Below are 105,579 nucleotides of genomic sequence, written 5' to 3'. Positions count from 1 at the left end.
TAACAGGCCTGCGTCATTGTATTTAGCTTCCTCTGTCTTGAAATCTTTTTTTTTTTTTTTTTTTTTTTTGTGGGGGGTGGGGGGACTGGCTCTGTCTTGAAGTCTTGAAGGCTAGGAGTGTATGTAGCTCAGCAGTACAGCACATGCTTAGCATGCTTAGCTTTGGTTTCCATGCTTGGCATCACACACCAAAAAATGTTAATTTGGAAAGAAAAAAAAAAAAGGCCAAATTATAGCTAAAAATACTTTGAATTAAGTAGATGCCTGCACTCCTTTTTTTTTTTTTTTTTTTTTTTTTTTTTTTGCTACCGGGGATTTAACCTACGGGCACTTAACCACTGAGCACCATCCCCAGACCTTTTTATATTTTATTTTGAGACAGGATCTCACTAAGTTACTTAGGACCTCTCTAAATTGCTGAGGCTGACTTTGAGCTCACGATCCTCCTGCCTCAGCCTCCAGAACCACTGGGATTACAGGCATGCACCACCATGCCTCGCTTCTTGCTCCTTTTCAACCAAATTTCCACACAGCACAATGAGTGATTTAAACCTAGATGACAGGGATGGGGGTGCAGTGTTACAGTGCTTGCCTAACATGTGCAAGGCCCTGGGTTCGATTCCCAGCACTGCAAAAAGAAAACAAAAGAAAACTAAACAAACTCAATGGCGTGAAACTATCAATTTGTAACTCTCTAGTGGCTTCCATTTGCTTGTGATGGGCTTTCATTGCCCATTCTGGGCCTGCCTCCTCTCTGCCCTCAGTTCCCCTATTCTCTTTGCTCACCCCTTTACCATTTTACTGGTTTCCTTCCAGTTCCTTCAAACACTACACTTTTAGACTCAATTATTTTCTTCCACTTACACCTGAGTTTATTTTTCATTCTTTAGATTTCAACTTACAAGAGCTTCTCAATAGGCATGGGGGCAAACACCTGTAATTCCAGCAACTCAGGAGGCTGAGGCAGGAGGATTGCCAAGTTCAAAGTCAGCCTCAGCAATTTAGCAAGGTCCTAAGCAACTTAGTGACACCCTGTCTCAAAATAAGTAAATAAATAAATAAAAAGGGCTGGCGGGCTGGGGTTGTGGCTCAGTGGTAGAGTACTTGCCTAGCGCACATGAGGCACTGAATTTGATCCCCAGCACCACATAAAAAACCTAAATAAACAAAATAAAGGTATTGTGTCCATCTACAAGGAAAAACTTTTTTAAAAACAGGGGTGGGGGGGTGGGGATGTGGCTCAATGGTTGAGGGCCCCTGGGTTCAATCCCTGGTACCAAAAAAAAAAAAAAAAAAAAGCCTCCCTGTCAAATCTCTATGGTTTCTCTATTAAATGACATCACTCAGCCTCTATGACAGCCACATTTACTACTACTTTTTTTTTTTTTTTTTGCAGTGTTGTGGGTTGAAACTTGTGCATGCTAAGACACATGCTGTACCACTGAGCTGCACTACACCCTCAATCCCAACCTTTTTAATTCCATCTCCCTCATACCATTCAGGTGCTTTATCATATTTTCCTCACCCCAAAGTGAAACCCATTCACTCCTCAAAAGGCTTTAATCACTTCTCATCTGGCTGGTTGCCACGGCTTTCTAACACTTTCTTAGACTTCCTAAATCTTAATCTTCAAGGTGTCCCTGTTACAATTCATTTCAAGTATACCATGGTGAACTGGTTCGCCCTAAAGTATGGTATTATACCCTGTCGCCTAGATACCTTTAGTGGCTCCTCTAAAGCGCTCTTGGACTCAAGTAACAACACACATGAACCCAAATTACATTCCAGGCGCTGTGCTAGGTGCTGTGAGCAAAAATGGCTTACTACTCTAAATTTCCTGTATCAGTACGGTCCCTGGGCTCACGTAGTTCCCTTCGCCATCCCACCCACGTTCCTCCGAATCTTTTACAACATTCAAGGACCACATTTCCTGACAAGTGACTGGAACACTGCAGCTCTTGAGACTTTTTTTTTTAAATTAAAATATTTTTTATTTTTACAGACACGTTTTGATTCATTGTACACAAACGGGGTACAGCTTTTCGTTTCTATTGTTGTACACAATGTATATTCACGCCATTCATGTAATCATACACATAGGGTAATACTGTCTGTTTCATTCTACTGTTTTTTCCATTCCCACCCCCTCCCAACCTTTTCCTCTACACTATTCAAAGTTCCTTCATTCTTCTTTTCCCCCCGCCAACCCCCATCGTTATATATTCTTGAGACTCTCTTGACACCTGTTTAACCCGGTCGCTTGCACATATTTGAAACACAACACATGTTTGCAGAACTGAACTTATTCTGCGGATGGGGAATTGGTTCTTTCCGAGCAATTGACAGCCTCTAGCCCCAGACTTCCCCCTCCTCTTTTGTGACCGGAAATAACTTGAGGCGAACTTCCGCAACTCCAGGAATCATAGATTTGAGCGACTCCTGAGAAGAGCGGGCTAGGAAGGATCAGTTTTTCAATCACTTCTGCGCAGAGGCCTCGGTGGTCTGTGTTTCCGTTCCAGGTGACAAAGCCGCCCTCTTCCGGCGCTCCGGTGCGGCCTAGGCCCGCCCCCACGCCGGTGGTGACGGAAGCACGCTGGGGGTGACCTCACCCTCCAACATGGCGGCGGCGGTAGATTAGGGCTGTGGGTCGAAGCAGTCACCGCCGCTTTGGGACCCTGTTGGAAGCAACCGCCGCCGCCGCCTCATTCATCTCTTCTGGGGTAGGGGCCAGGGCCAGGTGAGGGGAGTGGAGGGGGTCCGGGTAGACAGAACTGGGTGAGGAGGCTGTTTTCACCTAGGGAGGAAGGTGTTCAGAGACTACGGAGCCACCGATTCCCCACTGGTTCCGACTGCGCGTGAGTGAGAGACCGAGAGCGCGCGCGCGCGCGTGTGTGTATGTGTGCTTGAGTGCATGTCACTGTCACTATAAGCGTATACCGGCGCTCCTCCACCCCAGTATTCTCAAAGTTTGAGGGGTCTATTTCTTTATAACCAGACCAGACACAATAGATAATCGTGGTCCTACTGCGGACCCTTGAACCGAACTTCTTCCCCCAGTGTGGGCTGTCTGAGCCCTTTGCTCTACATTGCTGTTCTTCCTCACAAGTAGCCTCACATGGAAAGATCTGGGTCCATTTATAGAGTACACTGGAGAACGTGAACTTATTTTTGGTCGAAAAGGTTTGCATGCGATTCACTTAGACCAACTATAGATTAGTTTTGCCATCCGTAGTTGTTTCTTGTCACAGATTGACACCCCCCTCCCCCGAAAAACCTGCCTTTTTACCCTTGGAAGTAATACAATTCACATTTTATTTTCGTTGGTTTTTTTGTCCTGTCAACATTCCAAGGAGATCTCAAGTTTCCTGCCTTCATAACCGACTATGAGGGAGAACACCTAAGACTTTTTGAAGAGATCTGGCCAGGTAGATATGCACATGCTGATGACTGATAGTTTTTTTAGCTCTTAACCACTCCTGACACAAGTGTTTATCCAAAATAGCTATTTCACAGTCTCTGCTTAAAATTTTGAAATAAGTTTACAGTCCCCTCTCCCCTTTTTTTGCTTTCTGATGTAAAAACCAAACAAAAAATCTTTTTGCAAAATTGTAAGATTTCCCCTGGAGGTTTGGTATAACCAGAATGTTGCTCTCTGCTCTGACTTGTTGTGTGACCTTGGATGAATTGCCACACCCTTCAGATATCTTTTTCTTTTCCTTTTAACTCCTTAGGAAATTAAATAATTGTTTGCATATATCTTATATACATAGTTGTATAAATGTACCCTGCACGTTTATACTTGTGAACTGAAAATAGTTAAAACCATGAAATATTCCTCATTTGGTAATAGGCAGTTAAGGATTTTGAAAATACTTTTACTCTGAGTAATCAGATACTGTTCTTTTTCAAATGGCTCATATTCTTACATGAAGAAGTGTGCCCCCGTAGTTGAATTCAGATGAAAGATGTGTAAAGTTGAAAAAGGTATGCCCACTTATAAATCATTTAATATTGAGACCTTGTCCCAAAATAAAATAAAAAAGTTCTGGGAGTGTAGCTCATTGGTAGAATGCTTGCCTAGCATATTTGCCCTGAGTTCAATCCTTAGTTGTACAAAAACAAAAACAAAAATTATAAAAACTTTTAGGTCCAGTGATTTGCAATAGGAATTTTTTTTGGGGGGTGGGGTGGGGAGGTCCTAGAGATTTAACCCAGAGACCCTTTACCACTGAGCTACATTCCCAGCTCTTTTTGTGTTTTATTTTGAGACAGGATCTCGCTAAGTTGCTTAGGGCCTCATTAAGTTGCTGAGGCTGGCCTCGAATATGCAGCCTTCCTGTCTCAACCTCCCTGACTGGTGGGATTATAGACATGTGCCACTGTGCCCAGCAAGAATAATTATTTTTAAAATATATTTTTCTTATGAACTATTTCAGACTTACAGATTTTAAACCTTTAGTATTTCCACCCTGCTTTTTTCAGATATAATTTTTATTCATATCTTATTCTAAATGATCACTAAGAGTTCTTGTTTAATATATATTACAGAGTTGGGGAAGGAAGCTATTTTCAAAGTAACTGTTTTTGGTTTTGCTGGGCTATGGATCAAACCCACAGCCTTGTGCATGCCATGCCCACTCAGCCCCTTTTATTGTTGTTTGTTTTGTTTTCCTATGCTGGGGATTTTATCCAGGACCTCATCCTTTCATACACTCTACCACTGAGCTACACATCCAGCCGGAGTAGCTGATTTTTAAGTTTGAGGTATAATTAACTGCCATACAATTTATAAGTGTTCAGTGGTTTTCAGTATTATCCAAAGACTTCTGCAACTATATCCCACAGTTTCATACCTCAAGAAACACCATTGCTGTTAGCAGTCATTCTTGTTTTTTGTGGGGAAGGGAGGGAGGTAACTGGGCATTGAACCTAGGGCCTTCATATATTAGGCAAGCACTCTACCACTGAGTTACACCCCAGTGCTTCTTTTAAGTTTTACTTTTGAGACAAGGTCTCATTAAATTGCCCAGACTGACCTTGAATTTATTGCCTCCTGCCTCAGCCTCCCAAGTAGCTGGGATTACAGCTATGTGCTACCATGTCCAACTGTAATTTCACTATTTCTATTATGATTATTATAAATTTTACTTTTGAAGAAAGACCTAAAATTCAATACTTGCTTATAAAGCATGGGTTAGAAATTTATTGCTATTAGGGGCTGGGAATATATTAAGTGGCAGAGCATGCACAGTTCCCTAGGTTTGACCTCTAGCACCACAAAAAAAAAAAAAAAAAAAAAAAAAGAAGAATAAAGCAAAATAAGAAATTATTGCTTTTGGATCTCATGTTAATCTGTGGAACTTTTGAAAAAATTCCCTACTCAAGCTGGGTGAGTAACTCAAAGGTCATGGGGTTGGATTCGCCAGCACCACCAAACCACCAGTGAGTCTTAAGACTAAAAATTCCCCAAACCATGAATGAGTGTTGACACTAAAAATTTGATAGCCAAAAACTTTGTTAATGGTTAAGATTAGATAGTTTTGATTTGAGTTTTTATTTTTCTTTTTATAAACCAGGGTTATAGATGTGTTCATAGTTTGAGTTTTTATTTTTCTTTTTATAAACTGGGGTTATAGATGTGTTCAACTCTCTAGAATATTTAACAAGTTCATTGCATTATAATTTTTTAAAAATATTTTTTAGTTGTCAATAGGCCTTTATTTTGTTTCTATCTGGTGCTGAGAATCGAACCCAGTGCCTCACACGTGCTAGGCAAGCACCCTGCCACCGAGCCACAACCCCAGCCCCTGCATTATAATTTTATTTTGGTGGCAGGAAATGGTCTAAAAAAGGTTCTGAAATAATTTAGCCACTAATCAAAATATGTTAAATTGTAAAATGTATTATGGTTCTCTGAAATTAAAATAACTTAAGTATGATGCTCTAAATTAGTATGTCTGAGATGGATTCCAGGAATTTGTATTTTTTAAATTTTTTTTATTTGTAAGGAATTTATGTGTGTGTATATATATATATATATATATATATATTTTTTTTTTTTTTTTTTGGGTGCTGGGGATTGAACCCAGGGCTACCAACTGAGAGCTATCTCCCCAGCCCCAGGAATTTATATTTTTAAAAAGCATCCAGTATGATTATGATGAAATAAGTTTGGGAAACAAGTACAATAGATTGTCACATTTCTGCAACTTGCTTTTCTTAAGATTTTATAGAAGGATTAAAAGTTGCTGCATAATTTTTGATCATAGTTCATAAAAATGTCCTTAATTCCTGTGGTGTAATTGGTGCTACCACTCTGGAACTTGACTGGTGCTCATAATAGAAGTCTGATTTAAAAAAGAAAATCAAACTGGATGCAGTGGCACACACCTGTAATTCCAGTGGCTTGGGAGGCTGAGGCAGGAGGATCATGAGTTCAAAGCCAGCCTCAGCAAAAGCAAGGCGCTAAGCAACTCAGTGAGACCCTGACTCCAAAGTACAAACTAAGGCTGGGAATGTGGCTCAGCAGTCGAGTACCCCTGAGTTCAATCCTCAGTACCCCGGCCACCAAAAAAAAAAAAAAAAAAAAAAAAAAAAAAAAAACCACCTTGTTCCTGGGTGTGATGGTGCAGACTTTAATCCCAGCCACTTAGGAGGACCACCTGCCATCTGCCCCAACTTGGTGAGAACCAAGGGTGGGAGATATGACCAAGTGGTAGAATGCTTGCCTTACGTGTGGTGAGACCTGGATTCAAACCCCAGTACCACAAAAAAAGAAAAGCCACCTTGTTTTTTTATTATTTTTTCCTCTATTATTAGCATTTTCCCCCTCTGCATTTCTTTTTCACCTATGTTTATTACCTAGTACATTTTCTGGCATGTAGTAAATATGTGATGAATGATGCAAGTAAGTAAAGAGGATGTATTTAAGTTATTGCACTGCTAACTAACTTTATGATTTTAGGCAAAAAAATCGTCTGTTGTTTCTCCAAAAGAAACAAAAAATTTGAAACTTTTTCATTCAAGCATAGAGTATTTCTATGACAACACATGGAAAAGTGCTTTAGAAATAGAGGTCTCATGCAGAAATAATTTATTCATGATATTTGTTAGAAATGAAATGCTGATTACCACTGCTAGTGTTGGAAAGGAATTGAGTGCCCTTGGAGATGTAACCTGGAGTTATGCTATGAAGCTTACATTTAGCATATGCTCAATGCCTTCCCCCCACTTAATCACAACCCCAAAGCTATATTGTTGCATATACAACTAGAATCTCAAACAAATTGGATGGATATTATATACTGCAGGTCTCCTACATTAGGTTTGGTATGTTTATAAGAGTGCCAGATACACATTTATCTTAGTTTTTTGTTGCTTTAACTGAATACCACAGACTGGATAATTTACTTTTTTTTTTTTTGCGGTGCTGGGGATCGAACCCAGGGCTTTGTGCTTGCAAGGCAAGCACTCTACCGACTGAGCTATCTCCCCAGCCTGGATAATTTACTTTAAAAAAATAGATTTATTTAGTTCACAGTCTAAAGGCAGAGAAGTCCAAGAACCTCACTCTGGCTGTGCTCTGGTGAGCACCTTCTTGCTACATCATAACTATTGTAGAAGGCATCATGTGGCATGACAGAGTTTGCTAGTTCCAGTCTCTCTTCATTCTTATTCTAAAACCACTAAGGCCTTTATAGAGGCTTTACCCTCATGACCTCATCTAATCCTAATTACCTACCAAAGGCCCCATTTCAAAATACCATTAACATTTTAATTTGGATATTAGGGTTCCAACACTTGTACTTTGGTGGACTTTAGTAAAACCACGGCAACATCTGAAGTCTAAAAATGTATACTAAACTTAAATGAATAAATATAATCCTTCACCAAACGTACAGACGTATGGATATTATTAAAGAAAAAATTAGCCAGGCATAGTAGCACATGTCTGTAAACCCTGTGACTGGAGAGGCTAAGGCAGGAGGATTGCAAGTTCAAGGCCAGCCATAGCAACAGAGAGATATCCTGTCTCAAAAAGAGCTGGAGATGTAGCTCAGAGGTAGAACATTCCTAGGTTCAATCCCCAGTACTGGGGGGGGGGGGGGGGGGGGGGGCGGGAAATCAGTAATATTAAAGCATTATCACTGAGCTACACAGCCATAAGATCTATTTCTAAGTGAGAGCAGTTTGTAGTATTCAATAATATGGAACCATTTCATAAAAGTAAAGTATATGTTGGCAAGTTTAAGGGGGGAGAAAAAAAAAGACTTGCAAATAGAGTGTTAAGTATGGAAGATGGTCAGTTAGAAATCTGATAAAACTTGCAGTTATAATTAGGCAGTTAGGTTTTTAAAGAAAATTTGAAGAGTGTTAAAGCTAAATATCAAATTTGGAAACCTGTTGAATTCTTTTTCTATGGCATCTGGATCAGAGAATTAATAAAAGTGTTTTTGAGTGATATGGAATCTTGATAAATCTAAGAAAACTGAATGCAACCAGTTAGTGTGTGTGTGTATAATTTTTTTTTCTCTAAGAGACATGACCTTGTTATGATGCGCATGCTGGTCCCAAAGTCCTGGGTTCAAGTGATCCTCCTTCATCTTCCTGAGCAACTGGGACTACCTGTGTGCACCACTGTATCTGGTTTCAATTTTTCATTCAAAGCATTGTTCAAGTATAAGTACTTCTTTATTCCTGTTACTAAAAAAATGCAGAGACATTTTAAAGTTTAAATTGTTGCTAATATGATCAGTTATTCCCTTCTCTTTTGAAGCTCTGCATCATAATTCATTCCTTGCTTTCTATTTAATCTCCTTATTGGATCCTTTTCCACTAACATGACCATACTTATGTATCTTCCATCACGTACAAAAACAGAGGAAGTGTCTTAACCATTTGTCTCTCTTCAGTCTCCATTCTTTTCTTCATTCAAACCAAGCTCGTTCTTTGAAATAGATGAAAACTTACTTTTTATCTACCTCTTCACTCCCATTCATTTCTTCAAATCCCTGCCTTTTATTTTTTAAATTACTTTTCTTCCCTTCCTTCCTTCCTTCCTTCCTTTCTAGACACTGCCTTGCTAAGTTGCCCCGGCATCTAATTCTTGATACTCCTGCCTCAGCCTCCTGAGTAGATGAGACAACAGGAGTGTGCCACTATACTATTTCAAATCCCTGCCTCCTGTTGTTGCTCCTGCCAGTCAAACAAAACTGTCAAAAATCATGGATGACCTAATGCCCACATCCAGTGACTCTTCTATTTTCATTTTCTTGGATGTTGTATATTTGACATATTTGTTTACTATCTTCTTATTGAAGTGCCTCCCTGACTTGTGTGATCACACTCATTCCTGGTTTACTTTCTTTTTGACTCTTCTAGTCCTTTGGTAAGGGGTTTCCTCTGCCAGCTTATTGTTTGGTCAACCTTTAAATGTTAGTTTTGTCCTGAATTCTAAAACATTTTCCTTAAAAATTATACCAGAATTTCCTAACCTGTTTTGCAGCCCTTTTCTCCTTTATCGAAAGGAGATAAATAACAATTTCCCTGGCTCTTATTGGTGTTGGTGGATGAAGATGGTGGCATTATTATTCTCTTTTGTCCCAAGTACTGAGAATAGTTGCTACAAAGAACATTGACGATTTACTGAACTTTGTTTTATTTTGTGATCTGAAAACAATAGGCGATTTTCCTTTTTCCAATTACAAAACTGTGTATTTGTGATATATATGTGTATGTTTACATATTTATTCATTTATTTTGATTCTTGGCTCATAACTTCGCCAAAGAGGGTCATAGGAACTTAATTTTTCTTGCCTTTCTTCCTTCGAGCTGGCAATAAAGAAATTCTTTCACCTGCCTTTGACAGATCCATCCTCCTTCCAGAAGATTCTTGTACTGTACCCTAGGAAGGAGTGCTGCACAGAGAGGCCAAGAAGAATCTGATGCGACAGACGGCCTGGTTTCTCCACCCAGTCTGTCCATAAATATTAGATTATACATACCCTTTTTGTCCAGTTACATTTCTGCATTGTTATCTATGCTTCAGTCATGCCTTGCCATGAAGTCTCCATAAAAACCTGAAAGGATAGGGTTTTGAGAGCATCTTGATAGCTGAACATATGGAAATTCCAGGAGAGTGGGGGGGCCCAGAGAAGGAATGGAGGCTCCATGCCTGTTCTCTCATACTTTTCCCTGTGCATTTCTTTGTATCCTTTATAATATCCTTTATAATAAACTGGTAAATGTGTTTCCCTGAGTTCTGTAAGCCACTTGAGCATATTAATTGAATCCAAGGAGAAGGTTGTGGGAACCCTGATTTATAGATGATTGGCCAGAAGCACTTGTGAAATAACCTGGGTCTTTGGTCTCTAAAGTGAGGGAGTGTGAAGGATGACAGTTAAGACTGAGTCCTGTCTCCAGATTGTGTCAAAATTGAATTGGATTAGAGGACACCCAGCTGTGTCTGCTGCTGGAGAATTGAATGATGGCTTGATTGTGTGAACACCCCTCCCCCACCATATATCTAGTTTCAGAAGTCTTGGTTGATCAGTAGAGGAAAAACAAAAAAGATACTTTGTTTTTTCCCAGCACAATATTCAGTATGCTTTTTAAATCTATTATTTTGCTGGGTTTGGTGGCACAAACCTGTAATCCCAGCAACTCAGGAGACTGAGGCAGAAGGATTGCAAGTACAGGGCTAGCCTGGGCAATTTAGTGAGACCCTGTCTCCAAAAAAAGGACTGGAGATCTAGCTCAGTAGTAGTGCATTCATTAGCACCACAAAATAAAGAACAAACAAACTATAAATCTAGTAATCTTCACCTGAAAGTAGTATGTTATAATTGACGTGGAACTGCCTTAGAAATTTGAAGTAAATAGGTACAGTCTTGGCTTTTGTTCCATTTAGGTCTTGGTTACAAAGAAAACAAACAAATTCTAGCTTTTTTTTAAAATTTTTTTTTAGATGTTGATAGACCTTTATTTTATTCATTTATTTATATGTGGTGCTGAGAATCGAACCCAGTGCCTTACACATTCTAGGCAAGCACTTTACCACTGAGCCACAACTCCAGCCCAATGATTCTCGCTCTTTTAAGCAGAAAAATAGCTTATGGAAAAGGTGTTGGTAGCTCAAAGAATGAGTGGGAAAGCTGAATAATTCGGCTTGGTAGACAGACAGAACCCAGAAGGAGAGAGCCACAGGAATAGAATCATTAGGACACTGCTCTTGCTGCACATGTACTGCCATCTATTCCATGTATTATCCTTAAGTATCTTTCTAGATTTCAGGTCCTAAGTTGTAGATGGGAGTATCAGACTTGGTGAATTACCCTAGGCAAATATGTGAGAAAATTCCACTTTAGCTTTTGTAGTGGGGGTCAAGGGATTTGTGTCCCACCAAAGTTTATATAGTATGGGATGCTCCATAGATATCAAATGAGGTTCAGATGGCAGGCAGGCAATAAGTAAAATAATAAAAGGGCAAATGACCTCAGAAAACCTATTTATTTTTAATCTTCCCTTATACATAAATTTTGAATACTGTGTTCCCACTATTAAATGGTAATAATGTAAAAGTAAGATAAAATATTTTGAGAATGCAGTAGATGTGCCTTTCCTGTAGTATAAACTTGCATACTTCCCCCTTCAGAATTTGAATTAATAATTTTGCAATATATATATATATGTGTATATATATATATATATATATTTTTTTTTTTTTTTTTTGGCAGTGCAGGGGATTGAACCCAGGACCTTGTGCATGTAAAGCAAGCACTCTAGCAACTGAGCTGTATCCCCAGCCCCCAAGATTTCTTTTGAGAGCCAAATAAAAACAATATTTTAATAGTAACCATGAATGCACTTTTTTTTCTTTTTTCCTTTTTTGCAGTGCTGTAGATCAAACCCAGGGCCTCCTGCGTACTAGGTGTGCTCTACTGCTGAGCCACATCTCCAACCCTATTTTTAAAAACAGTATTAGTTATTCCCCAGTACTTTATCTCTTTATATAGGCTTTCAAATTCTGTATGTTCTTTCTCAATAATCTATCCTTTTAGGACATTTCTTAGTTTGCTTATCACAGATCTTAAATTTTGCTAACATTGCCTATTTTCCCCTATTGCTAGTTAACTGAACCTCTTTTACTGGATAGATTAGTCCCATGTATTAGCTCCACTTACTTATGGTCAGCTGCAGTCCAAATAGCAAATGAAATCTCACACATCCTACTCTGTCCTGCTCAGGAAGTGAATTATCCCTTTGTCCTCTGTATTCACTTTGTATGTACTACCCCACCTGTTTGTCCTTTATGAGCCATCTTGGTTATTAGACCAACTATCGCCATACCACATTGCTTTCATTCAGGTTAACCTTATTTTACTTAATAATGGCTCCAAGTGCAAGAGTAATTATGCTGGCAAAGAGAAGTTATGATTTAAGTGAAAAGTATGTTTCACTATGGAAAGGAAAAGCAATCATGCTTAGATTGCCAAGATTTACAGTAAGAATGAAACAATGTATATAGGATTTGGTACTACCTGTGGTTTCAGGCATTTCTGGAGAATCTTGGAGATCTCAAAGCAGCCCACCATCATTTTAAAAAAGAAAGCCAAGTTATTTGGAAAAGTTAAGAGTGCCGCAAAACATTTCGTGTGAAACAATGGTTTTATTTTTGTTACTAGGGATTGAATCCAGGAGCACTTTAACCACAGAGCTATGTCCCTAGCCCTTTTTATTTTTTATTTGGAGACAGGTTCTCATTAAGTTGTTGAGTCTCTCATTGAGTTGCTGAGACTGACCTAAAATTTGTGATTCTCCTATCTCAGCCTCCCGAGTTGTTGGAATTATAGATGTGCCCCACGACACCCAGCATGAAACAACTATAAGTATATGGTAGTTGCCAGGTCCATATGATAAAGTAGGAATAGTGGTTGTATTGATTATGGTATAAGTTAGGATGCCTAGTGGACAGATTCAGATTAAAGTGGTAAGTGGTCCAGGTGACTCAGGTTCACATGGTCATTCAAGGGATCCAGTTACATCTGTTTGCTTTACTGTCCCCTAAAATGGTATCCTTATTTGAATATTAAAGCTATGTCACTGCTATGTTCAGGTTCTAAATTATAGAATAAAATCCCAAATGTTTAAGAAGAGACTCACAAATTAGACTTGTAACTTCTACTCACATTCCTCTGGCTCAGGCTTACACACATTAAGCTAAAAGAAGACTGGAACGTGTAGGCTGTAACTCTGCCGCCATGGGGCTACCTAAAAATTTAGGAACCTTGGATTAGAGTCTTGGACAGAGTCTCTGCGTAGCATTTGTGAGGACATGGGTTCAATTCACAGCCTTGTTTCAAAAAAAAAAAAGCAAAAAGTCTTCATTATTAAAAGAAGAAGAGGAACATGTACTGTGTGTGGGTTGCGGGGGACAGGGTGTCACTAGATGATTTGTTACTTAGGTGGATTCATAGTTCTAACCCCAGTACTAGGGGGTAGGAATGCCATTTGTATGTAAATTAAACACTCCATTTTTTCTTTCTTTTCTTGGCAGTAGTGGGGATGGAACCCTGGGCCTTGCACATGCCAAGCAAGTGTTGTGCCACTGAGCTACATCCCTAATCCTTTTTAAAATTTTTATATTTAGACAGGGTCCCCCTAAGTTACCCAGGCTGACCTCCCAAGCAGCTGGGATTACACTTACACCATACACAGTTACATTTTTAAAGATTTCTGGAAAGAAATGTCTGAGACGACTTTTATTTTGGTATTTAATTGAGTAATTGGAATCATTGAGAAAATGCACTGGCATGTAATGAACTTTAAACAGAAGCCTTTTTATGTTTTTAGGTTTTACACATCTGAAAGTAGACCTCTTGGGAGCTTTGTTGACCAACCCAATGGCGTCCTCTACTACCATGCCTCTAGGATTTCACTATGAAACAAAATATGTTGTTCTCACCTACTTGGGACTCCCTCAGGAGAAGCCTCAAGAGCAACGTCTTCTTTCACCCCAAGGTATTATCTTGGCTTTTTGTGGTTATGTTAAATCATATTAAGGATTTCATGTATAGAAATATTTGTAGCTGAATTATTTATGTGTATAATAAAATCAAGTGATCCACATATGAATAACCCTTGGGAGGTACAGAATGACTGTAAAAGGGTTAAGGTGGCCATAGGGGTTCAGGAGGTTAAACTAAGAGCAAAGGCAAGGAGTAAATACAATGCCAAGAGTCACAGCTGGAGGTCAGATAATTTCATGAACCAGCCAAAGAACTTGTTCAGGGTTCTGAGTTGTCAAAGTGCAAAACTTATTCTAGGCCAGGGTCTGGTTGGACTACTGTCTCAGAGTGTTAACTTGAAAAGGGCCACACATCATTGTCATGGGCTAGAGAAACCATGCTGAGCTGAAGCCTGGGGACAAAGTACCTGAGGCTCATTTTCCTGGGCAACAGTCATGGTGAGAGTGACCAGGTGACAGGGTCAGTGTGCCACCAGGTCAGATCCAGTCTGGGGTGCTCGTCCTTTAATAGGTCTCAGGTGAATGGTTTGCTTCTTTTGGTGATCTGGTGTGTTTAATAAGCTCATGGGTCTGATTTTTCTGACATGGCATTGATATGCCCATGCATCCATATATTTTTTTAAAATATTTTTTTAGATGTTGATGGACCTTTATTTTATTCATTTATTTATATATGGTGCTGAGAATTGAACCCAGTGCTTCACACATGCTGAGCCACAACCCCAGCCCCACATCCATGTACATCTAATTTAATTCAGTAACTTCACAGGCTTTTTTTTTTTTTTTTTTATTACAATTAACTTATTAGTTTGTGCCTCATGATTGTGCTAGGCAGATGATCATTTTATACAAAAAAACAGTTGAGAGACATTCTACCTCAGTACCTACTCTCAAAATGAAGTAACTCAGGTTTAGGCACAACCTGAAAACTATTGTCATATTCACAATGGAGTAAGTCAGAGCAGGGCACAGTCTGCTCTCTACAGTTTTCATGAGAGGGAATTTGTTATAAAAGTCCTTTTCACTCCCTCTTGTTTTCACCCTCTCTTGCCTTTCAGCCTTTTACCATGGAATGATGTAGCATGCTGGCCCTCACTAAATGCTGGCTCCTCAACCTCTGACTTCCCCAGCTTCTAGTACTATGAGAAACATACTTTTCTTCATGTAAAACCCAATCTCTGGTATCTAGCACAAATAGGCTAAGACAGAAAATTCAATCTGTTTACAGAAAAACTATAATGGGTCACTTAATTCAGCATGTCACTTAAGTAGAAATCAGTTAAGAGACTTTACTATATATTGCTTTGTTTTACTCTTAAGTATTTACTTTTGATAATTTATCCAGAAATAAACTGCATAAGTTGTTAAATCAGAGAGTAATCATTGGTCTGGGGTTGTAGCTCAGTGGTAGTGCACTTGCCTTGCATGTGTGAGGCACTGGGTTCGATCCTCAGTACCACATAAAAATAAATCAATAAAGTTATTGTGTCCATCTACAACTAAAAAAATTTTTTAAAAAATAGTCATATTTTTATGATGACATATCATACACAGTAAATATGTGGCTTACAAATTTCATGTCACACAGAATATCTTTATACATTTTCAAGTCTTTTAAAAAACTATTCATAAAGGGACAATATGAGAACAAGAGGACATTCTTAGAAATTAAATATGCTGGGTGTGGTTGTACACACCTGTAATCCCTACTACTTAAAAGACTCGGATAGGAGGATCAAAAGTTCAAGGCCAGCCTGGGCAACTTCACGAGACCCTGTCTCAAGATAAATAATTTTAGGGGCCTAGGGATGTAGCTTAGCAGTACACTGCTTGCTTAGAATGTGTAAGGCCTTGGGTTTGATCCCTAGTACCTCCCTCCAAATATTTTTCGATAATCAAAGGAAGAAAACTCTACTAAACTCTAAAAAAGTTATTAAATCCAAAAATCTTTCAGAAAGAAAAAAAGGCTGCATATTCATGCCAGCAAAACTATAGTCAAAACAGTAGAGAGTGCAATGTCTTGTTTTTAAAGAAAGTTATTTTGAAGTAGTTTTATATATCCCATCTAGGTAACAGTTAACTCCAAGGGCAAAATAAAGACATTTTCTGCCTGCAAGGAAAAAAGCAAACCTAGTTAAAACTTGTGAAAATATTGGATCCCATTTTTCTAACATGCATTTAGATCCAGTAGGTATCTTCAATGTCATATTCATACGAAGGCTAACTGAGTTGTCTTTTTATTAATTTATTATTTTAGTTGTCAATGAATCTTTTATTTTATTTATTTATATGTGGCGCTGAGGATCGAACTCAGGGTCTCACACATGCCAGGCAAGTGCCATACCACTGAGCCAAACTCTAGCCCTTGACCTCTTATCTCGATAGTGGTTAATGCATAAATGATTAGCAAGCCTCTGATTGTGATTGTGTCTGAACAGCATTTTGATTTGATAATAAAGATTCTAGGAATTAATTTTTTGAAGTGTGTGGTTTTAATAGCTCAACCTCCTGTACACAGTTCCCTGTCGCCGCCCGCGGCAATTTGTTACCGCCTGCAGTAACAATTGCGTGGGTATTTATCGGAGGTGGACTGGAAACTGAGCTACTTCTATTATCTTACTTTTTAGTGCACTGCTTTCTTGCCTGTTTGCTAATTCTCTAGCTTATAGAGGAAGAAAGGCTTTGAGAGGAGAGAGAGAGAGAGGCTTTGCATAAGAGAGTAAGAGAGACTTTGCTTAAGAGGGAGAGACTACACTTTCAGAAATCTGTATCTTCTTAAAGTCCTGCATCCTGCAAACTAAAGGTGCGTGCTATCAGAGGAGCTGCTTCTGTGATCTGCCATCTGCCTTCTGCGACGTGCTTATCCAGTTATTCTCTCTACTAGCTGCTTATCCGGTTATCCATGGTGCTTCCTATAGGTGTGTCTTATATACCTAAGGCAGCCAATCAGTTTAGGATAGCACAATTGAGGCACACCCCTCGGTACCAATCAAGAGAGAATGAGGAATATCTGTTGACCACTAGCGCAGAGGAGATATTAACTAATCAGGCAAAAGTAGATCACGCCATGTTAACACTAACTATGCACCACCTCTTGGCTCAACGCCAGCCGCCATCCTAGGGTTACCCAAACATGTCTTCTGCAGTTGCCAAAGTTAGATAACAAAACTCAGTGGATTAGACCAAGAGAGGTTATGTATTCTGCCTCTGGCCCTCTAAATTCATGTCCCTGCATGCAGAATATATTCATTTTATCCCAGTATTTTCTTTTCTTTTTTTTTTTTTCCCCAAAAACCAAACTATATTTTGGATACAAAGCCTTTGTTACCTGTGTGATTTACAAATATTTTCTTCCAGTGCATAGTTTGTCTTTTTCTTTTCTTTTCTTTTTTATTTATTTTTATTGTAAACAAATGGGATACATGTTGTTTCAGTTTGTACATGGAGTTAACAGCATACCATTTGCATATTCATATATTTACATAGAGTAATGATGTTTGATTCATTCCATTATTTTTTTCCTTCCCCCCACGCCTCCCACCTCTCTTTTCCCTCTTTACAGTCCCTCCTTCCTCCATTCTTGTCCCCCTCCCACCCCCCATTGCCATCATCCGCTTTTCAGTGAGATCATTCCTCTTTTGGATTTTTGAGATTGGCTTGTCTCACTTAACATGATATTCTCCAATTTCATCCATTTGCCTGCAAATGCCATAATTTTATTATTCTTTATAGCTGAGTAATATTCCATTGTATATATATACCACAGTTTCTTTATCCATTCATCAATTGAAGGGCATCTAGGTTGGTTCCATAGTCTGGCTATTGTGAATTGAGCCGCTATGAACATTGATGTGACTGTATCTCTGTAGTGTGCTGATTTTAAGTCCTTTGGGTATATGCCGAGGAGTGGGATAGCTGGGTCAAATGGTAGGTCCATTCCAAGTTTTCTAAGGAATCTCCACACTGCTTTCCAGAGGCTGCACTAATTTGCAGTCCCACCAGCAATGTATGAGTGTACCTTTTTCCCCACATCCTCGCCAACACCTATTGTTGCTTGTGTTATTGATAATCGCCATTCTAATTGGGGTGAGATGGAATCTTAGTGTAGTTTTGATTTGCATTTCTCTTATTACTAAAGATGTTGAACATTTTTTCATATATCTGTTGATTGCTTCTATATCTTCTTCTGTGAAGTGTCTGTTCATTTCCTTAGCCCATTTATTGATTGGGTTATTTGTATTCTTGGTGTAGAGTTTTTTGAGTTCTTTATATATTCTGGAAATTAGTGCTCTATCTGAAGTATGATTGGCAAAGATATTCTCCCACTCTGTAGGCTCTCCCTTCACATTGCTGATAGTTTCCTTTGCTGAGAGAAAGCTATTTAGTTTGAATCTATCCCAGTTATTGATTCTTGCTTTTACTTCTTGTGCTATGGGAGTCCTGTTAAGGAAGTCTGATCCTAAGCCACAAGGTGAAGATGTGGACCTACTTTTTCTTCTATAAGATGCAGGGTCTCTGGTCTGATTTCAAGGTCCTTGATCCACTGTGAGTTGATTTTTGTGCAGGGTGAGAGATAGGGGTTTAGTTTCATTCTGTTGCATATGGATTTCCAGTTTTCCCAGCACCATTTGTTGAAGAGGCTGTCTTTTCTCCATTGCATATTTTTGGCACCTTTTTCTAGTATGAGAAAGTTGTATTTATTTGGGTTTGTGTCTGTGTCCTCTGTTCTGTACCATTGATCTACCTGTCTATTTTGGTGCCAATACCATGCCGTTTTTGTTACTATTGCTTTGTAATATAGTTGAAGTTCTGGTATTGCGATACCCCCTGTTTCATTCTTCCTGCTAAGGATTTGCTTTAGCTATTCTGGGTTTCTTATTCTTCCAGATGAATTTCATGATTGCTTGCTCTATTTCTGTGAGGTACGTCATTGGGATTTTGATTGGAATTGCATTGAATCTGTATAGCATCTTTTGGTAGTATGGCCATTTTGACAATATTAATTCTGCCTATCCAAGAACATGGGAGATCTTTCCATCTTCTAAGGTCTTCCTCAGTTTCTTTCTTCAGTGTTTTGTAGTTTTCATTGTAGAGAACTTTTACCTCTTTGGTTAGATTGATGCCCAAGTATTTTATTTTTTTTTGAGGCTGTTGCAAATGGAGTTGTTTTCCTCATTTCCCTTTTAGCTGTTTCATCACTTGCGTATAAAAATGCTTTAGATTTATGTGTGTTGATTTTATAGCCTGCTATTTTGCTGAATTCATTGATGAGGTCTAGAAGTTTTCTGGAGGAGGTTTTTGGATCCTTTAAATATATAATCATGTCCTCAGCAAATAGTGACAGCTTAAGTTCCTCTTTTCCTATTTGTATCCCTTTAATTTCTTTAGTGTGCCTAATTGCTCTGGCTGGAGTTTCGGGGACAATGTTGAATAGAAGTGGTGAAAGAGGACATCCCTGTCTTGTTCCTGTTTTTAAAGGGAATGGTTTCAGTTTTTCTCCATTAAGAATGATGTTGTCCATGGGCTTAGTATAAATAGCCTTCACAATGTTCAGGTATGTTCCTACTATCCCTATTTTTTCTAGTGTTTTGAGCATTAAGGGGTGTTGTATATTGTCAAATGCTTTTTCTGCGTCAATTGAAATAACCATATGATTCTTATCCTTAAGTCTATTGACATGATGGATTACGTTTATTGATTGACGAATGTTGAACCATTCTTGCATTCCAGGAATGAACCCCACTTGATCGTGGTACACAATTTTCTTTGTATGTTTTTGAATACAGTTTGCCAATATTTTGTTAAGGATCTTTGCATCTATATTCATCAAGGATATTGGTCTAAAATTTTCTTTCCTTGATGTGTCTTTTCCTGGTTTGGGTATGAGGGTGATATTAGCTTCATAGAATGAGTTCGGTAGGGTTCCCTCCTTTTCTGTTTCCTGGAATACTTTGAGAAGTATTGGAATGAGTTTTTTTTGAAGGTCTTGTAGAACTCGGCTGAGAATCCATCTGGTCCTGGGCTTTTCTTGGATGGTAGATTTTTAATGGCTTCTTCTATTTCATTGCTTGATATTGATCTGTTGAATCGTGTATGTCCTCTTGGTTCAGTTTGGGCGGAGCATATGTCTCTAGAAATTTGTCAATGTCTTCGGTACTTTCTATTTTGTTGGAATACAGATTTTCAAAGTAGCTTCTCATTATGTTCTGTATCTCAGTGGTGTCTGTCGTGATATTTCCTTTTGCATCGTGTATTTTAGTAATTTGAGTCTTCTCTCTCCTCTTTGTTAGTGTGGCTAAGAGTTTATTTTGTTTACTTTCTCAAAGAACCAACTTTTTGTTATGTCAATTTTTTGAATTGTTTCTTTTGTTTCAATTTCATCTCTGATTTTAATTATTTCCTGTCTTCTACTACTTTTGGTGTTGTTCTGTTCTTCTTTTTCTAGGACTTTGAGCTGTAGTGTTAGGTCATTTAGTTGTTGACTTTTTATTCTTTTCTGGAATGCGCTCCATGCAATGAATTTTCCTCTTAGTACTGCTTTCATAGTGTCCCAGAGATTTTGATATGTTGTATCATCACTCCCATTTACCTCTAAGAATTTTTTAATCTCCTCCCTGATGTTTTTTGTTATCCATGTTTCATTCAATAGCATATTATTTAGTCTCCAAGTCTTGGAGTAATTTGTTTTTTATTTTGCATTGATTTCTAATTTCATAATTCCATTATGATCTGATAGAACACAAGGCAGTATCTCTATTTTTTTGCATTTCCTAAGGGCTGCTTTGTGGCATAACATATGGTCTATTTTCGAGAAGGTTTCATGTGCTGCTGAGAAGAAAGTGAATCCGCTCATTGATGGATGGAATATTCTATATATGTCTATTAAATCTAAGTTATTGATTGTGTTATTGAGTTCTATGGTTTCTTTGTTTGTTTTTTGTTTGGAAGATCTATCTGGTGGTGACAATGGTGCATTAAAGTCACCCAGAATTATTGTGTTGTGGTCTATTTGATTCTTGAAATTGAGAAGGATTTGTTTGATGTACAGGGATGCACCATTGTTTGGGGCATACATATTTACTATCGTTATGTCTTCCATATTTATGGTTTCCTTAAGCAGTATGAAATGTCCTTCTTTATCCCTTCTGACTAACTTTGACTTGAAGTCCACTTTATCTGATATAAGGATGGAAACCACCGCTTTTTTACTGGGTCCATGTGCGTGTGAGATTTTTTCCCATCCTTTCATCTTTAGTCTGTGGATGTCTTTTTTTATGAGATGAGTCTCTTGCAGGCAGCATATTGTTGGATCTTTCTTTTTAATCCATTCTGCCAGTCTGTGTCTTTTGATTGAGGAGTTTAGGTCATTAACGTTCACGGTTATTATTGAGAAATGATTTGTATTCCCAGTCATTTGGCTTATTTTTGGTTTTTAAGTTGGCTTGGTTTCTCCTTTGAGTGGTTTTTCTCTAAGGTAGTTCTTCCCTTTGCTGACCTCCATAGTTGTTCTTCATTTCCTCCTCATGGAATATTTTGTTGAGAACATTCTGTAGTGCAGGCTTCCTATTTGTAAATTCTTTTAACTTTTGTTTATCATGGAAGGATTTTATTTCATCTTCAAATCTGAAGGTTAGTTTTGCTGGGTATAGGATTCATGGTTGGCAATCATGTTCTTTCAGAGCTTGAAATATGCTGGTCCAGGCCCTTGTAGCTTTTAGAGTCTGGGTTGAGAAATCAGCTGCTGTCCGTATTTGTCTTCCCCATATGTAATCTGATGCTTTTCTCTCGTGGCCTTCAAAATCCTATCTTTATTTTGAATGTTACGCATTTTCATTATAATGTGCCTTGGTGTGGATCTGTTGTGATTCTGTGCATTTGGTGTTCTGTAAGCCCCTTGTACTTGATTTTCCATCTCATTCTTCAGGTTTGGGAAATTTTCTTTTTTTTTTTTTTTTAATAGTTAAGAGACTTTATTCTAATAGCTATAATTACAGTGTTTGTCGAAATGAAAACTGAAAACAAGTATGCAAAACAGTTGATTACTAATTGTGTACTGAAAGCATTAAGAGGTTCCACGACACCAAATAAACCAGTTCTGAGGTTTCCCCAAGATAAATTTAACAGCTCCAGCTTCTTCAGTGTTTATCAAAATACAAAAGAAAAAAGTAGAGGTCATCTTTTTCGATGGCAAATCGGACCCTTGCAGGCTGAGGGAGGAAGCTACTTCACACATGGAGATGGGGGTGCTCCGGGGCCTGTGGGTCTGGAGTGGACCAGCCCTCCCAGCCTGCTCGCACTCACGCTGGCGAGACCCAGACCTGCCAGCGTGCCGAGCGGGTGCAAGAGTGAGTGGGCACTGGGAACATGGGCTGCTGCTCTGGCTACACGCCAGCCAAGGGCGTGTCTGGGCCCTGTGTCCTCCACAGTGGCCCTCCCAGCCCGGCCAGATGACTGTGAGCACAAGTACAAGCACAACGCTATGGAATGCAAGTGACCCCAGACAGGCGAGTCACGGGGTCTCTATGGGACCATGCAGTGGATGGCGGTTTGTGTCACCATCTTTGTGTTCCCAGAGGGAACAGCTGATCCGATGGACTAGCATTCAGGCTGTACACTAGGCATAGTCTCCCTTCTGTGTGTTCAAGTGTTCTCCTTATCTTATATTTTAAAAAATGCTCCGAGTTCAGGTTAAAAACCAACCACCAAATGGATCCCAACACCAATCTACAGCCCAGGAGCTCCTGGAGGCCAGGTGCCCACATGCCTAAATCCCTTCTCAGTACTGACAGTGAGTTGATTCTCTTTTTACAATAAAAAAAGCTGAGTAATATTGCATAGGAGTACCAGAAACTGCCTCAGTGGAAACAGAAACTATTTACATTAAATAAAAACCTGGCTGCAGGCTGCATCTGCACATGTACAGCATGGTGCGATGCACACTGACCAACCCATGGAGACAGCTTCTGGCACTCAGGACCACAGAGTCGCACGTTTGCCATATGAGAGGAAAGCGAGGGCGGAGAGGAGGAAGTGAGGGGGTGGGGGGGTTCTGGTTCACTTCTGGTTCCAGAGCTGATTGGACAGCCAGTCCAGTCCTTTATAGAGTCCGTCCCCGCTGGTGGCACAGGTGGCCTGAATGTACCAGTTCCTGTGACGTAGCGAGTGCAGCCCCAGCTTGTCTGTGATTTCGGCCGCATTCATGGCGTTTGGGAGGTCCTGCTTGTTGGCAAACACCAGGAGCACAGCGTCCCGCAGCTCGTCCTCAGCCAGCATCCTCATGAGCTCCTCGCAGGCCTCGTTCACACACTCTTTGTCATTGCTGTCCACCACAAAGATCAGGCCTTGGGTATTCTGGAAGTAGTGGCGCCAGAGCGGCCGGATCTTGTCCTGGCTGCCCACGTCCCACACAGTGAAGCTGATGTTCTTGTACTCAACAGTCTCCACATTGAAACCTTTGGTGGGAATGGTGGTCACAATTTCACCCAGCTTCAGTTTGTATAGAATCGTCGTTTTCCTCGCAGCATCCAGGCCCACCATGAGGATGCACATTTCTTTTTTGCCAAAAAGGCCCTTGAAGAGGTTTGCAAAGATATTCCCCATCCTTGTGGGTGGCTGGAAGCGACACTGGCCAGAGACCTCAGCGGCGGCTGCTCCGAGCCAGGCGTTGGTTTCCCTCCCACCGGGAAATTTTCTGATATTATTTCATTGAATAGGTTGTTCATTCCTTTGGTTTGTATCTCTGTGCCTTCCTAAATCCCAGTAATTCTTAAATTTGGTCTTTTCATGATGTCCCATAGTTCTTGGAGATTCTGTTCATGATTTCTTACCATCTTCTCTGTTTGGGTGACTTTATATTCAAGATTAAATATTTTGTCTTCATTGTCTGAGGTTCTGTCTTCCAAGTGGTCTAGTCTGTTGGTGATGCTTTCCATTAAGTTTTTTATTTGGTTTATTGTCTCCTTCCTTTCAAGGATTTCCGTTTGTTTTTTTTTGAGAATCTCTATCTCTTTGTTGAAATGATCTTTTGCTTCCTGCAGGTGCTCTTTCAGCTTATTGGTATTATCATTCATTGCCTGCATTTGCTCTCTTATCTCATCCTTTGCTTCGTGAATCATCTTAATCATATATAATCTGAAGTCCTTTTCTGACATTTCTTCTAACATACTGTCATTGGATTCTATTACTATAGAATCTAGATTTGTTTGGATCATTTTCTTCCCTTGTTTTTTCATGTTGTTCATGTATCTTCCCCTCTAGCGCTGCAGATCTGGGGTATTGCAGATTTCCCCCTATAGGCTTATAGTGGCCCTATAGGTTTCCAAAACCCTTTCTTTAAGGGGAGATCAATATTAGCAGTGCCCAGTTCAGACACTATGCAATCCTAGACCAAGTAGCCCCTATGGGACAATAACAAAATTGTCATAATAAACAAAATGAGTTCAAATGTTATCTTTGGTAAAACAAACAGGTTTGCAGTAAGGTCTGCAGTTTCTAATGGAGGACAAATAGGATGCAGAGGGATGTAGAATATGGCTGTTAATGGGATAAGAAAAGAATATACAGAAGTTCTAGAAAATAGAAGGGGTGAGAGTGTAATCAAAAGAAATTGGATGTTAGCATGCCAAAAAGGGAGAAAGAGACTCTGAGGGAACAGGTAAACAAAATGAAAAGAAAGCAAGAAAGTAAAGAAATAAAAGCTTAAATTTTTTTTTAAAAAGGAGAAAAAAGAAAATCTACTGTATAACAGTCATATACTAATGAAACCTCCCATTGTTCAGTAGCCTGATGCATGAGAGGTACCTGACAGTGAGCGTCAAGCCTCCAGCAGGTGTCTCAGGATGGGATTTGTCCCACCCCACGATTGGAGCTAAGGCTTCCAGGATTATCCAAGATGGCTGCTCTGGCTTCCAAATGTGTTGGCAAATGGGGAGTTGCAGCTCACTGGTGGACGTGGTCAGCTAGAGGTCCTGGAGACGGGTGCAGTTGGTCCGGCAGGGGTCCTGGGGGTCCAGTGTGTTTGGTGTAGTTGTGGGATCCTGGAGGTCGGGTGCAATCAGTCGGTCTGGGTTCCCAGTGATAGGCTGGGGGTCCTGGCAGCAGGGAGCAGTCAGTTGATGTGAGGGCCCCAGAGGCAGGGAGTGGTCGGTCGGGCTGAGGGATCCTGGAGATGGGGCTCAGTCAGTTCGGCCAGGGGTCCTACGGGGCCTGGCTGTTGTCGGAAAATGGCGGCGGCCACGTGTGATCAAACCTGCAGGTACTGTGACAGTGAACTTCCAGGTGACAGCAGGCAGCTGGTGCTCCACTGGCGGTCTGCGGTCAGTCTGCTGGCAGCTGTCGGACGATCGGGGAGGTGAACCTCGAGCGTTGGGTGATGGATAGGGGTAAGGTAGGTGATGGACAGGTGAGAGGCAGGCAAATGGCGGATGATAGACGCCTGACAGTGAGCAATCTGCTCTCAAAAAAGGCGTCGATATGCTGGCAGATTGCAGGTGATCACAACAGACAAATGGGGTAAACAGCAGGGGATCGATAAGCAGCAAAAACTGCCTCACCGAGAAACAGATATCCTCTGCTTGAATCCGGCGTTACAGAGCGACAAGGAACGCAGCCTCCCTCTAGTCCGCCATTTTGGATCCTCATCCCAGTATTTTCTACAATCTTAACTCATTTTCAGCATCAACTCAAAAGCCCAAATTCAATATCTCATCTAAATAATTCAGAAATGAGTAAAACTCAAGGTATAGGTCATCTTGTGGCAAATTCCTCTCTAGTTATGAACCTATGAAACCAAATGCTTCTAAATATAATGGTATGACAGACACAGGATAGGCATTCCCCTTCCAAAAGGAGGAAGAAAGGAGAGATAAGACCCCGAGCAAGCCTAAAACGGAGGAGGTCAAATTCCATTAGAATTTTAAACTGAAGTTCCAACCAGTTATATTCCATTGGTATTCCTTAATGCTTGAGAATAATGCTCTTGATACTGTACCCTCCAAGTCTGCTGGGACAGACATCATGCCTTCTGGACACAGTCTAGCTGGGGTCTTAGCTTTCTAACCAACTATGACAGAGGTTCCAATCTTCCTGACCTATTGGGATGGTGGGTCCTGCCCCTGAAGCCTTTGCCAGACTCCCAGGGTTTCCAGTGGCCCTAACATTTATGGCTTTGGGTAATTCTATCCTTGTCGTGACTGTGTGTCTGTTCCCTCTGCCCATAGGCTGGGTTCCTGAGCACACAATTCTGCCTGGAGGCCTTGTCCTTTGAAAATCTGTGTGGAAGCAACCATGCCTGTATAGATTTGCTAAGTGCCACAACAGGGCTTGCTGGAACTGCACCGAGGGTGACTGATGCTCACACAGAAACAGCCTGCAAAATAAGGAGAATTGAGCAGGACCAGAGGTCCCTCTTTGAAATTGCTTTCCCCAGGGCCCTTGAACTCTGGGGCTGCAATGCGAAAGGGTAATCCTAATGAATTCTAAATTGCCTTTGGGGTTCTTTTTCATTGTCTTGGAAAATAGTACCTTGATTCTGTTGAGATGGTTCATCCATACTAGTGTCCTTATTAAGTGGTTTCTGGCCACAACCTTAATGTTCTTTCCAAACAAACTTTCTCATTTTTTTTCAATATGGATAAATTGAGGATTTCCCAAATCTTTACATTCTGCTTCCTTTTTGATGAATAATTCTATCTATCATTCCAATTTTAGTATGTGTGCCACCAAAGCAAGTGCTACAATTCCATCTTTTTAAATCATTTCTGTCCTATTGCATTGTACTATAAACAGTTAAGAAGAACCAGCCTGTTCCATCAGATATTTCCTCCTCAACCAAATATCCCCAGGGATAATTTACTGTTGAACTATATTCCCAACCCTTTTTATTTTTATTTTGAGACAGGGTCTCAATAAATTGCTTAGGGACTCACTAATTTGCTGAGGCTGACTTTGAACTTGTGATCCTCCTGCCTTAGCCTCCCAAGCTGCCAGGATTATAATCCTGTGCCACCATGCTGGGCTTGGTACCAGTTTTCTGATTTAGTCTGCCCAGTCTACTACAACCATAGACAGTGTGGCTTATAAATAACAGGTTTATTTCTCACAGTTCTGGAGGCTGGGAAGTCCAAGATTCAGGTGGTGGCACATTTGGTATCTGAGTGAGGACCTGCTTCTTGATTCATAGGCTGCTGCCTTTGTCTTTTTTGCCATAACGTCACATCTTGAAAGGGGAGAGGCAACTCTCTGGGATCTCTTTTAGAGGCAGGAGGAGGATCACAAGTTCAAGGCAAGCCTCAGGAACTTGGTGAGGTCCTAAGCAACTTAGTGAAACTCTCTCAGAATTTAAAAAAAAAAAAAGGGACTAGGAATGTAGTTCCGTATTTAAGGACACCAGGTTCAATCCCTCCAAAAAAGAAGACAGTGTTGAAGAAAGAAGAGAAAACTACTGTGCTTCTTTTCCTTAGCATGTACAAATTGTTTCTCTGGATCAGTAGTATTAATCCAAGGTCAGTAGGATATGTTGGAAACCATACATATTCCTCCTTCTTCAGACAGGTTATAATTAGAGGGCAGTTTATTATCTATTACTATTCATGAAGGGACATTCAAACTTATCTGTTTATCTTTTAGGGATAGTGCCATCTCTTTGATTGTAAGGATGGGTTCATGACTATCATCTGTGGAATGTGAACTTAAATATTAGGGAACAGTACTTGCACTACTGTATGAGCCAGGAGTTAGTATATCCCTGAGTGTATCTGCTTTCTTAACCTGAGGACTCAACAGGGAGGACACAGTCCAACATGTGTGTCATTGATTAATTCTTAGTAATATTATCCTGGGAAGGGTTGGCAGATAATAGGCCTTATAATTTTAGATTGTGTTCATTAACAATATTTTCAGGTCTACATGGAATTAATTTCCAGAGTATTGTTTGATAATAGTAGTTAAGGGTGGTTCTTCCTATTCAGAAAAATTTCATTTCTCATTTTTAGCTCTAAAATTTCAATAGGGAATAGGGGTATAGTTTAGTAGTAGAGAGCATGCTTAGCATGTGTGAGGCCCTGGTTTGATCCCCAGCCTCAAAACAAACTTTAAAAAATTGCAATAAAATGTTTAACTGCAAGGTGTGTCAGGATATCAAGCTTCTTTTTCCTGACAAAACTTCATTGGTATGATGATGGTCAAATCTACGTGAACCTGTGAAGTTCACTGTTAAAAATCACTAATGGGCTGGGTGTGGTGGTGCACACCTGTAATCCCAACAGTTTGGGAGGCTGAGGCAGGAGGATCGTGAGTTCAGAGCCAGCATCAGTAACTTATTGAGGCCCTGAGCAGCTCAGCAAGACCCTGTCTTTAAACAAAATATAAAAAGGCCTGGAGATGTGACTCAGTGGTTAAGCGCCCCTGGGTTCAATCACTGGTACAAAAAGAAAAAAAATCATCAACATTTTCTACATTTTATCTACTGATGAAAAATACAAGGAATAATCATAGCTTTAAACACCTTGCATTTTCATAATATTTGTAAATTTGTCCAGTTAATAAGCCTTTCTCTGGTCCACATATATTTTTACTACTATCCATCTTTGCAAATTCCATTTTGCATTAGTGCATTAGTGTTTACCCAATTTCTTTGAAAATATTTTCACTGACTGTGCCCATTCTTCAGTCACTTCAAATTTGGCTTTGTCTTCTTGAATAAACAACAGTTCAGGAGCAAGTAGACAACTCTCAGTACATCAAGAACCAAGGAAAACCATTCAATATTGTTTGCTTTATATTTTAGCTGACAATTGATTTTATTCCCACTGTACTCAACAGGTTGAGCAACTGTTCTCTCCAGAAGAGTAGTGATGTTAAATAATCATTTTTTACTTAACAGATTTTACTCTTTAGAACAGTTTTAGTTTATAGCAAAATTGAGTTATAGGTACAGACATTTCCCAATATCCTCTGTACTCACATATGCGTAGCCTCCTCTTTTATCAACATCTTCCTCCAGAGTGCTAAACATTTGTTGCAGTTATTGAATCTACATTTGCTTTATACATCATTATCATCCAGAGTCTCCTGCTGAAGGATACCTTGGTTGCTTACAGATTTTAGCAGTTCTGAATAAAGCTACATCTCTGTGCAGATTTTTGTGTAGGTGTAAGTTTTTAGCTTCTTTGAATAAATATGAAGTTGTAGACTTGGTAGATCATATGGTAAGGATATGATTAGTTTTGTAAGAAACCAAGAATATTTTTTGTTCTCACCTAGTTAATCAACATTTGATGATGTCAGTGTTCCAATTTTTTTTTTTTTCTTTTTCGCTGTACTAAGGATTGAACCCAGGGCCTCATGCATGCACTATATCCCTGAGCTACATTTCCTGTCGTTTTTATTTTGAGGCAGGGTCTCATGAAGTTGCTCAGACTGGCCTCAAACTTGCCATCCTTCTGCTTCAGCCTCTTGAGTAGATTGAGATTACAGATGGGCACCACCATGCCCAGCCAGTATTCTGAATTTTGACCATTCTAATAGGCATGCAGTGGTATATCACTGTTTGATTTGTATTTTTCCAATAACATAAGATGTGAAATATTTTTTCTTATGTTTATTTGCCATCTGTATATCTTTGGTGACTTTACATCCATCACAAAAATTAAACTCTTTGGCTCATTTTTTAGTTGTTATTATTATTGAGTTTTGAGAGTTGTTTTTTTTTTGCGGTGCTGGGAATAAAACCCAGACAAGCACTCTTTGTAGATTTTCATATAGCAAGTGAGCTATATCCCGCCCTCTTTGTAGATTTTGGATGAGATATGTCTGTTGCAAATATTTTTTCCCTGTCTCTGGCTTGTCTTTTCATTCTTTTGGCAGTGTCTTTCCAGAGCAGAAAATGTAATTTTAATGAAATTCAGCTTATCAGATTTTTCCTTCTTGCATCATATTTTTGTTTTTATCTAAAATCTCATTGTCAAGCCCTTGGTCATCTGTTTTTTTCCTATATTATTTTCTAGAAGTTATATATAAAACTTCTAGAAACATATATAAAAAGATTTGCATTATATATTTGACTCTGAGATCCATTCTTAATTAATTTTTTTGTTTTTGTTTTGTTTTGGTACTGGGGGATTTAACCTAGGAATGCTTTACCACTGAGTCACAGCCCTTGCCCTTTTTTATTTTTTTTATTTTGAGACAGGGTATCACTAAGTTGCTTAGGGCCTTACAAAGTTGCTGAGGTTATACTTAAACTTGTGATCCTCCTGCCTCAGCCTCCTGAGTTGCTGGGGTTATAGGCGTGCACCACCACACCAAGCTGTCTGAGCTAATTTTTGTGAAGGGAGTAAGGTCTGTGTTTAGATTCCTTTTTTATATGTGGATTTCTAGTTGTTCTAGTACCACCTGTTAAGACTATCTTTTCTCCATTACTCTTTAGTCAAAGATTTGCTGCTTGATTGATTGAGTGCAGTGCTGGGGAGTCAAACCTATGGCATCACATATGAGTCAAGTGCTTTACAGTTCTTCAGCCTCATTGCCCATATTTGTAAGAGTGTGTTTCTGGGCTCTGTGTTCTATTCTATTGGATATTTTTGCCTATTCTTTCACCAGTACCATCCTTTTTTTTTTTTTTTTTATTAAAATATTTTTTATTTTTAAAGACACATTTTGATTCATCGTAAACAAATGGGGTACAACTTTTCATTTCTGTGGTTGTACACAATGTAGATTCACACCATTCACGTAATCATACATATACACAGGGTAATGCTGTCTGTTTCATTCTACTGTTTTTCCATTCCCACCCCCTCCCACCCCTTTTTTCTCTACACCATCCAAATTTCCTTCATTCTTCTCTTCCCCCTGCCACCCTCCATCATTATATATTGTCATGCACTTACAGGGAAAACATTCTGCCTTTGGTTTTTGGGCTTGGACTATTTCATTTAGCATTGTATTTTCCAACTTCATCCATTTACCAGCAAATGCCATAATTTTACTCTTCTTTATGGCTGAGTAATATTCCATTGTGTATATATACTACAGTTTCTTTATCCATTCATCAATTGAAGGGCATCTGGGTTGGTTCCACAATCTAGCTATTGTGAATTGAGCTTCTATGAACATTGATGTGGCTGCATCATTGTAGTATACTGATTTTAAGTTGTTTGGGTATAAACCGAGGAGTGGGGTAGCTGGGTCAAATTGGTGGGTCCATTCCAAACTTTCTTAGGAATCTCCATACTGCTTTCCAGAGTGGCTACACCAATTTGCAACTCCACCAGCAATGTATGAGTGTGCCTTTTCCCCCACATCCACGCCAACACTTCTTATTGTTTATATTCTTGATAATAGCCATTCTAATTGGAGTTAGATGAAATCTTGGGGTGGTTTTAATTTGCATTTCTCTAATGACTAGGGATGATGAGAACTTTTTCATATATTTGTTGATCACCTGTATATCTTCTTCTGTGAAGTGTCTGCCCATTTTCTTAGCCCATTTATTGATAGGGTTCTTGTATTTTGGTGTATTTTTTAAGTTCTTTATAAATTTTGGAGATGAGTGCTCTGTCTGAAGTGTGTGTGGAAAAGATTTTCTCCCACTCTGTAGGCTCTCTTTTCACATTATTGATTGTTTCCTGTGCTGAGAAAAAACTTTTTCATTTGAATCTATCCTATTTATTGATTCTTGCTTTTATTTCTTGCGCTTGTTAAGGAAGTCTGGTCCTAAGCCAATGTGATGAAGATCCGAACCTACTTTTTCTTCTATTTGGTGAAGGGTCTCAGGTCTAATTCCTAGACCCTTGACCCATTTTGAGTTGAGTTCTGTACAGGGTGAGAGATAGGGGTTTAATTTCATTTTTCTGCATATGGATTTCCAGTTTTGCCAGCACCATTTGTTAAAGAGGCTATCTTTTCTCCATTGTAAGTTTTTGGCACCTTTGTCTAGTGTGAGATAACTGTACTTATGTGGGTATGTTTCGATGTCTTCTATCCTGTACCATTGATCTACCTGTCTATTTTGGTGCAGTACCATGCCGTTTTTGTTACTACTGCCCTATAGTACAGTTTAAGGTGTGGTATAGTGATACCTCCTGCATCACTCTTCCTGCCCAGGATTGCTTTGGCTATTCTGGGTCTTTTGTTCTTCCAGATGAATTTCATGATTGTTTTTTCTGTATCTATGAGAAATGTCATAGAGATTTTAATTCGAATTGCATTAAATCTGTATAGCGCCTTTCGAAGTATGGCCATTTTGATAATATTAATTCTGCCTATCCAAGAACATGGGAGATCTTTCCATCTTCTAAGGTCTTCCTCAATTTCTTTCTTCAATGTTTTGTAGTTTTTATTGTATAGATCTTTGGTTAGATTGATTTCCAAGTATTTTATTTTTTTGAGGCTATTGAGTTGTTTTTCCCATTTCCCTTTCAGATGTTTCATCACTTATGTATAAAAATGCTTTAGATTTATGCATGTTGATTGTATATCCTGCTATTTTGCTGAATTCATTGATGAGGTGTAGAAGTTTTCTAGAGGAGTTTTTGGATCCTCTAAATATAGAATCATGTCATCAGCAAATAGTGACAGCTTAAGTTCCTCTTTTCCTATTCGTACCCCTTTAATTTCTTTAGTCTGCCTAATTGCTCTGGCTAGAGTTTCGAGGACAGTGTTGAATAGAAGTGGTGAAAGAGGACATCCCTGTCTTGTTCCCATTTTTTAAAAGGAATGCTTTCAGTTTTTCTCCATTAAGAATGATGTTGGAGGGCTGGGGAGATAACTCAGTCGGTAGAGTGCTTGACTTGCAAGCACAAGGCCCTGGGTTCAATCCCCAGCACCGCCAAAAAAAAAAAAAAAAAAAGAATGATGTTGGCTGTGGGCTTAGCATAAATAGCCTTTACAATGTTCAGGTATGTTCCTACTATCCCTATTTTTTCTAGTGTCTTGAGCATGAAGGGGTGTTGTATTTTGTTGAACGCTTTCTCCATGTCAACTGAAATAACCATATGATTCTTATGCTTAAGTCTACTGATATGATGGATTACATTATTGATTTATGGATGTTGAACCATCCTTGCATTCCTGGAATGAACCCCACTTGATCGTGGTGCACTATCTTCTTAATATGTTTTTGGATGTGGTTTGCTAGGATTTTTGTTAGAGATTTTTGCATCTATATTCATCAAGGATAGTGGTCTAAAATTTTCTTTCCTTGATGTGGCTTTGCCTGGTTTAGGTATGAGGGTGATATTAGCTTCATAGAATGAATTTGGTAGGGTTCCTTCCTATTCTTTTTCCTGGAATACTTTGAGAAGTATTGGAATGAGTTCTTCTTTGAAGGTCTTGTAGAACACGGCTGAGAAGCCACCTGGCCCTGGGCTTTTCTTGGATGGTAGGCTTTTGATGGCTTCTTCTATTTCATTGCTTGATATTGATCTGTTAAATTGTGTATGTCCTTCTGGTTCAGTTTGCGAGGAGCATATTTCTCTAGAAATTTGTCAATGTCTGCAGTATCTTTCTATTTTGTTGGAATATAGATTTTCAAAGTAGCTTCTCATTATGTTACGTATTCCAGTGGTGTCTATCGTGATGTTTCCTTTTTCATCACGAATTCTAGTAATTTGGGTTTTCTCTCTCCTTCTCTTTGTTAGTGTGGTTAAGGGTTTGTCTATTTTGTTTACTTTCTCAAAGAACCAACTTTTTGTTTTGTCAATTTTTTGAATTGTTTCTTTTGTTTCACTTTCATCTCTGATTTTAATTATTTCCTGTCTTCTACTACTTTTGGTGTTGTTCTGTTCTTCTTTTTCTAGGACTTTGAGCTGTAGTGTTAGGTCATTTAGTTGTTGACTTTTTATTCTTTTCTGGAATGCGCTCCATGCAATGAATTTTCCTCTTAGTACTGCTTTCATAGTGTCCCAGAGATTTTGATATGTTGTATCATCACTCCCATTTACCTCTAAGAATTTTTTAATCTCCTCCCTGATGTTTTCTGTTATCCATGTTTCATCCAATAGCATATTACTTAGTGTCTAGTTGTTGGAGTAATTTCTGATTTTTATTTTGTCATTGATTTCTAATTTCATTCCATTATGATCTGATAGAACACAAGGCAGTATCTCTATTCTTTTGCATTTCCTAAGGGCTGCTTTGTGGCATAACATATGGTCTATTTTCGAGAAGGTTTCATGTGCTGCTGAGAAGAAAGTGAATCCGCTCATTGATGGATGGAATATTCTATATATGTCTATTAAATCTAAGTTATTGATTGTGTTATTGAGTTCTATGGTTTCTTTGTTTGTTTTTTGTTTGGAAGATCTATCAAGTGATGACAGTGGTGCATTAAAGTCACCCAGAATTATTGTGTTGTGGTCTATGTGATTCCTGAAATTGAGAAGGATTTGTTTGATGTACAGGGATGCACCATTGTTTGGGGCATAAATATTTACTATCGTTATTTCTTCCTTATTTATGGTTCCCTTAAGCAGTATGAAATGTCCTTCTTTATCCCTTCTGACTAACTTTGACTTGAAGTCTACTTTATCTGATATAAGGATGGAAACCCTCGCTTTTTTACTGAGTCCATGTGCGTGATAGGTTTTTTCCCATCCTTTCATCTTTAGTCTGTGGATGTCTTTTTCTATGAGATGAGTCTCTTGCAGGCAGCATATTGTTGGGTCTTTCTTTTTAATCCATTCTGCCAGTCTATGTCTTTTGATTGAGGAGTTTAGGCCATTAATGTTCAGGGTTATTATTGAGATATGATTTGTATTCCCAGTCATTTGGGCTTATTTTTGTTTTTTAACTTGGCTTGGTTTCTCCTTTGAATGGATTTTTCTTTAAGGTAGTTCTTTCCTTTGCTGACCTACATTGTTGTTTTTCATTTCCTCCTCATGGAATACTTTGTTGAGAACATTCTATAGTGCAGGCTTTCTATTTGTAAATTCTTTTAACTTTTGTTTATCAGGGAAGGATTTTATTTCATCTTCAAATCTGAAGGTTAGTTTTTCTGGGTATAGGATTCTTGGTTGGCAACCATGTTCTTTCAGAGCTTGAAATATGTTGTTCCAGGCCCTTCTAGCTTTTAGAGTCTGGGTTGAGAAGTCGGCTGCTCTCTGTATTGGTCTCCCCCTTACATGTAATCTGATGCTTTTCTCTCATGGCCTTCAAAATCCTATCTTTATTTTGTATGTTAGGCATTTTCATTATAATGTGCCTTGGTGTGGATCTGTTGTGATTTTGTGCATTTGGTGTTCTGTAAGCCTCTTGTATTTGATTTTCCATTTCATTCTTCAGGTTTGGCAAATTTTCTGTTATTATTTCATTGAGTAGGTTGTTCATTCCTTTGGTTTGTATCTCTGTGCCTTCCTCAATACTGATAATTCTTAAATTTGGTCTTTTCATGATGTCCCAAAGTTCTTTGGAGATTTTGTTCATGATTTCTTACCATCTTCTCTGTTTGGGCAACTTTATTTTCAAGATTAAATATTTCGTCTTCATTTTCTGAGGTTCTGTCTTCCAAGTGGTCTAGTCTGTTGGTGATGCTTTCCATTGAGATTTTTTTATTTAGTTTATTGTTTCCTTCATTTCAAGAATTTTTTTTTGAGAATCTATCTGTTGAAATGATCTTTTGCTTCCTGCAGTTTCTCTTTCAACTGCTTATTGATATGATCATTTATTGCCTGCATTTGCTCTCTTATCTCATCATGTGCTTCATGAATCATCTTAATCACGTATAATCTGAAGTCCTTTTCTGACATTTGTTCTACCATACTGTCACTAGATTCTATTAATAGAGAATCCAGATTTGTTTGGATCATTTTCTTCCCTTGTGTTTTCATGTTGTTCATGTATCTTGCCCTCTAGCAGTGCAGATCTGGGGTATTGCAGTTTCCCCTCTATAGGCTTATACTGACCCTATAGGTTTCCAAAACCTTTTCTTTAAGGGGGAGATCAATATTAGCAGTGCCCAATTCAGACAGTATGCAACCCTAAACCAAATAACCCCTATGAGGACAAGAACAAAATTGTCGTAATAAACAGAATGAGTTCAATTATTATCTTCAGTTTAACAAATAGATTTGTAATAAGGTCTGCAGTTTCTAATGGAGGCCAAAGAGGATGTGGATGTAGGATGTAGCTGTTGATGGGATAAGAAAAGAATATATAGAATATATAGAAGTTCTAGATAATAGATAGTATAATCAACAGAAGTTGGTTGTTAGCATGAGAAAAGGGAGAAAGAGACTCTAGGGAACAGGTAAACAAAAGGAAAAGAGAGCGAGAAAAGTAAAGAAATAAAAACTTAGAATTTTTCAATATGTAGATAAAAGACAATCTACACTATAACAGTCAAACCTCCAGTCTTCAGTAGCCTGATGTATGAGAGGTACCTGATGATGAGCTTCAAGTCTCCAGCAGGTGTCTCAGAATGGGATTTGTCCACCTAATGATCGGAGTTACGGCTTCCAGGATTATCCAAGATGGCCACACTGGCTTCCAAATGTTTTTGCAAATGGGAAGCTGCTGCTTGGGGTGTGGGTGTGGTCGACTGGAGGTCCTGGAGGTGGGATGTGGGCAGTCTGGTTGTGGGATCATGGAGGTGGGGTGCAATCTCTTGGTCTGGGGGGGTCTGGTGATAGGGCAGAGTCAGTCGGTCTGGGGGTCCTGGTGGCGGGGAATAGTCAGTCAATGTGAGGGCCCCAGAGGCAGGGAGTGATTGGTCAACTTAGGGACCTGGAGACGGGCCTCAGTCAGTTGGGCCAGGGGTCCTACAGGGCCTGCCTGTTATCTCAAAATGGTGGCAGCCATGTGTAACCAAACCTGCAGGTACTGTTACAGTGAACTTCCAGGCAACAGCCGGAAGCTGGTGCTCCACTGGCTGTCTGCGGTCAGTTTGCTGACTACTGTGGGACAGGAGGATGGGTAGGTCAACCTCAGGCAGTGGGTGATGGATAGGTGAAAGGCAGGCAATGGACAGGCAAGAGGCAGGCAAATGGCAGATGATAGGCGCCTGACAATAAGCATTCTGCTCTCAAAAATGTGTCAATATGCTGGCAGACTGCAGGTGATTATAGTAGACAGATGGGGTAAACAGCAGGGGTTGATAAACGGGAAAAGTGCCTCATCAGGAAACATATCCTCTGCTTGAAACCCGAGTTAACAGAGTGACAAGGAAGGCAGCCTCCCTCTAGTCCGTCATCATGGATCTCCCACCCCGTCTTAATTACTGTAGTTTTATAGCAAGGTTCGAAGTCTGGTAGTATGAATTGTCTTCTCCAACTGTGTTCTTGTCCTTCAAAATTGTGTTGGGTATTCTGGGTTTTTTGCCTTTCCCTATACACTTTAGAATCATCTTGTTAGTATCCAGAAAATAACCTGCTGGAATTTTGATTTGCATTGTATTTAATCTATAGATCAAATTGAGAAGAACTAAAGCCTTGACAATTGTGTTAGTATCTTTTTGACAGAGGTGTGGGGGACAGAAGACCTGATAAAATCAACTTAGAAGAGGAAAGATTTATTTTGCCTCATAGTTTCAGTCCAAGGTGTGCTGGTCCCATTGCTTCTAGGTCTGTGATGAAATAGTACAACATGGCAGAAGGGTGTGGCATAGCAAAGCTACTTAATTCATGGCAGGGGGAAAGCAGAAACAGAAGAAGGGGCTGGGAATAAAATTAACCCTTCCAGGGCACTCCCTAATGACCCCTCTAGGCCCCTCCTCCTGCTGTTTCTACCATCTCCCAATAATGCTATCAGATTATTAATCCATCTGTGGATTAATCCACTAATGAGGTTTGAGCCCTCATGATCAATCTTCGTCCAAAAGCCCCACCTCTGAACATTGCTGCGTTAAGGACCAAGCCTTCAACACATGAGCCTTTGGGAGACATTTCAGATCCAAACTATAACAGTAATATTGTGTTTTCTTATCCATTTACTTAGTTCATCATTGACTTGTTTTCATCACTGTTGTAGGTTCTCTCTTATAAACCTTATACATATTTTGTTAAATTTATATTTGTATATTTTGGGGTGTGCTGGTATAAATAGTATTCTGATTTTTTAATTTCAAATTCCACTGGCTCATTTCTAGACATATAAAAGCATTTGACATATTAATGTATCTTGCAACTTTGCTGTAATCACTAGTTCCAGTTTTGTTGTTTTGACTAATTTTTTTGTTTTGGAAAGTTCTTTAAGATTTTCAATATAGGCAAACATGTCATCTGTGAACAAAAAGTTTTATTTTTTCCTTCCCAATCTTTATGCTTTACTTCCTTTTTATATCTTACTCCATTCACAAGAATTTCAGTATGATGTTGAAAAGGAGTGGAAGATGGAACATTCGTACCTCATTCCTGATTTCAGTGAGAAAAGCTTTCTATTTTCTCACCATTAAGTATGTTAGCTGTAGAGTCCCCCCCCCCCCACTTCAGGTTATTTTTAATATGTAAAACATGAAAATCTTTGAGGTAACATTCCTTCTATCTGATTCCCCACCCTCCACCCACCCTTGAATTCTCCATAGCCATAAAGTACTGGCTTCCACAATCAGTTAAACAGCATATTTCCAATTAATGTCATATTAGCTGTAGGGTTTTTTAAGATATTCTTTATCAAGTTGAAAAATGTTCTCTGTATTCCTAGTTTACTGATTGTTTTTGTCATGAATAGGTATTGGGTTTTATAAAATGCTTTTTTCTGCCTATGTATGGTTCTGTGATTCCCCCCGTCCCTGCCCAGAGTATTGAAGATTGAACCCAGGGACACTGTACCACTGAGCTACATCCCCCGCCCTTTTTATTTTTTAATTTTGAGACAGAGTTTCACTAAGTTGGAGAGGGTCTAAGTTGCCAAGGCTGAACTCTTGAGCTTCTAATCCTCTTGTCTCAGCCTCCCAAGTCACTGATATTATAGGAGTAAGCACCACACCTGACTGTGATATGATTTTTCTTTTAGCCTATTGATGGGTGGATTACATTAATTTCTTTTTTTTTTTTTTTTTTTTTCCGTGCTGGGGATCGAACCTAGGGCCTTATGTTTGCAAGGCAAGCACTCTACCAACTGAGCTATATCCCCAGCCCTGTTACATTAATTTTTGAATGTTGACCCAGTCTTGTATACCTGGGATAAATTCCACTTTATGATTCTTTTTTATACTTCATTGGACTGGATTTCCTAATGTTCTTTTGCGGACTTTTTGCATCTTGAGTTTATGAAAAATATGGGTCTGCAGCTTTCTTTTGTATAGCCTTTGGTTTTAGTATTTGGGTAATGCTGGCTTCATAAAACAAATTAGGACATATTTCCTCTGCTTCTGCCTTCTGAAAGAGATTGTAGAGAATAGGTATAATTTCTTCCATAAATGTTTGGTCGAACTTACTGCCAGGTACTTTCTGTTTTGGAAGATTATTAACTAGTGATTCCATTTCTTTAATAAATACACGTCTGTTTCAGTTGTCTATCTCTTCGTATGTTTTGGTAGATTGTATCCTTTAAGGAAATGAATCTGTTTCATTTAGGGTCTCAAATTTGTGGGCATAGAATTGTTCCTTGTTCTTATATTAATGAGATTTGTTGTGAAATCCCCTTTCTTTTATTTTTATGTTTTTAATTGTACATGGACATAATCCCTTTACTTATTTTTATGTGGTGCTGAGGATTGAACCCAGTGCCTCACATGTGCAAGGCAGACGCTCTACCACTGAGCTATAACCCTAGCCCCCCTTTCTTTTTTTATTGATCTTTTTAATGAACTAGGTTTTGTTTTCATTGATGTTTCTGTGTAGATTTTATATTCACAATTTAATGATTTCTTCAATTTTTAAAATTTTTTTTTCTGCTCATGTTGGATTTAATTTGCTCTTCTTATTTAGAGTCCAGAGGTGGAAACCTATTTAAATGATTTTATATCTTTCTTCTCTGAAATATGCAGTTAACACTACAAATTTCCCTTTATGTTCTGCCTCTGCTGCATCCTACAGATTTTGATAAGCTGTTTTTCTTTTCATTCAGTTCAAAACATTTTTTATTTGAGATTTTTCTTTGACCTCTGAGTTGCTCAGAGGTGCACTGATTAATATCCAAGTATTTGGGGGAATTTATTTCCAGCAATCTTCCTGTTATTGATATCTAGTTTAATTCTGTTGTGGCCCAAGGGAATCTAATATGATGTAATCAACTCAACATCAGTAAATGGTTCTCCTTACATAACTAACAGCTGAACCATTTTGAAATTTAACTTTCGTTTTGATCTTATTTTCACTTTTTTTTAATGAAGAATCACTGCTTTGATGCACTAATATCAACAATTTATTTTGTTTTTAATTTTTATTTTTTTGTGGTACTGGGGATTGAACCCAGAGGCTTATGCATGTGAGGCACTCTACTAACTGAGCTATATCCCCAGCCCCACAACAATTTATTTTTAACATTCTTATTCTTATGATTGTTCATTTCCCATGAGTTTCATGATTGTTGGTTTCCTATGAGTTCGGAATATTTAGATGAATGCTTATTTTCTGGTAATATCAATATTTATATTCTATTTTTTCAGTAAACATCATACTTTGCCATCTAATCTGATAACAGAATAATCTATATTCTACTGTGCCTTAACAGCAGGAATTTAAATTGTCAGTTTTTCTCATTTCCTGTCTTAACACAATGTTGTGCACAGGTGAAATAAATGGAAAAGTTGTGGTATGATACTTTGCATGGCAACTGAAATGCTGCATAGTTATAACTATGTCACTTCAGTTTGTGGTGAGCGAAGCAGCAGTTTGAAGCTATGAAAGCACCACCTACTGTCTGTGTTACAGCTGTTCATCTGCTAGCACAAAAACAGCCATAGGCAGCATATGAATGAATAAGCATGAGTGTGTTCCTATTAGATTTTATTTGTGGTCTCTCAATTTCCTGTTTTTGTTTTGTTGCTGGCTTTTGTGCAAGGATTCTACCACTGAGTTATACTCCTGCCTCTCCTGTAATTTTTTATGTTAGGAAATATGATTTGGGGGAAGGTACTGAGGGTTGAACCCAGGGGTGCTTAACCCCTGAGCCACATCCCCAGCCCTTTTTAAAATATTCTATTAAAGAAAGGGTCTTGCTGAGTTCCTAAGTGCCTCACTAAGTTGCTGAGACTGGCTTTGAACTCAGATCCTCCTTCTGCCTCAGCCTCCAGAGCTATTGAGATTACAGGTATGCGCCACGGCACGCAGCAGGAAATATAATTTTTTATTTGTTTTTCAACCATTAGAAATGTTAAAACCATTCTTAGTTGATGGACAGCACAAACTCATGAAACAAGCCAGTTTTGGCCCAACCGTTGTAGTTTGCTGATCTATGATACATCAGTGTAAGGAACACTTTATTTCAGATTATTTTTTAGGAGCGTGTTCATTTGGACAGAAAACCGAATGGTATTTCTTTCATTGTAAGTCCATATTGGTCTTCTTATTATTTACATTCATCAATCTTTTTTTAATTAAAACATTTTTTATTATAACATGTAACACATATATTGGTAGGTATTTCTAAAAGTAAAAAGAAAGGAAAGCTTATAATCTTGTAACTGATATTTTGAAATGTTAACATTTTCATAAGTGTTTTTAGATTTTAATATATAAATCTTAATTTGTATCTTATAAAAATGAGATGTGCTGTTTTGCAACATTTAAAAAATTAACATCTGAATGTGTTCCTGTCAATAAATGAATATCTACATTGTTTTTAATGTTGGCATGCATTTCATTGTATGAAAATAGCACCATTTATTACTTGTGGAAGTATGACAGTTTATTTGATTTCCTTACTGAAGGTCATTTAGAATGTTTACCAGTATCTTCTGGTAAAAGGTAGTCATCAAGCTTTCTTCAGAACATGAACAGAGCAGTCCTTTAATGACTTACAGACTTCTTATACTTTACTGTCCTAGTGTCCAGTTTTATTTATCTTTCTAAAACCTTCCCCTTTTTGTAGCCTAAGTGGCCTAGAAAAATCACTATTTATTAGAACTTCACACAGTGATGCTCATGTTTGATATCTGTACTGTTCTGTATTGCAGTAATGTGACAAGGTGACAGTATTTGAAATGTGAATACATGGAAATTTAAAATTATATAATTTTTATTTAAACTTTAAAAACCACATGTGGCCCCTAGCTACAGTAGAAACCAATATACAATAGACAACATAGGTCTAGAACTTAGTTTGACATCTTTTCCTTTAAGCCAGCCCCATCACACATTTTTTCCCCCTTTTTAAAACAAGGTCTCTCTGTCTTGCCAAGGTTGGCCTGAAACTTGAGATCCTCCTGCCTCAGCCTGAGTTGCTGTGTTTATAGATATGTGTGCCACTGCCCTGATTTTAGCCCCCATTTTTACAGTAATTTGTTAATGATATATTTTATTATCCAGGCTTAAAACAGGAACCATCCTTTAAGCACTTACTGTTTGGATCTAGAAATGTCCCCCAGAAAAGCTCATTGTTTGCAAGTATTATCCTCAGTGCAATGCAGAAATAGTCAAAGGTGAAATCAATAGATTATGAGATGTCAGCAGCTTGGGAAGCTGAGGCAGGAAGATTGCAATTTCTAAGCAACTTAGTGAGGCCCTAAGCAACTCGGCAAGACCCTGTCTCAAAAAAAAAAAAAAAAAAAAAATTTTTTAAAAGGGCTGGGGAGGTGACTCACTGGTTAAGTGCCCTTGAATTCCGTCCCCAGTACACCCCCCCTCCACAAATAGATTATGAGAGCAATCACCTCATCAGTGGATTAATCCATTTGGTGGATTAATAATTTGAATGGACTACTGGGTAGTAAGTATAGGCAGGTGTGACATGGCTAGAAGAAGTAGGTCATTGGGGGCATACCCTTGGACTATAAAGATATAGTTCTTGTCCCTCGTTTATTTTGCACACTACTCTTCTCTCTGCCTCCCCTTTTTGCTCTCTGGCTGCTATGAGCTGAGAAGCTTTCCTCCACCATGCCCTTCTGCCATGGTGTTTTGCCTCACCTCAGACCTCGAACAATGGAGTTGACTGACCATGGACTGAGATCTCTGAAACTTGAGATCTCTGAAACTGTGAAACTTTTCTTTCTCAGAGTTGTTCTTGTGGGGCTGGAGTTGTGGCTCAGTGCCAAAGTGTTTGTTTGACATGTCTGAGGCCCTGGGTTTGATACTCAGCACCACATATAAATAAATAAAAGATCCATTGACAATAACAATTGTATTGTCAATTGTAACAAATATATATTTTTTTAAAAAAGTTATTCTTGACGTACCTTACAGCAAGCAATTATGAAATTCATCTGGAAGAATAAGAAACCCAGAATAGCTAAAGCAATCCTTAGCAGGAAGAGTGAAACAGTGGGTATTGCAATACCAGATCTTCAACTCTACTACAAAGCAATAGTAACAAAAACGGCATGATATTGGTACCAAAATAGAAAGGTAGATCAATGGTACAGAATAGAGGACACGGACACAAACCCAAATAAATACAATTTTCTCATACTAGACAAAGGTGCCAAAAATATGCAATGGAGAAAAGATAGCCTCTTCAACAAATGGTGCTGGGAGAATTGGAAATCCATATGCAACAGAATGAAACTAAACCCATATCTCTCACCATGCACGAAACTAAACTCAAAATGGATTAAGGACCTCGGAATCAGACCAGAGACCCTGCAGATTATAGAAGAAAAAGTAGGTCCAAATCTTCACCTTGTTGGTCTAGGATCAGACTTCCTTAACAGGACTCCCATAGCACAAGAAATAAAAGCTAGAATCAACCACTGGGATAGATTCAAACTAAAAAGCTTTCTCTCAGCAAAGGAAACTATCAGCAATGCGAAAAAGAGCCTACAGAGTGGGAGAATATCTTTGCCAATCATACTTCAGATAGAGCACTAATCTCCAGAATCTATAAAGAACTCAAAAAACTCTACTCCAAGAATTCAAATAATCCAGTCGACAAATGGGCTAAGGAAATGAATAGACACTTCACAGAAGAAGATCTACAAGCAGTCAACAAACATATGGAAAAATGTTCAACATCTCTAGTAATAAGAGAAATGCAAATCAAAACCACCCTAAGATTCCATCTCACCCCAATTAGAATGGCGATTATCAAGAATACGAGCAACAACAGATGTTGGCGAGGATGTGGGGAGAAAGGTACACTCATACATTGCTGGTGGGGCTGCAAATTAGTGCAGCCACTCTGGAAAGCAGTGTGGAGATTCCTTAGAAAACTTGGAATGAACCCTCCATTTGACCCAGCTATCCCACTCCTTGGCCTATACCCAAAGGACTTAAAATCAGCATACTACAGAGATACAGCCACATCAATGTTCATAGCTGCTCAATTCACAATAGCCAGACTGTGGAACCAACCTAGATGCCCTTCAATTGATGAGTGGATAAAGAAACTGTGGTGTATATATATATATACACAATGGAATATTACTCAGCCATGAAGAATGATAAAATTATGGCATTTGCAGGCAAATGGATGAAATTGGAGAATATCATGCTAAGTGAGATAAGCCAATCTCAAAAAGCCAAAGGATGAATGATATCGCTAATAAGTGGAGGATGACACAAAGTGGGGGGGAGGGAAGGGTTAGTGTTAGGGTTAGAGTTAGGGTTAGGGAGGGGGGCAAGTATGGAGGAAGGAAGCACTGTATAGAGGGTAAAGAAGGGTGGGAGGGGTGGGGGGAAGGGAAAAAATAACAGAATGAATCAAACAACATTACTCTATGTAAATTTATGATTACACAAATGGTATGCCTTTACACCATGTACAAACAGAGAAACAACATGTATCCCATTTGTTTACAATAAAAAAAAAAAAAACTATAAACGCAAAAAAAAAAAGTTATTCTTGTCAGGTATTTTGGTCATAGAGATGAAAAGTTGACTAACATACCCTTTCTTTGGCAATTTTTACCATCTGTCCCAATTTTGTTATGGTTCTCCCATCATTCTTGTGGGAATTGCCTCAAAATTAAATGATTGCCATGTTTCCCAATTTTTCTCCTTCATTTGTGTCTTCTCATCATATATTTTGCATGGTATAGTCAGATTGGACTTCTTAATATTGCCTATCTCATCAAGAAACCACAGTTGCTCTCTCATAAGTTTCCTGTTTCCATTATGTGATCCCATTATCTTTGTGTTTCCTATCTTTTACTGAATTGTTCTTTTTGCCACTGAAGCTGAGCTGCTCTAGACTGGTAAACACCTGTGATAGAAATGACTAATGCTTATTCAAGTTTAATTCTTCTCTCCTTTCTGGGCTCATAAGAAATTATGTTTAGGCAGGGCTACATGACTAGTCCTACCAATGTAAAAAGAGTAGAAGTGATTTTTGTCACTTCTAGGCTGACACTTAAGAGCCAGTATGCCTTTTCCCTCTTCTTTTCCCCTTACCTTGTGATATGTGAGAGGGAACATATGTTCCTAATGACATAATTTATATGGCAGAACTGCCATCAGGCTGGGTTTCTGAGTGACTATGTGGAGCAGTCTCCCTGCCTTCCAGTTTCCCAGGTTAGAGATGTAGGAGAAAAGGATCTTTTAGATAAGTGACTAAAATTTCTGAGTGCAGCACCCTCATTTTGGGTCTAATCGCTGCCCAAAGTCTGCATTTCTTAATACTGCTGCGTTGGTGTTTAAGGTTTAACATGAATTTTGGAGAAGACAGACAGACTGTAGTACCCATATACATAATAGGATCAACAAATGTCCAGTTTGTCCAGGATTAAGAAAAATTAGAGAAATCCTGGGCAAACATAGACAACTTGGTCACCCTTATACCTACGTCTCCACCAACCTAAATTGTTATTTATGTTATTTCTTATTTGTAACAGACTCCATGCTCCACAAAAACTAGTCTTTTTCAATCCATTAATGAAGACTGTATTTTACCACCTTGTTACCTGCTGACATAAAAGTTTTTTTTTTTTCTACCCAAATGTAGGTGATTTTAAAATTGGGTAATTATTCTTCCCATTGTTTTCCCTGTAAGTTCAAGTACAAAGTAATTGTGTGTGTGCATATATATATATATGCACACACATACACAAACATTCATAAGCTACCTTCTTAATGGGAAATATTGGTTTCTTAATTGATGTCTTTGCTATTTTGCTATCCTGTTTGTTCTCTAAAATGTAAGCTAGAACTCACTTGCCTTGCTTTTATAAATAGGATCTGCTGTAACACCCATTGTTGTAATGTGGGTAGGGTTTGGTTTCAAGTTCATTAAACAGTGAGTGTGAACTGTCGAGTGAGGTGGTGCTATTCGTGATTCAGAATTGTTAAGCCGTGAGTGAACTGTGGGCCTGTCTGAACCATCTCTAAGCTCAGATGTGCCCCTCGGAGAACTCTCGGTGTAATCTTATCGATCAGAGACTCCTGCCTTGCCTTGGCAAACGTCCTGCGCAGAGAATCTGTGATACCCACGAAATTTATTGGCTCAGACAGCCCTGGGTTCAAACTCTACTCCCTGGAAGTAGAGCGAGGCACCAATGTAGCAACTGGCCTTGTGGCGCCAGCTGCCTGGAGGAGGAAGAATTACTGCGCAAGTAATAAGTCCGCAATCAAGCCAGCTTCCCCACAGCCTCTCACTTCTTATTAACCCTGAAGAACCCCTCCTCACAATAAATTCCTTTGGTGTGTTCCTCTATAGATGAAGATTTCACGGACTTTTTCCCCTTTGTTGGGATCAGACCCATCAGGTCTTTTCCTTTCCACCCATCAAGCGCCCGCTTTAAAAAAATATTTTCTGTGTCTTTTGCATTATTTCTTGATATTACTTTTTCAGACTTTTATTTCCAGGCAACCCACACCTCCGAGGGTTGCTTACTCCCTCCCAGCGTGACTGAGACACAATCTCTGTCATATTACATATCCTTTGTTATTTCCTTAGTGAGTCATGTATTGGGTACAGATTTTCCATAAATAACTGTTACACATTTCATCAGAACTAGTTAAGTTTTCTATACTCATGCTAGTTTGGGTTGCATATAGTCAACCCTATTCTGTGATTAGTAAAAATCCTCCTGGTTTGAGTATCTTTTGCCAAATGATAAATTTTGTTATGATCAAGTTAGCATATATTAACATGAAGCTCCTTGATTCTGTGGTACTTAGTATGAATTTGTGTGTGTGTGTGTGTGTGTGAGAGAGAGAGAGAGAGAGAGAGAGAGAGAGAGAGAGAGAGAGAGAGAGAGAGAGACAGACAGACAGGCAACCCAGAAACTGAACCCAGGGCTTTGCACATACTAGGCAAACACTTTATCTCTGAGCTACAACCTTAGCTTTTATTTATTTATTTAGGTACCAGGGATTGAACCTAGGGGCACTTAAGGACTGAGCTACATCTCCAGTTCTTTTTTTAAAATATTTTTTAGTTGTAAGTGGACACAATGCCTTTATTTTATTTATTTATTTTTATATGATGTTGAAGATTGAACCCAGTGCCTCACACGTACTAGGCAAGCCACAACCCCAACTCCTCTAGTCCTTTTTATATTTTATTTAGAGGCAGAGTCTTGCTGAGTTCTTTGGGCCTCACTAAGTTGCTAAGACTGGCTTTGAACTCATGATCTTCCTGCCTCAGCATCCTGAGCCACTGGGATTATAGGTATGTGCTACTGGGTCCATCTGTGGTAGCTCATTTCTTTTTATTACCAAATGATATTCCATTGTTTGGAAATTCCATAGTTCGTTATTCATTCATCTTTAGAAGAATATCAGTTGCTTCCAAGTCTTGGCAGTCCTGAATATAAAGCTACACAGATGAAAATTTTCAATTCATTTGGTTAAATACCAAGGAGCATAGATTTGGATTATATGGTAAGAGTATGTGTGGTTCTGTAAGACTTTGCTAAACTGTCTTCCAAAGTGTACTTTCCCACCAGTAATATATAAGAGTTTCAGTTTCTCCATATATTTTTCATTACTTGTTATATTCATAATTTTGATTATGGCTGTTCTAGTGGATGTGCTGTGATCTCTTTGAGCTTATCTCATTGTGGTTTTAATTTGTATTTTCCTAATGACTAATTATGTTGAACTTATTGACCATTTGTGTATCTTTTTTTTTTTTTTTTTTTTTTGGCAGTGCTGGGGATCGAACCCAGGGCGTTGTGCTTGTAAGGCAAGCACTCTACCAACTAAGCTATCTCCACAGCCCTCATTTGTGTATCTTTAGAGAAATGTTTATTCCTGTCCTTTTCCCTTTTAGTTGAATTATTTATCTTTTTATTGAATTGTAACAATTCTTTATGTATTACTAGACCCTTATGTAATATTAGACCCTTAACTGACATATGATTTCTGGATATTTTCTTCTGTTTTGTGACTTTCCACTTTCTTGGTTTATTATAAACAAGATTTTTATTTTGATGGAAGTTCAGTTTATCTATGCTTTCTTTGATTTCTTGTGCTTTTGGTGTCTTATCTAAGAAAGTATTGCCTAGTCATTTTCATTCTAAGAGTGCTATAGTTTTTGCTCTAAAATTTATTTCTCTTGGACATTCTGAATTAGTTTTGGGGTATGTTGTAAAGTGGGGGGTCCATATTAATTCTTTTGAATGAGTATGTTCATTGTCCCAGCACCATTTGTTGAAAAGGTTCTTTCCCCCCTTGAATGGCCTTGGTACCCTTCTCAAAACTCAACTGACCATATATATTTATTTCTGACTTCTTAATTCAATTCCATTGGTTTAAAATCCTGTTTTTATACTATCTTGATCACTATAACTTTCTAGTAAACTTTGAAACTGAGAGGTCCTCTAACCTGTTCCTTTTTCAAGATTACTTCGGCTTTTATGGCTATTGCAATTCCAAGTGAATTTTGGAATTGGCCTGTTTACTTCCTGGCCCAGTAAGGTATCATATGGGTTATTTGTTTTTGCTCTTTAATAAACAATTGGGGGCTGTGGTTGTGGCTCAGTGGCAGAGTACTTGCCTAGCATATGTGAAGCACTGGGTTTAATCTTTAGCACTGCATACAAAAATAAGCAAGTAAAATAAAGGCATGTTGCCAGGTCCATGGCACACAGCTCTAATCCCAGCAGCTTGGAAAGCTGAAGCAGGTGGAGAGTTCAAAGCCAACCTCAGCAAAAGTGAGGCGCTAAGCAACTCAGTGAGACCCTGTCTCTAAATAAAATACAAAATAGGGCTGGGTATGTGGCTCAATGATTGAGTGTCCCTGAGTTCAATCCCTGGTTACCCCCCCCCCCCCCAATAAATAGATAAATAAAGGCATGCTGTTCATCTACAACTATGAAAAAATTAAGATAAATGAATAAATAATTGAACCATGTTGTCCGTATGTGAAGTAGACATTTTAAATTTGATTGTAGTGGGCTGGGGTTGTAGCTCAGTGGTAGACTACTTGCCTAGCATGTGTGAGGCACTGGGTTTGATTCTCAGCACAACATATAAATAAATAAAACAAAGGTCCTTTGACAACTAAAAATATATTTTAAAATTAAATTTGATTATACTTAATTGGGTTGTCTATAGTGTTATTTGCCAAAGCTAATTGCCTGAATACATATTAAAACAAAGATCATGGAGCACTAACCTAGACCCACAGAACTAAATACCCCATGCTGGGGCCTGGGGATATTTAAATATGTTCTATAGGTAACTTTTTGTGTGTGCTAGAGATTGAACCTGGGGTCTTACACATGCTAGATAAGCACTCTGCCACTTGCTACATACCTAGCTACCTTTTTAAAAAATTGAGTCAGGGTCTTGCTAATTTGCCCAGCCTGGCCTTGAACTTGTGATCTTTTTTCCTCAGTCTCCTGAGTTGCTGGGATTATAGTTATGCACCACCTTGCCCAGCCTTTAGCTAATTTTGATGTGTCACAGTTTGAGGAACCATAGATTTAGAAAGTATTTTACTTGAGAAGTCTACGTATTCAACTAGTCAAAACTTGTTAATCTGATATTCACTTTGAAAGCTCTGCATGAATTTCAGGGCTGGAATATGATCTCAATTGCCGACTCACCTGACTCTTCATTTGAAACCTCTGAGGCAGGTGGAATTTGTTGAATTAACATCTGTTTATCTTTGAAATATTTTCCCCTGGGTTTATAGAGCAGGGTTTATGGTACATTGGCCATACTGTGTAGTGCTATGCTTTAGAAAGTCTGGATGGAGAGGATTAATTAAATGAAAATCACTGAATTCTGTCTGTGTCATGGGTTAGCTAAATAAATAGCCTTTTGTGTCCTAACAGTAGTAGACTTTTTCTTTCCACATGGTTTATTATCAAGTATGACAACTTGTCATGTATAATCAACATCACATTAGTCTCATGAGAATAGGTATTCCTTTAATCAGCTGCTTTCTTTAATCTGGTGGGGTGAGCCATAAGGTAACCAAGACATTTTTATCATTTTCTTTGTGAGATAGTGGTGGTATTGGTGGTGGTACAATAAACTGTGTGGGTATATGGGTGTTTGGAGTGTACAGGTTTTCTAAAAAGAGGTGACAGATGGCAGATAAAGCATTCATGTGTTCCTTGCTTGTCATAGTACATCAAAAATTATGTGTTCTTGGTTTCAGTAATAATTTTGCTTACTAGAAGAGTTAATTTCTAATCTGTCTCACCATGATTTATTGGAACCTGGGCAAATTGTTTGAATTCCAAATCCATATTCTTCACATTATGAGGAGTATGGACTAGACCATCTTTACAGACTATAAATCTAAACCCAGGGGCTGGGGTTGTAGCTCAGTGGTAGAGTACTTACCTAGCATATGTGAGGCACTGGGTTCAATTCTCAGCATTGCCTGCAAATAAATAAAATAAGAAATAAAAGTTCTATTGATAACTAAAAAAATTTTTTAAAAAAATCTAAATTTAGTCAGGTGCAGTGGCACATGCCTGTAATCGCAGCAGCTCAGGATGCTGAGGCAGGAGGATTGCAAGTTCAAAGCCAGTCTCAGCAAAAGCAAGGCATTAAGCAACTCAGTGAGACCTTGTTTCTAAATAAAATACAAAATAGGCTGGGGATGTATCTCAATGACCAAGTGCCCCTGAGTTCAATCCCTGGTACTCCCACAAAAAAATCTAAATCTACAATTCTGATTTGTTCATTGTTTAAAACTCTCATAAGCATGGAGAAAATAGTTGAGGTCCAATCCTTTCCTTTGTTTTTCCCATTCTTTATCATAAGCCATTACCAGAAATAATCTATTTATTGTACTATGTATATAGTTGATCTGTTCTCATGTTCTCTCATGCAAAATGACTTCTCATTTTATTTCTTTTAATGTTTATCATTTAAGTAACCTTAAAATATATAGATGACATATTTTAGTCCTCTGAATTTATATATAACTTTTATTTATTTATTTATTTTTTGTGGTGCTGGGGTTCGAACCCAGGGCCCTGTGCTTGCAAGGCAAGCACTTTACCAACTGAGCTATCTCCCTAGCCCAAACTCTTATTTTTGTTAAAATTTATATATGTAGGGCTGGGGTTGTAGCTTATTGGTAGAGTGCTTGCCTAGTATGTGTGAGGCACTGGGTTTGATCCTCAGCACCACATAAAAATAAATAAATAAAATAAAGGTATTGTGTTCATCTACAACTAAAAAATATTTTTAAAAAAGTTATATGTAAATCCAAAGGGGTTTCTTAAGGGTCCTCTCTCTTCATCAAGGTTGTCATATATAACTAGATAATGCAGTGAGGTTTTAATCTATACCTGTTCATTATAATCTTTTAAGTCTGTATCACATTAGATATTGGTAGGTACCACTTTTCCATGTTTGAGAACTTATTTAGTCCATGCTGACACAAGTATTATAAATGTCAAATATCTCAAAAATGTTTCCAACCTGGTCAGAATAATAATAAAGTATAAAATCATCAAACAATATAGGATAGTATATATTCAGGTGTTACACTATGTCTCAGACTAAATGATATCAAAAATATTTCACTGACCTTTAAACAAACAAGCCATGAAAATATCATGAAGAAATAGACTTAAATTGGACCTTGAATGTTGGACCAAATTTGAATAATCAGGAAAGGAAGCGCAGTCTGTGTAAGGTAAAAATGTAACATAATGTGTTTTGTTTGTTGGAGTAAAGAAATTGGCAACAAGTTCAATACTGAATTTAAAAAAAACTGTTTTTAGTTGTAGTTGTCATTTATTTTTATGTGGTATTAAATCAAACCCAGTGCCTCACACATACGAGGCAAGCGCTCTACCTCTGAGCCGCCACAACCCTAGCCCCTGGATTTTTTTTTTTTTTTTTTTTTAAGAAAAAAAAAATTTATTTTGAGACAGGGTCTTACTAAGTTGCTGAAGCTATCCTCCAACTTGGGATCCTCCTGCCTCAGCCACCTGATTCACTGGGATTACAGGCATGCACCACCCCATCCAGTTCAATGCTGGATTTTTAAAAATTCCTCACATATAATGGAAAAATCTAAATAATAAATAAAATCAGAAATAGGAACACTGCACATTTCCATGATGGGAACAGCAGAACATAGATATGTAATCTGTAAGGTTTTGCACAGTTACACTAGCATTGAGCAGTAAATTTTGGTTCTTAGAGACAGGGGGAAAAAAGTAGAAGGATATTTTGTTGCAGAATACTTTGTTTTATAACTAGAAGCAACATACACTATTTTGATTTGGGTAGAACATAGTTTTTCAAATTCCCCATCCTCCATGGCAGCAAGGCATGGTGGCACGGGTCTATAATCCCAGCTACTCAGGAAACTGAGGCAGGAGGATCTTAAGTTTGTGGCCAGCCTGAGCAACTTAGCAAGACCCTGTCCAAAAATAAAAAGGGCTGGGGATATCATTCGGTGATAGTTTCTCTGGGTTCAGTTCTCAAAAAGATTTTATAGTGTTATAGGGCACAGGGAGTGCAATAGAAAAGGTCAATATCAAATATGATATTAGGCTTCAAAACACTGTTTCTTAATGTGATTTTGTATAAAGCAAAGGAAATGACACCACAATGCAATTCAGTTAACTGGTAGTCAAACACTATCACTACTTTAGGGACAAGGATTATCTGTGTGTACTTTTCGGATGGTCCAGATTAATATGTGATAACATCTAGAATGTAGAAGAATGAAGACTGTATTCAGGAAATCTGGTGTTTCAGGTCATGTGAGGAAATCTTATAAAAAATTAAATTCAATGAGTGTTCTCTGGCTTGGGTCTGAAATGTTCAGGTTTTCTGTTTCTGATTAAGGGCAATTCAAGAGCAAAACAGTACATGTTAAAATTGAAGTACTTTGGTGGAATTGAGAGATCTAACCATACTTTTCTCAACTTGATTGTTATCCTCCTCCTGTCATTGAAGTATGTTTGGAATGTCAGTAGGCAAAAGAAGGATTTATCTTAAAAGCACTGTTGTTCACTGTAGACCTTGACAATGATTTGATCAAAATTCTTACATTATTGAGTATGGGAGAGATTATTGTAGCCTGGAAAAAAATTTAAAGCAACTATGTTAGAGGCAAGCTACCCCAAAACATGGAAGACCATGAAACATCTGGTATTCAAGAATGTAGAACTTCCCTGATTAATTTGTTGAACAGTGTACAGTTAAAGAAGACAACAAGAATTGGGGATGTTGTTCAGTGGTAGGGCACTTTCCTGCCATTCATGAGGCCCTGGGTTTAATCCTAGCAGGACAGGGAGAGGAGTGAGAGAGGGAGAGATAGAGGGAGAAGGAGAGAGAAAAGAAAAAGAATAAAACAAACTAGGGGCTGGAGAGATAGCTCAGTTGGTAGAGTGCTTGCCTTGTAAACATAAGACCCTGGGTTCGATCCCCAGTACCCAAAAAAAAGGGATAAAACAAGTGAACTTAGGTGGTTTTGTTTGTTTTCTTTTCTGGTTTGTTTGTTTGTTTGTTTGTTTGTTTTTACTTATTGATGGATCTTTATTTTATTCATTTATTAATGTGTGGAGCTGAGAAGTGAACCCAGTGCCTCACACATGCTAGGCAAGCCTCTACAACCGAGCCATAATCCCAACCCAATTTAGGTGTTTAAATTATTGCTGTTTAGTTGATTTTTGATAAGATTTCTCCAGGCCAGCCTCAACCTTCTTTTGCTCCTGCCTAAGTCTCCTGAGTAGTTGGAATTATACAGGTTTATGCCACTGTGCCCAGCTTCTGAGTTTCTTAATACCAATCAGTTAAATTCTATATTCAATCAGTTGGACATATCCTTAGGGAAGAAAAGATTTTTTTTATCCCTGGCATTGTCTAAACTGTCAGAAAATTGTACTCATTCTTTTTTTTAAATTTATTTTTATTGTAAACAAATGGGATACATTCTAATTGGGGTGAGATGGAATCTTAGTGTAGTTTTGATTTGCATTTCTCTTATTACTAAAGATGGTGAACATTTTTTCATATATTTGTTGATTGCTTGTAGATCATCTGTGAAGTGTCTGTTCATATCCTTAGCCCATTTGTTGATTGGGTTATTTGTATTCTTGGTGTAGAGTTTTTTGAGTTCTTTATATGTTCTGGAAATTAGTGCTCTATCTGAAGTATGAGTGGCAAAGATATTCTCCCACTCTGTAGGCTCTCTCTTCGCATTGCTGATAGTTTCCTTTGCTGAGAGAAAGCTATTTAGTTTGAATCTATCCCAGTTATTGATTCTTGCTTCTATTTCTTGTGCTATGGGAGTTTCATTCTTCCTGCTAAGGATTGCTTTAGCTATTCTGGGTTTCTTATTCTTCCAGATGAATTTCATAATTCCTTGCTCTATTTCTGTAAGTTACATCATTGGGATTTTAATTGGAATTGCATTGAATCTGTATAGCATCTTTTGGTAGTATGGCCATTTTGACAATATTAATTCTGCCTATCCAAGAACATGGGAGATCTTTCCATCTTCTAGGGTCTTCCTCAATTTCTTTCTTCAATGTTTTGAAGTTTTCATTGTTTGGTTAGATAGATTCCCAAGTATTTTAGTTTTTTTTTGAGGCTGTTGCAAATGGAGTTGTTTTCCTCATTTCCCTTTCAGCTGCTTCATCGCTTGCGTATAAAAATACTTTAGATTTATGCGTGTTGATTTCATAGCCTATTTTGGTGAATTTAGTGATGAGGTCTAGAAGTTTTCTGAAGGAGTTTTTTTGGATCCTCTAAATATAGAATCATGTCATCAGCAAATAGTGACAGCTTCAGTTCCTCTTTTCCTATTCGTATCCCTTTAATTTCTTTAGTCTGCCTAATTGCTCTGGCTAGAGTTTTGAGGACAATGTTGAATAGAAGTGGTGAAAGAGGACATCCCTGTCTTGTTCCCATTTTTAAAGGGAATGGTTTCAGTTTTTCTCCATTAAGAATGATGTTGTCCATGGGCTTAGTATAAATAGCCTTTACAATGCTCAGGTATGTTCCTACTATCCCTATTTTTTCTAGTGTTTTGAGTATGAAGGGGTGTTGTATTTTGTCGACCGCTTTTTCTGTGTCAATTGAAATAACCATATGATTCTTATCCTTAAGTCTATTGACAAGATGGATTACATTTATTGATTTATGGATGTTAAACCATCCTTTCATTCCAGGGATGAACCCCTCTTGATCGTGGTGCACAATTGTCTTAATATGTTTTTGGATATGGTTTGCCAATATTTTGTTAAGGATCTTTGCATCTATATTCATCAAGGATATTGGTCTAAAATTTTTTTTCCTTTATGTGTCTTTTCCTGGTTTGGGTATGAGGGTGATATTAGCTTCATAGAATGAGTTTGGTAGGGTACCCTCTTTTCTATTTCCTGGAATACTTTGAGAAGTATTGCAATGAATTCTTCCTTGAAGGTCTTGTAGAACTCGGCTGAAAATCCATCTGGTCCTGGGCTTTTCTTGGATGGTAGGTTTTTAATGGCTTCTTCTAGTTCATTGCTTGATATTGATCTGTTTAAATTGTGTATGTCCTCCTGGTTCAGTTTGGGAGGAGCATATGTCTCTAGAAATTTGTCAATGTCTTCGGTATTTTCTATTTTGTTGGAATATAGATTTTCAAAGTAGCTTCTCATTATGTTTTGTATCTCAGTGGTTTCTGTCATGATATTTCCTTTTTTATCACCAAATTTAGTAATTTGAGTTTTCTCTCCCCTCTTTGTTAGTGTGGCTAAGGGTTTGTCTATTTTGTTTACTTTCTCAAAGAACCAACTTTTTGTTTTGTCAATTTTTTGAATTGTTTCTTTTGTTTCAATTTCATTGATTTCATCTCTGATTTTAATTATTTCCTCTCTTCTACTACTTTTGGTGTTGTTCTGTTCTTCTTTTTCTAGGACTTTGAGCTGTAATATTAGGTCACTTACTTGTTGACTTTTTATTCTTTTCTGGAATGCACTCCATGCAATGAATTATCCTCTTAGTACTGCTTTCATAGTGTCCCAGAAATTTTGATATGTTGTATCATCATTCTCATTGACCTCTAAGAATTTTTTTTTTATTGTAAACAAATGGGATACATGTTGTTTCTCTGTTTGTACATGGCGTAAAGGCATACCATTTGTGTAATCATAAATTTACATAGAGTAATGTTGTTTGATTCATTCTGTTATTTTTTCCCTTCCCCCCACCCCTCCCACCCCTCTTTACCCTCTATACAGTGCTTCCTTCCTCCATACTTGCCCCCCTCCCTAACCCTAACTCTAACCCTAACACTAACCCTTCCCTCCCCCCCATTATGTGTCATCCTCCATTTATTAGCGATATCATTCGTCCTTTGGCTTTTTGAGATTGGCTTATCTCACTTAGCATGATATTCTCCAATTTCATCCATTTGCCTGCAAATGCCATAATTTTATCATTCTTCATGGCTGAGTAATATTCCATTGTATATATATACCACAGTTTCTTTATCCACTCATCAATTGAAGGGCATCTAGGTTGGTTCCACAGTCTGGCTATTGTGAATTGAGCAGCTATGAACATTGATGTGGCTGTATCTCTGTAGTATGCTGATTTTAAGTCCTTTGGGTATAGGCCAAGGAGTGGGATAGCTGGGTCAAATGGAGGGTCCATTCCAAGTTTTCTAAGGAATCTCCACACTGCTTTCCATAGTGGCTGCACTAATTTGCAGCCCCACCAGCAATGTATGAGTGTACCTTTCTCCCCACATCCTCGCCAACATCTGTTGTTGCTCGTATTCTTGATAATCGCCATTCTAATTGGGGTGAGATGGAATCTTAGGGTGGTTTTGATTTGCATTTCTTTTATTACTAGAGATATTGAACATTTTTCCATATGTTTGTTGATTGCTTGTAGATCTTCTTCTGTGAAGTGTCTATTCATTTCCTTAGCCCATTTGTCGACTGGATTATTTGAATTCTTGGAGTAGAGTTTTTTGAGTTCTTTATAGATTCTGGAGATTAGTGCTCTATCTGAAGTATGATTGGCAAAGATATTCTCCCACTCTGTAGGCTCTTTCTTTGCATTGCTGATAGTTTCTTTTGCTGAGAGAAAGCTTTTTAGTTTGAATCTATCCCAGTGGTTGATTCTAGCTTTTATTTCTTGTGTTATGGGAGTCCTGTTAAGGAAGTCTGATCCTAGACCAACAAGGTGAAGATTTGGACCTACTTTTTCTTCTATAATCTGCAGGGTCTCTGGTCTGATTCCGAGGTCCTTAATCCATTTTGAGTTTAGTTTCGTGCATGGTGAGAGATATGGGTTTAGTTTCATTCTGTTGCATATGGATTTCCAATTCTCCCAGCACCATTTGTTGAAGAGGCTATCTTTTCTCCATTGCATATTTTTGGCACCTTTGTCTAGTATGAGAAAATTGTATTTATTTGGGTTTGTGTCCATGTCCTCTATTCTGTACCATTGATCTACCTTTCTATTTTGGTACCAATATCATGCCGTTTTTGTTACTATTGCTTTGTAGTAGAGTTGAAGATCTGGTATTGCAATACCCCCTGTTTCACTCTTCCTGCTAAGGATTGCTTTAGCTATTCTGGGTTTCTTATTCTTCCAGATGAATTTCATAATTGCTTGCTCTATTTCTGTAAGGTACGTCATTGGGATTTTAATTGGAATTGCATTGAATTTGTATAGCACTTTAGGTAGTATGGCCATTTTGACAATATTAATTCTTCCTATCCAAGAACATGGAAGATCTTTCCATCTTCTAAGGTGTTCTTTAATTTCTTTCTTTAGTGTTGTATAGTTCTCATTGTAGAGGTCTTTCACCTCTTTTGTGAGATTGATTCCCAAGTATTTTATTTTTTTCGAGGCTATTTTGAATGGGGTAGTTTTCCTAATTTCTCTTTCTGAAGATTCATCACTTATGTATAAAAATGCGTTGGATTTATGGGCATTGATCTTGTAACCTGCTACTTTACTGAATTCACTTGTGAGTTCTAAGAGTTTTCTAGTGGAATTTCCAGGTTCCTCTAAATATATAATCATGTCATCAGTGAACAGGGATAGTTTGAGTTCTTCTTTTCCAATTCGTATCCCTTTAATTTCTTTGGTTTGTCTAATTGCTCTGGCCAGAGTCTCAAGAACGATGTTGAATAGAAGTGGTGAAAGAGGGCATCCCTGCCTTGTTCCAGTTTTTAGGGGGAATGCTTTCAGTTTTTCACCATTTAGAATGATATTAGCCATGGGCTTAGCATAAATGGCCTTTACAATGTTAAGGAATATTCCCACTATCCCTATTTTTTCTAGTGTTTTGAGCATGAAGGGGTGCTGTATTTTATCAAATGCTTTTTCTCTAAGAATTTTTTAATCTCCTCCCTGATGTTTTCTGTTATCCATGTTTCATCCAATAGCATATTACTTAGTGTCTAGTTGTTGCAGTAATTTCTGTTTTTTATTTTGTCATTGATTTCTTATTTCATTCCATTATGATCTGATAGAACACAAGGCAGTATCTCTATTCTTTTGCATTTCCTAAGGGCTGCTTTGTGGCATAACATATGGTCTATTTTCGAGAAGGTTTCATGTGCTGCTGAGAAGAAAGTGAATCCGCTCATTGATGGATGGAATATTCTATATATGTCTATTAAATCTAAGTTATTGATTGTGTTATTGAGTTCTATGGTTTCTTTGTTTGTTTTTTGTTTGGAAGATCTATCTGGTGGTGACAATGGTGCATTAAAGTCACCCAGAATTATTGTGTTGTGGTCTATTTGATTCTTGAAATTGAGAAGGATTTGTTTGATGTACAGGGATGCACCATTGTTTGGGGCATACATATTTACTATCGTTATGTCTTCCATATTTATGGTTTCCTTAAGCAGTATGAAATGTCCTTCTTTATCCCTTCTGACTAACTTTGACTTGAAGTCCACTTTATCTGATATAAGGATGGAAACCACCGCTTTTTTACTGGGTCCATGTGCGTGTGAGATTTTTTCCCATCCTTTCATCTTTAGTCTGTGGATGTCTTTTTTTATGAGATGAGTCTCTTGCAGGCAGCATATTGTTGGATCTTTCTTTTTAATCCATTCTACCAGTCTATGTCTTTTGATTGAGGAGTTTAGGCCATTAATGTTCAGGGTTATTATTGAGATATGATTTGTATTCCCAGTCATTTGGGCTTATTTTTGGTTTTTAAGTTGGCTTGGTTTCTCCTTTGAGTGGTTTTTCTCTAGGGTAGTTCTTCCCTTTGCTGACCTACATTGTTGTTTTTCATTTCCTCCTCATGGAATACTTTGTTGAGAACATTCTGTAGTGCAGGCTTTCTATTTGTAAATTCTTTTAACTTTTGTTTACCATGGAAGGATTTTATTTCATCTTCAAATCTGAAGGTTAGTTTTGCTGGGTATAGGATTCTTGGTTGGCAACCATGTTCTTTCAGAGCTTGAAATATGCTGGCCCAGGCCCTTCTAGCTTTTAGATTCTGGGTTGAGAAGTCGGCTGCTATCTGTTATTGGTCTCCCCCTATATGTAATCTGATGCTTTTCTCTCATGCCTTCAAAATCCTATCTTTATTTTGAATGTTACGCATTTTAATTATAATGTGCCTTGGTGTGGATCTGTTGTGGTTTTGTGCATTTGGTGTTTTGTAAGCCTTTTGTACTTGATTTTCCATTTCATTCTTTAGGTTTGGGAAATTTTCTGATATTATTTCATTGAATAGGTTGTTCATTCCTTTGGTTTGTATCTCTGTGCCTTCCTCAATCCCAATAATTCTTAAATTTGGTCTTTTCATGATGTCCCATAGTTCTTGGAGATTCTGTTCATGATTTCTTACCATCTTCTCTGTTTGAGCAACTTTATTTTCAAGACTAAATATTTTGTCTTCATTGTCTGAGGTTCTGTTTCCCAGTGGTCTAGTCTGTTAGTGATTCTTTCCATTGAATATTTTATTTGGTTTATTGTTTTCTTCTTTTCAAGGATTTCTGTTTTGGGTTTTTTTGAGAATCTCTATCTCTTTGTTGAAATGATCTTTTGCTTCCTGCAGTTGCTCTTTCTGCTTATTGGTATTATCATTCATTGCCTGCATTTGCTCTCTTATCTCATCCTTTGCTTCGCAAATTATCTTAATCATGTATAATCTGAAGTCCTTTTCTGACATTTGTTCTAACATAGTGTCATTGGATTCTATTACTATAGAATCTAGATTTGTTTGGATCATTTTCTTCCCTTGTTTTTTCATGTTGTTCACGTATCTTACCCTCTAGCAGTGCAGATCTGGGGTATTGCAGATTTCCCCCTTATAGTGGCCCTATAGGTTTCCAAAACCTTTTCTTTAAGGGGAGATCAATATTAACAGTGCCCAGTTCAGACACTATGCAATCCTAGACCAAATAGCCCCTATGAGGACAATAACAAAAGTGTCATAATAAACAGAATGATTTGAAATATTATCTTCAGTAAAACAAACAGATTTGCAATAAGGTCTGCAGTTTTAAATGGAGGACAAAGAGGATGCAGTGGGATGTAGAATGTGGCTGTTAATGGGATAAGAAAATAATACACAGAAGTTCTAGAAAATAGAAAGGGTGAGAGTGTAATCAAAGGAAATCAGATGTTTCCATGCAAAAAAGGGAGAAAGAGACTGAGGGAACAGGTAAACAAAAGGAAAAGAGAGCAAGAAAAGTAAAGAAATAAAAACTTAAATTTTTTTCAATAAGGAGAAAAAAGAACATCTATAGTATAACAGTCATATAGTAATGAAACCTCCCAGTCTTCAGTAGCCTGAGGCATGAGAGGTACCTGACAATGAGCCTCAAGCCTCCAGCTGTCTCAGGATGTGTTTTGCCCCACCTAAAGATCGGAGCTATGGCTTCCAGGATTATCCAAGATGGCCACTCTGGCTTCGAAATGTGTTGGCAAATGGGGACCTGCAGCTCAGGGTGTGGCCGTAGTCAGCAGGAGGTCCTGGAGGCGGGATGCAGATGGTCCGGCAAGGGTCCTGGAGGTCAGGTGTGTTTGGTGGTGTTGTGGGATCCTGGAGGCCGGGTCAATTAGTCTGTTTGGGGTCCTGGTGATAGGGTGCAGTCCGTTGGTCTGGGGGTCCTGGCGGCAGGGAGCAGTCAGTCAATGTGAGGGCCCCAGAGGCAGGGAGTGGTCGGTCGTGCTGAGGGATCCTGGAGACAGTGCTCAGTCAGTCTCGCCAGGGGACCTTCGGGGCCTGGCTCTTGTCTCAAAATGGCGGCAGCCACATGTAATCAAACCTGCAGATACTGTGACAGTGAACTTTCAGGCAACAGCAGGTAGCTGGTGCTCTACTGGTGGTCGGCGATCAGTTTGCTGACTGTTGTTGGAGGATCGGGAGGTGAACCTCGTGTGCTGGGTGATGGATCTGTGTAAGGCAGAGGCGATGGACAGGGGAGAGGCAGGCAAATGGCGGATGACAGATGCCTGACAGTAAGCAGTCTGCACTCAAAAAAGGCATCGATATGCTGGCAGACTGCACGTGACCACAGCAGACGAATGGGGTAAACAGCAGGGGATCAATAAGCAGCAAAAACTGCCTCACCAAGAAACAGATATCCTCTGCTTAAAATCGGAGTTATGGAGCGACAAGGAACACAGCGTCCCTCCAGTCTGCCATCTTGGATCCCCTTCTAATTCTAACTCTTAACAGGATGGAAAGTATAGGTTCTATGTAAGCATCATTGATTAGAAATCTGTGATGAACTGATTCTGTTCATGGAGATAAGGGTTGAGGAAAGTTCATTGTCAAATAGAAACATTTTAGAGAATGAAAAGGATTGATGAGTGGGAACTACTATCTCTTGAGCATTTTTTTTTTTTAATCCCAGTGCTGGCAGTCAAACCCAGTACATGCTAGGCAAGCACTCTACCACAGAGTTACACCTCCAACTCCAGTGGACATTTTTGATGTTATAGGACTTATTTATCTTATTTCCCTTGATAGCAACCCTTGTGATAGGTATTGGTTTTCCCATTTTTTAAAATTTTATCTTTTTAAATTTTTTACAGACTGTATTTTGATTTATTGTACACAAATGGGGTACATCATTTCGTTTCTGTGGTTGTGCACAATGTAGATTCATACCATTTGTGTAATCATACATGTACATATGATAATGACGTCTGTCTCATTCCACCATTTTTCATACCTCCGCTCCCGGTTTTCCCATTTTATATAAAAGAGGCTCAAGAAGATAATTGTCCTTGTTCAAGTCTCATGTATTGATGAGTTGGAATGCCTGATGTTATCTCCCACTTTGCTGGACTACCTTCCAGGGAGTTAGAAAGGAGAGAGATAATTTTAATGAAAGCAGTAAAAGTAATTGTAACTTAATTGTCAAGTCAGTCAATCTAGTCAGATTTTCTCCTGTAGACTTTCCCTCTCTTCTCCATTCATGTAGTGAAAAGGACCTCTACATGAGAATAGCATGTACTCAGTACTTCTCATATATATTTATGGTTTTCTTATTTTGAGTAATATAAATCTGTAGGTGATAATAGGCTGTCTTTTAGACTGCACATTACACAAGTGAAGATTAAATAAGGGGCCATGAATGTCAGTGTCAGAAGACACTATCACTGATTTAGACAACCTTTCTGGTTTCTGTTACTATTCAATTATGTAAAAAAAAAAAAAAGTTTCTGGGATAGTTCTTCCAAACCACCCATCCATATGATGAGGAGGCACAGCCTAGATTCAAGTTTTATAGATTGACTGAATTCCTATTAACTTCTCCACAGTAACGATTAAACTATTCAAACTTCTGTTTCCTTCCATGTTTCCTTCTGTATTTCCTTCCTTTCTCCCTCTCTCCCTCCCTTCCCACTCCTTCCTTCCTTCCTTCCTTCCTTCCCTCCCTCCCTCCCTCCCTCCCTCCCTCCCTCCCGCCCTCTTTCTTCTTTCTTTCTTGTGCTGGGGATTGAACACAGGGCCTCAAGCCTCCTAAGTGCATGCTATACTGTTGATTTACACCTCTAGTCAGTTTCTTCATGTATAAATGGAAGTATTATTTCATCCCTTATAAGATTGACATGGAAATTAAATAACAACCATGAAATGCTTTCCATGATGCCTGTTAAATAATAGGTACCTTGTAAATGCTCACTGTTTTCCTGCTCCTCCAGATCTTACAACTGGCTGTACATAGTATATGTATACTCCAGCTATATACTTAGTTTCAGGAACTGAACAAATCATATTCAAACTTGTGTTAGGTGTTAGTACAATACTTATAAATAACAAGTACTCAGAGGTACTCAGTAAATGTTGTTCAGTGAAGGAAGGAATAATAAATAGATCCACAGCTTGCTATTCCCAATTGTCATCATGGTCATAGTCATCTTCTTTCTCCTCGTTTTCTTCCTCCTCTTCCTTTTGTTCCCTTCTTCTGTGCTGGGGACCCAAATGCTGAGCCATATCCTTAGCCCTCCAGAATTACTCTTTAAGTTTGGTCACTAAGTATCTGAATCAACATCCTTTGGATGTTAAGATAAACTTGTGAATTATCCTGAGGTCCTTGAATGGCCTCAGCTGAAAACCAGCTGGGATTATTGGTATGACTGTGAATTTGGCCCATGTCCCAGGAAGGTAGATTCTGCTGGTTTGGTTCCTTTGTTAAAAAAATTTCTGTTCACATGGAAATTTTTGCTTTGCAAGACTGAAATAATCTCAAACCAGAAAAAAGATTTATTACAGAATGAATATTTTTACATCGTAACAGGGACTCGAAATTTCTATGAAACTTTTTATTTTACTTACTTATTTTACTGTGCTGGGAATTGAACCAGGATCTTTTTGATTACTGGGGATTGAACTCAGGTACAGTCACCCACTGAGACACATCCCCAGCCCTATTTTGTATTTTATTTAGAGACAGGATCTCACTGAGTTGCTTGAAGCTGGCTTTGAACTCACAATCCTCCTGTCTCAGCCTCCTGAGCCACTGGGATCACAGATGTGACACCATGCCTGGCTTAAACCCAGGATCTTGTATGTGCTAGGCAAGTGCTCTACCTGGAGCTACAATAAGCCCTCTATGAAGATTTTTTAAAGGTATAAAAGGAACTATGCTGCTGTACCCCCAAACTGGCCCACATTTAACCTACAGAAAAACCTTTTTGTTTTTCTTTCATTCAGTTCTCTGGATATGTTAAAAATCTTTTCTTGTCAGTCCCCTATATTACCTCCTTTATTTATCTCCCTGGATCCCCTTGGTGCTGATTGTTGCTAACTGTGCAGTCGTCAGTTTACCCAATAATACAGAATTGCAGTACATTAAACAAATGAAGGAAACCGTCTTATATACTGAGAGTGGGTATGGGGAGGCCAGGAGGACAAAGGAGGAGAATTAGGTGATAGTTAACTTTTTAAACCAGTGATTATAAAGGTCTCAAGAAGGCCCATGAATGACCTGAAATTGCTTATTGAACATTCTGGGAAGAGGAGCCTTTATGTTAATTCAAATTATTTAACGAGTTGAAACCTGCCCCCCCCCAAAAAAAAAAAAAATCCTAAGAATTGCTATGATTAGAAAATTATCATCCTAGAGATAGTCCCAGACTTTTGGGTATTTGATTTTATATAACTCAGTCTCAAGCATGATGAGGGGCAGTGGAGGATAGTGGTTACAAGTCTAAGATCCTGAAACTAGACTGCTTGGCTTGGTCAAATCGCTTCCCTGTGCCTCAGTTTTCTACCTACAAAATGAAGGTAAGAATGGTACTCATCTTAAAGTGTTGTTATGAGAATTTAATATATATAAGTATACATGCATATATGCATGCATATTGCAAGTGCTTAGTATAGTACCTGGCACTTGGTATTGTCTGTTATTATGCATTGATGTCACTAAAACTGACTTGTTGGAATTTGGACTGTCAAATAATGGGTATTTGCTGCTTTCAGACTTCAGCAGTGTTTTCTTTTGTGAATTAGTGCTTGCACGGTTATGTAACTATATTGTTGCATATTTTAAAAATTAGTGGAAAATAGAAACATCAATAAAGAGATGTGATGAGCGTAATTCTCATAAATCTAATTATTGGGGGCTGGGGAGTATTATTTAGTGATACAGTGCTTGTCTAGCATATATGAAGCTCTGAGTTGAATCCCCAGCACTGCCAAAAAAAGAAGAAAAAAAAAACCCATGTAATATGATTGAGACTTTAAAAATCATTATGTCCATAGTGGTGAAACTTTAAACTCATTTATATGCCTCGTGGACTTACGCAGCTATCAACTGTGTTCAAATCTAGGGAAAAATAAAATTACAAGGCCTGTATAGAAGTATATCATTTAAAATGTGTCTAAAAATGAAAAAAAAAAAAAGAGAGAGAGACATAATTAGGGATCTTCATAATCTGAAGTGGGAAGAACATTTCCCATCACTACTATAAAATCACAATTTTTTGCTTGTGTTTTTGTTTGGTGGTGTTAGGGATCAGAACCAGGACCTCACACATCTAGGCAGATGCTCTTCCACTGAGCTACACCACAGCCCTCTTTTAGTTGACTTTATCATAGTTAGCTTTCATTCATTTCTTTTTTTAAAGAACAGGTAATATACAAAAAGAGAGAACTTATACATATTAATTTCTTAATTTCCTGTTGAGTTCATGTGTTTCTGAAGGTTCTGCTCTTTTTCTCTGTTCCTGGTAGAAACATGGAAAGATACAGGTTTATTCTTTTCTGTTTTTATCAGATTTCATTCAGCAGCAGGTTCTCTATGTTGCCCAGGCTGGACTCAAACTCATGGGCTCAAGTGATCCTTCTGCCTCAGCCTCCTGACTAGCTGGTACTACAGGCATGCACCACCACACCTGGCTCCTAGATTTCACTCTTAATAGGCCCCAAAACACCTAGTTGTTGTTGTTGTTTAGTGATTAAAGAAAGTATCTCCTAGCCTCCCTAGCCTTGACAATGTGATTTGATTTTACATTTTCTGACTGAATAGTTTAAAATACTATTGTATTCTAATGGCTTTCATCTCCTCCTTTCAATAGTAACTTTTTTGTTGGTTTCAGGGGTTCAACTAGATATAGCTTCACAATCTCTGGACCCAGAAGTATTTTTAAAAATTAAATCTGAAATTGAAGAAGAGCTAAAATCCCTGGACAAAGAAATTTCTGAAGGTCTGTTTATTCTTATATTCCTAGTTAATTAGCGGATTTTTCTGATTAGCGTGGTTTTCTGGGCTTAGTTTGATTTTCATAGTAAGGTGTTCTCAACATTATACAACCTGTCACAGGATTATAAGGATATGAAACTAGAAGGTAGCCTTTTTTCTTTCCTGAGGGACATCTTTGTAAGTTTCTCAACTATACCCAACCATTTGGATGTAGCCTTCTCTGCTGTTAATTAATGAACTAAATGATCATGTTAAGGTTCTTTCCATTCAATATGATTTGATTTGTATTTGGTACCATTATAACTAATAACAACATGAAAGAGAGGGCTTCTCGTTTTTGCATGTATGTAAACTACAGATTGTTAAAGTGTAGGTGTTATTTTTCTAGCCACATATTTTGTACTAAACACTACTACATCATAAGTTTTTAAAATAATTATCATTGTACTAGCTGTGTGAAATTCTAGTCATTAAATGACTATTTACTCAATTGTTCCCTTATTATTGAGAGGAGCATTTGGTTACTTCTGTTTTACCTTCCACAAATAATGCTATATTGAACATTTTGCTCAGTAATTTTTGAAAATAGCTTTATTGGGCTGGGAATGTGGTTCAGTGGTAAAGTACTTGCCTGGAATGCATGAAGCCCTAGGTTCAAATCCCCTAGCACCAAAAAAAAAAAAAAAAAAATCTTTATTGAAGCCAGCCTCAGCAAAAGCGAGGCACTAAGCAACTCAGTGAGACCCTGTCTCTAAATAAAATATAAAATAGGGCTGGGGATGTGGCTCAGTGGTTGAATGTCCCTTGGTTCAATCCCTGGTAATACCCCCCACCCCAAAAAAAATTTTATTGCGGTATATTTCACATATCCTTAAATTAACCCATTTAGAAAGTCCAGTTAAGTGTTTTTTATAGTATATGCACAGACTTGTACAACCATCCCCATAATCTAAATTAAGAACCCTTTCAAGGCTCCAAAAAGAAATCCTGTGTGCATTAGTAGTCACTTCCACTAGTCCCTACCCCAACCCCACCCAGAGCAATCACTGATCTGCTTTCTATTTCTGTGACTTTGCCTATTCTGGGTATATCTATAAATGGAATCATATACTATGTGGTTTTTTGTGACTGACTTCTTTTACTTAGCACAGTGTTTTTAAGGCTCATTCGTGTTACAGCAGGTATCAGTATTTCATTACTTTTTGCCATTGAATAGTATTCCATTGTGTGGATATACCATATTTTGTTTATCCATTCATCAGTTGATGGACATTGATGAACACAGAGGTTGTTTCCAATTTTTCACTATTATATATAATGCTGCTGTGAATATTCTTGTACACATTTTTAAGGGAACAGTTAATTGCTCATTTTTTTAGAGCTTTATAGTTATACACAGTTCTTGAATTCATCCCAACAAACTCATACATGCATGGAAATTGATTTCAGTTCATGATACCCCCTTTCTGTCCTCCCTTCCCTCTCCATTCTCCTTTCCTTACTCTAGACTAGACTTCCTTTTACAGTGCTGGGGATTGAACCCAGGGCTTTAAACATATTGGGGAAGTACTGTACTGCTGAGCTACATCCCCAGCCTGGCCCGATAATTTTTAATGAACAAATTTATAAATCCTGTTTATAAATCAGTTGCCTGTTAGTGGAAAACGAATATGAATAAAAATTTATAAATAATCTAAAAACCTGTTAGTCTTCTCTTTTATATTCCTTTTCTCAGCATTTTAGTTAGTTAAATTTCAGTTCTCTCTTAAGCCTTCGTGCACTTTCTTTTTTGTGTTTTTCTCTTTTGAGATAAGGTCTCACCAGTAACTCCCAGGCTCAAGTAGTCTTCCCACCTCAGCCTCTTAAGTAGCTGGGACCTTCCTGCACATTTTGATATTTAGAAGGGCTGAATAATAAAATGGGCAAAAGAGGCAGGGATTGTAGCTCAGTGGTAGAATGCTTACCTAGCACGTGTGAGGCACTGGGTTCGATCCTCAGTGCCATATAAAAGTAAATCAATAAAATAAATTTATAAAAAATAGATAAAAGGGGTAAAAGGCAGAAAGGAAAATAGAGTAACAAAAGGTTTAAATGCAATCACTTACTGAACCCTGTATTATCAGAGCTGATCATTAAAATGAATACACTAAAACTTGCTCAGACAGCAAAGTATCTGTGAACTTTGTAGGCATTTACATCTTTCTTGGAGATAAGCAAGATGTATTAAAACTTGCAGCCTTCTAGGAGCAAGCCAAGATGAATGCAATAAACATTTGATGAAAATGATTGGTAACTCTGGGGAGTAAGTATAAACTACTTGCTTTACTAGGATTCTGTACCTGCATCCGGCTTGTACCCTAGAATGACAGTCATTCTCCCTGTTCTTCCTATAGTCAGGGAATGGATAAGTCTCTGTAACATGAAGTTGGGAAGTAGAGAAGCTGGTAATTTGAACTAAGAAGAGAGAGTATGGCTACTTTTTCCATATTTGACTCTTATATAACCTTCATAGTTTCAAAATTTATCTATATGCAAAAATGATTGAGGTAGAAAGTTCATTTTAATAAGGAAATGAAAGCAATGGACTCATCGTCTGAGTTGGAATAAACTGATCATAGAGTGTGGTTTAAGAAGTGGTACATTTATAAAAACTAAAACAAAACCTTAAAAATAAATATCAAGGACTGGGGCCCAGTGTTAGAGTGCTTGCCTTGCACGTGTGAGTCACTGGGTTCAATCCTCAGCACCACAAAAAAAATAAATAAGTAAAATAAAGGTATTATTTTCATCTACAACTAAAAAAGTATTTAAAAACAAACAAACATCAAGAGAAGAATAATAGAACCTGGAGTTAACTTCCATTTATCATTCTGAAGCTAAATTGGTCAGTAGGCATAAACTAAATTGGTTAGATTTAGAACCCAGGGCCTCTCACATTCTAGGCTATTAGTAAGCTACATCCATAGCCCTGTTAGTGTATTTTAACATATCAATTTAATTGCTTTCTTCTCTTAAAACGTAAGATTTTCCATTAAAATTCTGCCTTAAAAAAAAAAAAAAACCTCTAAATTTAGAACCTATTAACTTTTGTGTTCCAGATAAGATTAATATCTGTAATGATTATTTGACTTTTATAAGTGGTTGTAACTGTTAACTGTTAATTATCTTAATCCCATGAGCTTTTATAGTATAGCTTTTGATATTGTTTATTAAATCGAGTTTTTCTCTTGCCCTGTCTTCAGCCTTCACCAGCACAGGCTTTGACCGTCACACTTCTCCAGTGTTTAGCCCTGCTAACCCAGAAAGCTCAATAGAAGACTGCTTGGCCCATCTTGGAGAAAGAGTATTGCAGGAACTGAAAGAACCTCTGCATAAAGCATTGCAAATGCTCCTCAGCCAGTGAGTTACCATTGCTGAGTGGGAATGTGCTTCTCTAAGTAGTCTCGGATCTCTCATGCGGCGCTGGATTGGTTAAGGCTTTGTTTTAGGTGAACAGTGTCATTTCTTTTCTCACTTTTCTTTTTTCTTTTGCTTTCCCAAAGCATCTCTGTGTTTTGAATGACAACTTTGCCTCTAGGTAGTGATTTAACTGTTCCAACAAAGATTTGATGGTTTGTGTTATTTGTTGAGATTTCAAAAGATGCATTTAACTGTGTTGTAAACACAAGCTATTGCACTTGTCCTGACTACTTTTTACTATGGTTCTTTCTAGTTGGTCAAAAGATATAATTGCTGGGTTTTATGCATTCTGATGTGATATTAACATTATATTTTAGATATCTGTATTTTAAGATTTTATCTATTTTCCAGATATTGCTAAACTTTAGGGTTGTACATCTGTCCATGGAACTACTTTCACATTCTTATAGTGGACTTCCCTCCTAACTATGGATCTGTCCATATTAAAGCTAGAAACTAATAAAAATGAAAGTATATTAAAATAAAACAAATTAATTTGTTGTAAATCTTTAAAGTCAGTTTCCCCAAGTTCTTTGCTGAGAATAATTAAGGAACTGATGTGAGTTAGAGAAATATTTATCTTAATGAAGATTGACAACTTGATTAAACATTAAGAAGATTGTTCCTTATTAAAAGGGCCAAAATTCAGATACTGAATTACTACTGTAGTAAGGTAATTTCTTACTTTTGTGTAGGTACAGTTTATAGTTTACCATTTATTATGAGGAAGCAGTTTGGGTTTTAGGAGAATTTAGTTAAATTAAACATAAAAATCCTAACTATACTTAGTGAAATGAAATAATATTTGAATTTTTGAACCTTAAAAAATTTGTTTAGGGGCTGGGGTTGTGGTTGAGTGGTAAAACTCAGTGCTAGAACCCTAGCATGTATGAGGCACTGGGTTCGATTCCTAGCACAACATATAAATAAATGAATAAAATAAAGGTCCATCAACATTTAAAAAAAATTTTTTTTAATGTTTTGTTTAAGCCAGGCACAGTGGAACACGCCTATAAACCCAGTGACTTGGTAGGCTGAGGCAGGAGGATTGCAAGTTCAAAGCCAGCCTCAGCAACTTAGTGAGGCCCTAAGCATCTCAGCAAGACCCTGTCTCTAATAAAATATTTTTAAAAAGGTTGGGGATATGGCTCAGTGATGTGGCCCCTGGGTTCAATTCCTGGTACAAAAAAAAAAAAAAAAAAAAAGAAAGAAAGAAAAATATATTTGTTTAAAGATAAATGTGAGGGGACTGGGGTTGTAGCTCAGTGGTAGAGCACTTGCCTAGCATGTGTGAGGCACTGGGTTCCATCCTCAGCACTGCAAATAAATAAATAAATAAATAAATAAAATAAAGATCTACTAACAAAAAAAGAAAAAGAAAAATGAATAAATGTGAAAAGAAATATATGGATGTCGGGAAATAAAACTTAAACAGGAAATGTGGATCAAAATACTGGTTTCAAGGGCTGGAGACACAGCTCTCAGTTGGTAGAGTGCTTGCCTCAAGGCCCTGGGTTCAATACCCAACACTACAAAAAAAAAAAAAAAAAAAAAATAGTGCTTTCAAGAAGTGTTCAATGGAGCCTTAAGCACTGAGGTGCTGCTGTAGGAGCCCCTGAAAAGGTGAGGGGTAGATTGAGTTAGTGGGGCTCATTAGGACCTCTCTACTATCCTTAAGCCAGGACACCTGTACTTCCATATGTTTTTTATATTGAAGTTACCTGTAAGATTTGAAGAAAGAAATTTACAAATTTGCAAAAAGAAATCCAAAACTAAACCAAAACAAAAAACCTTGTAAATGCTATTGGGAGTAAAATAACTAAGTGATAGGCGGAAGCAAAAGATTGTTTTTAATTTTGGAGGAAACTATTTATGACTTTGCAACCTTTTCATTGTTTATGTCAGTTTCTTCATTTGTTAACTTTAACTTTGCTTTGATATTATCATCTCTTCCAAGAAGAGTATCATACAGGTTTTTTTTTTTTTTCCCCTGAATGTTATTTCTGAAGTCTTTTTTGTAATCTATAGAAAAAAATTGACATCATCTCACTATAAATTACATTTGAAAGAAAATTGGCTTGAATGAATGTTTCCCAAACCTTGAATACCAATGCAGTTATTTTTGAAATTGGTTCCATAGCAAAGTCAGGTCTCCCTATGAATAAAATTTTTTCAGAAGTCTACTTTTCAAAGTTTTAAATTTCATTACTAATACCTTGAAAATAACTAACTGGTGATAAACTAGAAGTATTATACAGGTTGAAGGCACTATCTTAAGGTGGAAAATACCACCTGCTCCTCCAAACAGTTTTGTTAAAGTAGGAAATTACAGTAATGCTGAACTCTTTTCAAAATTAGCCCCCCTTTCTTCTTTTGCTCTGTTCTGAGACTTCATTAGATTACTCATCTTTTAAACTTCTATGTATTAGATTTTCTTGAATGTTTTAAATTGCTGCATCTTTTATGTGCATATATTTGTGTACATTTAATGTTTTAAATCGTGTTTCATTCTGAAGGATGCTAAAGTACTTTAGCCTGATATACATACTACCTTAAGGACTACTGTGACCCATAGCAGCATCAAACAGTACAGGAAAAGAAGTGAAGGGACTGATGTACGCAAGTAAAACTTCAGGGTGAATATAGGTAGGTTGATAATATAGTATCTCCTGAAGTTCAAGCTTTATAAGAATGTAGTATAAAGTCCAAGGCTTCTTTAAAAAATACTAAGGCTACTTTAATGAGAATGTGATATATCTTATCATAAGATCATCCCTTGTATTCAGTATCACTGCAGTATTGATTTGATATTGAGTTGTATAAAATAATTATGTCTTCAGAACTGTTTTCTGAAATATCTAAACTAGTGCTGTTCAGTTAAATGTAATGCAAATCACATATATGTAATTAAAATTTTTCTGGCAGCCACATAAAAAGCATATTAATTTTTAAAATTTAATAACATTTTCAACCTTGTATATTCAGATTTAATTTCAACACATACTCAGTATAAAAAATTGTTAGTGGGATAGCCTACATTCTTTGTACTTATTCTTTAAAATCCAGAGCATATATTATACTTTCAGTACAACATAGTCACATTCCAAATGCTCATTAGCCACATGTGGCATTAAGACATTGTTGAGGCATGTATCAAAATCCCCACTTGAAATGGGAGCAGTGTGACATTTGGAGACAAATCTAATTGGGTTTGAATTCCTACTTTGCTTTTCAGAGCCCTGGTTTCCTAACATGTAAAATGGTAATATGTGATATAAAATAAAAATACATAAAAATATTCTACCTAAAATAATAGGCTACCAATAAATGGTAACTATTATAAATCTTTTTTTTTTTTTTTTTTGGTACTAGGAATTGAACTCAAGGGCACTCAACCACTGAGCTATATCCCCAGCCCTATTTTGTATTTTATTTAGAGACAGGGTCTCACTGAGTTGCTTAGCACTTCGCTTTTTTGCTGAGGCTGGCTTTGAATTCACGATTCTCCTGCCTCAGCCTCCTGAGCCACTGGGATTACAGGTGTGAGCCACATTGCCCAACTATTATCAATCTTAAATATTCATAGGCCAAAGAAATCAGACCCTAGTGGTCAGAGCAGAAAATGCCTTTGGAATGGAATTTTAAAGTCCTACAGAGAGCTAAAAGTGTAGCTTAAAGGTATAATGGTAGAGAGCTCATCTAGCACGTGTAAGACTCTGATTCAATTCCTATTATCACACATAAAACAAACAAACAAAAAAAACTCCAAAATCCTACAAAAGCAAGACTTTTCCACTTTTTTTTTTACGTGCCTGTTAATGCTTTGCCCAAAATGGGATGAGGGGTGGGGTCTTGAATTTATTATCCAAGCTATTGATACCTTCATATCTTATTTGGTATAATGTTTTTGTTTAATTTGCACATGAAATCAGTACTTAGAATAAGTACTAAAAGCTGTTCAATAAATTAATGAGACTTTGCTGTCATCACTCAGTGATTTCGGGTTTTTCGTTTATTTGTTTGTTTTGGTACTGGGAATTGAACTCAGGGGCATTTAACCACTGAGACACATCTCATGCCCTTTTTTGTATTTTATTTAGAGACAGTGTCTCACTGAGTTGCTTAGGGCCTGGCTAACCTGCTAAGACTGGCCTTGAACTTGGAATCCTCTTGCCTCAACCCCCTGAGTTGCTAGGATTACAGGCGTGTGCCACCACATCTGGCAATGATTTAGGTTTTTTAAATTTTTAGTTGTAGATGGACACAACACCTTCGAGCCCAATGCCTCACATGTGCTAGGCAAGCACTCTCCCACTAAGATACAACCCGCGCCCTGATTTAGGTTTTTAATATGACTAGAACTTGCATGTAATTAATCAGGCTAATTTCTCTGCCCTCCAGGATTTTATTTTTTTGTTATTGTTATTTTCTGATCTAGGATTTTATATCATAACACTACAAGTTAAAAATAGGGCATCATTTTTAGACATTATTTATTCTAACTCCTTATATCCTCAGTTTGAAAGTCTTCCAGTGACATGTTTCTTTAGTTTTTAAATATTATAGATGTTTTGCCTTTAATTTTGTTAAAATTATACTTTTAATTTTACTGGGATAATTTTTGTTTGTTGTTATTTGATATCAGTAACCCAAGTATTTATCTGCAGCATAGAAGTTCTTCCAGATAATTTCTAAGTAATTACAAGAAATTTATTAGATGATATATTTATCTTACTATTTTATTAACTACTTTCCCAAACATGCATCTCAGGCTATAGAATGCTTCAAAAAAATTCAGCCCAAATACTAAAAACCATATCTTGTATATGTTGAATAATCTTAGTTACTTTAGAGAAAGGTTCAACAAAAACAGTGTTTTTTATTCATCTGAAAATTTAGAGTTTTCCTTTTTTGTGACACAGACTTTTAAAAAAATCTCTACAGGCCAGTGACATATCAGGCATATCGAGAATGTACACTGGAGATCGCAGTTCATGCCAGCGGCTGGAATAAGGTATTAACCAAATTACTTTTACTCTTATGAGATTTTAGAGTGTTAATGGTAAGGTATAGGAGGAATTGTTAGCGTCAGAAAAGTGTTAGAGCTCTTTAATGTGTAAATCCAACTGTAAGTGATATTCTTTATTTAACTGTTGTTTTGATTAATGCTTGACCCAGAAATATGTGCCTCATAGTATGTTCCCTTTCCTTTCTGCACACCCTGAATTTCCCATCATTTCTTCATTTCCTTGTATTAGAAGTGACTTTTATCTCCACATGTTTATTTATTAATGTGAGTACATATTGGAGAAGACTGACTTCATTTGACAGATATCCTCTTTTGATTTTCTTAACTGACTAATACCATTTGTGTCTTATATTTTGCAAAGTATCTCATGTCACATCTCATCTGATCATCACAACCATCCTTTGAAGAAGGCAGAATGAATTTTATTAGATTTTGTTTTGTTTATTTACTTAGATCAGGTGACTAATCAGAAAAAAAAAAAAAAGACTTAAATAACGTGCCTAGGTCTTATTGACTAGTAAATATTGGAACCGACACTAGAGCCAAGATCTTCTCATTCTAACCTCATGTTGGTTTTTTTTGTGTGTGTTTGTGTTTGTTTGTTTGTTTGTTTTTGCTGTACCATACTGCTTGTCCATTATCTTAGACCGTATTATCTACTTATCACCTTGGAAAGAAAGAGTATAAGGGGATGTAATATGGAGAAGTATGGCCTCAGGTGATTTAGCACTAGGGAGGAAAAAATGTGGCACAATTATTTTTACAAATAGCTTCTTCTCTTTAGAGTTCTTTATATAGTCATTCCTATATTATTTAGTATGAATAGAGGATTGTTTACAGGACCTCTCTCAGAACCAAAATTTGTTGATGCTGAAGTCCTTTATATAAAATGGTTTAGTGTTTGCATATAACCCTATATGCGCTTCTCCCATATACTTTAAATCATCTCTAGATTACTTACAATAACTAATACAGTGTAAATGCTATATAAATAGCTGTTATACTGTATAGTTTAGAGAATAATGACGAGGAAAAACATATGTCCATGTTCAGTTCAGATGCAGTTTTCCAAATATTTTCAATCTGAGATTGGATATAGAACCTGAAGATATGGAGGGCTGACTATAAATAGGTCAGACTGTGTGACCATGTGTGCCTAATGGGGGCTCATTTTGAGAATTGCATTCTTAAGTGACCTCCTCATTATGTGAACATGTAGATTGTATACAAATTAAGACTGGTACAATGTCACTAGGGTAATATAATCTTACTGGACCACTGACCTTAATGTGGTTCATTTTTGACTGAAACATGATGTATCACATGACTATTGTTACTGTTATGGAATTTTAGAGTGTTTCTTAGTTCATTTTTTTGAATAAAGAAAAACACTCATTTGAATTAGATTTTATAAATAACAATGAGCTTTGTTATCATATATTTCTTAGTACACCAAACATCAAATACTTAGGTAATAATTTTACTAGTTTTCTTCTCCCGTGTTTTATTTTCTTTCTATTGCTTCTATCTAGTAACTCTAGTAACTGTTAGAATTAATTCTTGTGTGCCGTATCCTCTACCTGCCACCTATCCTAGAAATATGGTAAAATGTCTAAGTCAGCCTGGTCTTCACTATCTTTTTTCATCCTTTCTTTTTTTTTTTTCCCTCCATTTCCTGTTTCATTTTAGTCCGTCATCTGGATCAGGGGGCCAACTGTTGACCTTCAAGGCTGTAGCTGAAATGCCTCAAGTAAATGAGGCATGCCAATTAGAATATTACATGCTCTGCTGAATCCAGTATTACTCTCCTAAGGTCTCAAGGGCTGAAAAGAACCTGGTTTATGATATTAGGCTGCTGAAATCTGCCCTCCCCCTTTCTAGTTAAAATCAGTGTGGTTCATATAAAGCAATAAGCTCATAGTTTACATTCAGCAAAACAAAAAATATTTTTGTCTTCAATACCTTGTCTCACTGCTGATAGAAGCAAAACTGTATGACATGCTGCCACTTGACCCCAAAAGAGTGTTTTACTCTGATTTTTTTATTTTTTATTTTTATTTTTTTAGCCTCACACATACGAGGTAAGCATTCTACCACGGAGCTGCATCCTCAGCCCACACTGCCCTTTCTTGATGGCTCAATGGATCATTAGCAAAAGGCCTATTGAGTGCTTTTTAAAGGGGAAAACAAACAAAGGCTGGGCACGTGGAACTTGCAGAGCCCTTTGGGAGACTGAGACAAAAGGATTGTAAGTTTAAAAGCAGCCTCAGTAAATTAGTGAGGCCCTAAACAACTTAACAAGTCCCTATCAAAATAAAAAGGGTGTGGCTCATTGGTTAAGCGCCCCCAAGTTCAGTCCCTGGTACCAAAAAAAGGGGGAAACAAAAATCTCATATAATATTGCTGGTATGAATATGGCTATCTGGCAAGTAAATAAAGGACCAATCAGAAAAAAAAAAAATGTCCACAAAGTATACCCGGATAGGGACAAACAGTGTCAGTTCATTTATAAAGGAATTTTTAAAGCATCTTCATAGAATACTCTTTAAATTTATCAAAAAGAGTGAATGGAAAAAGCTGGTCATAAACTTGTATTAGCTATATCATCTTTTGTTATCCAAAAAAAGTACATGTTTTGGACTAGGGGCTAGCTTTGTGATAGAATTTGTACTTATTAGTATGTATGTGGGAGGCCCAAAAATGTACATGTATAAATATAGACTATATATACCTCAAAAAAAATTCATAATTGCCAAAATACTAATTAATCCACTGTAGTTATCTCAGAATTGTAGATAATTTCTTTATTTTTTTGTGTATGTGTGGATATTGTTTTTTCCTGTCTGCTTATAGAAAAGGAGAAAATGACCGTCAAAGAGAAAAAAACAGCTGTCAGTAGAGCTGCATGATGTTGATAGTGTAATAAAAGAGCTTTAGAGAAAACAACAACAAAGATAATGAATTATTTTCCTTAGTAGATTTTTAGTGGCACATTAAATCCCTAATATTTTCTCTTATTAAAATTTCAAGCAGGGCTGGGGATATAGCTCAGTAGAGTGCATGCCTAACATGCACAAGGCCCTGGGTTCAATCCCCAGCACCACCAAAAAATAAAAAATAAAAAAATTTCAAGCATACACAAAAGCAGAGAAAATAGGATAACAAATCCAATGTATCTATCAACTTCAGTAATTATCAATATATGATGGATCTGTTTCATCTGTTTTTCCACATATTCTTCCTTCTCTTCCCCTAGATTATTTTGAAATACACCTTAGACATCATATTTTATTCATTATTCATAAACACATTAGTATGTATTCCTAGAAGTAATATATTTCTCTTACCTTATTTTTGGTGTACTGGGGATAGAACCCAGGCCTTCATGCATGCTAGGCAAGTACTGTGCCACTGAACCACACCCTGAGTCCTATATCCTCTTAAAACCTACTGATAGTATCTTAGCACACTTATTCTTAAAGTAATTCTTTAATATTATCACATAATTTGCTAGGTATTCATTTATTTGTTTTTGTTACTCTGGGTTGAGCCCAGGGGAGCTCTACCACTGAGCTACATCTCCAGCCCTTTTTATTTTTAATTTTGAGATTGCCTCTCACTAAGTTGCCTAAACTGGCCTCTAACTTTTGATCCTCCCATTTCAGCCTCCTAAGTAGCTGGAATTACAGGTATGCGTCACATGCCCAACTGCTAAATGTATTTTTAATTTTATTTTTAAATGTTTAAGAAATTTTATTATAACTGTATGATTGTTTTCTTCCACATTTTTATTGGTGCACTATTATAGGTGTACATAACGATGGGATTTGTCGTTAAACATTTATACATGCACACAGTATAACAATATAATTTGGCCAATATCACTCCCCAACACTTTCCCCCTCCCTCCCCTCCCTGATCCCTTTCCTCTACTGATCTCCCTTTGATATTCATTAGATCCTACTCCTCCACACCTTTCTTTTCCTTTTTCCTGTCTTGATTACACATGAGAGAAAATATAACACTTGACCTTTTGAGTTTGTCTTATCTTACTTAATATAAATGGTCTCTAGTTTCATCCCTTTTCCTGCAAATGTCAGCTGTGTTTTTAAAAGCTGGTTTATTTGAATCAAGGTCTGAACAAAGTCTGTGCATTGCATTTCGTTGATATGTTTTCTTTCTTTTTTTTTTTCATTGAAATATAATTCATATAAAATTTGCCCTCTAAAGTATACAGGTCAGAGGTTTTATTACATTTATATTAGTTTATATCAATCTAGAAAGGTGAATAGTTTGACCTTCTCAAAATGGATGGGGATTCAGTTTTATTTTAACATTAAAAAAAAAAAGAATGTTTGGTGCCATAATGCACTCATGTGAGGCAAGAGAATTGCAAGTTGGAGGCCATCTGGGCAATTTAACAGGACCCTGTCTCAAAATAAAAATAAAAAAGGGCCAAGGCTGTAGCTCAGTGACAGAACACCCCTGGGTTCAATCCCCAGTATTGGAAAATCAATTAACTAATTAATTAAAAACCATATAAGAAGGAGGAATACAACACAAATCCAGTTGCAGATTATATTGAATACTTTTTTGGAGGGTTATTGAGGATGGAACCAAGGGGTACTTTTACCATTGGGCTGTATCCCCAGACCTTTTTAATTTTTTGAGACAGAGTCTCACTAAGTTGCTGAGGACCTCCTAAGTTGCTGAGGCTGGCCTCAAACTCATGATGCTTCTGCCTCAGCCTCTGGGATTACATGCCCAGCAATAAAGAATATTTGTGAATAGGAAAATGCCAAGTTGATGGAGATTAACTGTAGTAATAACTCATGAAGCTTTGTGTGTAGGCAAATGAACTAGGTTTAACTGTTTAAAAACTGGAAGTCGCGCTGGGTATGTAGTTCAGTAGTAGAGCACTTGACTAGCATGTGTGAGGCTCTGGGTTTGATCCCCAGCACTGCAAAATAAATAAATAAAATAAACTTAAAAAATTTAAAGCTAAAAGTCACTTGAAGAAAGTATGTCACATAAGTAAGCCTGGTCTATAAGAGTCATTTAATAATTGTATGAGGAATGAAGTGGGGGGGAATAAATCATCTGACACAACATACATCACCAAGAAAAGTATTATCAACCAAACTAGAAAATGCTAGTCCATAAAATGAAATTTCTATACTCTGATGACTATGTTTCAAGAAAGAGAATGAGAAGATCTAGAAAAGGACAACTTAAATAATAAAAGTAATGCAATTACCCTATGAAGAAAGGTTAAATCTCCCCTAAATGTATAGTGAATGAGAAGGAATACAGTCAAGGACTAAAATTGACAGAAGTGAAAGAGCATTGCAGATTTATTGTGGTTATTATATGTAAAATCAGGGTATCTTTTATATATATATATATGTATATATGAAAAAGGTAATTTGGAACAAATAAAACAAACTCTAAAATGCTTGCAACTCCTTAAGAGGCAGTAGAGCTTATCATTAATAGCTTCAAATTTTTATGTATTTATGGATTTTTGTGGGAAATTAAAATGTTTGAGATTCAGAACATCTCAGGTCTTTAAAGCTGATAGGATATGAGTAGCGAGGCTGACTCAACAAGTCTTCCCTTGCCTTGTGTGTGCCCAAGGCAAAATACTGGGGCTAGATGAACAGTAATTTTTTTTGTTTGTTTTTTGTTTCCGTTTTCAATAGTATGATATAAATTTTCTTATGGGAAAAGCCTAGCATATTTTTCTTTACAGCCTAAAGGTTGCAAAGTACATATATTTGTTGCATTCTCTTTCAGCTTAATATAAATTCTTTTGGGACTGCTTAGAAGCTAAAGAAAATTAGTATGAAGTATAAAGTTATTTGGGGATTTTTTGTTTGTCCTCTGTGGAAATATTTTGTCAGCCCCTCAGTTATTTCCTTGGTAATCCAGTAACAAGTAACTAGAATTGGTTTCATTTCCTTGTGCATTCCTTCTCCCATCATGGGTAGACCTTTTGATGTTTTAGACAAGAGACTGCATACAGATGGCTAGCTGAAATACTTAGCTTTTTTCTTTCTTTTTTTTTTTTTTTTTTTTTTTGTAATGTTGGGGATCAAATGGAGGGTCTCAGGCATGCTAGGCAAGTGCTGTACTATTAGTTTTTTTCATTATGTAATTTCTTCTCTCTTTTGTTTTTATAGGGGGGAAGAGGATTGAACCTAGGGCCTTATATATGCTAAGCAAGGACTCTACCACTGAGCTGCATTTTCAGCCCAAAATGCAGTTTGTTTTTTAAAGGAAGGCAACAACAGTCTAGTTTCTGTTGTAAATTTTGATGGCTTCCCTTTTTTGTTATTAAGTAGAGATTATAATGCCTTCTTTTATATTTGATTTTTGATGACTTTTACAAGATAGCTTATAATTCTAAAAAGATTTTTATTTTAAATAATAAAATACAAACTACAAAAAATACAGAAAGGTGTGCATCAAAAATAATTTTTTTCTCACCTTTGTTGCCAGTCACATAGTTTCTCTTAAGCAACCACTATTTTCAGTTTCTTGTATATTTTTTCCCCAGAGATACTGTGGGACTATACAAATGTGTGTGTATATAGACGTTTTGTTTCATGAATGGTCCCACTTTGTATACATTCTCCCTCTATCTTTTTTTCTCTTATAGTACATTTTGGTAGGGTTTGGACGGGGAAAAATTAATTAGTTTTGGTGATTGGGTAGTGAACAATTTCTTTTTAACAGCTATATACTCTATTGGATGACCAGAATTTATTAAACTAGTCTGCATTGAGTTGTTTCTAGACTTCTGCTATTATAAATGATACATCTTTCAATTATCTTATACATATGTTTTTTTCTCTCCCTCTCTCTGTCCCTGTCTGCCCTCTCTCAAATGTACACACATGCATTCAGTTATTTTCATATAATAATTCAACTACCCTTTTACATGAAATATTCAGAAATATATGCAGTATTCAGAAAAAAATTCTAGTAGGGGTCAGTGGTTTAGTATAATGAAAATGAAATACCATAATGATATACCTGAGTATAATTTTCCAGCAGTTGAATATAAAAAATGCATTATAAGAATTTCAGAATCTCTCCCCCTCTCTCTCTCTCCCCCCCTCCCCCTCCCTCCCTCCCTCTTTCCCTCTCTCCCTCTCTCCTTCCCTTCCTCCCTCCCTCCCTCCCTCCTCTCTCCTTCTTTCTCTCCCTCATCTTTACATTGAAGATTTTGGTGCCTCTAATTCTGCTTCGACAAATGCTTTTGGAGTTGACAAGACGTGGTCAAGAACCTTTGAGCGCACTGCTACAGTTCGGAGTGACATATCTGGAGGACTATGCAGCAGAGTACATCATTCAGCAAGGTGGCTGGGTATGAATTATTATGTTTTTTAAAACATTTTTCTTTAAAAGAAATTAGGCCCATTGTTTTTAAACAGCAGAGAGTTATTATCTGTATTAGATGATAATCAGTGGAAAAGTTATTCATAATTAAGCTAAGATTTTACTTACAAGCTTTACTTATAAGAAAATTGATATAGGATACTTTTAAATACTTCTTAATTATGAAATATTTCATCCTAACAAATATATAAATAACTGAGGATGAAAAACAATAAAACGAACACCAGTGTTTTTACTGTCTCAGTCCAAGAAAAAAAAAAAAAAAATACAGTTAACACTTTGTGGAAGGGTTGCTGGCAATTGAACCAGATCCCTCACATGTGCTAGACAGGCTACCACTGACCCATACCCCCAGCCCACACAGCACATATTTTTGAATCTCCTTGTATTCCTCTTCTGAATTTTGATATACTCATATCTATCTCACAATTCCTTGTCTGAATTTTTTTAAATTAGAGCTTAATTATATATGTGTATATACTAGACAGTGTTATTTGGGATGCTTTGAACTTCATCTAAATAGTATCATACTATATGTATTCGTCTATAATTCACTCTTTTCACTCAATATAATGGTGTTTTGTTTTTTATTCCATACTGGGGGATTAAAACCTGGCATGCTCTACTACTGAGCTATATCCCTACCCCTTTTTATTACATTTTGAGACAGGGTCTTCTTACTAAAGTGCCCAAGCTGGTCTGGAACTTGGATCCTTCTGCCTCAGCCTCCAGAGTAGCTGGGATTACAAGTGTGTGCCACTGTATCAATATTAGGTACAATATATATTTTAGTTATAGGTGGAGACAATATCTTTATTTTATCTTTTTTATATGTGGTGCTGAGAATCAAACCCAGGGCTTCATGTTTGCTAGGCAAGCACACTACCACTGAGCCACAACCCCAGCCTAAAATGTCAGCCATTTTATTTTTAAAATATTTTTGTAGTTGTTAATGGACTTTTATTTTTATTTGTATGTGGTCATGAGAATAGAACTTAGTGCCTCACACATGCTAAGCGAATGCGCTACCACTGAGCCGCAACCTCAGCCCAGCTTTTCTTCATTCTCACCTTGCTAAGGATTTTTAACCCCAGTACTAGGGATTGAACTTTGAGGGCACTGAACCACAGAAGTGTATTCCAAGCTCCCCCCCCCCAACCTTTTTTTCAGTGCTGAAGATTGAACTGCAGGTTTAAGGGCTTCACATTTACTAGGCAAGTACTCTGCTATTGAGCTACATCCCCAGTACTCTCAGCCCTTTTTATTTTTTTATTTTTGGAAAGACTCTTGCTAAGTTGCCAAGGCTGGCCTCAAATTTGTGATCCTACTGCCTCGAGTGTCCTGAGTTACTAGGATTACAGGCATGTGCTACCATGTCCAACTGTAAGGATCCTTTTTCGACATCTTTTCCCCCTAATAATATCCTCCTTCCCCCAGTGGAATTTTAATTTCCATTTATTATGTACTGTGGCTTTTGCAGTGCTGCAAACTATTGTAATGTCTAAGATTTCCCCTGTATCTCTGAAACGTTTTTTACCCTAATACCATTCCCATTGTGAAAGAATGATCTAGGTTGATTCACTGGCTAGCGTTTGTTGTAAATATACTACAGTTTATTTATCTATAAACTTGTCAGTGGATATTTCCACGATTTTGTTATAAGTATATATGTAAGAGTTTCTGTGTAGAATTTCTGAATCATAAAATTATAGACAGATTTTAATGTACAAAATAACTTGTCACTCTGAATCTTCTCCATTACTTGGTTAAGATATATAGTCATATATATAGCCAAGACTTTTTTTTTTAATATCTTTAATTAATTATTTATTTTTTTTCTTTTATTTATTTATTTTTTCTTTTTTTTTATTGTAAACAAATGGGATACATGTTGTTTCTCTGTTTGTACGTGGCGTAAAGGCATACCATTTGTGTAATCATAAATTTACATAGAGTAATGTTGTTTGATTCATTCTGTTATTTTTTCCCTTCCCCCCACCCCTCCCACCCCTCTTTACCCTCTATACAGTACTTCCTTCCTCCATACTTGCCCCCCTCCCTAACCCTAACTCTAACCCTAACACTAACCCTTCCCTCCCCCCTATTATGTGTCATCCTCCACTTATTAGCGATATCATTCGTCCTTTGGCTTTTTGAAATTGGCTTATCTCACTTAGCATGATATTCTCCAATTTCATCCATTTGCCTGCAAATGCCATAATTTTATCATTCTTTATGGCTGAGTAATATTCCTTTGTATATATATACCACAGTTTCTTTATGCACTCATCAATTGAAGGGACCTTTAATTACTTATATGTGAGAATCAAACCCAGTACTTCACACGTAGATGGACATAGTACCTTTATTTTATTTATGTCTATGTATTGCTGAAGATCAAACCTGGTGCGAGGCAAGTGCTCCACCACTGAGCATCAACCCCAGCCTGAACCTGGAGTTTTTATATCAGTCAAGTGAGACCGCTCTGAAAAAATGCTGTTTAAGCAAAGATTTTGCTGTTCTGTGTTTTGATCTCACTGTTCATCACCTTATTTCTTTTTTTTTTTCCTAGTCATACCCTGGTAGTGGAGTTTCTTTTTCTTTTTTTTTTTTTTTTTCTCTTTTTGATGCTAGGAGAGTGTGTGTGTGTGTGTGTGTATGTGTGTGTGTGTGTTTGGGGTTCTGGGTTTTTGGGATTTTTGTTTTTGTTTTTGTTTTTTTGGTGGTGATGCCTGGGGATATAACCCTGACTTTCACATATGCTAAGCATGCACTTTACCACCGAGTTATACCTGTAAACCCCTAGAAATAAAATGACAACAGCAAGATCTGGGCAGGATGGCACATGCCTATAATCCCAGGGGCTCAGGAGGCTGAGGCACGAGGATCCAAGTTCAAAAGCCAGCCTCAGCAACGGCAAGGTGCTATGCAACTCAGTGAGACCCTGTCTGTAAATAAAATACAAAATAGGGCTGCGAATGTGACTCAGTGATCAAGTGCCCCTGAGTTCAATCCCCAGTCCGTGCCACCTGTCCCCCATCACCCAAGGCCCATGCAAAAAAAAAAAAAAAAAGCTGTTAGTTGTAATTTACCCCAACAGTTAGTGATATTATAGTGATTTTTATAAACTGCACATTAAGCTTTTTAGCCATTATTCATCTAAGAATTTGAGTTAATTAAAAAAGTAAATTTAATTTACATGCATATTAATATAGAGTGTATTGGGTTGAGATTCTTGTTAAATTTCTTTTCTTTCTTTTCTTCTTTCTTTCTTTCTTTCTTTCTTTCTTTCTTTTTTTTCCCTGATATGGGGAATTGAACCTTGAACACAGGGGCACTTAACCACTGAGCCACATTCCCAACCTTTTTATTTTTTATTTCGAGACAGTCTAGCCAAGCTGCTTAGAGTCTCACTCAGTTTCTGAGGCTGGCCTTTAATTTACAACCTTCCTGCCTCAGCCTCTTGAGCACTGGGATTACAGGCATGTGCCATCCTGCCCAGATCATGCTGTTGTTAAAAATAAGAACTATGATAAATTGTTGTCATTTTTTTTCCCTGTTCTAGTGCTTTCTTCTTTCTTCTACCTCCTCTCCCCGCCCTCCTCCCCCTGCCTTTTTTTTTTTTTTTTTTTAGTCCAGTGTACTATGTGATTCCTGTGAGAGCCAGGGTTAATTTACTTAGGTTAATTTCCACTTAGCTTATATGGTGCTTACAACAAAGGAAGAAGAAAAAAGTAGAAAGAGTGTTATATATTCCCTTCCTAATTCTGTTTTATGATGGTACAGTACATTAAAGTTTGTCTGTGGATATAATTGTTACATGGAAACTATTTGATTTAACTCAAATATTTGTGCTAAGGACAAAAAGTTACTGTATGAATAACAAGTGTGTTAATATTTAAAATGTTTTTATCTGTAAATTTAAATGTCTGATTTGTATTTCACATTGTTAGGTCTAAGCCTTCCATTTCTTTATATTTAAAACCAAGATACTACTTTTCTGCCAGTTGGTGCAGGTGTGCTCTCTGAAACAAGGTGTCAGCATGAATCACCTATTAGGTTCTTTTGTTGAACACTGCATTGTCAACTCTTAAAACCATTCCAGAAGAAAAGCATTTCACTATATGATGTGGCATGATTCATATCAAGTCTATAGTATGATTTCCACAAGGAATGTATTTATTTTCACCACTTGACAACATCTGATCGAAACAAACTGCATAGCTCTCTGTATGCACTAGTTTTGAAAATCTACAGAGAAGGGAAAAGTTCTGGCAGCCATATCTGTTGTATAACGGGATGATGGCATGTAGTTGGTCAGGCTTTGGGCATAGATTTGCAGAGAGAAAGATATTTTACTAACTAATTTATTAACAGAAATGGCTAGGATAAATGCTTTTTGGAATTTTGCAGATGATCTTGCTTTTCTGTGACCCATGTTTTGTGATTATTTTCTTTTTAATACATTTAGGGTAGTTTTTCCTTTGTATTAGTATTGAAAGAACATTTATTGAGTTTTAGATGTGATGAGTTTGAATTTAAATTGACTTCATGTTCAGGTATTAAAAACATAATAATAATAAAAAGAAACATGACTGTATATTATTTTCATTCTCCTTACTTCAACCATTCATCAAACTTGGTCATATAGTCCAACTTCTATACTGTAGATATGAAAGAGGCTCAATCATAATTACTGATCTCCCCTGTCATCTGCGAGTGCCATAGTTCTTTCTATATACCCTTTAAGTGTCTGTGTGGAAGAGCAAAGCTGAGGCTTCTGGGTTATGGAGCAGTGATCATTGGTAGCATCAACATACGTTCCTTATCTTTCGTTGATATGGGGTCTCACATTGTTGCCCAGGATGGATGGTCTTGAATCCTGGGCTCAAAAAGTCCTGCCTCAGCCTCCTGAATAGCTGGTACTACAGGTGTGCACCACCCGACCCAGCCTAACTCAGGTTCTTTCTCTTCATTTTCCAGGATAAGCAGAATAGCCTACTAGTTTTAATTTTTGTCTTAAAGGAATGATTTTCCTGCATATTCTTCAGATTTTCTATGAGCTCTACTTTACTAATGAAATCACTAATATAACTTCCTGTTTCATAAGGAATTTCTGAAGATTAATTGATAATATTTATAATACTGTTTAAGCCCTTAGAGGTTAATTTTAGTATACAATAAGCCTTAATTGATTTCATATTCTGTGCTGAGTATACAAAAGGTTTTTTTTTTTTTTTCTTTTTCTTTTTTGTTTTTTGGTATTGGAGAGTGAGCCTAGGGACATTTTACCACAGAGCTATATCATCAGACCTTTTAACTTTTTATTTTGAGATAATCTCACTAAGTTATAGAGGCTGGCCTCATATTTGTCTCAGCCTCCTGAGTTATGGGGATAACAGTTGTGAACCACTGCATCCAGCCTGAGTATACAAAAGTTGAAGAAAATATAGGCCTCAAACCTAGTTGAAGAAAATAAGTATAAATAACTGTAGCACATTATGTGCAGTGAGTGATAAAGCTATGTTCAAAGTGCAGTGAGAAGGCAAAGGAAGGGAACAGTTAAGGTCAAGTATTAATTGAATTAGACACATATCTAATTAGTAACTTTTCAGAGCTAGAGATAGAATGTAACTTTTGATTGCTATTTATACTGGCATTAGAATGATGACAATATAGGGTTTCTTGTTTGTTTACTTTCTACCTTGTTTGTATTTTCTTTTCATTCACTTTGTCTTTTTAGCCAGAGAGTGATGCATTGTCAACAGAATTGGAAATTAAAAGATTTGTTTTTTGCCTCATCTCTGCCAAATACTAGCCCTGTGTTTGGGAGGTAATTCCTTTGACTTTTTTGAGCTTTAGGTTCAACTTGAGGAATATCTATCTCAAAGATAATGATGTGAAATGTTTTGTGAAAGTGTTCCATTTTTACAAATGTCAAGTTCTCAGGTGTGGCTTTAAGACTGTGTGTTTTCCTCCCTCTGTTTAAGTCTGATTGAAGTTTTCCTTGATTCTGACTTTTATTTGCCCTGCAACCCAGTTAGGGCACAGAGTAGTTGGCAAGCTCTGACTCTGACTCATCTCATTCCCTCCCTCCTCTTTCTCACTTTCATTTCCTGGGATTTTCTTGCTACACTAGAAGTAAGTCTGTCTCCTGAACAGAATAGTTCAAGTCAACTGTGGTAAGGCATTTTTTTTTTTCCATAATGTACTAAACTAACCACCATGAAAGATTTAGTTTTACATAAAAGATTATTGGGGAAATGTTGTCTAGAATGTCATAGTGTTTTAAAAAAAAAAAATATATATATATATATATAATTAGTTGTTGATGGACCTTCATTTTATTTACATGTGGTGAGAATCGAACCCAGCGCTTCACACATGCTACGCAAGTGCTCTACCACTGAGCCACAACCCCAGCCCAAAGAGTCTGTCATAGCATTTTAAATAAAATTAATCTTTGTCTCTTTTTCCTGACTCAAAAATTCTCATTTCCATTTTAAAAATAGTAAATCTTCAAAAGGTGGTGTTGTTGTTTTAATCTAGGATAAAGACTCTTGGAAACTTTTAGGTTAATGATTTGTTAGAACAGTTTTCATACAGTGGGAGGTGACTCATATGAAGTAATTTAAAACCAATTAGGTGGTCAAAATTCAGATCAGTTTAGGTTAATGAGAGTAAGTTGTGTTTTATGAATCTGTTATTTGTGCAGGTGTGGATGTTTTTACTGTGTTTTCTGATATGTATTTTTTATGGCTCTTAGTCATGTTGGGTGGAATACTGCTTCTCTGGAATTTCTTTCATATTTTCATTTTCTTATTGTAGATTAATAGTAATCAAAGAGGCATTTAATTGTTAGTGTCCTGTTTGAATATAGAAAACCGATTATCTGTTCCCATTTTATAAGATGAATACTTCAGGGAGAGATTTATATAAAATGTAAGAAATGATGATAAAGGTTTATTGTCATATTTTAGGGGAAGTGAGTTCCTTAATGAATATACCATTATGGGTGGGCTTGGGAATTCTGCCAGAGCATCCTCCAGTGGAACAGTGAAGTTTTAGCTCCTATCATCAAACCAAATTATATTTTGTTTTATTTTACACTTATTTTAAAATACTTCCTTTATCTCCATATCTGTTTCTTTCCCATTTTAACGGGAGAGTTTCATGGACAAATCTTTGTGTGTTTGCTTGAAGACAATAAGAATTACCTGTTCTCTCTGCTTCTAGCCATAAATTCTAGAGATCCTATGATACAGTGGGAAGAGTGGCAGAATGGGAATGCAGGGACTTCAGCCCAAGAGTCAGGATAGTTCTGTGGGTCAAAGCACAGACCCTGGAGTATACTGCCTAGGCCTGAGGCTGCCTTTATGGTGTTAGGAAAATTATGTCTTCTCTGCAGCTGCTTCAGGTTCCTTATCTGTAAAATGGAGATAATGAGACTCCCTCTCATATCATTGTCACGAGGGTTAAGTAGATTAATTTAAGCAAAGTCTTTAGAATGGCACACAGTAAGAATTACATAAGGGTTATCTGTTATTATCATCCAATTCTAGCAAGCCAAGGAACTCTGGGCAAATTACTTAATCTCTCTAGGTTTCATTTATTTGAAAAGGAAGGGAGGCAGTTCTCTGATTCTTTATACATATTTAAACTCTTCATGCTATATCTCAGCTAATTTTATATTTCTGAATCCTTTAAAGTTACTCCTTTGCATTTTTCATATAAATCGTACATGGACACTCCCAACAATGCAAATATTTTGTTTTAGAAACAGTTGAGATTGTTGGATATTATTCTTCTACTAAGCTAAGTTTTAGGTAATGTGTTAGCCCAAACAGCACTGTTAGTGAAAACCTCTTTGTTAATGACAGTAATTGTTAAGGAGAAGGGTGGTTATTTTTATAAGCATTTCAGTGGTCATGTGCTCTTTCTTCAAGACTGTGCAAAAGTACAGAATATTTGGTGAATCTTCATTAAAATGTCACATGTCCTAAACACAGAAATAAGTTGAAAAGTAGGGAAGCCATAACAATAAGGAGAAAAGCTATTTAATCTGAATTGGCATTTAAGCACTAGATTACTCCAAAGTTATAATTGGACTCACTTGTTGGTCTAATGTCTTAAACGAGGTGAAAAGGTCCTCTAACTGTGGAGCACACAGTATTCTGAAATCTTTTGTTAGCTTTAAGCTGTTAAACTAATAAGGGTGTGTACATGTAGCTCATGGTAGAATGATGCTGAGCATGCACAAAGACCTGGGTGTGATCCCCTGTGCCACAAAATAATAATAATAATAATAATGGGAAATTACTTTTTATAATAAATTATCTGTGGGCTTGTTCACTTTTCCCTTATTTTTCTACATTATGGAACTTTTGAAAGTTTTATTTCTTTTGTCCTGGCTTAGAGCCTTAAAACTGTCCTTTCTGAGAATTTAAATTCTTATCTTTCTTATTATGGCTTTTTTTGTTTGTTTGTTTTACTTTGTTTTTTCATTTAAAATCAGTTCTTGTTATTACAGCTTCCATTTTTAGAAGTGCAGGTAAGAAACTTGTTAAGAACACCTATTAACACTTTGACCCTTGGATGTCCTTCTGTTTGAAGAGCTATGTAAGACTACATTTTTTGAAAAGGCATGAAAGTAGATTACAAAGCTTGTAGAACAATGAGCAGAGAATGAGAACGGGTGTGATTTTAAGACTAAGAATAAAAAACATGAGAAATTACATTCCTTGATTCCAAATAACTTGGGAAGTAAAGTGTTTTGTGAAATATTTCAAATGTGCATGAAAAACTAACAAGAATACACTGTTAACTGTTTAACATAATTCCAAAATGCAAATTGTTAACTTTCAACTTTTCACTTAACAAAAGGTCAACCCAGTTTTTAATTGTCCATTTTTTTCAATATAAAGGAAAGAATTTTTTCAGCAGCATCTCATTACCTTTCCTTTTAGCTCAGTTGCAGATAATTGAGGATTATTATATACCCACTAAACCATATTATTAGTTCCTTATTTGGGGATTTTAAGAGAGAAGAAAATATTGTACTAAAGTTAACAAAGAAAAAATAAGAATTTGATGCTACTTTTACTACTCTTTCCTGCCTTTCTCTTCCTTGTGAAATCCTTCTGCACATGCAGCTTTCTTTCTGACCTTCTCCAAATGGCACTCCTTGAAGAGGGAGTTGGATAAACAAATAAACCTTTGAGTATAAGTTTTGTAACAGAGAGAGCCCTTAGTAATTGGTGTTGAGGATCTACATTACTAATTAGAATTGTGTTCTGGCAAAAAGGCATAAATATAACTTCACAAGACAGTTGTTATCACTGATCTACCTTGGTGGCTGATTTGTCCTCAATTTTGACCTCCAGTCTTTCAAGAAAATTACAGAACTGGTTTCCTGAGTAAACAGTAGCTATTTTCATGCATGCCATTCTTCATTATTAGTCATTTACCAAGAATCAGCAAAGCTTATGATATCTGATGTGATATCTTGCTTACTGATATGACTGTAAGTATTCAGGGAATGAAGTGATTACCTGTGCAATCATCAAAAAGTGTCAATCACCCTTCCTGTCCCTGGCCAGTGTTGTCAAGTCTGTCTGGGATTTGGGTGCCATAAAGAAGGTCAATGAATTACAACAGAGTTGTGCCCTTCTAACATGTAGCAAGATGTGATACCCAGGTCCAGCCTTTATCAAAGATTACCATTTAGTTATTCAAAGTTGTAGCGTTAGCATAGAAAGGTCTTAAAAGTTCCACAGGTGATTCCAATTAGGCAGCAAAGTTTGAGGACCCTGCAGCCATATAATCTCACCAACTAGATTATAAAGTCCTTGAAGGAGATATACAGTAATCTTAAACTTCTGTCTTCAACACAGCAGTCAACTGTGAATTTATTAGAATACTCATTATATAACACTTAATGGTTAAACACACCCTAAACATAAAGGAGTCAGTAATCAGTTGTTCAGACTAAACAAATATCAGGAAAGCTGTGGCAAAGTACAGATACTCCTAGTCATTGTTGAGAATACAAAGAAAAGAAACAGTTGTGCAGTATAGTAGGCATCCTCAGGAAGGGCTTCTTTAAAGAAAGAAGTGAAGGATCTTTGTTGCGAAGCAGCAGGAATTAGGAAGATGAGTTGGGGATCCAGTTTAAGTAGCTGGAAGGGGCCATGACTCAGCATCAAGAGACCTCTGCTAGGACATGGAAAGTGTTTGTTATGTTCTGACTCTTCTGTGTTGGAGCCAGTTTTGAGATATCCTAAAGTGAGCTTTTGTTATGAGTTCAGTTCTGTTCAGGTCTCCACTGAGAATCTTTCTTTTCTATTTATCATAGAAGTTGGAAAACAGATGTGTTTCCTCTTCAGAGAGGAGCAGGTCTAGAACAGTTGGTGGTGGCGTGTTATCTTGCACATCCTGAGAACATCCATTAGGGGATGGTGATTGCAAGGCAGCAGTCATGCAGAAAAAGGTGCCAGCTATGTTGCCCCAGAGCCAAGAACTGAACCAACTTGTCCAAGTTCCAAAGACTTTAATGTTAATTATTATATTAATTTAGTACTAACTTTAAACAATATATAATTATAATTGATATAGTAAAAATGTATGGAATCCTTTAAGGTACATGAGAAGAGTTGGGTAGACACATACTATTTACTGAATGTTTTGAAGCTAAGAAAAACAAGTAAATACTAGGAGTTTAGAGGTGATGAGGATTCAGATGGGCAGAATTAAGGGAAGCATGTTTTCTCCCCTTGAGTATTTATGAACTATAGATGGCCCCTGAATTATGATGGTTTGACTTCTGGTTCTTTGACTTTATGATGCACATCTGAGTGCAAATATACATACAGCTTTTTGGTTTTTTTTTTTTTTTTTGGTGCCAGGGATTGAACACAGGGGCACTCTTCAACCACTGAGCTGTATCCCCAACCCTATTTTGTATTTTATTTAGAGACAGGATCTCACTGAGTTGCTTGGCACTTCGCCGTTGCTGAGGCTGGTTTTGAACTCTTGATCCTCCTGTCTCGGCCTCCTGAGCCACTGAGATTACCAACCTGTGCCACTGCACCTGTTTGTTGTTGTTGTTTTTAAAATTTAAAAACTTTTATTTTATTTATTTGTTTTCACGTGGTGCTAAGGATCGAACCCAGTGCCTCACCTATGCTAGGCAAGTGCTCTACCACTGATCTGCAACCCCAGCCCTATTCTGTTTTTGCCTTCAGAGCAGTTTTCAGTAAATTAGGCATGAGATATTCAACATTTAATTATAATATAGGCTTTGTGTTAAGACAGGTTTGCCCAGCTGTAAGCTAGAGCATGTGTTCTGAGCATGTGTAAGGCGTAGTTGAAGCTAACCTAAGTTGTTCAGTAGTTTAGGTGTGCTAAATGCATTTTCAGTTTAGATATTTTCAGCTTATAGGACTTATCAAGATGTCACCCTGTTGTAGGTTGAAGAGCAACTGTAGTTGGGGAGAGCTAATAATATAGATAGTATGGTACAAAATGTATCATTATGATACTCTGTGTGGCCTAGACTCAGAGCTATCTAGGAGTTGAAAAGAAATAAGAGGGGGATACAGTGATCCAGAGGCGATGGCATTTAAGCCAGACCCTGTTGGAGCCAGATCACACATCTTAAACTAGAGTTGCTTGATAGGCTTCAAGGAGCCTGAAATTTCTCCTAAAATCATATTCTGCTTTGTATGAATGGAGTCTTAAGGGAGGTGTGTTACACATTATTTCATATTTGTAAAACATTTTCTGCTCCCTCAAAATGGTAAAAACCCCATTGTCTGCATAAATAAGGTGACAGGGCTTAGAAATTTAGCACAGCACTTGTAGAATACACTCACCAAGATAAGGCTTCCCTCTTATGTGGAGCCTATAATATGATGAAGACAAATTTGGGGTAGGAATAGAGAGGAAAGATTGGCTTTATTCCCACTCATGCTCCTCTAATACTACTATGCTGTGGCCTTTTAAAATTTAATATTTGCTTTCCTAGGAAATCATTATTATGTGTTCCAGAAGGGATAATGTATTCTAAATATTGTATGACTTTGCCCTTGTGCTTTTTAACTGAAGGAGTAAGATAATTAGAAATAGGTTTTAAATGTAGCACTACTCTATTTTATAAAATTCAACTGAGCCCTTATCTAATGACCAGATGACATCTTAGCATCATATTTTCTGTTCTGAGATATTGATGGGGTATAAGAGGAACTTATTGGAGGTAGGGAGTTGAGTTCATTTCTCAGTAGAACCAAGGTCTTGCTCAGTCTTTTATGTGCTGCATTTGATTCTGAAGGGCTCTTTATTAACATTCATTATTGATGTTAGTCCCAGAAATATTGGATGGTTTTATATTATTAATACACTCATGCAAATGCAGCAAGAGTTGAAAGGTGAAATCCCATAAAATTATAGATGCAAAGGTCTCTTTTCTTGATCTTGAGTACTAAAAAAAAAAAAAAAAAAAAGCCAGGGGTGTATTGTTTCAAATCATTTTTACTTTTTTTATGTGTGTGTGGTATTGGGGATTGAACCCAGAGATGCTCTACTACTGAACTATATACCACCAGCCCTTTTTTATTTTGAGACAGAATCTCATTAAAGTGCCAAGACTAGCCTCAAATTTGTATCCTCTTGCCTCAGCCTCACTAATTGCTGGGATTACAAGCATGTGCCCCCATGCCCAAATGTTTTTACTTTTTAATTGTTTTATTTGTTTTTTATTTACTTAATTTTAAACTTTCTTTTATTTACTTATTAATATGGGGTCTCACTATGTTGCCAGGTCAGCCTGAACTCCTGGTCTCAAGAGATCCTCTTGAGTTAGTATGGAGAGCAGGCTGTGCCCTACTTAGAGTTACTCCACAACGTATAGAACAGCAGTCCTCAGACTGTGCCTAAACCTAACTGACTCCATCTTGTAAAGTAGTAGTTTGCAATGACCAACTCCATTTTGACTACAAGTGCCAAGACAGAATGTCTCTATACCTTGTTTGTGCAAGTAAACAACCACATCTGACCAGTACAACCATAGACACAAACCAATAAATAATTTACACATATTAACTTAATCAAATTCAGTCATGGAAGACATATAGACATCCCAAATCACATCAGGAACACCAGATATAGGAGCTTTTCAGCTTCATGAGATGCAACCCTCTTACCTAAGACCCATAAAAGGAACAGCTCCCTGAAACTGACATAGTTAGCTCACAATACTCGTCCTGCTGAGTTCTGGGAGTGTGGGCACATGCCTCTGGAACTATGGGCACCTTCCACTGTACAAGCCAAAAACAGTACAGATTTTTTTAGTTTTTTTTTTTTTTTTTAATTTGGTTTTTTGAGTTTTAAAATCTTTGTTTTTGTTAATTGAATGCTGAGGATGGGACCCCAGGCCTTGCACATGCTAGGCAAGCACTCTACCATTGACCAACAGTCCAGACTCCTAGAGTAACTTTTAAAGCAGAACTCTAATTCTACTTTTGTATCTCGAAGACTTCAGTGCCCTACTGCTTATTGATTAATGACCCTGTTCCTTAGCTGTCATTCAGGTTTTTGTTTTTGTTTTGGTTACTGGGGAGGATTGAACTCAGGGGCTCTCAACCACTGAACCACATCCCCAGCCCTATTTGTATTTTATTTAGAGACAGGGTCTCACTGAGTTGCTTAGCACCTCACTGTTGCTGAGGCTGACTTTACACTCTCAATCCTTCTGCCTCAGCCTCCTGAACCACTGGGATTACAGGTATGCGCCACTGCACTTGCTTCATTCAGGTTTCTCTGTGGTCATGTTCCAACTGAGCTTTCTATTTTTCCTGTAAATGATGCACTGATTAAACTGGGCTACTTGCTCTTTTCACTGGCTTTTTCACAGGTCTGTGTTTTTGCTAGTATTGTGTCTTCAGCTTGGCCTTCACTGTCAAAACCTTCCCCTGCTCCAGAATCAAGTATAACTGCCAGTCCCTCCTTGAAGCTGTCATTCCCACATTCTCTCACCTCCACCAAAAGAACTCATTTTCCTATCTGAACTCTTAACTGGCACCTTGAATATGGCATAGCATTATGTTCATACCTACTAATTGATAAATCCCCTGAGTCATGCCTTTGTTTCCTCTGCTGTTTAGCATTAATTATTGCATCATATATATGTGAATTACACTGAATATACATGGACTTTTGTTTTGTTTTTGTGTTTTTAGTTGTAGATGGACACAATACCTTTATCTATTTATTTTTATGTGGTGCTGAGGATTTTTTTTTTTTAACCTCATGTATATTTTAATTCACTCTCAGCAAATCATAATTTAATGAAGTCCTTAGGGTATCAGCCCCAGTTACAGAGTAAAAATGAATCAATAAATATGTTATTTTTGTATAAAGATCTTCTCACATGCCAGTTATCATACTTAAATTTTACATATATGTGTGTGTGTGTTTGTGTGACCCACATAGAGAAAAGCATGCAGTACTATAGGAAAAATGTTGAATTTGTTGGGTACAACATGCTCTGAAGAACAAACTCTGTTGCTGCAAACTAGTCACTTATTCAGTTTTGCCTAACTAAAACAAAATTTTGAAGCAAGAATGCCTCATTAACCTTACCATGTAATACATTTAGAGTATTATTTATTGTTTAAATTCATTATAACGACATGTACATTCATATCAATTATCCTTTGAAATACATCAGTGGTTCCCTAGATGTCCACATGCTCTCCAAGTGACAGTTGCCCTATCAGTGAAATAAGTAGAAGTGCAGAGGTCTAAGTCATGGTCAAGGTGAGCACTGACTGCCGCGACTGCAGGATGCTCACGGGAGACTTGCACGAGGCACATGAGAAATGGCAGTAGTTGCTAATTTTCTTTTTATTTTAATTATGGTTGTTTCTATTACTTCTCTTGAAAAAAAGATATTAGACCATTGCCTAGCACACAGAAGCAATGGATCAATAATTTTAAATTACCTCATCTTACTACAAAGAATGCGTGAAAAATGAATATGGATTGAGTGTGGGTAAAAGCCTATTAAGACATATTGGTCTACACTGTGATATACCCTTGTTTCATAAAAGTGGTTAAATTAACCTCCGTTCACCACCGTCTAAAAACGATGAGTCACATGGATCACCAAGTTATGCATGCTAAAGGAGAAATTCAAAACATACAGGAGATTTCAAATCGTTCTCCTCCTTCTCATGTAATTGTTGTGTTTTTTGTTGTTTTGGTTTTTTTTTTTAATTTATTTTTATTGTAAAACAAATGGGATACATGTTTCAGTTTGTACATGGAGTAACAGCATACCATTTGCATATTCATATATTTACATAGAGTAATAATGTTTGATTCATTCCGTTATTTTTTCTTTCCCCCCCACCCCTCCCACCTATCTTTTCTCTCTATACAGTCCTTCCTTCCTCCATTCTTGTCCCCCTCCCACACCCCATTAAGTGTCATCATCTGCTTATCAGTGAGATCATTCCTCTTTGGTGCTAAGGATTGAACCCAGTGCCTCACCCATGCAAGGCAAACGCTCTACCACTGAGCCACAATGACAGAACCATATGTGAACTTTTGATACATTAGTTTCAAGACAGCTAGTCAGAGCACTGTCAAAAATTCTTCCTGTATATTGGCCTACAAATAAATGCATTCAATACAGAAACTATCTGGATCTAAACAATGTGTTTATTCCTGGAACTTCATTTAGGGGAAAATTTGTTTCCCAGCTTGACCTTATTTTTACAATATTGATCATTCTTTATGTTGACTTTTCTAGGGCACTGTCTTTAGTCTTGAGTCTGAAGAGGAAGAATACACTGGAGTCATTGCAGAAGATAGTAATGACATTTATATCTTGCCTAGTGACAACTCTGGACAGGTCAGTCCCCCAGAGTCTCCAACTGTGACGACTTCTTGGCAGTCAGAGAGCCTACCTGTGTCACTGTCAGCTAGCCAGAGTTGGCACACAGAAAGCCTACCAGTGTCCCTTGGGCCTGAATCCTGGCAACAGATTGCAATGGATCCTGAAGAAGTCAAAAGCTTAGATAGCAATGGAGCTGGAGAAAAGAGTGAGAACAACTCTTCTAACTCTGACATTGTGCATGTGGAGAAAGAAGAGATACCTGAGGGTATGGAAGAAGCAGCTGGGACTGCCTTGCCAGCCAGGGAGCTGCAAGAGGCATTCACTGGAGCCCCTGCTCCCTGGCTTCCACACATCACTGCCACTTCTTTGCTGGAGACGAGCGAACATGATGCAGAAATGATTGCAGTTGAGAAAGCTAGCCCTGCTCCATCATTGTTTGTAGAGCTGGATGAAGAAGAGGTAAGAGCAGCAGCTCTGGAACCTAGTGAAGCAGAGGAGGGGGTGCCCTTTGCACTGCCAAGTGACACAGAGATCCCTGTAAGGAAGAGGAGTCTTAGTGAGAAAACATCCCCTGCTGCAGAAAAAAAGGCCCTACTGTCTTCTGACGGCAAGTCTATGCTGCTGTTTGGAGGGGCTGCTGCTGTGGCCATCCTGGCAGTGGCAGTTGGGGTTGCACTGGCTCTGAGAAAGAAGTAGCTGCTGCTTCAGAAGAGAAAGGAGACAAGAGGATCTAAGGTTGACTTGTCCTTGCTGGAATTTGAACTGGCAGCTGCCAATGGGATATTTGTGGAACACTCTGGGAGGATTGGGGGTGTCCACTCAGCAAGGCAGCAGTGGGATCCACATGTTAGGTCTGGAGATAGAGGGTGTTCACCTTGGTCTGATTGTCAGTTCCAAGGGCTTTGGCTCATTCTAGATTCAGACTCTTATGAGTAAAGTATTTTCTCTAGAACAGGGTTTCTCTGCCTTGCTGCTGTGGATATTTCAAGAATTCCTTGTTGTAGGGGCCATCCTATGCATGGTAGGATGGTCAGCAACATCCCAGCCCCCACCCACCAGATGCCAGGAGCACCCATTTCCCAGTGAGGACAACCCAGAATGTCCCTGACATTGCCAAATGTTTCCTGTGGGCAAACTTATCCCCCCATTTAGGGCTACTGCGTTAGAGGGAGAGGCTTCATTTAGAAAAATCTGGGGTAGATATTTCCAGTGCAGAGGGCTTAACTGTAAGCTCCACAGCTGTGGGCTTGTCAGCCGTTTATCCCCTTGGAATTTCATCTTTTCCAGTGGCCATCCTGTGTTCTACAGCTGCTCCTTTTATGCTCCCCTCTCCCCCAACACACACTTCCATCTTTTAAATGAGGGTGCTCTCCCCTCATCCCACAACCTCTCAGGTACCACACTGCTCCTCTTTTCCTCATACCCTTTTCATCCTGATCCTGAGGGCAAAGCCTCCTCTGGTGCCCTGGCCACCTCTGACAAAAACCCCTGAAGCTTCCTACAGCTTCTTGCAGTGATGCTGCCTTTAAGGACCTTTGAAGCAAACGTTTCAGAGACCTCGGGTCCCCTAACCTGGGAGTGCAATTAACTGGCTACTGGAGAATAGTCAAGGATCACCCTGCTTTCCTATGGTGACTTGCCAGTAGCACCTCTCGTCAGATGCTCACTGTCTACCCCTGGATTAGTACATTTTCCCCAGTATCTGGCCTCAGTCTTAGCAGTGGTCATCCAGCTCCACTGTGGGTCTCTTATGACATGGTGAGGATCATCACCCTTGGGTTTACAGAACCAATTGAGTCATATCTGCTATTAAATGTACTATCATTGAAATAAAATGATAAGTATCTTTTTATTACCTACTACAAAATATCACTGAAACAAAAAGTTAGAAAAGGAAGCTTGACTTTCAAGACTAAGACTACTCTTGAGGTTCTAGTTTGGCCTTCAGAGGTCAAGAACTGAGGCTTCACCTGAAGTCCTCTTAGCCCACATGTTAGGGAAAGAAACCAGAAGGACCCAAAGCCAGTTTGTGCCAGTTGAGAATCAGCATCATTTTCAGGCTGATCTTGTCCCTGGAGGAGGGGTGGAACTGTGTTCTTTCATGCCTGAGGGCCACAGCATCACTCTGCAAAGCACACATGCTGATAAAGTCATCTCAGATTTATCTTAGTCAATGTAACAAATTACTTTTTAGATCGTGAAATTGATAATAAAATACTTTATCTACCCTGATCATTAAGACCTGATGTTTTAAATGGGATTTCTTTTTGAAATTTATTTTTTGAAATAAAATCTCCTTAAAAGTTTTTCGAAGTTGGTCAAGAAGTGATCCAAGCATGTTTGTGTAACAGCATCATCATACATTGTGCTTTTTGCCACTGAGCTATCCCCTCCCCCAGTCCATGCACTATATCTTTATGTTCTGATTTTCAGTGTCCCATCTAACAAAGTGGTGTTTCTTAAGGATTTTGTTCACCTTGATTAACATAGCTGGAGGTGAGGGGATGAAATAAGGTTCATGAAGTAAAGATCTTTTTTCCTCTGTGGGTTCTGACATTTGCATGGGTTTATTCTGTATTCAATTGCTATTTTAATTTATTTTGTTTGCATTACTTTGGATTGAATCCAGGGCCTTGAGCATGCTAAACCAGGGCTCTACCACCAAGCTACCCCCTGCCCCCCTTTTTTAAAAATGTTATTTTAAAAGAGAGTCTCACTAAGCTGCCAAGACTAGCCTCAAACTTGTAATCCTTCTACCTCAGCCTCACAAGTAGCTGGGATTACAGGTGAGTGACCCTATACCTGGCTCTAATTGCTGAATTTATGTTGGCATAGGTTAAGATCAGAGACACTGGTGAGTTAGGATCTTGATTTCTTTTTTCTTTTCATAGTGAAACGTTCCCCTTCTGTGCATTCTGACACCCTTAGGCTGTTCCGGTTATGCACTGGCAGGATCCAGGTTCATTTTTGAGCTGCCAAGAGATAATCTGTGGTTTAGAATATTTGGATCCATGTTCTCTGCAAAGGCAAGAATAAGGAAGAATTGTGATATTGAACTGGTTGCTTGCTGCTTTATTTGCCCAGCTGTTGAACATTAACCTAAAGTAATTTGGTCAAGTATATTTTCATTATTTTTTTTTTCCCCTCAAATTCCCCTTCCTCTTTGGGGGAAACCTGTCAGCCATTCGTCCCTTTGGAGTTTCATCTTTCCCAGTGACCATCCTGTGTTCTACAGCTGCTGCTTTTATGTTCCCTCTTTTGGGGAGTCTGATAGTAATCAGCCCATTCCTTCTTGTCCCCTGAAATACATGACATCCAAGTAAAAATTAAAAGAATGATTTAGAATATGTCCAACTTCTTTAGGGGATGCAAATGTAGAATTAAAAGTATCATCCTGTTTGCCATCCTTTGTTCTTTGTGAACTGTAGGGACAAAGTTTTATTAGTTATGTAGAACTTTTCCAGTTCTAGTTTTCAGTGTTGGAGATGGATCCCAGATCTTCGAGCATGCTGGATGAGTGCTCTTTCACTGTACTGTGTCCCCAGTTCTCTATAGAACTCCTTTTTTCCCCCTTGCAGTACTTGCAGGAAATGAAACCCACACGTCAGTATAGACCTCTTCTTAATTGATCTAGTGAATGTAATGATTTCTGATCACTTGACAAAAACCAGTGAAGGTTTCCTGAGAAAAATGTCAGAATTAAAAAATGCCAACTCATCCTCTATATTAATGTGCTAATTCCGGGCCCATAATAATCCGTACCTATCATGTGCCTTAGGAGGACTCTTGAGATCATCATTGCCCTCTACAGGATAAAGAAAGGCCACTGTCGACCTGGATCATGAATTCCCCACTTGAAGGCATCCTTGACAACTCTTCTTGCCTGTCCCATCTCCTATCACATGCAGTCACTACTTGGGTTTGTTGTGTGTGTGGCAAAGGGGGTGCGGGGGGCCAGGGAGCGGTAAACAGTTAACCTGGAGATGCATTTTTGAACTGCAACTGCCATTAATCTTCTCAGCCTTTGTGCTAATTCCTTCCAGTGATATATAAAAGCAATGCCTGCTCCTTGCCTTTTTCCCTGAAAGTACAATATGTAGACATTTGATTTTTCTCATTTTACGAGTGCTTTTATAGAAATAAAAGTTTTTATAGGTGAGACATGGTATCCCTTCTTTTTCCTTTCTCTTAATTTGTCTTCACATAAACGTCTCTTTCATAGAATTTGAAGTGGTGATCATATTTGGCAAGAGGGCCAGAGGCCATCTGATTAGTCACAGAATCAACTTTCTATGAATGAATCCCCTTTCCAGCAAAATGCTGTATGTCAGAGCTGAGACCTGCCATTATCTGTGAGAACCACATGTTTAGGAGGTGTGCTTTCCACAGAATGTCCTCTTCCTAAGGAAAAGAAAAAAAACCTTGTGTGTGCAGCCACAGTTTTTGCAAACATTAGCTGCACATGCCAGTGCTTGTTTTAGTGTCTCAAATACCTTCACACACTCACGGTTCTAATGCCTATTCATATGTCTGTTCTTCCCATGCTACAGATTGAAGAAATCTAGCCACAATTTTTGTAATTTTCCTGAAGTCCTGTAAATATGAGGCAAGGCAATAATTTGACTTAATCTTGATGCCCAATCTAGTGCTTTTTCCAAGTTCTTACCCAACCAGACAGCAGCTTTGTTATAGCTCAGGAGGGATTGTTCTCAGGGATATTTGCAAGGCCTTGTCTAAGTGCAGAGTAGGCAGCTGCTCACCTGTTCCCACCTCTCCCGAGGAGACCTTATGTAGTGATATTGCTCATCATCTCAGTGGGCAATCTTTGTGCAACTAGAAGAAAGTAAATGTACAATTTCAACGAGAGTTTTGACATTTTAAGATTATTGGTTTGCTGCCTTTTTCCCCAGGGGGGGAAAAATGAAATGAATCTTCCCTATAAAGAATCTGGAATAATTATTACTGATGTTTTCTAGCAAGAGAATTGTATTATGCACATGAACCATTGCCTGGCACCAACGGAAAGAATTTCTTCCTAACCCTGTATTTCTCCTGCTGTTGACTCTTCCATTTCTTTTTTCCTTCAGATTAAAAGTGCCTCTTAATATCTGACTTGTTCTTTGATTGAGCTCAATTTATTGACTTTGATGCTCTCATTTCCCCCATATGCTGTAATTAAATGGTAATTTTTGTAATTAAGTTAACATTTTACTTAAGCAGCAGGTGTTTCCTTTTTCTGAAACTCCTTTAGCTCTGCTTACTACAGCTGTGGTTTGTTCAGTTTATCACTGCAAATTGTTCTGGCTCCTTTTCCCTCCCATTGCCTACCTTTTGAACAATCTACTCTTCATCAGGGAAAAAGACCAAAATTCGAGTCTGTGAATTTTGCTTTTGTCAGCAGCAGTGTCTTGGGGAGAACACTGGAGGTGGTAAGAAAATGAGACAACTTATCTTCCTATTCATGTAGCACCCTCATGTGCTGACTTATGGGGGATCATTTCAGATCATCAGTCTTGTTGTCCTTATACACACTGGTTTGACTTCCAGTTATATCACATTGAAAGGAAGCCCCATGTTCTAGTTCACAGTCAACAAAAGCTAATGATGCTGCTAGAAAATGAACCCAGGTATAGGAGCTGAGGTCTTCAAAGGCAGCCTTGGGTACCTCAGCAGGTGATTCTGGACCCTGAGAGCTGAGGTCAGGAACCATCTGACCTGCTGAGTGCCTGGAGTATTCCACAGGACCTTGTTATGCCAAGTGTCTTTTAGAGGAGGAAGTTTTTCATATTTAGCAAAGGAGTTTCTGTCACTACAACATATTTTGAAAACAATGGGAAAGCGTTCTCTGAATTAAAGTCACTTCCCAGTTATATCCACACTAGGAGAACATTATCAGAGAAAAATACATCAACTTCCAGGATACACCGAGTCCTTATGGCTGGGATGTGCTCAATACTGAGATCTTATTTTTGATACACTGGAGTCTTTCATGTTAACTGGGGGAGAGAGTATACTCAAGGAAGTATATCAGACTCAGAATGAAAAAACTGACACCAAGGCCTGTATGAGCTGTATTAAATGGTAGTCAAGGATATTAATGTAAGTGAAACGGTGGAAGGTAAAGATTTTGTGAATGATCAGTGTGATAGAAAAGAGCCTAGAATTACTTGCTTTTCCATCAGTTTAGATTTGCCTATTTCATTCACATGGCTCCTTTTGGAGGAAAATATCTCCCCTAGTGAGTCTAACTGTAATGACTGCTGCGTGTATGAGTGTGGAAGAAGGCATCTGTGTGAGTCACCCTATTTCTACTGTGGTACGAATCTTTATTTTAAAAAAAGTTCACTCTGAAAAACATTCAAAATAATAGCATCACTGGAAGATTTATTTCAAATGGCAGCTTTCATACTGCAGGCAACATCTGTTTGCTTTAGTGTTTGTCACTTTTTGGTCACACTGGATGGATACCCAGCCGTAGGTGGTGTGTGTGAATGCTGACCAAAGTAGAGAGATTTTTCTTTTCTGATGAATTTAAACTTTTTTTTTTAAACACTAAGAACAGCCTTTATTGTTTGCAACGGTGAATGGAAGAAAGAGCATAAAAGACAGCTCTCGCTCCTGGGTTGTCATTCGCAAAATAGGTAGTTGCCCTCCAAAAGTATATTAGTCCCTCTTTGCTCTTGTCCACACGCTTCCCCCAAGAAATCCTCCAGGTTGTGAGGACTGAAGCAAGGGGTGCTTTACCACTGAGATGCAATCCTGGTCCTATTTATTTATTTTGAGATGGAGTCTCACTAAATTGCATAGGTTGGCCTTGAACCTGCAATCCTCCTGCTTCACCCTGCAGAGGAGCTGGGATTCCAGGTGTGTACCACCACGCCCAGACCAAAACATTACATTTGCAGACAAAAAACTTTACTGTTGAAGGTGACATAAGTGATGTGCGCCCGACACACATCGCCACACTTCCAGACTGAGTCCTAGGCAATGGGTCCAAGTGAGAGTGGTGCCTATGCAGCACCACTGCTAAACTGAAGCTTTTCCTTCTGTATTTGGGTTCTACCTGAGTGAGTTGGATTTGATGTTACCTGTATTTAAGTCTGTATTCATCTTTTATGCCTAGAGGCCTGTTCTGTTCTGAGGCAGATTCCAGGCTTGGATGGACTCAGTAGGGGGTGGGGCTGAAAACTGAATTATAAGGCCATTTATAGGACATCTGGCAT

The 105,579-nt window shown here is 37.7% G+C and overlaps 2 protein-coding genes and 1 long non-coding RNA gene across 9 annotated transcripts; 2 read left to right on the top strand and 1 right to left on the bottom strand.

The window, feature by feature from the left end:
- The first annotated feature begins 2,226 nt into the window (after positions 1 to 2,226).
- Positions 2,227 to 102,515, top strand: BCL2L13 (BCL2 like 13). 7 transcript variants are annotated; one of them, XM_079140237.1, is made up of 7 exons: positions 2,238 to 2,720; positions 13,852 to 14,019; positions 66,463 to 66,570; positions 69,809 to 69,965; positions 74,970 to 75,039; positions 82,283 to 82,426; positions 98,270 to 102,515. In XM_079140237.1, exons 2-7 carry the CDS (start codon positions 13,902 to 13,904, stop codon positions 99,050 to 99,052), a joined length of 1,380 nt encoding a protein of 459 aa, XP_078996363.1. In that variant the 5' UTR covers positions 2,238 to 2,720; positions 13,852 to 13,901; the 3' UTR covers positions 99,053 to 102,515. The 7 variants fall into 7 exon arrangements, 6 of the variants coding, with proteins under 6 accessions (XP_078996367.1, XP_078996364.1, XP_078996363.1 ...); XM_079140236.1 differs by having other exon boundaries at positions 2,238 to 2,737; XM_079140238.1 differs by lacking the exon at positions 66,463 to 66,570 and having other exon boundaries at positions 2,231 to 2,737.
- On the bottom strand, positions 21,961 to 23,700 carry LOC306661441 (ADP-ribosylation factor 1-like). The gene has a single exon (XM_079140450.1). The coding sequence runs from the start codon at positions 23,624 to 23,626 to the stop codon at positions 23,081 to 23,083; it is 546 nt and encodes a 181-aa protein (XP_078996576.1). The 5' UTR covers positions 23,627 to 23,700; the 3' UTR covers positions 21,961 to 23,080.
- Positions 90,005 to 94,581, top strand: LOC306661352. Its single transcript, XR_013763856.1, has 2 exons — positions 90,005 to 93,721; positions 93,772 to 94,581. It is a non-coding gene; the product is annotated as an uncharacterized lncRNA (long non-coding RNA).
- Positions 102,516 to 105,579: the final 3,064 nt, after the last annotated feature.

Source organism: Sciurus vulgaris (assembly GCF_902686455.1).
Source record: "Sciurus vulgaris genome assembly, chromosome: 5".
Lineage (NCBI taxonomy): Eukaryota > Metazoa > Chordata > Mammalia > Rodentia > Sciuridae > Sciurus > Sciurus vulgaris.
Note: the sequence above shows the minus strand (reverse complement) of the source record. Positions and strands in the feature narration are given on the sequence as shown.

What these genes read in the sequence shown, in the direction of transcription:
- BCL2L13 (XM_079140237.1), top strand. Translation starts at nt 13,902, where the DNA reads ATGGCGTCCTCTACTACCATGCCTCTAGGATTTCACTATGAAACAAAA. An exon ending in GGACAAAGAAATTTCTGAAG is followed by an intron (nt 66,571 to 69,808) that starts GTCTGTTTATTC and finishes CCCTGTCTTCAG; the next exon opens with CCTTCACCAGCACAGGCTTT. An exon ending in TTGCAAATGCTCCTCAGCCA is followed by an intron (nt 69,966 to 74,969) that starts GTGAGTTACCAT and finishes AAATCTCTACAG; the next exon opens with GCCAGTGACATATCAGGCAT.
- LOC306661441 (XM_079140450.1), bottom strand. Translation starts at nt 23,626, where the DNA reads ATGGGGAATATCTTTGCAAACCTCTTCAAGGGCCTTTTTGGCAAAAAA.